Source organism: Ovis canadensis, chromosome 16, assembly GCF_042477335.2.
Source record: "Ovis canadensis isolate MfBH-ARS-UI-01 breed Bighorn chromosome 16, ARS-UI_OviCan_v2, whole genome shotgun sequence".
Taxonomy (NCBI): domain Eukaryota; kingdom Metazoa; phylum Chordata; class Mammalia; order Artiodactyla; family Bovidae; genus Ovis; species Ovis canadensis.
This window is the reverse complement of record NC_091260.1, coordinates 30,019,441-30,163,619: the sequence shown is the minus strand read 5'-3', so window position 1 is coordinate 30,163,619 and position 144,179 is coordinate 30,019,441. Positions and strand designations below refer to the sequence as shown.

General features: G+C 38.5%; 2 protein-coding genes and 1 long non-coding RNA gene across 12 annotated transcripts; 1 reads left to right on the top strand and 2 right to left on the bottom strand.

Moving 5' to 3' along the window:
• Positions 1 to 52,045: 52,045 nt before the first annotated feature.
• LOC138421747 (uncharacterized) lies at positions 52,046 to 63,342 on the bottom strand. 2 transcript variants are annotated; one of them, XR_011249614.1, is made up of 5 exons: positions 62,712 to 63,342; positions 61,687 to 61,791; positions 59,967 to 60,123; positions 57,775 to 58,026; positions 52,046 to 54,833 (listed from the first exon to the last, which is right to left on the bottom strand). It is a non-coding gene; the product is annotated as an uncharacterized lncRNA (long non-coding RNA). The 2 variants fall into 2 exon arrangements; XR_011249615.1 differs by lacking the exon at positions 62,712 to 63,342 and having other exon boundaries at positions 57,775 to 58,029.
• A 24-nt stretch (positions 63,343 to 63,366) lies between these two features.
• On the top strand, positions 63,367 to 135,219 carry KIF2A (kinesin family member 2A). 9 transcript variants are annotated; one of them, XR_011249613.1, is made up of 21 exons: positions 63,367 to 63,791; positions 102,227 to 102,321; positions 102,715 to 102,834; positions 104,562 to 104,616; positions 105,631 to 105,696; positions 106,316 to 106,416; positions 108,159 to 108,254; positions 110,029 to 110,083; positions 110,463 to 110,625; positions 112,754 to 112,844; positions 112,942 to 113,005; positions 113,560 to 113,651; positions 113,997 to 114,139; positions 114,448 to 114,652; positions 115,947 to 116,057; positions 117,098 to 117,165; positions 121,368 to 121,518; positions 124,769 to 124,870; positions 127,686 to 127,821; positions 129,937 to 130,087; positions 134,589 to 135,219. XR_011249613.1 is itself a non-coding variant. In XM_069556108.1 (21 exons), exons 1-21 carry the CDS (start codon positions 63,728 to 63,730, stop codon positions 130,020 to 130,022), a joined length of 2,235 nt encoding a protein of 744 aa, XP_069412209.1. In that variant the 5' UTR covers positions 63,372 to 63,727; the 3' UTR covers positions 130,023 to 131,654. The 9 variants fall into 9 exon arrangements, 5 of the variants coding, with proteins under 5 accessions (XP_069412208.1, XP_069412209.1, XP_069412207.1 ...); XR_011249612.1 differs by having other exon boundaries at positions 63,372 to 63,791; positions 106,298 to 106,416; XR_011249611.1 differs by having other exon boundaries at positions 63,372 to 63,791; positions 105,631 to 105,753.
• Positions 133,069 to 143,462, bottom strand: DIMT1 (DIM1 rRNA methyltransferase and ribosome maturation factor). Its single transcript, XM_069556109.1, has 12 exons — positions 143,109 to 143,462; positions 142,696 to 142,769; positions 141,370 to 141,456; positions 139,618 to 139,679; positions 139,440 to 139,533; positions 139,302 to 139,351; positions 138,423 to 138,546; positions 137,896 to 137,988; positions 137,003 to 137,067; positions 136,327 to 136,390; positions 135,066 to 135,172; positions 133,069 to 133,601 (listed from the first exon to the last, which is right to left on the bottom strand). Exons 1-12 carry the CDS (start codon positions 143,185 to 143,187, stop codon positions 133,559 to 133,561), a joined length of 942 nt encoding a protein of 313 aa, XP_069412210.1. The 5' UTR covers positions 143,188 to 143,462; the 3' UTR covers positions 133,069 to 133,558.
• Between the last annotated feature and the right edge of the window lie 717 nt (positions 143,463 to 144,179).

Here is a 144,179-nt window from a genome sequence, read left to right as displayed (position 1 = left end):
AGTTTGTTTCATTGTATTTTGTCATTTAAAAAGCACGTTTAAGCATCTTTTATTACACTCTGGGCTGTCTTATGATACCTACATGTTTATGATTTTCATTTACATTTGACCCAACAGTCCTGTGAAGCAAGGAAAGCAGATACTATTTTCACAGAAATTAGACATTTTTGTACAGCAGAAACCAACACAACATTGTAAAGCAATTATCCTCCAATTAAAAATTAAAAAAGAAATTAATTTAGAAACTTGTAATTTTGAAACTGTGGAGTATCTGGTGACCAGCTCTATTGTTTTCAGATGAGGGAATAGTCTCAGAGCATTGAAGGCTCTTGCCCTCTCTGCCAGCTAGTACATGACAGAACTGGAGTTAATACTCACATCTTCTGACTCCACGGCTGGTGTTCTTCCCATCATGCCCAAGTTGCCGTAATCTAACAGCTAATGCAGCCTAACAAGATGGGATTTAAGATATGCAGGTATAAACAACAAACCAGGGATGTAAGGTTGCATATAAAGAGGTCTAAAATGATAAAACCAATTGAAATATTAAAAAATAGAGACATCACTTTGCCGACAAAAGTCTGTATAGTGAAAGCTATGGTTTTCTCAGTCATGTATGTATGTGAGTCTTAGACAATAAAGAAGGCCGCGCACCAAAGAATTGATGCTTTCAAAGTGTGGCACTGGAGAAGACTCTTGAGAGTCCCTTGGACTACAAGAAGATCAAACCAGTCAGTCCTTAAGGAAATCAACTCTGAATATTCATTGGAAAGACTGATGCTGAAGCTGAAGTTCCATTACTTTGGCCAGCTGGTGCAAAAAGCCAACTCATTGGAAAAGACCTTGATGCTGGGAAAGATTGAGGGCAGGAGATAAAGGGGGTGAGAGAGAATGAGATGGTTGAATGGCATCATCAACTCAATGGACATGTGTTTGAGCAAACTCCAGGAGACAGTGAAGGACAGGGAAGCCTGGCATGCTGGGTCACAAAGAGTCAGACACAGCTTAGTGACCGAGCAACAACAAGGGAGAAGTGAATTTCCTAGGGTGGAGATTAATGAAGAATAATAGAGTTACTCAGCCTTAGACACAGCAGCAGAGCCCTGGAGACCACGGCCTGCGGGAGCGGGGGAGATGTGTTGTTGCCACAGAGTGGGGGTAGGAGTGTGGTCAGTGCAGGCAGAGGTCAACACACGGCCAACTTGACAAAAACCTGAGTCACAGATCTGGCCTAATCAGAACCAAGAAACAGACCAATGCCCAAGGTAGGCGCTATTAGGAAGACCTGAAAAAAAAAAAAAAAAAAACAAAGAAAGAAAACACTGCTAAGTCACTTCAGTCGTGTCCAACTCTGTGCGCCCCCACAGACGGCAGCCCACCAGGCTCCCCCGTCCCTGGGATTCTCCAGGCAAGAACACTGGAGTGGGTTGCCATTTCTTTCTCCAATGCATGAAAGTGAAAAGTGGAAGTGAAGTCGCTCAGTCGTGTCCGACCCTCAGCAACCCCATGGACTGCAGCCTACCAGGCTCCTCCGTCCATGGGATTTTCCAGGCAAGAGTACTGGAGTGGGGTGCCATTGCCTTCTCCGAAGAAAACGCTACATGATTCCTTTTAAAAAATCAGGAGGAAATGTGAAAAATTATAAAGATGGACACTGGTGATGGCTGTACAACAATGTAAATGTACTCGATATCACTTAACTGTACACTAAAAAGAGTTAAAATTGCGCATTGTATCATATGTATTTTTACCACAGGTTTTGAAAAATCATGACATAACTCAGGTTAACCTATTTCTCTCTACCTCATAGGGAAGTCCTTCTGGGTCAAAAAGAGAGAATCTGTTAAAGCAGTGGTTGGGACGAAATAGGGGAAATACAACTTCCTTGGAAGAAAGGTTATGAGCAACCTAGACAGCATATTAAAAAGCAGAGACATTACTTTGCCAACAAAGGTCCATCTAATCAAGGCTATGGTTTTTCCAGTGGTCATGTATGGATGTGAGAGTTGGACTGTGAAGAAAGCTGAGCACCAAAGAATTGATGCTTTTGAACTGTGGTGTTGGAGAAGACTCTTGAGAGTCCCTTGGACTGCAAGGAGATCCAACCAGTCCATTCTAAAGGAGATCAGTCTTGGGTGTTCTTTGGAAGGAATGATGCTAAAGCTGAAACTCCAATACTTTGGCCACCTCATGCGAAGAGTTGACTCATTGGAAAAAACTCTGATGCTGGGAGGGATTGGGGGCAGGAGGAGAAGGGGACGACAGAGGATGAGATGGATTGATAGCATCACGGACTCGATGGACGTGAGTTTGAGTGAACTCCGGGAGTTGGTGATGGACAGGGAGGCCTGGTGTGCTGTGATTCATGGGGTCACAAAGAGTCAGACACGACTGAGCAACTGAACTGAACTGAACTGAACTGAAGGAGACACTGTAATTTTGTGGGTGTTTCTGACTGACACAATAAAAAGGGTATAACTGGTCAGGGTTCTGGGATTAGGGAAATCCAACAATCTGTGTCAGTTATGCAGACAAAGAACTGTCCATGTCAGAGATAGCTTTGAATGTCATTCGTAGGTGAAAAAACTGTTTACAATGATCTGAGCCTAAAACTTAGCTTCATTTTACATGTAAAACAGAGTATTTTTTTATTGTTTTAAATGCACTGAATTTTCTAGGAATGCAGCTACCACATAAATGTAAGGAAGAGTGGATATTTTCTCTGTCGTGACTTCACTCAGAACTGTTTATTGTTTGGAAAATCACTTCCTCACTGACAATGCCACGTGTGTATCTGAGCCATTAATACATCATCTTAGTCTCAGTCTGCACTTGTAGCTGTCGCAGTCACAGTGATTCTGTGTCGCCATCTGACTACAGCACATATTTATTATAAATTGCTGTCTTTTAATTTCTCCTTTATGGTATACTTAGGGCTTCCCTCGTTCTTCAGACGGTAAAGAATTCGCCTGCAATGCAAGAGACCTGGGTTCAACCCATGGGTTGGGAAGATCCCCGGGAGGAGGGCATGGCTACCCACTCCAGTATTCTTGCCTGGAGAATCTCCATGAACAGAAGAGCTTGGTGGGCTACAGTCCCTGGGGTTACAAAGAGTCAGACATGACTGAGTGACTAAAGCTTTCACTTTTCTTTGTTATACTTAAAAGGTTATCTTGTAAAATTATGTATGGGACTAGGTTATATTATCTATTATTTCATTTTAGAATAAAAGATATTTGCAATGGAAAATGGGAGCTGAGACTGGTGAAACGTATCTACATCTGGCCCAGATGTCTTGGTGATCAGAGTTATGAGTAATTTTCTAAACACTTAGGAGGAATCTGCTGCCTGAACAAGACCACCCCTTTATCGTTGGCCTCCTACATTCCTTTTGTGCTGGATCGAGACTCTAGCCTTGTTCAGACAGACCAGAAATAGTTCTTTCAGTAGTCTGCGACATCTTCACTGGGGAAGAGGAATATCAAATACTTGCCCACGAGAGTCTGACAATGGCACCTAGCACAGAGTGTAGTTAGTAAGAATTCTGAGGAAAAGGGTAATGATTAGCCAGAAAAAGAGAGTCTACAATATGTTGCCTGGCTCCAAAGATTGCTTCTAAATTAAGCAAAAGCTTTAATAGATACATGTAAAAAATTTACACAATCAAAAGCAAGTTGAACTTAACTATGGTTGCAATTATTTACAAGATTGATCAACTCCTAGATCATTTTGAAGAGCTGATCACATTTTTATGTGCCTTGGGGAAAATATTGAAAAAGTTATTAAAGCAAAGGAATCTCACTGGGAAACATAGTCTCTGTCCTCACTAAAAACAGTTTCCACACTTTCTTTTTGATGGCCATACCAATTTCCTTTATAATTATTTTCCTCTGATACATATTTACATCAGTTTATTTTCCTTTGCTACATTTAATTCCCTTGAAAATTAAAAAGAACATTATATATTTCTTTCAGAGCACTTTAAAAACAACTCTTCTTTGTACAACTATTTTATAAAAGCAAAGCATGCCCAAACTTAATTTCATAATCTAAACTGTAATTTGAAAAAGCCAATGGTCAATTAGGAAATTTAAATTCTAATTACTTTGCAGCTGTTGTTTATAATAGCAAAAAGTTGGAAAAAACTTTAATGTCCACAACAGGAATCCAGCACATTCATAAATGGAATACCATGCAGCCTCTTAAATAATCTTATGGAATTATTAATGTTATTGAAAGATGTGCATGATATATTTAAATCATGAAAACACTACTCAAGTTTTTAGAAAAAAAATAGATATGTATTTATAAAAAACTGAAATTATATACATCAAAATGCTACAAGTCATTGTTAGATTGTATTTGGGTAACAGCAACAAGTTTTTGTGTGTCTGCCTGTACTTTCTACATTTTCTGCATATATATCACTTCTGCAATAAAAAAAGCCTTTTCAAAATAAATAAATACATTTAACTTTTACTATATATTATATATAACACATATAGATTATATATATTATATCTAGGAGATAGTGAAGGACAGAGAAACCTGGCATGCTGCAGTCCATAGGGTCACAAAGATTCAGACATGACTAAGCAACTGAATAACAACAACTTTTATTGACTACCAATATTTTTTCTGGGGGTCTCACATTTTTTATAAGGCAACAGGAAACTAAGCAATTTGACGGAATAGGAAGGTAAAAAAGTTAAGCTCATTTTCTTTAACAGTTACTCTTGGCCATCATTATCCAACTTCATCACCCCGAAATTCCAAACTCTTCCGTAGGATCCCTTTCTCATAAATGGTATCATCCAACTAGCTGATCAATGAGACTTTGTTTCCTTTACCCCCAAATCCAGGTGCCCACTTCTGTCTAGCAGTCTCTCCATATTAGTTCCCAATTTGAGTCCCCTCCTGCCCCTGACACCCTGCCCTATGACTGCAGCAAGCCTCCTAACTCCTTTCCCTTCACCAGTCCTGTCCTGACCCAGACTTGCCTACGTTGCTGTCCTAGTGAGGTAACATGACCTGGGCTGGTCATATTACTCCCTGCTTATACTCCTTCCGCAATTTCCACCACTTTCAGGTAAAGGGAAAACAAAACCCTTCAGATTTGGTGCTTACTTATCCCTCCAGCCCCATCTCTCACGGCTCTTCTATTAAGACTCTTCCTACCATCATGAGCTATTACTGTCCTTCCAACAAGTGATGCTCTCTCACACCTCTCTTCCTTCGAACACGTGAAATCCTCTGCTTGGGCCACCCTTCCCAGTCCCTTCTCTGGCTTACTCTTCACCCTTCAAAATGCACATCTATTCTTCACTGCCCTGTGAAGCGCCTTCCAGCCACAGGCTCCATGCAGGGGAGCTAAGCCACAAGTTCATCTCTTGTACTGGAAATCACAGACTCTAGGGTGAAACTAGCGTGGTTCTGTTCTGCCACTGTCTGTCAAGACTGTGCTTTGGGCAAGGTATTTTAAATATTAAGGCTTAAATTCCTCACCAATAAATAAGGATAAAATTATAAGCTTGTAAGGGCTTCCCTGGTGGCTCGGCAATAAAGAATCCACCTGTAATGCAGGAGCTTCAGGAGACATGAGTTCAATCCCTGAGTCAGGAAGATCCCCTGGAGGAAGGCATGGCAACCCACTCCAGTATTCTTGCCTGGAGAATTCCATGGACAGAGGAGCCTGGTGGGCTACAGTCCATAGGATCAGAAAGAGTCAGACAGGCCTGAAGTGACTCAGCAAGCAGGCACACAAGGCTGTTCTCAGATCAAATGTGACAGTGTATATAAAGGTGAAATTAACTCATCCTATGTCTTATCTAATTTTCTTTATATTCTGCTGTGTGTTTTTATTTTTGTTTGCCTGTTTTGCTGTGCTACTCGGCATGCAAGATCTTCCCAACCAGGAAGCTCAGAATCTTAACCACTGGATCACCAGTGAAGTCCCTGCTGTGTGCATTTCTTACTTATGAATCATCTTACTTCCTTTTATTAGAAAGTGGCAGGGTGGGTATAAACAAATGAATACGCAACTGGAAACTCCTGCTCACCTTTCAAAACTCAGAATTGTGTTACCTCCTTCAGGAAGTCTTCCTTAACCACCTCCACTCTCCATGCCTGAGTCTCATTTAGATGATCTCCCACTTGCTCACATATCATCTCTGCACAACTCTATAATTACAGGGCACATGACTTGCTCCCTTGGCTAACTTTTCCATCCTCTTTCCTTAAGGACAAAGACGTCTTACTTTACTTGGCACCAGAAGATCCAAAGCAGTGTCTGACACATTCCAAGCCCTCAACAACTGTTTGTTGAAGAAGTGAAGAAATGGCCATTCACAACTCCCACTTCTTACAACGCAATTAATTCCCTTTAGGCTCTTTCATAGGTAATTTCCTGGGATAGTTTTGAAACTTTTAAAAATCTCTGAAGGGTCTCCAGCTCTCCTAGCAGGAGAAGAGGTATTTCAAGTTGACACCTGTGCTGTTTTCATGCCATTTGCCCAAAGAAGGCCTGCCTCTCCTTCTTGCCAATGTCAGGGTGGCTTTGATTTCAGTACCACTGAAAATTTCCTCGTCCATAAACCCTTTTTTAAATTCTTCCAGTAGTAAACAATGAATTCATCCTTTGAATTCCCTTAACATATAGGGTCTATAATTATTAATCCAACAATCACCATGTACTGCTAAGCACCTCTTTTATATTGTTATACTCAACTGCTACTTTCCTTCAGGCTGTAGTTTAACTTTCTTAAGTTTATTTCTTTTTCTCCCAACACAGAGAGTGTATTCCTTGTAGTAGCCGCCAAGTCTCGCTCATCGTGGCCTTTCCTGCAGTGCTTTGCATGTGTGTGCCCACAGATGTTTTTTAATCGACTTGAAGACAAAGAGACTCTGTTTAAGGAGCTACAGTCTCTGTTTACCAGTTCTCACTGATCCCCAACCCCTTGACTCCCTCAATCCATCCTCTGCCTTTTTGCCTTTTTTGTCCTTTCTCTGAGGGCAGATAACAACACCTTCCATCTTTCTCACCAGGGCTCCTTTGCCTTTTGACTTCCATTTGGTTTCAGCCAATTCAATGTTGTAAAGAGCAATATTGCATAGGAACCTGGAATGTCAGGTCCACGAATCAAGGCAAATTGGAAGTGGTCAAACAGATGGCAAGAGTGAACACTGACATTCTAGGAATCAGCGAACTAAGATGGACTGAAATGGGTGAATTTAACTCAGATGACCATTATATCTACTACTGTGGGCAAGAATCCCTTAGAAGAAATGGAGTAGACATCACAGTCAACAAAAGAGTCCAAAATGCAGTACTTGGAAGCAATCTCAAAAACGACAGAATTATCTCTGTTCATTTCCAAGGCAAACCATTCAGTATCACAGTAATCCAAGTCTATGCCCCAACCAGTAACGCTGAAGAAGCTGAAGTTGAACAGTTCTATGAAGACCTACAAGACCTTTTAGAACTAACACCCAAAAAAGATGTCCTTTTCATTATAGGGGATTGGAATGCAAAAGTAGGAAGTCAAGAAACACCTAGTAACAGGCAAATTTGGCCTTGGAGTACAGAATGAAGCAGGGCAAAGGCTAATAGAGTTCTGCCAAGAGAACGCACTGGTCATAGCAAACACCCTCTTCCAACAACACAAGAGAAGACTACACATGGACATCACTAGATGGTCGACACCAAAATCAGACTGATTATATTCTTTGCACCCAAAGATGGAGAAGCTCTATACAATCAACAAAACAAAGAACAGCAGCTGACTGTGGCTCAGATCATGAACTCCTTATTGCCAAATTCAGACTGAAATTGAAGAAAGTGGAGAAAACCACTAGACCATTCAGATATGACCTAAATCAAATCCCTTATGATTATACAGTGGAAGTGAGAAATAGATTTAAGGGTCTAGATCTGATAGACAGAGTGCCTGATGAACTATGGATGGAGGTTCATGTCATTGTACAGGAGACAGGAATCAAGACCATCCTCAAGAAAAAGAAATGCAAAAAAGCAAAATGGCTGCCTGAGGAGGCCTTACAGATAGCTGTGGAAAGAAGGGAAGCGAAGAGCAAAGGAGAAAAGGAAAAATATTCCCATTTGAATGCAGAGTTCCAAAGACTAGCAAGGAGAGATAAGAAAGCCTTCCTCAGCAATCAATCCAAAGAAACAGAGGAAAACAATAGAATGGGAAAGACTAAAGATCTCGTCAAGAAAATTAGAGATACCAAGGGAACATTTCATGCAAAGATGGGCTCAATAAAGGACAGAAGTGGTATGGACCTAACAGAAGCAGAAGATATTAAGAAGAGGTGGCAAGAATACACAGAAGAACTGTACAAAAAAGATCTTCATGATCAAGATAATCACAGTGGTGTGATCACCCACCTAGAGCCAGACATCCTGGAATGTGAAGTCAAGTGGGCCTTAGGAAGCATCACTATGAACAAAGCTAGTGGAGGTGATGGAATCCCAGCTGAGCTATTTCAAAGCCTGAAAGATGATGCTGTGAAAGTGATACACTCAATATGCCAGCAAATTTGGAAAATTCAGCAGTAGCTACAGGACTGGAAAAGGTCTGTTTAAATTCCAGTCCCAAAGAAAGGCAATGCCAAAGAATGCTCAAACTACTGCACAATTGCACTCATCTCACACACTAGTAAAGTAATGCTCAAAATTCTCCAAGCCAGGCTTCAGCAATACGTGAACCATGAACTTCCAGGTGTTCAATCTGGTTTTAGAAAAGGCAGAGGAACCAGAGATCAAATTGCCAACATCCGCTGGATCATCGAGAAAGCAAGAGAGATCCAGAAAAACATCTATTTCTGCTTTATTGACTATGCCAAAGCCTTTGACTGTGTGGATCACAATAAACTGGGGAAATTTCTGAAAGACCTGACCTGCCTCTTGAGAATCCTGTATGTAGGCCAGGAAACAACGATTAGAACTGGACATGGAACAACAGACTGGTTCCAAATAGGAAAAGGAGTACGTCAAGGCTGCATATTGTCACCCTGCTTATTTAATTTATATGCAGAGGACATCATGAGAAATGCTGGGCTGGAAGAAGCACAAGCTGGAATCAAGATTGCCAGGAGAAATATTAATAACCTCAGATATACAGATGACACCACCCTTATGGCAGAAAGTGAAGAGGAACTAAAAAGCCTCTTGATGAAAGTGAAAGAGGAGAGTGAAAAAGTTGGCTTAAAATTCAACATTCAGAAAACTAAGATTATGGCATCTGGTCCCATCACTTCATGGCAGATAGGTGGGGAAACAGTAGTGGCTGACTTTATTTTTCTGGGCTTCAAAATCACTGCAGATGGTGACTGCAGCCATGAAATTAAAAGACGCTTACTCCTTGCAAGAAAAGTTATGAACAACCTAGACAGCGTATGAAAAAGCAGAGACATTACTTTGTCAGCAAAGGTCCATCTAGTCAAGGCTATGGTTTTTCCAGTGGTCATGTATGGATGTGAGAGTCGGACTGTGAAGAAAGCTGAGCACCAAAGAATTGATGCTTTTGAACTGTGGTGTTGGAGAAGACTCTTGCGAGTCCCTTGGACAGCAAGGAGATCCAACCAGTCCATTCTAAAGGAGACCAGTCCTGGGTGTTTTTTGGAAGGACTGATGTTGAAGCTGAAACTCCAATACTTTGGCCACCTGATGCGAAGAGCTGACTCATTTGAAAAGACCCTGATGCTGGGGAAGATTGAGGGCAGGAGGAGAAGAGGACGACAGAGGATGAGATGATCAGATGGCATCACCGACTCAATGGACACAAGTCTGAGTAAACTCCAGGAGTTGGTGATAGACAGGGAGGCCTGGCATGCTGAGGTTAATGGGGTCGCAAAGAGTCAGACACGACTGATTGACTGAATTGAATTGATTGAATAGAACACACAGTCAGGAGACCAATGACTGGAAGACAGAATGGTAGGGAATTGCTTTTCTTTCTTGACCAGTTCTGCAGCGTTTGAGTCCTTCCAAAACTTGAGCTTCTCTAGTGCCGCCCCTCTTCTAAGGCTCTACCTCTCACCTGGGCTCCCATAACATCATTTGCTCCCTTTGTTTTGGGTTAACATCCTTACTTGATTCCCTTAACCCTGACCACACTTCAGTGAATAATCTCTTCAGAATCCTAATAGAGTGTGCTATTTCCTGCACAGGAGACTCTGGTATAGGTAGGAAAAGACTACGGTAACTTCATAGGTTATCATCCAAACCAAGAATATTTTTGAGACTGAAAGGGGCACTATTAATAATTAATTACACCATGGCAACAGGTATAAATCAGAGCTGCCTCAGGCAACCTGGAATGAATGGAGATGTTCAGTAAATCAGCCATGTAAAAAGAGAACTGTCATAACGAAGAGCTAAAATTTTTCTAAAAGAGATAATATTACAGGAGAGCATAGGATAAGTGCCAAAGGGTGGAATAGACTCTCGGTGCTACAGACGTTCCAGGAAAAGAGAGATCATTTCTCCTAGGGGAAGACATCTGAGTTCAGCGTGATGCTTAGCACTCCTTCTCCAACTAAATGATATCATGCAATCCATGTGTGCTTGGCCCATTTTGTAGATTTTCTCCAAGAATCTTCATTCCCAGTTTAGGCCCCACCTCCACCCCCCACACATACCCAGCATAACTCTCACCATTTCTTTCTGTTGCATAGCTCTGGGTATTTAGAGAAAGGAGATAATTTAAATTTTAGTCAATTATTCCTTTCCAGAAAAAACATCAAACACATTCCTTATTCAGCTATAAATCACTGTAGAAATATGCTATTTCAATTCTTTAAAAATCATCTTTTAGCTTCATTTTGAAACCATATCTGAAGGGTGGCTTATAAGCTTTACTCTCAAAACCAAGCATTCTTTTTAAAAATAACATAAAGCCTAATAAGTAACCAAGGAATATTTTTAATGTATGTGTGTACATGTTGCCTCTATAAACAAAGGTTTGGACAATTAACAAATGCTTTAAAGCCTTGTCATCCTCAACAAAGGGCATCGTTCCCTACCTTCTAGCTGATTCAAAGCCACTTGGCAAGGAAGTGTTTCTAATCCTCGTGTTGCTAGTAGAAGCAAGTTGCTATGAGCCCCAGTGTGTGACTTCAGGCTTGCCAAATCACTGCTTTGTTAGGCATTTCATAATAATGAGAATATTTCATAAAAACACACCCCTACCCAGGCCATGTGGATTAGTAGCAAGACTTTCTTTTCTCCGACTTCTTAACCAGCACAGCCTGGTTGGAATTAGACCAGTGAATGCGGGGCTTGGAATGATCCCTCTTGGGAGATCCATTAAGGTTCTATCAGACCAAGACAAAGGGGAGAAGAAAGCAGAAACTGGAGAAAAGAGCAGGCACAGGAGCTGAAAGGAAATGGTATAGACGGATGCAGACAGGTGGGAGTAAAGAGAGAAAGTCAGTGAGAGCGATACAAGAGCGGGAACAGTCACACAGCAGCCTCTTATTCCACCCCGGCAAGCCATTAAGACCGGAAGGGAGCAGGGCACGTAGAGCGATTTCAGCAGGACGCAAGGCTCAGGCGGGAGACAAGAGGACGCTCCAGTGTGCCTGTGATAGCAGAAAAATTAGAACTGACCTAAGTGGCTTTACAGATTCGTTCCATTTCAGGCCCCATCAGATTCTTCTAAGGCACTTTCAGCCTCCCACTCCCCTTATCATCAGGGAAGATCTCCAGCTGCTGGGCTGATGGATGGAGCGCTTCTCTCTCCCCTGGTATCCAGTACATGTCATATTCTGTAGGAGGAAAGCGAGTGCTGGAAACTCCCTGATGAGAATATTCTGGGTCCATATGGGATGGAACATTCTATCAGCCTGTGAATTTTAAAAACCACCCTAAGGCCCCAAACTAATCCTTCGATTATGGGCCATTGCTTGCCATGCTTTGCATGCATTATGTGAAATGGATTATAACTAATTTTTCAAAGTCAGCAGATTGTTATTTACCCATATGTTGACAATCAGTTTGAAGAGGTGGAAACTCTGTCAGCTACTCCACAAAACACACCACACCTACTCAAAAGTCCTCATTAGCAACATGTAGATTAGTAGCCAATGTAGATCATTAGCCAGCAGAGATGCTAATGTAGATTCTTTTCAGAACTATACTAAAATAATTTTTATTACATATAAAATAATTACATATATAAATACTTTAAAAATTATCCATATAATTTTATAGCATATTATATACCTGTAGAAATTTATATTAAAATGTATAATAAATAAGGTATATAAGGTATACTGTATTATATATAGATATCATAATATTTAGAAATAATTTATATTATATAGTATATGCATCTAATAAGCATATGATAAAATTATATGAAAATAATTTTATATTATATATTATTTGTATATATCAATAATTTTGTTACAAATAATTTTTAAAGTGAAAACCAAAGTAAATGTTGCTAATCAGTGTGTGTGTGTGTGTGTATAATATATAATATTGATAAAAACTTTTTCTATAATATGCTATGGCAAAATGTCCAAATATGTGTGTGCATTTTACAAATTTTCCGTTTAAATGGTTCATTGAAAAGTAACTACATTTTTATACAATTCATTTCCATGCATCTCGCAAACACACTATGAAGCTCACTATGTGACAGGCGCTATGCTATATATCTTGATATAAAGACAGCTGGTAAAGAATCCACCTGCAATGAGGAAGACCTGGGTTCGATCCCTGGGTTGGGAAGATCCCCTGGAGAGGGGAATGGCTACCCACTCCAGTATTCTGACCTGGAGAATTCCCATGGACTGTGTAGTCCATGGGGTCACAAGGAATTGGACATGACTGAAAGCCTTTGGCTTTCACTAAACTCCAATAAGGTATAACCCGTGTTCTCGAAGAGTTTTGTGGACCAGTTTGAATGGACAAGTACCTTCACAGTATGATAAATGCCTTGATAGATATGTGCTCAGGTGTGAGGGGTGAAGGGTCTGGGAAGATGTTTCCAAAGGCGGTCTCAGCAGAAGCTGAGTTTTTAAGGGGAAAAGCTAGTTGAAGACAAGATGAGGGGGAACAGAAGGCAGGGGAAACCATATCTTGTTAAGGCACCAGAATGTGACACCATCTGATGCATTTATGCCCAGGTCTCAGGGTAGACCCAGAAGAATGATTGACAACTAGACTAGATAAATAAGGCCCTTTTCATTAAGAAGGGCTTCCCTGATAGCTCAGTTGGTAAAGAATCTGCCCGCAATGCAATAGACCCCAGTTCAATTCCTGGGTCGGGAAGATCTTCTGGAGAAGGGATAGGCTACTCCAGTATACTTGGGCTTCCCTGGTGGCTCAGCTGGTAAATAATCCATCTGCAGTGAGGGAGACCTGGGTTTGATCCCTGGTTGGGAAGAACCCCTGGAGAAGGGAAAGTCTACTCACTCCAGTATTCTGGCCTAGAGAATTCCATGGACTGTTTAGTCCATGGGGTCTCAAAGAGCTGGACATGACTGGACGACTTTCACTTTTGATTAAGAACCGTGTGTGTTAAGCTGGCCACCTGAGATTTTCAGCAGTGACATAGCTTGATCAGATGGTAGAGAAAGAAAGGATGAGTTTAAGGAAAAGTGATTATAGGACAGTCTTGGAGACTTTAAGCCACCCATGAAAGAGGGGATGAAAGACAGTGGAAAGAAGGAGGTGAAATGACTCAAGCCGATTAGAAAGGAGAATCCAACATCTCAGGACTGCTTGGATTGAGAGTTTGTGGGAGGAAGCCTAGGCTGTTTCCCATAATCAAGCTAACATCAAGGGTGAGTGAGTAGTGGTACTATTCCTGGATACTGGACTTTTGGAGGATGAATATGTAACCATTGTTGGTTATTTATGTTTTGGGGTGTTTGGGAAAGAAGGATGTGGAGACAAAACATTCCATTTGGGTGAATTTTTGTTTGGGGAAGCTATATGGCTCTGGAGCTCAGCAACAAGGCCTGAATCATAAACTTGAAAATGGATACAACCATTATCTTAAGCAGATGTTGAAGCCATGTGTTCTGGGAGAAGTGAGTGCAGGGAGAAGAGCAAAGGTCAAGAACAGAAACTTGGGGTACAGCATTGTAAGGCAGGCAGCAAGTACAGATTATAATGGAGCAGTCTGAAGCATATTTCTTCTTTTAAATGAAAGGGAAAAGGTTTAAGGAGAGAGAAGCTTAGAGTGTCAGATGCTCCATGGAAGTCAAGAAAGAGTTTTTAAAAAAGAAAAAGAAATACTGTTTTAGCAATGCATTTCAGTGTATTGAAAAAAATTAAATTCTGATGTATAACTGATTGATAAATTTTAATGTGGCAATTTAATAATGAAAGTCATCGATGGATGTCAACACAGCATGTAGTCTACTCTCTAACAGTGGCTGAAAGATCACCCCCTCCAGCCAAAAGAACTGTTTTAAAGTGATACACTTTACACCATGTCACAGGCTGGGTTATCAAAAAACAGATGCTGAGAAATGTGGAGATGGAATCTAGGATGAAGATGTTTATGAGAGAGCAATACTGAAATGAAAGGGAAGGAGGAAGGTTGAGAGACTTGCCCCTCTGAGTTCCCATCCCAGGCTGAGTGCCCAGCCTCTGTACTGCTGCTTCACTCAGTCCCTGAAACGGCACAGCATCAACCTGGAGGTCTCTACTGCTGAGATGGACCCTGAAGGAGCAAATGGCTCAAGGGCTCTCCCACAGCTGGCCTGCAAGCCCCTCCATGAAGGAAATCTGGGCACATTTGTTCCAGCCTCACACAGCTTGCAGCATCTTTGGCCAAACATATGAAGCACGTTTGTGAGCCTCTTACAGCTATGATTATGGGTATTTGTTAGCCAACTATTAGCTCTTTGTCCCTTATTGGTATTATAAAGCTGTTTCTCTGTCATTACAAAATATGAAAAAAAATTTTGATAGTAAAAGACATTAAATTATGGCCCTATTACTATTACATTGGTGACTTGGGTGTAAAAATCTGGGCTAGACAAGAATGTCATAATTACATTTGCTTTTGAAATTAAGTGCTGGATGTGTTTTATATTTGAAGAAAATAAATTGAAGTATAAGACAATAAGGCAGTTGAGCTGTTACGATAATATTTAACACAAAGTTGGGTTATGCAAGTTGAGAGGAACATCATTTAATAAACACTTTCCCAAAAAGTGCTCTGTAATTGGACAGCCCTGAGAAAATAGAATGAGGCAATCATATTTGGTTATATATTGCATTTATACCATTTGACATCTCCCGTTTGCAAAATAAATTTCCTCTGTGCCAGCTGTAATTAGGCGCTGAGATAAAGCTGCCTTAATATTCTACATATTTGATCAGAGCTGCCAGCAGCTGTCAGATCACTGGCTCTGTTCTCATGTACAATGAAAACATCAAAGACATCTGTGGTTTGCCCTAAAATTAGTGCCAGAACTGGCCTCTCTCCTTTATTGTGTAACCAGATTGACTGTTTGCATAACTAACAAGGGAACCTCCAGACATTGCTTCTGGGTCTGTGAAGGAAAACAGCCAAAGGAAGATTCTGGAAAGTGGCCAACATGTCCTTGTGCCCCATGTAAGACTTCAGTGTCTGGGGTTTGGAGTCAGAGAGACTCCAGGTTCAGACCTCAGTTTTTACTACTTAATTGTGAATTTAGGCAACCTATATAAGGTCTCTTAGCCGTAATGTCTTTCCTGGAAAAAATGAGAATGATAACAGAACCTACTTCATAGTTTTGTTTTGAAGAACAATGAAGGTAACTTACATAAAGTACTTAGCATATGCCCAGGGCTTAGTGAGCACTCACTGACATTAGCTATCTTCCTTCCTTCATCTAGCGCCCTTTCAAGAAATAATAACTTCAGCGGCTTTGAAATATTCACTTATACTGATAAAACAAAAGTAGGAAGAGAGCTCTCATTAGATTTAAAATCATGAATACATAACACGCACATACAGTTGTCTTCAGAATTCTAAAATTTATGGAAACGTCTTGAAGCTTTCCCTAGCAAATAATGGAAGTCCTTTTCACTCACGTTTGCAATTTTGTAGCAGGGCCCAAAGAAGACCTTTCATTTCCTTCATTTCACTTCCTGTCGAGACACTGCCATGAAGTGATTTGTAGGGACTCTTCAGGAAAGTATATCAGATCGTTGGCCTTTAACTGCAGGTAACAGAAAGCTTGACTGGACTGCCTTAAATGATGAACATTTATTATCTCACAGAATAAGAAATCAACAGACAGACAGCTCCAGGGCTACTCCATTCAGCTGCTCAGTGTCCCATCAGGGATGTAGCTATTTCCTAGCTCTGCACTCTGCTGTTCCCTCAGGTCAACTTTGTCTTCAGGTGGGCTGCCACATGGCTGCAAGATGGCTGCCATATGCAACAATACATCTGCTCTTCCTGTGTCTCTTTTTAAGAAGAAAGAAACCTGACTCAGAAATGTCCCAGCCAGTGTCTCCTCAGATCTCACAGCTCAGAACCGAATCACATAGATATTCCTAAACCAATCAGTAGCAACAGAAACAGAATTACGGTAGTCACCGTAATTCATGAAGCACAAGGTGGAGTGGGAAAAGATTAATTATCTACAGAAATTTGGGGTTTTATAATAAGAGAGGAAGGTGGTGGAATATGTGTTTATCTTCTACAGTATCTGTATGATGTATAACTGTGTATAGTTATTTCAAGGCTGAAAATCAAAATCTTGCTTTTCTCACAGTCTTCCAGAAAGTACTACACCGTAAAATAAAATAAGCCACTAAGTATATTCCAGCAGGGCTCTTATACCTGAAGTACTCCAACATTTAAAATTAGAGCTATTTAATGTCCTCCTCCCTCAACCTCTGGGTCCAATACTGTTATTAACCTGGGCAAAGTAAGGTACCCCAAATAGGTACATTAAAGTCAAATCAGCCTTTCCAATTATTTTTCAACTGTCTCAATGCCCTAGCATTTTCCTCTACACCATAGCCCTCTGGGCATCCCAGAACCCTCCCACTAACAAATTGATTTTATGTCTTTGAATTCTAGTCTGCCTATACTGGGAGTTAACACCACTACCAGGCCTTTTCAAAGCTGACAGCCTATGGAAAATGCCTGCCATTGACAGAAAGCAACATGTCTTATAAAGACACCACTTCCAAAGGCATGTGGTTGATCTAAAATGCCCAGACCTCCATTTGTCAGTTAGAATTGCTGGTGTTCCCACTCTCATAAGATTATCTATGAGAATTAACTTGGGATTATATTAAAGATAACTTATAGGATTAATTGAGAATCCAGAAAATAAGACCCATATACAATTTGCAATATAGTCAGTTTTAGGGGAAAAAATATATAAGTGTGTGTGTGTGTGTGTGTGTGTATTTAGGATTCAACTTTAACTTCCATTTTTTTCTCACTAGGATTTAGTAAATCCTTTCAGCAGATGTTGAGTGGGGAGTGGAATCTGCTCTGGTCTAGTTCTCTTTTTTTTCTGCATTAGATGAGTTTCTGCTGATTATTTCTTCTTTGAAATGATTACCTTCTTGAATTGTACTGGCCAACACCAGTGCAACTGTAGAAAATAATTAATCAATTCCTGCTTTGCTTTTTACCCAAAAGCAAAATTTGTTTTGCTACCCAAAATTTGTTCTAAATTTTGAACAAATTCAGACAAAGTCTTCTGCAACTGTAGAAAATAATTAATCAATTCCTGCTTTGCTTTTTACCCAAAAGCAAAATTTGTTTTGCTACCCAAAATTTGTTCTAAATTTTGAACAAATTCAGACAAAGTCTTCATCAATGGATTTCTAAAATAACTTTGCTTTTTACCAAGACATTTCCTCAAAATGTCTGCTACTAGTGAGCTGTGATGTTGGGATTGTTTCTCTATTTGCTCAGTCCTACAATTCTTAGTGCAGTGAGGGCTCTTTGCTCCTGATTTACTCTTGTGTCTGTACTGTGATGATAGAGGGGAACCTGTGAAGTGCAGGCTGGCTGTGTTCTCTAGAGAAAAAGATATAAGATGTGGTGAACACTGCCCCAGGGAATTAGAGGAAGATGTCCATCACACCATTGCTTATGAAAGCAAAAGGCTGGAGAAAACTGAGTGCTCATAAACAAAGGTGCAGTTGGGTGGATTATGGCGCATCAATATTATAAAATGTGAAGGCTGTGGTTAAAAAGAAGGTGGTAGTTCTGTGTGCCCCAATATAGGTGAATGCCCACAATATATTGGTGGGTGAACAAAAAACAGTTGTATAATAGTAAGCCTGATATGGTATAATTTTTATTGCACATAATGTTAACTGGAATGCAAATTGTCTAGCCTCAAGATAAAGTCTTGTTCAAAACAACTTAACCCTATTCACATAATGGAAACCTGCCTGCCTACTAAGTAGCTTCAGTCACGTTCAACCCTACGGACTGTAGCCTGCCAGACTCCTCTGTCCATGGGATTCTCCAGGCAGGAATACTGGGGTGGGTTGCTGTGCCCTTCTCCAGGGGATCTTCCTGAGTTAGGGATGGAATCCATGTCTCTCAGGCCTCCTGCATTGGCAAGTGGGTTCTTTACTCCTGGCGCCACCTGGGAAGCCCATGATGCTATCTATGTAGATATTAAAAAGAATGAACAGCTGTATCTATACTGGTAAAGAAATATCTCCAAGAGGGGTTGTTAAGAGAAAATGCAAGATGTTGAGCAGTGGATAAAAAATGCTAGCTATTATATAAAATGTTTAAATGTTTATTCACATATATTTGCATGCATAAAGAAGATGAAAACCTCAGACAATGTTTTAAGGGTGGAAAAACTGGATAGATAAGGAACAGAGAAAGAAAACCTGGGCCAAGACAGGCACATCTTTTTATAACAATTAACCTTTTGTACCTTTTACATTTTGTACCATGTGGATTGACTATGTGAAATATAATTTTTAAACCTCCAGGCCTGAGGAAGTAGAGGTCAGGCAATTAGAGGGAGAAGGGGTAAGTCAAGTCCTCTGTTGCAGACAGGTTGACTTTGAGATTGTCTATTAGACAACCCAGGGGTGATGTCAGGGAGCAGCTGGCATATAAGTCTCTCAGGAGAGAAGCCAGGGCTAGAAATTTAAATATGGGACTTTTCAGCATATAGATGATATTTAAGCCCATGAGAATGGATAAGATCACCTAGGGAGAGTACAGATAAAGAAAACGAAAAGGACCTAGATCCAAGTCTAAGCTACTGCAAAATAATGCATGTTCATGGCCAAAAGTTTGGAAAATGCTAAAATTCACAGAATTAGAAATAAAAATCAGCTATTAAATTAAATCAGTGAACATTTTTGTATAATGTCTCTTTCTAGTCTTTTCTGTCTGCACCTAAGAATATGCCATTATGAACCTCCTTGTATAAAAAAGTCTGTACATTTCTAAACAAGGAGAAAAGGAAAATGGAGGAAAATAAACTAGTATTCCAACAAATCCAAAAGATTTGAAAAAGAAACACTCTTTAGGGAAGTGTCGTGTAACCACATAAGAGCATTCAATTTATTATCTGCAGCAAGTTTCTTTAAATATCTCTTTTACCTCTCTTGGACTTCCCTGATGGCTCAGCTGGTAAAGAATCTGCTAGCATTGTGGAGATCTGGGTTCAATCCCTGGGTTGGGAAGATCCCCCAGAGAAGGTAAAGGCTACCCACTCCAGTGTTCTGGCCTGGAGAATTCCGTGGACTGTATAGTCCATGGGGTCGCAAAGAGTGACACGACTGAGTGATTCTCACTTTCTCTCTCTCTCTCTCTCTCTCTCACACACACACACACACACACCAGCAGCTGCAGCAGCAGCATAGTTAGTGATCTATCACTGAAGGATCTTCTGCTTTCTCTAAATACCCCAACCCCTCTTTTCCTTTGTCTTCAGGGCTCTGGCAGTGTTTCCCACTCCTCTTCCTGCGTGCTAAGATCTATATTTTCAGAAACATGTTGTGCTGGACATCCCCCAATCGCCTCTCCAGCCTCCTCCGCTATCCTGCTTTGTGGCCTGTTCTGAGTTTGACCTAAATGGATGATATCACCGGGCCCCTTTGTCTTCTGGCTTCCAACTGAGCGGGGCCAGTGGGGAGCCTTGGCAGGAAGCAGAAGGAAGAGAGGAGAGTGAGGTCAAGTTCTTTTCCCCCTGGGGTCCCTCCCTGCTGTGCTGTCAGCCTGGGTTCCAGGCAGCAGCAGCAGCGGCCGCCCCCACTCCTTGCCGCAGGAGGCTGGAGGAGGTAGCCGCTCACAGGTGTTAATAGCCCTGGGGTACTTCCGCACCTCTGGGTAGCTCCTTTAAACCCTGCCCACCCCTCTGTAAACAATCCTTCAATGAAGCTTTTTTCAATGCCCCAGCCTGAGTGTGCCATCTGTTTCCCACCAGGATTCTGACTGATACAATCATCTCAGGCTCCTTCCAGTTCTGTTTCTTTTAGCTCATTTTCTTCACTACCACAACCAAAAACCTGACTTCCAAGAAGGCAAAACTTCTTCTCTTCATGATGAGAGCAGTGGAAAATTCATAGAGAAACTTGATGAATGAGGGCTAAGTCATTTCAGTGTCCAACTCTGTGCGACCCTGTGGACTGCACCCTGCCAGGCTTCTCTGTCTGTGGGGATCCTGCCAACAAGAATACTGGAGTGGGTTGCCAGGCCTTCCTCCAACTCTGTGAATACTATTTCACAACTTTTTAAATCCCATATGAGACATTAACACAGATAACATGAATACATTTCTCTATGCACAAACCAAATCTATAAGGAGTGGCTAAGCCTAGGGAGTTGGGAGTGGGGTAGAAAGGGGAAGAAAGAAGGTAGGCTTCAGTTTTGTCTTCATGAATACTTTCATTTTGACTTCAATAGGCAGGTACTACTTTTGAACAAAAAAATACACTCTCTCTCTCTCTATATATATATATACACACACATATAATATATGTATATATTTATATATAATTATATACATAATTTATATATATATATACATATATAAAACTTTTTTACTGTAAGGAATAAAATACAGGTTCCAGGACCCTACCCCAGAAACTCTGAACCAGTGAGTCTGCAATAGGGGCCCAGAATGGAAACCAGTGTTGCAGTGGTACATTGATGTGACTGCTTTCAGACAGCCACTGTGCACATTTGTGTAGCAGATCCCACATGAGGGCCCTGGTAGTTGGGAGCTGACATCAGCCTACAATTCACTCGAACCAGCCCTTGAGACTTGATATTGAGCAACACCTCCTGGGAGAAGGAGTGACTTTCACTAATTTGCACCAAAGCACCTGAAGACCAGAGGAGCCTGGAGGCCCGCAGTCCATAGGGTCGCAAAGAGCTGGACACAACTGGAGTGTCTTGGCACTCATGCCCCGAGGTGGCTCTCTCCTGCTTGTCTGCTTCTGTGCTCATTCTCTGCCACTTGGAACTTTGGGCTGTTGTCCTCACTGCCTTTACTAAGACTGAAACCTGAACCTGGGGCTTGAATTGGAGCTATGCTTTTCATACGGCAAGCTTGCAGTGCTCAGTCATGTCCGACTCTGCAACCCCATGAAGTGTAGGCCTCCAGGCTTCTCTGTCCATGGAATTTTCTAGGCAAGAATACTGGAGTGGGTTGCCATTTCCTACTCCAGGAAATCTTCCCGACATGGGGATCGAACACGTGTCTCTTGTGTCTCCTGCGTTGGCAAGCAGATTCTTTACCACTGTGCCACCAGGAATATATATATAAACTACCATGTGTAAAACAGCTAATGGGAACCTGCTGTATAACAGAGGGAGCTCAGCTCAGTGTTCTGTGATGATCTAGAGGGATGGGTCACCCTGATTATTTAACTTATATACACAGTACAGCATGTGAACTGCTGGGCTGGAGGAAGCACAAGCTGCAATCAAGATTGCTAGGAGAAGTATCAGTAAACTTAGATACGCAGATAACAGCACTGCTATGGCAGAAAGCAAAGAAGAACTAAGAGCCTCGTGATGAAAGTGAAAGAGGAGAGTGGAAAAGTTGGCTTAAAGCTCAACATTCAGAAAACGAAGATCATGGCATCCAGTCCCATTACTGCATGGCAAATAGGTGGGGAAACAATGGAAACAGTGACAGACTTTATTTTCTTGGGCTCCAAAATCACTGCAGATGGTGACTACAGCCATGAAATTAAGAGACACTTGCTCCTTGGAAGAAAAGTGATGACCAATCTAGACTGCATATTAAAACGTAGAGACATTTCTTTGCCAACAATGGTCCATCTAGTTAAAGCTATGGTTTTTCCAGTAGTCATGTATGGATGTGAGAGTTGGGCTATAAAGAAAGCTGAGCACCAAAGAATTGATGCTTTTGAAAACTGTGGGGATGGAGAAGACTCTTGAGAGTCCTTTGGACTGCAAGGAGATCCAGCCCGTCAATCCTAAAGGAAATCAGTCCTGAATATTCACTGGGAGGACTGTTGCTAAAGCTGAAACTGCAATACTTTGACCACCTGATTCAAAGTACTGACTCATTGGAAAAGACCCTGATGCTGCAAAATTGAAAGCAGGAGGAAACAGGGACAACAGGGGATTAGATGGTTGGATGGCATCACTGACTCGATGGACTTGAGTTTGAGCAAGCTCTATGAGTTGGTGATGGACAGGAACGCTTGGTGTGCTGCAGTCCATGGGGTCACAAAGAATCAGACACAATTGAACAACTGAACTGAGAGGGATGGAATGGGGAAGTAGAAGGGAGACTCAAGAGAGAGTGATGTATGTATACTTATAGCTGATTCATGATGTACTGCAGAAACTAACACAACATTGTAAAGCAATTATAGTCCAATTAAAAAAATAATTTAAAAAAATAACTGTCTTTTTTTTTTTTTTTTGGCTGAACCAGGTCTTAGTTGCTGCACGCAGGATCCAGTTTCCTTCAGTTCAGTTCAGTCCAGTCGCTCAGTTGTGTCCTACTCTTTGCGACCCCATGAATCGCAGCACATCAGGCCTCCCTGTCCATCACCAACTCCTGGAGTTCACTCAAACTCACGTCCATTGAGTCGGTGATTCATCCAGCCATCTCATCCTCTGTCGACCCTTTTTCCTCCTGCCCCCAATCCCTCCCAGCATCAGAGTCTTTTCCAATGAGTCGACTCTTTGCATGAGGTGGCCAAAGTACTGGAGTTTCAACTTTAGCATCATTCCTTCCAGTTTCCTTACCAGGGATCAAACCTGGGTCCCTAGCTGCTGCTCCTGGGAACATGGAATCTTAACCACTAGACCACCAGGGAAGTCCCTGGAGCTAAGCTCTTGACACTTAGATCTTGCCTGTCTGTTTTTCTCACTCCACCCGAAACCCTGCTTGGATTAAGGCTGCTTAAATCCCCTGTCCCTTGGCCTTATTCTAGAGTTCTTTACTAGACTAAACTTCTGCCCTCTAATTTTTCTTGCCTAGCCCAATCCATTATTCCTTGAGCCCCAGGTTAGAAACTGCAATAATTCTCTTGGAAAATTTCTCAAGTGTTTAAATAGCTGTTTAACACTTCTCCACCACTAACTAAGTTACCGAGAGTCACATAATCTGAATTTGTGCTCAGTCACTCAGTCATGTCTGACTCTTTGCAGCCCCATGGACTGCAGGCTGCCAGGCTCCTTTGCCCATGGAATTTTCCAGGCAAGAAAATTGGAGTGATTTAGCTTGATTTTCAATCTCTATCCATATCTGATCTTTTTCTCCCCCGTGAGTAGCTTCCATTTGAAGATACATTGGAGTATTTCCTTATTTTCCTTATCTTAATGGCCATGACTTACAATGTCACCACCGCAGCCATTTCTAAAACAGTCCCATCTGCCCCAACCCTGACTCAACAACCTGACTTTTTAATAAGCCATTCTATTCTGAACTATATGTTATAATTTCAAAGTAGTCATTAAAATATACATTTGAAAATGAGGGAGTATTCCTTCAGATCTCTCTACAATGACATTTTTTAACGAGGAATACAATGTCCATGGCTGTCTCCAATTTTCTAAAGGGTTCCAGAGTGAGCTGAGGTTCTGTTTACATTAATACTCCCTGGCACAGTTCCATTTGACTCTCCCTGAAACAAAGGGGTGGTTCAGGGCCAACCACATCTCCTCCTAGTCTTTGATTCACCTACAGAAGTTGCTTCACTACTTCTGGAAGCTCAGACATCAAATAACAAACTGAGGCTCCATTCACTTTTGGTTCAGCAGACTCATATTCCATTGTCTTTCCCTCCCACTCAGGAGCAAGATTTAGTTACTCATTAATTTTCAGGGGATTTCCTAAGAGACACCAGGAAAGATTTACTGGTGATGTGGGCTGACAGCTATGAAAGCACTAACAAGGGAAGTCATAAAATCTCTTCCCTGGGAGTCTTATGAAAAGCAAAATCAAATGAGTCTTGTTGAGAAGCTGTATTAGAAGGATGTGGGTAACTTGAAACAGGTGAAATGTCAGCTGATTCTATGATTTGGTAGTAACAAATGGACTGCTAATTCAAGATAAGCAACCATCCAGTGACAGAGTTCATGATTCCCATATTCCATGAGTCTTTTAACCACAGATTTATGCTAACTACATTCTCTATCTTCTTCAGACTTAATAAAATGTCTACCTGAGTTACAGTGTAGTATTAACCATTACACAAATAGCAAGTTTAATTTGCTCTTTGATATCTGATAGCAACCTATCTCCCTCCTCCCATGTCGTTCTAATTTCTAGTAGAACAAAGATTTTCTGATGTGGGTAGAATGTAGGATGTGGCTCTTTATTATTCAAGTTCCCTGTTAACTCTCTCTACCCTTCTTCTATAGGAAAGGGTGAACCAAGAACACAGCTTGTCTGTTGTCGTTTAGTTGCTAAGTCATGTCTGACTCCTTGTGGCCCCATGGACTAGAGCCCACCAGGCTCCTCTGTCCATGAAATTATCCAAGCAAAAATACTGGGGTGAGTAGCCATTCCCTTCTCCAGGGATCTTGCCTATCCAGGGATTGAACCCGTGTGTCCTCCATTGCAGACTTCCCTAGAGGCTCAGACAGTAAAGAATCTGCCTCCAATGCAGGAGACCCAGGTTCAGTCACTGGGTCAGGAAGATTCCTTGGAGAAGGGAATTCTTGCCTGGAGAATTCCATGGACAGAGGAGCCTGGTGGGCTCCAGGTCTATAGGATAGCATAGAGTCCGACATGACTGAGTGACTAGCTGTTTCACCCCTCCATTGCAGGCAGATTCTTTACCACTGATCCACCAGGGAAGCCCTTACAGTAGCTTTAATCATTATCAAAACTGGAAGCAACCAAGCTTTCCTTCAGTTCAGTTTAGTCACTCAGTCGTGTCTGACTCTTTCCAACCCCATGAATAGCAGCACCCCAGGCCTCCCTGTCCATCACCAACTTCCAAAGTTCACCCAAACTCATGTGCATCAAGTTGGTGATGCCATCCAGCCATCTCATCCTCTGTTGTCCCCTTCTCCTCCTGCCCCCAATCCCTCCCAGCATCAAAGTCTTTTTCAATGAGTCAACTCTTCCCATGAGGTAGCCAAAGTATTGGAGTTTCAGCCTTATCGGTCCTTCCAATGAACACCCAGGACTGATCTTCTTTAGAATGGACTGGTTGGATCTCCTTGCAGTCTAAGGGACTCTCAAGAGTCTTCTCCAACACCACAGTTCAAAAGCATCAATTCTTCGGCTCTCAGCCTTCTTCACAGTCCAACTCTCACATCCATACATGACCACTGCAAAAACCATAGCCTTGACTAGATGGACCTTTGTTGGCAAAGTAATATCTCTGCTTTTGAATATGCTATCGAGGTTGGTCATAACTTTTCTTGCAAGGAGTAAGCGTCTTTTAATTTCATGGCTGCAATCACCAACTGCAGTGATTTTGGAGCCCAAGAAAATAAAGTCTGACACTGTTTCCCCATCTATTTCCCATGAAGTGATGGGACCAGATGCCATGATCTTAGTTTTCAGAATGTTGAGCCTTAGGTGAATGAATAAACTGCAGTACATTCACCAGGGGGGGGGGCGGCGGAATATTACTCAGCAATAAAAAGAAATGAGCTGTCATGCTATGAAAAAACATGGATGAATCTTAAAAGCTTACTGATAAACCAAGGAAGCCAGTCTGGAGAAAAGGCTACACACTACATGATTCTAAATATACGATATTCAGGAAAAGCAAAACTATAGGGGTGGTGCGATTGCCTCTTGCTAAATCAAAATGGAATTCAGCTTTGACATAAGTTCCCACACCTCAGTTCTCCATACAATTTACAATAGTAATCACATGCTTTAACCAAATTGTTGGCATCCAGTGAACATAGCAGCAATCCTTAACTTTACCTGTGAAATCAAATATTTATATCATTTGTACAGCAGAGGTCTCCAACTCCTGTTAGGAACTGGGCTGCACAGCAGGAGATGAGCCCTGGGTGCTTGAGCTAAGCTCCATCTGCCACTCCCCATTGCTTGCATTACTGCCTGAACAACTACCGCCATCCGTGGAGAAGTTGTCTTCCACTAAACTGGTCCCTGATGCCAAAATGTTAGGGACTGCTGTTTTACAAGTTTGCTATGGTGACCCTACCACCATCATGTACAAATGCCCCTACAGAGACATGTATCTGTGTTTTCCTTTTAAGGACTTTGTTGCTGCTACTGCTAAGTCGCTTCAGTCGTGTCTGACTCTGTGTGACCCCATAGACGGCAGCCCACCAAGCTCCTCTGTCCCTGGGATTCTCCAGGCAAAAACACTGAAGTGGGTTGCCATGTCCTTCTTCAATGCATGAAAGTGAAAAGTGAAAGTGAACTCGCTCATTCGTGCCCGACTCTTAGCAACCCCATGGACTTCAGCCTACCAGGCTCCTCCGTCCATGGGATTTTCCGGGCAAGAGTACTGGAGTGGGTTGCCATTGTTGTTACTACAATACAAATGATTTTAAACTATTCAAGTAAAAGAATGTTATAATAACTGAGTCTCAAAAGCCAAGCACCTGAGAAGAATCAGAGCAGAGATGTGGAGCTATATTTATTTATTATACACTGAGATTTTTTAATTCTAACATTCACAGTAATAGAATAATATTCAATTATTGAGCACCTAGTATATGCCAGGAGAAGGCAATGGCACCCCACTCCAGTATTCTTGCCTGGAGAATCCCATGGACAGAGGAGCCTGGTAGGCTGCAGTCCATGGGGTCACTAAGAGTCGGGCACGACTGAGCGACTTCACTTTCCCTTTTCACTTTCATGCATTGGAGAAGGAAATGGCAACCCACTCCAGTGTTCTTGCCTGGAGAATCCCAGGGATGGAGGAGCCTGGTGGGCTGCCATCTCTGGGGTCACACAGAGTTGGACACAACTGAAGCGACTTAGCAGCAGCAGCAGCAGTATATGCCAAACATTGTTCTAAGGGCTTTCTTATGTACCTCATTTGAGTCTCTTAACAACCCTGCGAAATACTCCTATTATTATCTCCGTATTAAAGACAGGAAAAAGAAACCTGCTCAAAGTCACAGGCAAGGGAGTAGTAGAGCCATGATGAGCCACTTGAGGTTCAAGTAAGCTTTTATTATCCAAAAGGGCTTTTGCATCCAGAAAAGCATGTTTGTAATTGCTTATATTTTGATTAATATTCAGCTTAATAAAATATACCTTTTAAAATCCATTTTTGTTATGAATTCTATACCAAAATAAGAACAATCATTTATACTTCTTCTTTGATTGACCCTCATTTATTGTTTATATTTGACAACTCATAAATATTCAGTAATTTACACATTTAATTAATCAGATTCTCTCAAACATTCTAAATTAGAATGACAAAAAACTCACCTGACAAGTTAGTATAAAAAACTAGAAAAATCTTTCTCATAGGCAATTTTATATATTTAATAAACACAGATCTTTACATTTAGGAGCTCAAATCCTCTTAAGCCTAAGACACAAACAGAATATATAGAAGTGGCTTGATTACAAACCTAGTTATTAAATATGTTCTTAGATTTAATATAAAAATATTAAACTATAAGCTTCTGATTTAGCAGTTCATTATTTCTTCCTGAAGTTACAAATTTATTTACCCAAACAAAGAGAACTGTTACCCCTCCAAAACTAGTTGTTTTAGGGGCACCGAGTATGAGCACCTCTTCCAAGACTAAGCCAGTAAATACTGGGGAGCGCCTCAGTTTGTGGTTGGATTTTATCTCCATATCTTCTGGGATTCCTAAACCTGTCCTTCCAGCTTGAATAGCTATATTTACAATCCCTCATCCCTTAAAATACTGGAGGCTTTCCAGGCCCTCGGTTTTTAATTTCCTCTTGATTAACTGTTTCAAGGCCTGGTTAATAATGCATATTTGAACCTGCTACTCAGACTTCAATTTCCCCCCTTTTGCTTTCATCTTTCTTATCAACCACTATTTTATGGCAATATTTCCCCTCTTCTAAATACCCTAAAAAACCTTCCTGTGCTTTCTGTAGCATCTCTATCTCTGGGAATGAGTTTCTAACCATTACTATCTTCAACAGCAAAGCACGCTGTTGGAACACTTCTTTTTCACTGTGGAAGTCTTACTGCAGTGTTGGGCTGTGCCTCCAGGAAGTACAGAACTGAATTGTCCTGTTCAGAGTTCCACATGAAACCAGCATAAAGTATTTTTCCCATCAGAGTATGGTCAGAACATAAGAATACCAAGAAACATTCAAGTGAGTGAAAGTCGCTCAGTCATGTCCATTTTTTTGACCATGGCATACAGCATGTGGGATTTTAGTTTCCCAACCAGGGATCAAACCCACAGCCCCCATACTGGAAGCATGGAGTCTTAACCAGTGGACCACTAGGGAATTCCCCACAGCGCTCCTTTAAGCTCTGTCCATATAGCCTCAGGCCTAAAAGCCTTCTCAAGAAGTCATATTCAGTAAAGAGGCCCAGGAAACAGGGTCAGGCATGTCTGAGCAGGAAATTAAGGGGTTCCTTGATACCCAGAATGTGGTCAAGACATAGGAGAACAGCTTCCAAGAGGGCGTGTCCCACCGGCCCTGTGGACTCCTCACCCTATGCAGAGTGATAGGCCCAAACGTGGTTAGAATGGAGGCCTACAGCCCATTTCTAGGGAAAATATCAGTGGTAGAGACATGAGTTTCCTGAAAAGTATACCCAGTGTATTTTACTAAACAAAGCTGCTCTGTTGGATGCATCTGTTCCCGAATAACTCCTTTGCATTACATTTTTTCCCCAAGAACAATGGGAAAGAACTTAATTTACTTTTCAGTATAGCTTTTCCCAAAATAAAGAAACTGTCTAAGTTTAAGTCTCAAGCTTAGAAAATAAAAAATGCTTACAACTATGAAATGGCAAGTTTTAAAAAAATGCTGCCACACCCATGAAGTTTTCCCCCAGAATTAATGTTTTGAGCACCCCAGCTACCACAGCACCCTATTACCTGAACTTCAAACTTTCTGGAGTCAATCTAGATTTAAGAGGGGACAATGTAGAATGGATATTATCTTATCTTTGATGATATACAGAGTTGATACATTTGATACCCAGGGAGAGATATTGGGCTCTGTACCAAATGATGTCTCTAAGACAGAAAGTCTTAAAACATAAAGCTATTTGCAGCTAACCATTAATGCAGATGTTTCACAATCCTTAGGATAAACGTTCCTGGAATGAAGACAACAGCTACTGCCTCCTTGCCACTGCCTAGGACCCTGGACATTCCTCTTCCTGAGTGCCACGGTGGTGGCCACACATGAAGTTGTCACCTAGACCTCTTCTCTGGGGACTGCTCCTAGCGCTGGCTTGTTTCCTAGAGGTCAAGCCTGTGTTATATAACTCTGCAGCCCTGGCAACAGTTTCTTGGTGTGGGGGCACCTGACTCCAACTGGGTCAGCTTGATTTCCTTTGAATTAGGAGAGAAAAAGAGAATGTTTCTCTATGTAGCTGAACCTGAAGCAGGCAAATTTGGGAGCTGAAGACCAGTGATGAATTGTCCCATGCAGGCTGGGCACCAAGGAAGCGTATCTGCATAGACATAAGTGAACCAGATGTTCAGAGAAGAGAAAGGAATACTCCCTGCATTCCTACAGCAGCTGCATTCCTGGCTTTGTGTCCTGTGGGTCATCACTGGAACTGGACAGTAAATTCTTTGGAGGAGCTTAAGTTAACTCGTAAGGGTTTTTGTTACTTGCAACTGTTCTACCCAGAAAGGCACCATGAGTGAGGCACTAATTTGACTCCACTCTCTCCTTTAGGCCACCATGCAAACACTCAGGAATTCCAATTCTTTTCAACTCTTAATACTCTATGTTCACTGCCATACCTTCATTTAGGCACACAACTTGAAGTCATAGAGACCTAAATTCAAGTCCCAGTCTTGCCACTTACTAATTGTGTGACCTTGAGCAAGTTACTGAACCTTCCCAAAATAGGGATAATAGTAGTATTTGCCTCACGAAATTGTTATAAAAATTGAACAGTACTTCATGTAGCAAAACACATGACCCATAATACCCAATAAATATCTATTATTATGGCTATACCTCTACTGGTTTTATTTCAGTTCAGTTCAGTTGCTCAGTTGTGTCTGACTCTTTGCGACCCCATGAATCGCAGCATGCCAGGCCTCCCTGTCCATCACCAACTCCCGGAGTTCACTCAGACTCGCTTCCATCAAGTCAGTGATGCCATCCAGTCATCTCATCCTCGGTCGTCCCCTTCTCCTCCTGCCCCCAATCCCTCCCAGCATCAGGGTCTTTTCCAATGAGTCAACTCTTTGCATGAGGTGGCCAAAGTATTAGAGTTTCAGCTTTAGCATCATTCCCTCCAAAGAAATCCCAGGGCTGATCTCCTTCAGAATGGACTGGTTGGATCTCCTTGCAGTCCAAGGGACTCTCAAGAGTCTTCTCCAACACCACAGTTCAAAAGTATCAACTCTTCGGAGCTCAGTCTTCTTCACAGTCCAGCTCTCACATCCATACATGACCACTGGAAAAACCATAGCCTCACTAGACAGGCCTTTATTAGGGCTTCCCTGGTGGCTCAGGCGGTAAAGAATCTGCCTGCAATGCAGGAGACCAGGGTTCGATCCCTGGGTCAGGAAGATCCTCTGGAAGAGGAAATGGGAAACCACTCTAGTATTCTTGCCTAGAGAATCCTTTGGACAGAGGAGCCTGGCAGGCTATGGTCCATAGGGTCACATAGGGTCGGTCACGACTTAGTGATTGAACACACATACTATTATTAAAGGAGAAAGTTCAAGTTACTTAGAGTTCCCAACTCAATTGCTAATAGACTCAATCATAATTTTTTTAGGAATCTATTTTAATGATTGTAATAATGTATATAAGGGACTTTGCTTTATTACAGTATACTAAACTTATTTCGGAGAAGGCGATGGCACCCCACTCCAGTACTCTTGCCTGGAAAATCCCATGGACAGAGGAGCCTGGTGGGCTGCGGTCCATGGGATCACAAAGAGTCGGACACGACTGAGTGACTTTCCTTTCACTTTTCACTTTCATGAATTGGAGAAGGAAATGGCAGCCCACTCCAGTGTTCTTGCCTAGAGAATCCCAGGGACAGGGGAGCCTGGTGGGCTGCCATCTATGGGGTTGCACAGAGTCAGACACGACTGAAGTGACTTAGCAGCAGCAGCAAACTTATTTTAATTTAATTCAGGTTTCTAAAAGGTAGGAAATATTAATATTTATAGCAGATTTGATCTACCAGATACTCTAATAAGCATTTTATATACATTTTCTAATTTAATTTATAAAGATGATATTATCTCTATTTTAAAGATGGCAGAACAGAGGCTCACAAACACTAACTTACCAGGGGACAGATCTGGGATCCAAATCCATGTCTGTCTGACTCCAAAGTCCATACTCTCTGCACAGTACTTACTATTTAATCTCCTGATTCCTGGGTATATTTTTTAAATATTCATTTCACTGTGTCAAGCCTTAACTGAGGCACGTGGGGTCTTTCTTGTATCACACTGGATCTTTCCGTTGCAGTACATGAACTCTAGCTGTGGTGCGTGGGCTCGGAAGTCGTTGCACGCAGGCTTCAGTAGCTGTGGCACCTGGGCTTAGCTGCCTAGCAGCATCTGGGATCGTAGTTCCCCAACCAGGGATCGAACCCAAGTCCACTGCACTGCAAGGTGGATTCTTAAACACTGGACCATCCTGGATATATTTTTATACTGGACAGAGATTTAGGAAGAATTCACAACAACAATTCTGGTATATGCTCTTGTAAACATATCATTTCAACCTCATGTGATAGCTACCAAGAATCTATTTTTAAGGAAATAATTATCTGAGCATGCTGGGTACCCTGAAACTCTGCTATCCCTAAGTCGAACCCCTTCACTCCACCTTGCACAGCAAACTGAAATGATAATACTAGCCATTTAGATGGTGCTCTGGGCAGCTTTAAAATAAGCAGAAATTTGAATTGCTGATGTAATAGATATAAAGAGTCTGTCAATATACCAAATGTTATAGAGGCATAGATATAGGTATAGATGGAAATACATACTGAATTCACAAGATATTTGGCATCTAAGGCTTTAATAATAGGTAATTAACATGAATTTGGAATACATAAAATTCTTCTTCTTGGTAAAAAAATTTAGAATACTGCAACTTTTCCAGAACTTTCTCTTTTTTGATGGGAACCATTAATGCAGACATGTTTATAACTCTTCCTGTCTGAGGGTACATATTACTTTTAGATAAATTTAAGAAAAAGGAAACAAATTCAAAGAACTTTTGATGCATCAGAAATTAAAAATAAAAACTAAAAAAGGTACTTGCTTTTATCATTTCAAAGACTTTTGATGTTCTGAAAGTTATAAAAACAAGTTACACTGTAAGAAAATATTCTTTCCTTAAATACAAATTCAGATGAAATAAAAAGAAAATATTTTTTAAATGTGTGCTCGATGTTTAAAAAAATCACTGTCCTGTTTAAGAACAAAGTTTAATTTGCTTCAATACAAAAAAGCAAAACATATAGTTCATCTCATTCTTTAAAAACCTGACTGGTAGGTAAGCCACTTGGCCTAATGTGAAAAGAATATAATTTCTCCTACACAGTGTTTTATGTTGAGTCCTGAGAATGTGAGAATGCCTTGCAACACAGACTACTGTTTGTATCTTCTCGAAACCAAAATATGTTTGAGAGTGCACTTTTATTGTGGTGTTTAAAAAAAAACAACATTCAGGGATATTTTAAAATAGGAAAATATCTTTAGTCGAGAGTGTTGATTATGTTGCTACTACCACTATGGTATTTCCCAATCCTATTTTCCCCTCCATAAGCTTCTTCAGTGTGCATTCTCTGCTAAAATTGAGGGTCAGAAGAGAATCACATTTCTGGTTCCTGCTGATAGTGTGAACCCAGAATAGCAGCCAATGAAAGCAATCATCTGTCAAAGCTTAGTCAGAGCAGTTACTCACTAGTAACATCTCTTGAAGTGCCCCTGCTTTTACCCTCAGAAAGAAAGTTTGACGTGCTTGTTCAGTGTTTAGACCACCACCCTCTGATCTCCAAAGCTATCGTCTAGGGAAAGGATGTGTACAGAAAAATAGCTTTCTCACCAAAATTGAAGTGGGAGATAATGCACACCACCAAAAGTATTGAGAACTCAGTAGTACAGGCATCAATCAACACAAATGGGATATAGTCATCAGATTTTCCAAATTCAAAATGTTTTATGGCAAAGCCATACCCTTCATTGAATAAAATCATACATATGGATACAATTGGTGCTTTTCAATAAGTAAATATCATTGGTTAAGAGTGACATGTTAGTATTCAAATTCATCAACAATACACTGAACAAAAAATTTATTTCTCAGTTTTAAGGATACTGATGGAAGGATTGGATGCAAAAAGAATGACACTGATTCTCCCTTGCAGATGAGCCATCCAGGGAAAAATACCTCAGAAAAGCAAAACTATCTACACATGGTGTACATATTTACAAATCTATGTAGATTTCCTAACATAGATTCCTAGAGGTATGGCAAAGTTCCTTCTTAAAACACTTTTGCTAACCAGCCTTGCTGCTGCTGCTGCTAAGTCGCTTCAGTCGTGTCCGACTCTGTGCGACCCTATAGACAGCAGCCCACCTGGCTCCCGCGTCCCTGGGATTCTCCAGGCAAGAACACTGGACTGGGTTGCCATTTCCTTCTCCAATGCATGAAAGTGAAAAGGGAAAGTGAAGTCACTCAGTCGTGTCTCACTCAGCGACACCATGGACTGCAGCCTTTCAGGCTCCTCCGTCCATGGGATTTTCCAGGCGAGAGTACTGGAGCGGAGTGCCATTGCCTTCTCCAGCTAACCATCCTTAACAGCAAGGAAAAGCACAGAATGCCACACCACAGACTCTAGCAACATCACAATGCCATGAAATCCATTCATTCATCTAGCAATTCTTCATTGAATGAATTATTGGGACTTCTCTGATGGTCCCATGGATAAGACTCCAAGCTATCATCGCAAGGGACACAGGTTTGATCCCTGGTCGGGGAACAGATCCTGCATGCCATATGGTGTGACCAAAAAAAGTATTAAAAAAAATCACTGATTATTAAGATATGATTAAGAAAAAATGTTATAGAAAGTCTCTTTACCAGTTATTCATACATCACAACTGGATCTGACTGATTTCTTGCACTTCTAGCCAATGTATTAATAGTGTTGAAGTGAAGTGAAGTGAAAGTCGCTCAGTTGTGCCCAACTCTTTGCGACACCATGGACTATACAGTGTCTGGAATTCTCCAAGCCAGAAAACTGGAGTGGGTAGCTTTTCTCTTCTGGGATCTTCCCAACCTAGGGATTGAACCCAGGTCTCCCACATTGCAGTGGATTCTTTACCAGCTGAGCCACAAACATCCATTTTACTAGAACAACTATCTTATCCTGAATCTGAAATTATACATTTGGGTTTCATTATTTTATGAGTAATTAGGGTCACCAGAATTCAAACAATGGACACTCTTTGCTCCTGGCCTTGTTTTGATGCATTTTGCATGGCCAGCCCTACCAAGGTCAATTTCTTAGACTGCCTCATATCATTGACTCTACAAAGAAATTTGCTAAAAATGTGGATATGACATTCTTGAAATGACCTCTCCCAACCCCATTCTGTAGACTGCAATTTGCACATTGCTGCTGTTGCTGCTGCTAAGTCGCTTAAGTCGTGTCCGACTCTGTACGACCCCATAGACGGCAGCCTACCAGGCTCCTCTGCCCATGGGATTTTCCAGGCAAGATTACTGGAGTGGGGTGCCATTGCCTTCTCCGAATTTGCACATTATGTTGACCCATTTCAAAGTGGCCCTAGTGGTAAAGAATCTGCCTGCCCGTGCAGGAGACAAAAGAGACCTGGGTTTGATCCCCGGGTCAGGAAGATCCCCTAGAGGAGGACATGTAAACCCACTCTAGTATTCATGCCTAGAGAATCCCACGAACAGAGGAGCCTGGTGGGCTGTGATCCATAGGGTCACAAAGAGTCAGACACAACGGAGCAACTAACACTTTCACATGCACGCTTGAAATTAAGAGAAGTCAAAGAGGGATCTGGCTGTTGCAAAAGGATACTGTGGTGGGTTAAAAAAAAAAGGCTCCCTTAAGATCTTCCCATATCCTAATTTCCAGAACCTGTGAATGTCATCTTTAGGTGAGATTGCCCTGGATTCTCTGGGTGGCCTTAACGCCAACATAAGTTTCTTTATAAGAAAAAAACAGAGGGAAGTTTAACACAGATACATAGAGGAGAAGATGATATAAAGATGGAGGCAAAGACTGGAGTGATGCGACCACAGGCCAAGGAAACTGAGGAATGCTGAGAGTCACAAGAACCGGGAAGAAGCAAAGAAGAAATTGTCCTTAAAGCCTCTAGAGAAAAGTCCTCGAGTTTTGAGCTTCTGGCCTCTAAAACTGGAGGAGAATAAGCCACAAAATCTGAGGCAATTTGTTACAGAAAACCTAGGAAGCTAACACAAGTACCTTTACTCAATTCATCAACTTGACTTGGCTGGTCCTGAAAATTCAGTTTCCTTAGTCCAGTCATACATGCACTGATTCTAGATGACTACATCACACTAATCAAATTCACAAGAAATGAAATAAAAACCAGATTATGAATCTCTTCATTTACTAAGGAAAACATCCACGCTTTCATAACTGGAGCTAATGATATACTTAGAACATGTTCTATGCTTAGAAAGAACAAGATTCCTCAGACTCGAGCACTACATTTCTGGGACCTCACTAGCTTAGTCTGGGGAGAAGACAGACAAGACCTAGGGACAAAGGGAGAGGTTCGGAGAAAACTGATCCTGCTGTAGAAATGGTGTTGGCAAAAGTGAAAGTGTTGGTTGCTCAGTCGTGTCTGACTCTTGGCAACCCCATGGACTGTAGCCTGCCAGGCTCCTCTGTCCATAGAATTCTCCAGGCAAGAATCCTGGAGTGGGTAGCCATTCCCTTCTCCAGGGGATCTTCCCAACCCAGGGATCAAACCTGGTTCTCCCACATTGCAGGCAGACTCTTTACCATCTGAGCCAGCAGGGAAGCCCGCTAAAGGCCACTGGAAAATAAAATATCCAGTACTCTAAGAAATGGAAAAAATCATGTTTGGGACAGGCAGGTAATAGCATTGGTGAGAACAGATACAAATAACAAGACAGTGGGAGAAGAACCAACAGAGAACAAATCTCACCGTCAAGGGGTAAAGTCATCAAGGTTCAGAACAATGAATCATTATTAGTAGTAGGCTCTCCAGAGAAATAGAACCATCAGGATGGAAAAAGAGAGAGATTTTAAGGAAGATACTCACTTACCTGAGGAGGCTGGCAAGTATGGAATGGGCAGGAGGGCAGCAGCCTAGGGACCCAAAGGCAGACTAGAGCCAGAGCTCCTTCTTCCTCAGTCTTTTCTTTTCTCTTAAGGACTTCAATCAGTTGGATGAGGCCCACCCACACGTAATTTAAGGTAATCTACTCAAAGTATGTAAGACATTACTTTGCCAACAAAGGTCCATCTAATCAAGGCTATGGTTTTTCCTGTGGTCATGTATGGATGTGAGAGTTGGACTGTGAAGAAAGCTGAGAGCCGAAGAATTGATGCTTTTGAACTGTGGTGTTGGAGAAGACTCTTGAGAGTCCCTTGGACTGCAAGGAGATCCAACCAGTCCGTCCTAAAGGAGATCAGCCCTGGGTGTTCTTTGGAAGGAATGATGCTAAAGCTGAAACTCCAGTACTTTGGCCACCTCATGCGAAGAGTTGACTCATTGGAAAAGAGTCTGATGCTGGGAGGGATTGGGGGCAGGAGAGGGGGACGACAGAGGATGAGATGGCTGGATGGCATCACCGACTCTATGGACAAGAGTTTGGGTGAACTCCGGGAGTTGGTGATGGACAGGGAGGCCTGGTGTGCTGTGATTCATGGGGTCGCAAAGAGTCAGACATGACTGAGCTACTGAACTGAACTGAATTCAAAGTGTGCTGATGTAAATGTTAATCACACCTTAAAAATACCTTCACAACAACACCTGGCCTGATATTTGACCGAACAACTGGGTGACATAGCCTAGCCAAGTTAACACGTAAAGTTAACCATCACTCTGCCTGTTCATGGCAGGACTACAACCAAGAGACAGAGAGCACAAAATGCAGGCTCCAGCTCTCCAGAGAAGAAGGTCAGGGAGTGGAGTGAAGGGCCCAGAGAAGCCAAGCCTGGGAATTGTTGCAGATTATGAAGAAGAGTAAAGAGTGCTAAGGACTGAACCCTTATCTATGGCAACCTTAGTACAAGACACTGTCACCAATAGAAAGAGAATATCTATCATATTTAAAGTGGGGTCAGGTCTTAGATAAAAGGGTTTGCTTAGAGTTTTACCTTAAAATATAGTTGCAATCCACTGACCTCTCTACCTTTCGCATTAAGATGTAGGTGGCTGCCCAGTAAGTCTAGAAGCAGCTGGAATCATCATTCTAGCCAGCTGGGTGTCAGCACAACTTCTGGGCTATGATGTCAGCAGGCACAGGGAGACACAGTCAATATCAGTTCCAAAATTCTGCAACCAGAATGACTGGAAACAGACCCAAAATAAACAAGGTGATGCTGCCACCCAAAGAATTAAAGCCACGCAGGGTGAAAAACAAAATCAGAACTATGTCTTTAAGATTTTGTTGATTGGAGGGCAGGGAGGGCGTGGTAAATAAATGTTCCTTCACCTATCTGCAATATCATTTATTCCTCTGGAGGGAGTGGGAATCGGGGAACTTCTGAGGGTTGCCTGCAGGGGATGAGAGGGAAAGAGCAAAAGTCTGAAGGGTCAGCTTTCAAGAGAGACTTTCAGAAACTCTGGGCACAAGTAAGGTTACTTTGGATCCCGAGATGAAAAGAACTCCATGACCAAGAGTCATGAAGCAGACGCCAACAACATCAGGAGACGGCAGCCTTAGTACAAGACACTGTCACCAATAGACATTTCAGATATTTTTATACCTCATTACAGTTGTTGCAGATATCTCAAAAAATCATTATAATCAGGACTGTAGCCTGTTAGGCTCCTCTGTCCATGGAATTCTCCAGGCAAGAAAACTGGAGCTGGTAGCCATTCCCTTCTCCAAGGGATCTTCCCAACCCAGGGATCAGATCCAAGTCTCCTGCTTTGCTGGCAGATTCTTCACCATTTCAGCCACCAGAGAAGCCTGTATTCATCACTATGTACTTCAGAATTATTGTAGTTATTGGACACAATCACTTGATTTAATGGATTGATAAAGAAATCCATATATTATTTTATATCAATTTTCAGAAATACTTTATTTCTTCAATATATTTGACTTCCTTTGTAATCTTGCATGTTTTATTTTATGTATTAAAAGCATTATTCTGAAATGGGTCCATAGGCTTCATTAGACAGCCAAAGAAATCCAGATACAGAAAGTTAAGAAGCCAGACTAAAATAATCTATTATTCTGTCCCTATTTATATTTATTCATTTAACAAATATTTATTGGAACTTACTTTGTTTCATGCATGAATTCCTAAGTCAAAAGTGTTTGGGAGGAATTTGGGAGAAGGAGTTTAAAAAGAAAACATAGAAGATAGTAAAGTATTAATTTAAACCACAACATAAATGCTACAAAATTAATGACACAATGAAAGCCATGAATTTAGAGACAAATCCATTTGAAGGATTTCTTAGCACTGTGTAATTTGTTACTGCTAAGCTTCTGATTACTATATAATCAGGCTGACAGATGACTAATACTGGGCAGGTCCAAACAAGTGAATTCTGGCTTTGTTTGGGACTCTGTCTCCCCATCTCTGTGCAGAGCCTTACAGAATGTAATGGCCCTACCCCTCTTTGAGTTGTCTGTCTCTGTAGGGCTGACAAAAGTTTTATAATTTTTCTTATCTAGACCACAGACACAGGATGGATTAATTACCCAGAAGCTTAGAACACATTTACTTTATTATTCATTTAAAAAAATTATATTCAGAAGTGGAGAGAATATACAGATTTTCCAAAATGTGAAACATTTTGATAATAAAATACTTGAAAATAAATGGAAGACAGAAAAAAGTGTAAATCTGCCAAAATTCATAGAATTCACTTTAAGGAGTTGACCATTGATTATTTAAAGGAAACAGAATTATAATAATAATGAGCAGTACATGTTGGCCTTGATGAGCCTGAGAAGAACATTACATCAAAATTTGGACCTCAAAGTAGATTTTTAAAAAGTCAGTGAATGAAAAGACTCTAGATGAAGGCTAGATCTTAATGGAAAAGCTAGTGGCATTAAACATAGTCCCAGAAATGTGAAAAAGCCTAAAGTCAGAAACATGGAAGGCCAGGGAAAAATGAGCACAGTAACTTAACAGGCAGTGGAGGAGGCCGGTATATGCTTCCTCCTCTTTCAGCCCACACAAAGGCGGAAATGAGCAGAGAACACTGGTGGTGTGGCAATCGTTTCCCTGGTTCTAATGCTGACTTCAGTGGTACTACTAAAAGCATGGGGAGTGTAGTCTATGATAAACAATGGGGGGCATTGAAGAAAGGATCTAATAGGCTTCATTCTTCCTAGTTCCTCCCCTCAAAAGACACACACACACACACACATATACTATGTTATCCTTGCTGATTTGAAGCCATTTACTTGATAGTAAACTACTGGGGCTTAAATACTTTTGTTCCCCAAAATTTGTAGGTTGAAATCCTAACCTCCAAGGTATTCCGAGGCAGAGTCTTCAGGAAGTAATTATGTCATGAAAGCAAAGCCCATGGAATTCCACCCACGGAATTAATGCCTTTTTAAAAGAGACCCTGGGACTTGCCTGATGCTTCAGTGATAAAGAATCTCCTGCCAATGCAGGGGATGAGGTTCGATACTTGATCCTGGAAGCTTCCACATGCCGCAGAGCAACTAAGCCTGTGTGTCCCAGCTACTGAGCCTGTGCTCGAGAGCCCGGGAACCACAGCTACTAAGTCCACGTGCCTCAGCTGCTGAAGCTTGTGCGCCCTGGAGCCTGCGCGCCGCAAGAAGAGAAGCCACAGCAGCGCCTGTACGCCGCAGCTAGAGAGGAGCCCCCACTCACCTCAACTAGAGAAAAGCCAGGGAAGCAATGGAGATCCAGCACAGATAAAAGAAATTAATTAATAAAATTATTTTAAAAGAGACTCCGAAAGTTTCCTTGCCTGTTCTGCCATGCAAAGTTATGACAAAAAGAGAGCCGTCAAAGACGCCAGCTCCCACCAGATGCTGAATCTGCTAGTGCCTTGACCTTGGACTTCCCAGCCTTCAGAACTGTGAGAAATAAATATCTGTTGTTTATAAGCTACCAGTATTTTGTTATAGCAGTCCAAAACAGACTAAGAAAGGAATGTTGTAGGGAAGTAACTTTAACATGATCATAATTTCTCTTCCTTTAAAAACTAGATCAAGAACATATTCTTCTATACTTTCACATTCAATAATCTTACATTTTCTATTTTTACTGTAATAACATTCGTAATGGAGGTCTTAAGACCTTTTAGAGACACTTTCTTTTTTGCCAAAGTACATGAAACAAAAAAGAGTAGGTAGCATCAAAAAACATTTGAGTTTAAACATAGGCATTAAACTCCCAGATGCTGAAGTCAGTTATTAGCAAATCTACCACAGTTGTCACCAAAATTTTAGAAGGAGGTAGGTGTTATAAAAGTCATCTGGATCCTCCTTTACAGCTAAATGATGTAGTTAATGCTGTAATCTATAGTTAATCTCTTCTGACAACTTCCTCAACACATCAGCAAAGGAAATTAAAATCTTAATTAAACACTTTTCATTACATGGAGCAATACAGACAGTGCTTTCAACCCAGCCAGGGTGATGTTGTAATTATGACAAGAACATGACAAATGTTACCCTGCCTCAGACCAAGATTCCAACCAATCATTTCTTACAGTGACATGGAGACTATCTTGGGACTTCACATCAAGCTCCAGAGACTGTGTTGGACCTTGAACAAACTTTGTGTTTTATAATGAATATGTCATCCTTTAACTTATCTAAATCTTCATGGAAGAGATGCCTATTATTTTGTCTACCCAGCAGCTATTTTTCAGGAGTTGCCTCCCCGCCATGGTCCAATCTCTAGGGTTGCAGCAGCTTTTGCAATATTTTTACAATGTGACACTGCCCCCCAAGTATGATCAGTTTGTTTTGAGAAGGGAGACTTGACCTTAAAGGAGTCTATCGGTCATTTCCCAAGAATTTTACAACTGGAACTGAGAGGAACAGATCATCTCTCCTAATCTAGTCTCCTATAAATACTAACTTGAGAACCATTACTCCTGATATGTGGTTTGAAAACAAGAAAGTTGGTCAACACTAAGAAAGTGAAGCAGATGTGGGAAGAGACCAGAGATAAGGGTCATGAGGAAAAGAATTTCTAGGTTTCCTTTTGTGCTACACTTAGTGGTTCTAGTCTTGAGGACCTGGAGCCTCTTGGATTCCATTAATTACTCCAGTTTACTCTCTTTTTATTGTTAAGCTTAGTTTGAGCTGGGCTTCTGTTCCTGACACCAACAAATAAAAGTCTTATCAAATTTTCATTTATTCAATAAATATTATTTATTTAGTGTTGAATGTAAATTATTCATAATCTAGCCTATTCTAACTTTTGAAGATACACATTTCATAAACTTCTAACTTATTTCATCTAAAGAACATGTCTTTCAAGTGTCAAGAAATGCCTTCTAATCTGAGATTGGATGTTGATTCTATATACTAACCATACCTTGTATTATTTAAGAACTCTGCTCATGTCCTCGTCTGTTTAGTTCCATTCAGTTCATGTATATTTGGTTGTCTGCTTTGTGCCAGATAACGTACTTGGTGATGTAGATTCAAAGATGAAAAAAGGGGTCTCATAATCTAGCAGAAGAGAGACATTTGTAAATTGATGACTGGGATATAGACTGCCAAAAGGTACCACAGAGATTCATTCAAGGCATGAATATGAGTGTTTATAACAATGTGACTAGTAATCGACATTTATCTTTTCCCCAGCATCCTTCCCCCAATTTGTCCAGATATTTCTTCTTTATCTACTCTGTCCATATAGTGTCTCTTCTCTTCACTTAAGGGAGTTGAATGTTCTCCTGTGATATCATATTTTATCCTCAGTCTTTCCACATAGACTAAGAACCTAATGCAAGCTGTGCAAATTACAAACACCTTGTGATCCATCCCCTCAAATTACCCCCAGTGAATCTCACCTCTTGGCATTCACACACGCATGTAGTCTCCTCCCACACTGAATGAGCCTGACCTATATAACTATTAGGATATTAAGGAATAACAGAGTATGACTTCTATGTCTTCATAATATATTATTATATGTGTTATATCTCAATAAAAAATAAAAGTAAATTTTAATAAAAAACAAATTAAAAAAGAAAATATCACAGCATCTTTCTTGCTCCTTTAGATCACTTACTCTGGGGGGGAGCCAGATGTCATGTCATAAGAACGTTCAAGCCATTCAAGCAGCTATGAAGATTTCTACATGGCATGGAACTGAGCCTCTAGCATTAATTTAGCAGGTGTGTAAATGGGTCCCCTTGGAAGTGAATCCTTCAGCCTAGTCAAGCCTTCACATCATTGCAACTCCAACTGACATCTTGACTGCAATTTCATCAGAGATGACTTTACTTCTGCCCAAGACATAAACCTAACGAAGCTGCTCCTAAATTCCTGTTGAACAGAAACTGTGAGATAGCCAGAACAGATAGCCATTGCTTTCTAAAGCTTCTAAATTTTGAAGTAGTTTATTATACAAGAACAGATAATTAATATCATACTCCATCCTTTGATACTACATAATTTATCCAAGGATGGACAACTAACCCAAGTAAAAACAATAAGTAATTTCCCCCAGATTTTTTTTGATGGACTATCACAGAAAGTACAAAGACAATTTAATAATTTAAGTGACCACATTTCTACCAGGTGAAGGAAAGCAGTTTTAAGTGGAAAAGGATGAAGTTGACACAGATAAACAGAATAGCAGGAAGAAAGTCATGGTGGTTTAAGATGTTAGTTCCAAACTATTCCTGACACTCAGCTGAAACTTGCCTTTCCTTTGGCTTAGCTATTTGCTATTATTGCTTTAAGACCTTTGCATATCTTGGCCATTTTATTCCGTTGGCCCAATCTCTCACTTTAGTAGCTGTGAAAATGTCATCTCACCAATGAGACTACCCTGCCCAAACTAGATTATCCAGTGTGTGCTGTATTTCTTAATTTATCAGCTTGGCTGAGTGCAACATTTCCTAGAATTCACTTTCTTTTATGCGTCCAGTTACAGTGGACCACAAGGACGATTCTTGAAAGATTTAGAGGATATTAGGGAAACAGCAACTGCTCTATCTTCCCCTGGATCATCCTTTAGTTCCTCCAGCTCCTGGTCCAAGTGTGTATTTTTTGTCTCAGTACTGAAGAGCCCTAGCTCCTGCAATATATGCTTATCATCATCAGGTATCATCATCAGAGGCAACAAGAATAAAAATATAGGTTACTGTTTGTCCTTGTGGGATTGCACCTCAGACTTATTGGATTCCTGCCTGCCCTTAGTCATCTTTCCCACTTCATATCCTTCTTCCTTCCCAGTATTAGCAGAGATAGAGACAGCAGTCCTACATGGAGAGTGCTCAACTAGCTCCAACAGTTGCATAAGGCCAAATAGAGATGATAGATAGGATTCGTGTGTGTGTGTGTGTGTGTGTGTATCTACATTAAAGAGAGAGAGTGAAAGTAATAAGATTTTGAAGGCTAAAATGGTTTTCATGAGCTTAAAGAGAGTTGAAGGAGAAAAATGTTCCAAACCAAGGAACTAGCATATTCAAAGACAAAGAAATATGAGACGGCTTATTAGGAAACATGTTTCCCAAAACAAAGATGGTAGTGGTAGCACAAAAAATTAAAAAGGTGATAGAAGTCAAATGCTAAAGAGCTTTATACACTCTGAAAAGGAGTTTAGATTTATTTTACAGATTAGCATTCACACCAAAATTTGGGTATAAAAACCACTTTCTAAATATACAAGTCAAAAATGCAAACTTCAGGATTATGTCCCCAGAGATTCTAAGTGTTCCATCGGGCCTAGGAATTTGTATTTGTAATATCCCATCCAAGTGATTCTAGCCAAAGGTGTTCTAAGGACCACATTTTGATAAACAACATAGTACAGGCTTCCCTGGTGGCTCAGACTGTAAAGAGCCTGCCTGCAATGCAGGAGACCGGGGTTTGATCCTTGGATAGGGAAGATGCCCTGGAGAAGGAAAGGGCTAGCCGCTCCAGTATTCTTGCCTGAGAAATCACATGGACGGAGGAGTGTGGCAGGCTACAGTCCGTGGGGACACAACTGAGCAACTAACAAACAAACGTAGTACAGTAGTGACCTGCTGGAGGGTTTCAGACAGGAGCATCACTTCATGAGATCTGAATTTTAGAAGGACTGCACTAGATGCAGTCTGGGAAAATTTTAGGTAAATCTGGATGTAAAGAAATTGATTAGAAGGTTGTTGCAATAATTCAAATTGGAAGTAGTCATAGCCTCAACTAAAGCAAGAGAAATAGGGACGAGATTCTAGAGAGATATAAAATATAAAGTCTGTTGATTGACTGGGATGATGGGGAAGCTAAGGAGAATCCTAGATGATTTTCTAGATTTTTTTCCATGAATAAGTATGTGGGCAATTAGATAAAAATACAGTTGAAAATACAGATTACAAGATTGGAATGTATCTGAAAATAATGAGCTCAGTATGATAGACTTTAAGTTCAATATACCTATGTGACATATCTTAATGTAGTTGTATACTAGACAGTTACACGTAAACTATTAGTCAGGAACATTTCTCCCCCCACCTGATGTTACCATGTCATGGTACTTCCGGTAGAGTAACACTTCAGTCCTCCTTTTTCCTCATCACTCACTGACCTCCACAGAGCAGAGAGGTATCTGATTGATGAATTTGGAGGCAGAAATTAGGGCATGTTTAATTCAACCCATTCTTTCCTCTTCCTCTGAGATTTGCCCACCTGTAGAATGCAAATATTTTATGTATGTGCAATTACATATAGAAAATGTATTAATGAAGGGGACTTGAGGACAGACGTTGTAAGGCTGTCCAGGCAACCACCAGCTGAGAGAGGTGATGTTCTTTCAGAGAAAGTCTTTGGAGTCATTCTAGTCTACTCAGAGTGCTGCAACAGAATACTATGGACTGGCTGGCTTATTTGTTAAACTTTATTTCCCACAGTTCTGGAGGCTGGGAGATCTTAGGAAGTCCAAGATCAAGGCACTGGCAAATTCATTGTCTGGTGAAGACTTGCCTCCTGGTCCATAGCTAGCCACCTTCACATTACATCCTCACATGGTGGAAGGGGTGAGGGAGCTCTCTGGATTGTGCTTTATAAGGGCATCAAGTCCACTCATGAGGGCCCCTTCAGGAGCTAATCACTTTTCAAAACCCCAAGCTCCTAAAGCCACCACGCTGGAGGTTAGGATTTCAACATATAAATTGGGGGGGAGGGGTACATAAACTTATTAACCCATAATGGGAGTAAAGGATGAAAGAGATTCTTAGCATCAGAGACAGCCAAGATGACTCTGAGAAGTACCCAGAGAAAGTCTCACTCACCATCTACAAGGTAGAAGCCATCACCTGGCAGAGTCCAGCTACTGAGAACAGGTCTGGACAGAGTCAGAGGAAGATCAGTTACACAAGGCAATCCTACATCTCCTCCTAGAGAATTCTTACCCAGTGAATGAGAAGAGAGGGGTGGGGGAAGAGCCAAAGAGCTGACTTTGAAGGTCCTTAGACCACCGATCAAGTCTCAGTCAGTGGAAAAGTGGAAATGTGGTTAAAGTTTAAAGTGGAGTCCACTGCTGTTTTTAGTCTAGAAAGCTATGGGCTGTTCCTGACACGTCATGAAGGACCTATTTTAAGGAAGAGTTGATATGACATTGTTAAAGACAAAGATGGGAGAAAAGTAAAATCTTTAATGTTGGTATTCTATTAAGTTATTCTACTCAATAAATTGGTGATGTTTATATGGACAGTTTTCTGGGGTTGAAGGTCATCATATTCTCAAAGAGTTATATGAACCAATAAAGGAAAGGAATGCACAATGATTCATTGTGAGAAGAGAAGAGGACTAAGGGCAGAACCTAGGAAGTATCCCAACCTTAAAGAGTCAAGGATGGGAAGAAGAGCCAGTAAAGAAGACTGGAAAGTCAGAAGAAGCCAGCCAAGTACAGGGGTCAGGAAGGAAGTTGTTCTGTGGTCATTTATGTTGCATTAATGCCACCTGACTGGCCCCAAGTCCCACCAGTCTATGGATGCAAATCTCCTTGCGTTCATTCCTGGACTTCACAGGCCTGACCGCTTATCTATATAAGTGGTAACAGCCTTCCCCCATAAAATCTTCTCTTCTGTGAGCTCTTCAAGGTAATATTGTCTCTTTGCTGCCTGTCAATTCTGCAGTATCCAAAATCATGAAATCCTGAATAAGCTAAAAGGACTGCACTTCGTTTATTCTTCTGTGCTGTGAAACCACATTCTCTTCCCTACAAAAATGGGGAGCATGATAGTAACAGAGATGGCTGATTGTATTTGATGTCCTTTCTGTTTGTTTGCTGTCCTAGGCCACCAAAAATAAAGGCTACATAATCCAGATTTCCTTGAAGCTAGATGTGGCAATGTGATTAGATTCTACTAATAAATTGAGCAGAAGTAGCACATGCAACTTCTGGGATATTTCCTTTTCATTCTCTCCGTTCTTCCAGCTGGTTGAATACTGGAGTTACAGCAGCCATCATGAACCACAGGTGACTTTGGGAATGAAGAGGCCAGAGGAACTGATACTGAGATGTACCTCCCAGCATTTCTTCAATGAACGCTGCTAGGAGTGATGGCAGTAGATAGCCTAGAGCTCTTAGTCCCCTCAGCTGCAGAGAGCCATCTTGCTCAAGGTTACAGCCATTCCACGGTGGCCCACATCCAATGACAGATCACTGTGGGAGTATAAAGACCTGACCATTTGGACCTAACTCAAGACGACTCTGAGGGATTGGCCATGGCTGCATCACAGCTTGCATCATCACCTCTGTTCACTCCTGCTCTTTCTCAAACCAACCAGACAGGGCTTTGTGTGACTGCTTCCTCAGACTGTGGTGCTCTTTGCCCATGTAGTCATGTAGTCACAGAGTTAAATTCCTTCAGATCCCTCTGGTCTGTGTTCACAACCCACTATTTCAATAAGTCTTGCCCAGATTCTCCTCCTTAATCCTGCAGACTATCTGCCCCACCAACACTTCTCATCCTTTTTATCTACTTTATCTACTTTTTTTTCCTGTATACCTATCACCCTCTAATATACTATATCACTTAGTCACTTATTTATTACATTTTTACTTACTTTCTTTACAATAGAATGTCCAATAACTTGCAGACAAGGATCTTGGTTTTGTACACTGATGTGTCCCATGCACCTACAATAATGCCTGGCACATAGCAGGTATTCAGTAGATATTTGCTGAATGAGTGAACAAGTGAATAATTTTCAAGGAGAATTTGGCAAAATTCACTTTTCAGGATCCCCATCTCAGAAACAGTTTAGGAAGGATTCCTTGGCAGCAGATTCACAAATATAATATATTCTACACTATCTAATAAGACAAAATTGGTCATGTATTTTTATGGAGTACCCTAAATCATTCCTTTTATAGTTTACATTTATTAGCATTTCATACACTGACTCACACATACACACACATACACGTAAGTATTATGAGGCTTTATTTCATAGGTAAGGCCTATGACTTCTGTTCCAATGAGATAACCATCAAAAAGATTGATTCTCCCTAGAACAGGAAACTTAGAAAAAACAAACCTGAATTTCTCAAGTGTGGTAATCCAGGACAGTTTGCTGGACTACATGATAGGGTACAGTTACTTCTAACAGGAACTGTCTGTTTCCAAGTACAATTCATTGCAAATGAGTTTGGAAACTTTGTTTTGCTTCATATTACCAGCTTCTGAAAGAGGTCAGTATTTGTGAGGTTTCAGGAAGTTTCCTTTGAAGTCAGCACTCCAGTAGAAACATGAACTAGATCAACTGAGCACCCTTGGAGTCAGCCTGAGGATTTATTTCTGTAACTCTGAACTCTTAGGGGGATTTCCTCTCCTGGGCAAGTTCCCACTTTTTCCATTTGTCTTAAGAGTTAGTAAAGGTTATCCAAATGTCATTGGGTGAAGTAGAAAGTCATAGAGTTATGAAAGAATATAATTCAAACCAGTCATTTTTATAAAAAAATAAATAATTTTAAAATATTTACAAGTATAAAAGATCTTTATGAATAAAATAATTATTATTTAGTAACAAATTATTAGCTATTAAAAGTACTGGTGCCAAGATATGGAATCAACCCAAGAGTCTATCAAAAGATTAATGGATTAAAAAATGTTGTATACATATATGCAAACTTATAGAAGCAATGGAAATAGTACTCAGTTACAAAAAAGATGAACCTTGCCATTCACAACAACATGAATGGACCTAGAGGGTATTACACTAAGTGAAATATCATAGGAAGACAAATACTATATAATTTCACTTATTTGTGAAATCTAGAAAAAAACAAATAAATAAACATAAGAAAACAGAAATAGACTCATAGGTACAGAGAACAAGTTGGTGGTTGCCAGAGGAGGGGGATGAACGCAATAGATGAGAGAGATTAAAAAATATAAATTTCCAGTTATAAAATAATAAGTCTTGATATGTAATGTACAGCATAAGAATGTAGGCATTAACATTGTTATAATTTTGTATGGTGACAGTTGATGACTAGATTTATAGTGGTGATCATTTTGCAATATGTAACCATATCAAATTATTATGCTGTACATTTGAAATTAACATAATATTAAAAATCAATTATACATCAATAAAAAAGAAAGAGAAAGATTATATAACAATAAAAAAGTACTGGTGAGTATACAAATGTTAATTATATTCTTTTTTGGGGGGAGGGGAATGTTAATATCTTTGAAGAAGGAAGGTAGATACTCCATCACTGCCGTTCTTTTGTTACCCCTGGAATATTATTGCCCTCAATTTACCACCTCAGTCATTCAGACTCTATGAAGCAATCAGAGTTTGGGATGTAATTTTAAAACATTAGGCTATGCTCCAAATGTAGTTTATCTTTGGGCAACTTTTCTACCCTTTCAAGACATTGTTCTGCAGCAAATACTAAAGATTCTTTAAGAGAAAGATTGCCTTCTTTAAAAATGTATTAAGAATCAAGTTTTAAAGCCCTCACTGAACCATTGTTTTGATCATTTTAATAGTCTCCAACTGGTTTTCAATGAAATATTATCATCAAATGGGTAATCAGAAAGTCAGTGGAGGGTAACAATTAGAAGCTGTGCTTTACTCCAAGCTGTTGCTGCTGCTGCTAAGTCACTTCAGTCATGTCCGACTCTGTGCGACCCATGGACGCCAGCACACTAGGCTCCCCGGTCCCTGGGATTCTCAAGGCAAGAACACTGGAGTGGGTTTATTTTAAGCAGTTATCTTTAACCAGGTCTTTTGGTTAAAACCTCCAGGAAGATTCCCCTACCTCCCCCATCTACCCGTCTTCTGCTGTCTTAATATTATTTTCTCAAACTCCTTGGCATTCAATACAGACTTTACTAATCCCTTGGCCTTAGTAGCCAGTCTCCTTAGTAAACAATACATAGCTCCTTGGCTTACTCATTAAAAGCATATTGTCACTCACAACCCAGCTTCTGGAATATTTTTGAAGTGGATATGTATTGCACTGCCCAGACCCATCTTTAAGGCATTAATTTCCCGTTACAGGAGTGTTGGCTACTGAGGACTCCCAGCTGAATTCCTCTTCAGGCGCTGCCCACTGCCAAAGGAAGCTGCCTCATCCAACATCGTCTCCCCTCCCCTCAGTTCAGTTCAGTTCAGTTCAGTCGCTCAGTCATGTCTGACTCTTTGCGACCCCATGAATCGCAGCACTCCCCTAGGAAAACTCAAATGCAAAAACTGGCCCACATACAGGGGTACAACTGCTCTCTCATTTCAACTTGAGAATCTTTGAAAGAATATCCTAGCTCTAAAGCTCTCCATGCAATTACAGCAGCCTTTGTTGCCAATGCATCGCAATACAACTTCTCCTTCTGTCCAGTTCCACTTCTTATGCTCTCCCGAAGGTGCTGATCCTTAAGCCACTTCCTAGTAAATGTCCTGCTGCTGCTGCTAAGCCGCTTCAGTCATGTCCGATTCTGTGCGACCCCATAGACAGCCCACCAGGCTCCCCCATCCCTGGGATTCTCCAGGCAAGAACACTGGAGTGGGTTGCCATTGCCTTCTCCAATGCATGAAAGTGAAAAGTAATCTCTATTTCAGGGTTGGTTTCCTAGGAAACCTGTGTCCGGTGAATATTCTTTGGTCATAATCAAACCACCACTTTTAGTTATCATTTAATAGTCTAAAATGTTGACGGTGACTTGTGTATTAATCATAACAGACTAACTTCTCTAATAAACAATACCAAACTGTTAGGGATGTAATCCAATAAAAATTTGCTTCTTAACCAACACTGTATAGTGCACTGTAGTTCAGAGGGGAGAGGGACAGTCATTCAGGATCCAGACTCCTTCTGGTTTTGGGCCTCACTCATTTCTAGGATGGAGAAGGCAATGGCAACCCACTCCAGTACTCTTGCCTGGAAAATCCCATGGGCGGAGGAGCCTGGTAGGCTGCAGTCCCTGGGGTCTCTAAGAGTCGGATACGACTGAGCGACTTCACTTTCACTTTTCACTTTCATGCATTGGAGAAGGAAATGGCAACCCACTCCAGTGTTCTTGCCTGGAGAATCCCAGGGACGGAGGAGCCTGGTGGGCTGTTGTCTATGGGGTCGCACAGAGTCAGACACGACTGAAGCGACTTAGCAGCAGCAGCAGCATTTCTAGGAGTTCTGTCCTTCAACTGAAAGGTGAGAGAAAAAATGAGAACACCACAGGAAGGTTTGATGGCTTGAAAGAGTGCACATCAATTCTACTAACCTTCCATTGGCCAGAACTCTATCATATGGCTGCTCTAAGACAGGGAGGCTGAGGATCAGCAGTTTCTGCTACTCATTTATAGAATTCTTGTGATTTTCATATCTTCCATTTTCCATGACATGTGACATTCTTGTATCAATCTTCAACTTGTAAGGACTGAAAATGTCATCTTTATTAAAGAGTTTAAAAGATTCACGGTGTCTCCCCTTTGATAAAAGTCTCTGTATGGTGTGGATGTGCATGTGTGCAGACGCGCGTGTGTGTGTATCTTTAACAAATAAGGGATATTTTTAAATAGGAATATTTTTTAAAAAACAGAACAATGATATATATATCACTTTCACACCCAATAAAATTAAAGATGATTCTTTAATATATACAATATTCAGTATGTGTACACATTCTGACTGTTCCTCAAAAGTCTTTTTCTGAAGTTCTTTTAATTCCTGGACAGGTACTGATGGTTGTGTCAGAGTTCAGCAAAGTCTTCCCAGAACTTCCGCAGGATCCACTTATTCCTTCTTTTTGAACTGCTCTGAAGGCCTTTGTCAAAATCAGAGCCATGTCTATTTAAAGACTATAAACTAAACCTGCCTGGATTCTCTAACATCAACTGATATTTTACTTATATTTTCTTTTCCTTCTTCAGATAGTGTTCATCCATTTCCTTAGTTATCACTCTTTTAAACATGGCTCTGGCTAGCCCTTCAACAGCAACTCTTACAAATGCAAGTCTTGGGGCCACTCCTGCTACAGTCTTTCCAGGTCTAACATGATTTGTAGGAAACTGCTTCTACAGTCTGAGAAAAATCACTTTTTAAAAAAGGATTAAATCTTTAAGTTCAATAATAAGGGTATATGTTTACTCAATGACTTGTTTCAAATAGCATCTTATATCTTCAGATTGTATTTGGGGTCTTATGTAAAACCAAGTGAATTGATTTCAAAATAAAATCTTAAATTTCTAATTTTTTTTTTACAGCTTCTAATGTAGTACAAATACTTCTCACCAAGAGGTTAGAAAATAAACGAAAATGACTGACCCAAGTTACTTTACATCTTTAGCCCCATTTCTTCCAGTACTTGATTAAAGGTAAAATGAAGCTTGATAGGAGATTGCTAAAAATAATTTCTAGAAGCCAATTGATAATAAATCTACTAGTGAGACTATTTTAAATTCTATATCCCTGTGGGAATTTGAACCTTAGGGACTTTAGCTTCTGCTATAAACTCTGTCAAAGCACAAATTCAAACCCTAACGTTTGATCCATTTTCTGCACATGACAACGTCCTACAGAGTTCAAGACAGTACTAACATCCACAAGCGCTATGCCCCTTGGATTTATTGGGATTTTTGGCTGCAGAAAGGAGAAAATTCAGCTTCATCTAGCTGAAACATTGAAGTGAATTTATGGATTATGTTGCAGGAAAACTCAAAAATAGATATGACTTCAGGGACGCTTTCATTCAGCCCAGCAGGTCAAGAACCAGGACAAGCACCCAGTTTTTCTCCCTCAAAATTTTGGCTCTGCTTTGTCAAGGTTGAGTCCTTTTTTTTTCACCAGGCCCTCACTTTGTAGTCACAAAGATGGTTGCGAACAACTCTGAAGCTTCCTTCTTCAGGTTCATTTTCTAGCAGAAAAGTGGGAGTTTGTTTACCTAATTACTCAAGTCAGTTCTGAGAATGGAGACTCTTTGCACCTTACTGGAATATTTTCATCTATGAAACAATCATTGGGTCGGGGGATGAAATCTACTGGCTGGCTTATACTAATCAGGGTCTACCCTTGGAGCTGTTGGAGGAAGGGTCAGTCCCATTCAAACTGGATAATTGAGAAATTCAAGGTATTACTAGGAAGAAAGAAGAGATTATTGAGAAGGAAGCAACACATGTTCACTATAATACCAAATCTAAATTGACTGACTTGGGCATTCTATCAAAATAAAATACAAAGTAAATTATAGCTTTAAATAAATTGCATTTTTGCTTTATCATACCTGTCCTCAAAGGAATTCCCCACTGATGTCCATGCCAAGGGTGAACATCTCTGCACAATGTTCAAAGCCCATCACAATAATACCCACCTTCAAGGTGTACGTTTCTTATCAGCTATGTCTCTTCTATCTCCCTCTTGTAAGAACTGGTGATCCTATACTTTTGTGAAAAAAAGTCTGATTATAAAAACCATACATGCTAACTTAAAGTTCAAGCAATACAGAAGTGACTAAAGTAGAACACAGAAGTCCACCATATTTGGAGTGAGCATTCAGTTCAGTTCAGTTCAGTTCAGTCGCTCAGTCGTGTCCGACTCTTTGCGACCCCATGAATCACAGCACAGCAGGCCTCCCTGTCCATCACCAACTCCCAGAGTTCACTCAAACTCATGTCTGTCGAGTCGGTGATGCCATCCAGCCATCTCATCCTCTGTCATCCCCTTCTCCTCCTGCCCCTAATCCCTCCCAGCATCAGAGTCTTTTCCAATGAGTCAACTCTTCGCATGAGGTGGCCAAAGTATTGGAGTTTCAGTTTTAGCATCAGTCCCTCCAATGAACGCACAGGACTGATCTCCTTTAGAATGGACTGGTTGGATCTCCTTGCAGTCCAAGGGACTCGCAAGAGTCTTCTCCAACACCACAGTTCAAAAGCATCAATTCTTTGGCGCTCAGCCTTCTTCACAGTCCAACTCTCACATCCATACATGACCACTGGAAAAACCATAGCCTTGACTAGATGGACCTTTGTTGGCAAAGTAATATCTCTGCTTTTCGATATATTATCTAGATTGGTCATAACTTTCCTTCCAAGGAGTAAGTGTCTTTTAATTTCATGGCTGCAATCACCATCTGCAGTGATTTTGGAGCCCCCCAAAATAAAGTCTGACACTGTTTCCATTGCTTCCCCATCTATTTGTCATGAAGTGATGGGACCAGATGCCATGATCTTAGTTTTCTGAATCTTGAGTTTTAAGCCAACTTTTTCACTCTCCTCTTTCACTTTCATCAAGAGGCTCTTTAGTTTTTCTTCGCTTTCTGCCATAAGGGTGGTATCATCTGCATATCTGAGGTGATTGATATTTCTTCTGGCAATCTTGATTCCAGCTTGTGCTTCTTCCAGCCCAGCGTTTCTCATGATGTACTCTGCATAGAAGTTAAATAAGCAGGGTGACAATATATAGCCTTGATGTACTCCTTTTCCTATTTGGAACCATTAGAGACAGAATACAGATGTCTGGTTGTACACATCCACATTTTTTTAAGGCAGAAATCATGACTTTCACATTTTAATTGGGCTGTCCTACCTCTTGTCAAAACGGCTTCATCAAGTGGTTGTATCAGAAATATCTTACTTCTGTTTGTGGTGGTTGTTTTTTGTTGTTGTTTTTGCCTTGTTTGCTTTCTTCTCTGCGATTTAGATCTCTGTCTATATGGATCTCAGTCATCTTTCAGGGCCTAGCTGAAATCATACCTCTTGATCCCTACTCCCTTTTTAAAACTGAACTTCTTCAATGGTCATAAACAAAATATAAAACACAAAGAGTATTTTAAAATTTCTTTCCTGCCTTCTCTAGTTCAAATGGACTTTATTCTCTATTTAGAGCCTACACTACACAATCAGCATGTAACTATAAATTATTTATATAGTTTGTTATTGTTCCATATATGTAGGAGTAGGTGAGAAGGGTGTGGGTAGAACTGTTTTATGGAGTCCTGGGCTAGGGTGTGGACTTAAAGAATCATGACATAGCAATGAGTGCAAGGGAGGTGTGGAAACAGCTAGCCCTGAGAAATTACAGAAAATTGGGCCATAAATTTAGAGCAGGGGTCTGAATCAACTCCTGAAGCAGGCTTTGTACACAAGCTTGAAGTCAGAACAAGGCAGTATGTCAAGGCCAAGAATTTGGTTAGATATCTGGAAATCTACAGGAATGGGAGAAGGCATAGATTAACAATGAAAATGATGATATATTACGCTTAATTAAAATAATGTGTGAAACATAATTGATGTATAACATCAAAAATATCAAAACAACACAAAAATTGTCAATTTTACCCAAAATTGAAAATGTGACTATCTTTTTGGCTCAGCAATTCTAATTCTAGGATGTTATCCTATAGAATGATTCATACAACAGGACTAAATGAATGTATTCAACACTGTTGATAAGAGAAAGAGATAAAATGGAAACAACCCAAATAATTATCTACATGCTTATCTGCCTACACTCTACTATTCAAACATACAGTGGAATAATAACCAGCTATTAAAACAGAGATAGATCTGTGAACATTGTCATGGAAAGGGGTCCAAAATGTATTTTAAATGAAACTTTCAGAACAATATATAAAGCATGATTTCTTTAAAATATAAATTATAGGCATTACTCATATGTTAAATGAGTTTTTAAAGTTTTTGAAAGCATCATCATCTATTTGTATGAAAATCACCTAAAGTACCTAGAGTACATGTTAAAATACATATTCTTAGACTTCATATAAGATCTCCTGATCTATTAGACCATAGAAGATCTTCTACTGAACTACATACTAGACCTACTGAATCATAGTCTCTGGTGACTGAACCCTAGACTCTGCATAACAATGAACCCACATGAATCTTGTGCCCAGTACCGTTTAAGGATTACTGGATTGATACAGTATTAACAGGGGTTCCACCCAAGCCAAGGAACTTGGAGGGCAAGCAAGGGTGAGCGAGGATGTGAGAGGTCGAGGGGGGTGGGGTGGAGGGCTGAAAGCTTTTCCTTTCATTTTACTTTATATTCTTTCGCACTTAAAAATTCTTTATGAGAATTCATTACTTAGTAATTATCTGTATCTACTAGAGATTTGTGAGGTTTAAAAGACAAAAACATTAAATATGGATTTTCTAGGTCTTGTAAATAAGAAAATACATTACCAGTTTAGCTCATTTAAGAGTCTATCCATTTAGCTATACATCAGCAAGTATAAATTTGGGTATTTTTTTACTCATATCTGAAAGATAACAGAAACAGTCATATGACAAGTTGAGCAAGAGCCACTATCTTGATCTAGGGAAGAGCTTGAAATATTTAAGGGAAAGTAAATAACTCCGTGAGGCTAGAGAAGAATGAGCAGGAGTATGTCGTACCAGACTGGGGTGGAGAGATCACAAAAGCTAGATCATGTGTTGTTTTGTAAAGAATTTAGATTTTATTCTAGGAAGCTGGTGATTGGTTCTAAGAAGGAAGTGATGTTATCTCCTTTGCAATTTAAGTGATAACTTTCATATCTTTTGATGTGATATTTTCATTTACAGGAATTTTCCCACAAAAATTTTTTCAAAGATGTTCCTAATTAGAATTTTACATTGAAGATAACCCAACAATACAGTGAATGTGTAAGCAAAAAAATGACTTAGAAATACATGGAATAGCAAGGGAATTCCCTGGCAGTCCAGTGGTTAAAGTGAAAGTGAAGTCGCTCAGTCGTGTACGACTCTTTGCGACCCGTGGACTGTGGCCCACCAAGCTTCTCTGTCCATGGGATTCTCTAGGCAAGAATACTGGAGTGGGTTGCCATTTCGTTCTCCAGGGGATCTTGCCGACCCAGGGATCGCACCCAGGGATCCGACCCAGGTCTTCCACATTGCAGGCAGACGCTTTAACCTCTGCACTACCAGGGAAGCCCTTAAATACAAGAATCTAAGTACTAACATAAAAGATTTCAAGGGAGGAAAGGAAGCCAGGTTGAAAGAAGAAGGGGGAGGAGGCGGGAGAGGGGGGGCGAAAGGAGTGGCCTTACAGACGTCTCCTGCCACCTACAGATGCCCAGGCGTTATGGGACTTTTCCCTGGGCCTCCAGAGAAGGAAGGACTGGAATTCGGCCCTACCAGAAATCAGACCAGACCAGAACCAGAATTCGAGTTCTCTGCCAAGAGGAGGTGATCAGTCTCCAATCCTCAGCTCAGGCTGAGGGCCCTTCAACCAGATTCCTGCGTCCAGGACAGGGGGACTAGAAAAACAGGGAAGGATAGCAAGGGTTAAGGAGAGGAAAGAGAGAGGGAAGGGGAGAGAGGTCAATAAAGTCTCTTGTTCCTTACCAGTTCAGGCACTTTGGCCAGTTGTCCGCGTCAGGAGGAGACCAGAGACAAAAGGGTCCCAGCTGCGGCCGCTGGGTCTGGTCCATTGGCAGGCAAGCTGGCCCCTGAGTACCCCCAGTGGTCAGGATGTCAGTCTCAGCGAAGAAGAGTCCCTGCCAGAGTCGCCATTTGTTGCAGGAAGGCGGCCTCTTCCAGGGCCCGAAACTGGGCTCTTGTCTAACACTTGGAAATGAATTGTCCGAGGAGATACATCTGCTGACAAAGCAAGAGATTTTATTGGAAAAGGGCACCTGGGTGGAGAGCAGTAGGGTAAGGGAACCCAGGAGAACTGGACTCTGCTTTTCTGCAGTAGGGGTCATGGGTTGGATCCCTGATCGAGAACTAAGATCCCATAAGCCCCAGGGTGTGCCCCCCCCCTAAAAAAGAAGAAGAAATATATGGAATAGATATGGCTATTAAAAATTATAAATATATGGGACTTCCCTGATGGCACAGTAGATAAGAATCCACCTGCCAATGCAGAGGACAGGAGTTCAATCCCTAGTCCAGAAGATTCCACACACCACAGAGCAAGTAAGCCCGTGCACAACTACTGAGACCACGCTTAAAGCCTGCATGCCTCAATAAGAGAAGTCATCACAATAAGTCCATGCAACTAGCCCTACTCTCCACAACTAGAGGAAGCCTGTGCGTAGCAACGAAGACCCAGGGCAGTAAAACAAAAACCAAAAATCAAAATTATAAGTATAGGGACTATAAAAACACACTGAAATAGTCATACGAAATGAAGTCAAGCAAAACAAATATTTTAAGAGATTAAATCTACAATGAAAAGAATGTCTTTGTTTCCACTGTTATGTGTTTACTTTGTCCTAGCGAGGTTCTGATCATGGTACATAACATGTATGTTTGATTTAAAGAAGGAATTCAAACAGTCGTAAAAGTAAGTATGTATATTAACAAAGATTAGGGAAATAAGGTATGTTTGGGGTCTTAATATTTATTGGAAAATTGGCTTTCTGTAAAGTTTTTTATGATTATATCATAACAGCAACCAAAAAATCAGATGCTATCCTTTAACAACAAGAAATATTTCAGGGAACCCTATTCTCTCTAGTTAAACTTGATTTAGACTGAATATATTATTGTCAGTTCAGTTCAGTCGCTCAGTCATGTCTGACTCTTTGTGACCCCATGGACTGCAGCACACCAGGCCTCCCTGTCCATCACCAACTCCTGGAGTTCACTCAAACTCATGTCCATTGAGTCGATGATGCCATCCAGCCATCTCATCCTCTGTTGTCCCCTTCTTTTCCCGCCTTCAATCTTTCCCATCATCAGGGTCTTTTCAAATGAGTCAGTTATTTGCATCAGGTGGCCAAAGTATTGGAATTTCAGCTTCAATAACTATTGTAATAATATACAAAATAACTCTTTTAAGGATATAGAAATGATTTTCACTTTGGATATATTACTCCAAATGGTGAAAAGACCACTTCTTGTTATTTATGAGTTATATTCATCAAATTACTGAAAATCTGGTATAATCTATACTTCCTATTTTTGAGAGGAATCAGTCGTGTAAATGAAAAGGCAAACACTTCATGAACCAGTATAAGGATTAGGCATACTTCAGTGCAGACAATAATTGAATATGATACCACATTATTGATATTTCTGTACAGATCTAAGTCCAATATGGACCTTAAAAGGCCTTAAAATTAGCTTTCTACCAAAAGTTAATATAATCCAAGACACTATCAAAAGGTATAGATGAAAGTATACTATCAAAATATGTTTGATAATTAGGTTATTGAAAAGTATACATGAAAGAATTATAACAAAGAAGATGGACTAGATAAATAACCAATCAATGTTTATTCAGTACCTAGTTCCTAAGTGGCCAGTGTTTAGAAAAAACCATATGGAAATTCAGGCATAATCAATAGTTTTCAACCAGTTATACATATATTTTAGAATCTTCCTGATGAGTTTTTGAAAAACAGACCACGTAAAGCTCCCCACTAGAAATTTTAAACTGTTAGGCCTGGAGTAAAATTTGTGCTTATGCATTTTTATTAAAATATTTCTTAAGTGTGTCTGATGTCATGGCTGGGGGAGAATCACTCAGACAGAGCAGTCATTATAGATTAGATTGAGCGGACAAAATACCATAAAGAAAGCCCGCATACCTACAGCTGTGCTTTGCCACATGGAAAAGTTTTAAGCAGAGAAGAATATGGGACTTCCCTGGCGGTCCAGTGGTTAGGACTCTGTGCTTCCACTCCGGGGGTCATAGGTTCAATCCATGGTTGGGGAAATAAGATCCCACAAGCCATGCAGCACAGACTGAAAAAGAGGAGAGTAAATTATTTACTCTATGAGCATAAACTGAGGTGGGAATGGGCACGGTATTGTTTGGGAGACAGCAGGTGGGCCATTTTCCAGTGAATTCAAGGTAAATAAAGATGGTAGTGTATACTGAATGAGGTAATTACAAGGTAATTGTTGACTTTAAAAAATATAATACAGTAGAGGACTGAATCCAGGTCTAGGGGTTAGGAAATGAATGGGTGATGTGGAATCAAGGTAGTGAGTATTTAAAGCAGTCATTTGAGAATTTTGCAGGGGAGGGAAAGAAAAAAATAGAATGGAATTTGAATAGGAAGAGAAGGATCAAGAAAATATTTTTCCAAGACAAAGGAGTCTGAAAATGTTTGCAGGCAGAAAGAGAAATCCAAAAGAGAAGAAAAAAGCAGATATTATAGAGTGGGTACAACTGAGATTCATATCTCCCAAGTGTTTTTAATGTATTCCTTTAAGGACTAAAATATATTACAGTAAAATTACACGTTTGATTAGAATTAAAATTTGAGTAAATTAAGGGGAATGGGAATCACTGACAACCAGAGTTTCCCAAACAGCTGAGGACAGAAAGTAGACCATAGAGTCAAAGAAAGTTTCTATCAAGTCTATTATCCTTCCATTCAATCCTAAATTCACAAACTTTGTGGAAGTAACTTAGATGCAAACATTGAATGGAAAATTTCAAATAAGATGTAGACAAGTACATATGATTTGAGCTAGAACTGAAGCTCTTCCTCTGCTCTTTGCCAGAGGAGCAGGTAACTGGTTCTGGCGAGTGCTGCCCTCTGCTTCAAATCTTGCTCACTGACTTAACAGCCTCTTTCTTGGAATAATCTCTTAAAGTTTATGTACTAATGACTCCAAAGCAGACAAAAAAAAAATTTAATCTAGGCTTTATAATGAGATTGGCTTGGCTTTATTACAGAAACTATGATTTTTTTTTGAAATGGTTTATCAATTCAGGATAGGGTAGGACAACAGCAGCTACTATGAATAGGATATGACTTGATGGAAATTATCCTTGAGCAAAATTATTCTGTAAAGTAAGGTAGGAAGGACTCAAGTGGGTAAAAGAATATAGACAGGTCTGTTAAACTCTTGCTATCCTCTCAGATATGAGGTGTTGAGGGTCAGAGCCAAATTGCAAAGTGTCTTTAATTTTATATCATTGGATATAAAATTTCACGTAATGATTTGAAGATTACAGTAAGGTATTAGGCTATGTTTTATAGGGTGGTTTACTGTCTTTTTTTAACTTGACTATACTTATAAATACAAAATACTGTCACATTTTATTATTTCATTTGATCCTCATGAAAATTTTCTGCAATTGAGAAAATAGAAGTTATTTTTCCAGGCTGTTTAAGAAAGTAACCAAGATTTGGAGCAGCTTAACAAGTTAATTCCTTGAACAAATGTCTGAGTGCCTACTATACGCCAGTCACTGTTCTAGTCAGGGTTATATAGTTTGCTAACGCTGGAGCCAGAGTCAGAATTCTTGATATAGGATGTTGATGGAAACGTAGCCGCACTGCATTTATTTACCGGTGCTCTTCAGAAGGCCACTGGCACAAAGCCCAAGATGAAAGTCTTGGGAAATATAAATGCTGGGTGGGGCATACAGAAAAACATACGCCTTTTGGGTATGACCTATAAAAGAAAGGTTTTTATGTTTGACAAGTAGCACATCTCATACATTTTTTTTTATAGAGCAGGATAATGTATATATATTTTAAATACTTTTAACTATGGATTAAAGGTTTAGGCTTCTTAATTATATAGCCCACGGAGGGCAAGGTATGTGTCAGCAACCATGATAAAACACATTTTATGAAGCAATTTTAAATTTCATAAGTGTATAGCTTGATTTCTTTGTATTCTTAAAAGAATTTGCAAGCAAATACATAGATACTTTATATCTCAGTCATAGAGACATCGGAGGTGTTCTACTAGACAGAAGCTCAAAGAGTTCAGACAAAGCACTCAAGATAATAATAAAAAAAAACCCCACTAAAACCACCAAATCTTATTTTGAAACAGAGATCCTAAATTGAGGTTTACAGTAGTCATTTCTGACATGTAAAAGCTGGTTTTCAAAGTTGTCTGCCTAGTGTTTTTCTCACAGACATTATTTTTACTTTAGACTGGATCTAAGAAACTTTGTTCTTTGATAAGTATGCCTTCAATACATTTAAGTTACAGAGTCCAAATCTTTCTCAACAAAATGTTTAGGGTCTACTTGACTTGATTATATTAGCATAAAAACACTAGCTATTTGCATATGCTCCTACACACACTTAACACACACATATCCAGTTTCCAATTTTTTAATTTTAAAACTGTATATTTTAAATTATCATTACAGGGAGATTAACACTGACTAGAGAAAGCAGGGCACGATAAGTGTGTTTCCTCCATATCAAGTCCTAAAACTAGAAGCAAATGTCACACGTTTGGAGGTTTGTACACAGTGCTGTAAATATAGTTTCCAAGGTCCCTGTCCACAGGGTTTTCCTGTTTTGCCAGGACGAAGAACCCTGCTCTCCACACGCTGGTGTGGTCAGACTCACCAACTGACTACAGAAAAGGCACATTTCTTCGTCAAATTTATTTGGCCCTCTGTCCTTGAATCATAGTTACTGGTTTTATGGTCCAGGGCAAATAGTCTTGAACTATTTGCAGAGCCAAGACATCTGCATCGGATGCATCATAAATCCAGCAATCTAATCCCCCACTCCCCGACCACGCCGTTTCTTTTTGAATGGCGATGAGCTGTAAGTCAAGGCCATGAAAAGCGGATCTTCATTCCGACTAAGTGTGGGTGACACCTCAAAGGTGTTTCTTCTTCTACCACTGGATGGGAAACCTTGGGACGTCTCCTCGCACAGGCCACCTCTAAGAAGCAATGGCGGTGACACTGTCAGATGAGACACTGAACCCATGCTGTCAATGGCCGACCCCTAAATGCACATCCCCCAGCCTCGCGCTCCAGCCGGAAAGCCCAGAAACCGCAAGGAGCTTAATCCATTCCAGCAACAGTGCAAGTTCTTGGAAGCGCAGATTCCCGCCTCTTCCAGGCCGCGCGCAGAAATCAAACTAGACGCAGGCTCCCTGGGGGCCTTGCCGCGCGCGCTCCGCTCCCTCCGCCGGCCTAGCCTCGGCCGCCGCCCGCCCAGCCGTGGAGCTGGGCGGGGCCGCCTCGAGGCAGCGGGGCAAGGCGGGCCGACCAGGAAAAGACGCGGGAGGCACGCTCTGCGCAGGCGCGCGGCGCCCCGCCTCCTCAGCGTCGGCTCTTGGGCGGGCGGCGCGGGCCCTCCCACTCTCCCCCGCGCCGCCGCACCGCCCCGGCCCTCGCTTCACCCCGACGCCCGGGCGTGCGCGTCCTCCCGCCGGCCTGCAGGCCCGGGGCCTCTGCCTGCCAGTCCGCCGCTGCTCCTCGCGGCCCCGGCTCGCGTTCACGCTGTCGCCCGGGCCGGCGCGGCCGCGGGCAACCGCTCCCCCTCACACACCTACCCCGCCCCCTCCCCGCCTTTTCCGCCCTCTGGTCCCCCTCCCTCGGCCCGCCGCCGCTGCTCCAGATGAGGTGATGGCAACGGCCAACTTCGGCAAGATCCAGATCGGGATTTACGTGGAGATCAAGCGGAGCGATGGTGAGCCTCGCCGCCGCCCCTGCCGTCCGGCCCCGCTGTCGGCTGTGCGCGGCGGAGACGCGGGCGCCGGCCGCCTCATTGATTGCTCCGCCGGGCTGTGGGGGCGGGAAGGCGGCGGCCGCGGCGCTTTTGTGTGTGGCGTGTGTGCGAGTGAGGCCAGCTTGGGGTCCGCCCCGGGTGCCGCTGCAGTGCCGGACCGGGGAGGGGCCCTGCGGGAGGCTGGGCCGGGGGGAGGCCTACGGGGAAGGGCCCGGGGGTCTTCGGGGGTGTGCGTCGGAGGGTCCCCTGTCGGGGGGCCCCCCGCTCCTCCCCCGCGATCTCCATCCTCCCCGGGGACCGCCGCCCCGGGGACCGCAGGCTCCGATAGGATTGACCCAGCCTCGCGGCTCACCCCGGCCTTTTCATTTTCCGGCCTCATCTGAGGGGATGGGGGGTGGGGAGAGCGTGAAGACCAGAGATTTCAGCATTTAGGGAACCGACTACTGGTCCGAGGCCAAGGTGGGAGAGAAAGGCCAACCCCATTGGTTTAAACTGTTTGGTTGTCAGGTTTCTTCGTCTTTCATTTCTCGAGCATGCCTCTTTCTTTTTTGCCAGTCCCTTGGAAGAAGGATGGGGAGCCTGTGGTGCTCAGCCATGAATAAGGGTGGGGGAGCGAAGGGAAGAAGTATTCGATAAGCTTCTCAAAGGTGATGAGACTAAAAGGGAGGATGATCCTTGTCTGTGCGAGGCACTCCTGAGAGGGTGGGGGTGGACGACCGGATGTTGATAGTCTCACACCCTCCTGAGAGGTAACCGAGAGAAAAGTGTCAGACGCGGTGGAGGCACATGCCTAATTAAAATTATAAAGAGAGAAAAAGCCCTAGGCTTGTGTCTCTTTCTATAGGTTTCTCTTGGGGTAAATGTTTTACGCCCCTAACCAGCCAGGTTTGGAAATAATTTATATTGTAAAGGAGAAAACGCATGGAGGCGGGTAAAATTATGTTTCAGTCCAAACATTGAGCGAAGTAGAGGTGTGTAATACCGAGAGGCGTGCGGTGTATCTTATCCTGTGCCTTTAGGTTATGGCTTATTATCGTTTAGCCTAGTCAATGGTAACTATCGCTGTCTCATCTACAGCCTCTACCGAGAGGCTTCTACCAGGTTTGACTAAGTTGTGTGAAGCTTAGATTGACTGTCTTGTTTATCTGTGATAACATATATTAGAAGACCCTGTCCAGCTAATGATTTTTTTCCCTTTCCTTATATCTGACATAATTTGTGTCAACATTATTACGCAGTATGTGAAAAGATAAATTATAACACATAGACCTTTAGAAGTTACCCATAACACTGACGGGAAAGAGATGTCTCTCTCACTTTGGTTGGGGTTTCTTCGTGTTTTCTCTTCAAATTGCTTTCCTTAAGCTGTGCTGTTACGGTAATTTCATTTTTAGGTAAATGCAGGTTCACTGTATACTAGTAAAAGTAGGATTTATATATATTGTTTAAAATTTGGGGGAGAAGCAATAAAATGTGTGAGTTCTTTACATTCTAAGACTTTTAACTGTGATTGTAGGTTTAACTGTAGAAGTTATCAGAAAAAGTATCATGATACTTGAAAGGTTTGGTTAATTTTATGTTTTCTGGGCTAACATCTTTTTAAATGTGTCAGACTGGAAACAGTTTTGGTTTGGGGGGGATTCTAGGATATTCTTTACTTAGTACTATAATTAGTACTCTTTCTGCCTTCATCTTCTGCCTATACCAGAAACCCAGACATCTAAGAGCTTTGTGTTCTTACATAAGTGCTAGTAACCTAAAATCACATTTCAAAGCAGTTTGCCCTTGAGAAATAATTGAAATCATTACGGTGTATCTCATCTTAACTTACAGTCATGTATGTATTTATGTTCCTCAGGTGCATAGTAGAGTTGAAGGTAACAGATAAGCAGAGAACTTAAGGGAATGATCATTTGCATTGGGTAGTGCTGTTTCACAGTAGAAATTGATGTCTGGGAGACTCACCTAAAGCCTTCCCTTTTTCACTTTAAAGAAGCTGTTTTGTTTCCTCCCATTTCTATGGTGTATCTGTTTGGATAAGACATTAGTGATCATTGTAACAGAAATAAACTTTGCAGTTGAATGAGCACTAATGTAATGCCTGAGACAGTGGAAACCACATGAGTGAAGAAGGGCTGTTCTAGACTGCTGTTCACTGGTGATTTGATGTTTCTCTGCATGCTTGCTAAGTGGTGATCCTTGTCCTTGTTTCTGAGCATGCTTCTCCCATCTGTGATGCTTATATATTAAAAAAAAAATTTCCAGGTAATTAATGTGGACTTGTTAGTATCTTTCAACATCCTGCTCAAAACTAACTCCCAGTATGTTTTCATTGATTACTAAAACTGGATGGCCAGTCAGTCACTGAATTCCTAAGTCATTAGGAGACTCATGAGACAGCATATTTCCTCAAGTATTAATGTTTGGGTACATTTTTCTTAATATTATGTTTTCAGACTGCACCAGAGAAGGGGTGGTTTGGAGAATGCTATTGATGGATGGCAGACTACCCACTCCCACTTCAGCCACAGCCTGGGCATTACAGGATTTTAAATTCCCAGAATTCATTTGCTCCTTGATGAGTTCCTTGCATATAGGTTTTGAGTGAATTACTCATTATTGGACTTAGTTTTCTAACATTGTTTTGATTAATCATTACGACAGAATCTTACCTGGAAGGAAAACAGTTCCATCTATGCTCATCCTGTGCTGCCACTTCCTTATTCTGCTCCCCTACCCCTACCCCAATGCCTCATACAGGCCTCTTAGTTCAAGATTCCCAGTGTTGATTGAAATTGAGTGATTTAGCAAGGCTTACTGACTGTTTTGGTATTCTCAGATGAGAAGTGACAGGTTAGGCGTGGACTCCTAAGATAAGTCCTACCCACAGGAAATAACCTGGTATGAGATTGGACTTTCTGGAAATGAACACTCAATGTTTGTTTTCTTGTATGTGTCTTTCTATTATCTTTCTGATTCAGTTTCTTTTTGAAATCTAATGACTCTAAAAATTGCAATGTTAACTGTTGTGTAGCTAGGTAGTCTTCATTAGGAGACCACACACACGCACACAACTGCACTGTTAAATTATTTCTTGTTTGTTCTACAGTATCTTTGACTATCCTTTGGAGGCTGGGGGAGTGATGAGAAATGTTTTGCATATTTGGAAGCTGCAGGCACGATGGAATTATTCTTCGAGGTATCTTAGTCACATAATTGATAAATGTGATCTGAAGAGAATCATACACTATTTCAACCAGACAGATCCTTGGAGATAATCAAGTTCTCATTTTTAAAGATGTGGAAACTGAGTCCCAAGTTACTGTAAGTGACTTGTCTAGATTCATACAGTGGAAGCCAAGAACCTGGCTTAATGTAGCATAGAAACCAGAGTATCAACAACTGTGACAGGAAAGGAAGAATTCTGTATTATTTGGGAACCATATACAGCTTTCTCTAGCCCAGTTAAGAAGTAGGAAATTGCCTCTCACTCATGGGAAAACCACTGGAGAGCGTTATAGAGCCCAGTTGGAATGATCCGGTAAAAAGTGTTGTGGTATGTTTACTAGGTCACAAAACTCAAAAATTGTGAGAGGAAAAATACATCTGTTTCTTAATTAAACAGTGAAAAGAGTGCTTTAATTAAGCATCTGAAATCCAGAGGAAAGAAGATTTCAAAGGACCCGTCAGGAATCTTGAAGTTTAGGGCAGGCCATCTTAGAAAAGATTTTAGTGACCTAATTCGCTACCTGTTTTGCCACATTTATTCTTCTGCTTGTTTATTTTTCCATGTCATTAGACAGGCTTTTAGAGAATGGACTGTGATTTAGTTAATTAAAATGAACCTAGCTCCTTTTGGTACAATTATGTGATTTTGATTATGGAGTGAGTGGAATGGAGGGAATTGTGGATTCAGTTCAGGTCAGTTCAGTCGCTCAGTCATGTCCGACTCTTTGCGACCCCGTGGGCTCTAGTACTCCATGCTTCCCTGTCTATCACCAACTCCTGAAGCTTACTCTAACTCATGTCCATCGAGTCGGTGATGCCATCCAACTATCTCATCCTCTGTCATCCCCTTCTCCCGCCTTCAATCTTTCCCAGCATCAGGGTCTTTTAGTGAGTCAGTTCTTCACATCAGGTGGCCAAAGTAATGGAGTTTCAGCTTCAGCACCAGTCCTTCCAGTGAATATTCAGGACTGATTTCCTTTAGGATGGACAGGTTGGATCTCCTTGTAGTCCAGGGGGCTCTCAAGAGTTTTCAACATCACAGTTCAAAAGCATCAGTTCTTTGGTGTTCAGCTTTCCTTATAGTCCAACTCTCATATCCACACATGACTACTGAAAAAACCATAGCTTTGACTAGACAGATCTTTGTTGGCAAAGTAATGTCTCTGCTTTTTAATATGCTGTCTAGATTGATCATAGCTTTCCTTCCAAGGAGCAAGCGTCTTTTAATTTCATGTCTGCAGTCACCATGTGCAATGATTTTGGAGCCCCCCAAAATAAAGTCTCTCACTGTTTCCATTGTTTCCCCATCTATTTGCCATGAAGTAATGGGACCAGATGCCATGATCTTGGTTTTCTGAATGTTGAGTTTTAAGCCAACTTTCTCATTCTCCTCTTTCACTTTTATCACAAGGCTCTTTAGTTCTTCGCTTTTTGCCATAAAGGTGGTGTTATCTGCATATGTGAGGTGATTGTTATTTTTCCCGGCAGTCTTGATTCCAGCTTCTGCTTCATCCAGCCTGGCATTTCACATGATGTACTCTGCATATAAGTTAAATAAGCAGTGTGACAGTATACAGGCTTGGTGTACTCCTTTCCCTATTTGGGACCAGTCTGTTGTTCCATGTCCAGTTCTAACTGTTGCTTCTTGACCTGCATACAGATTTCTCAGGAGGCAGGTCAAGTGGTCTGGTGTTCCCATCTCTTTAAGAATTTTTCACAGTTTGTTGTGATCCACACAGTCAAAGGCATTGGCATAGTCAATAAAGAAGAATTGTGGATTAATGATTTCTTTTTACATGGTGATTAGCATGATGTTGGTTATATATTTTAGGTCTTCATAATTTTTCAAATAGGTTATCTACCTGAATCCTCCTAGAAACCCTGTGAGGTAAGTAGGGTAATGGGCTGGCAGATTCATTGCTTTATAGGTGAAGAATCTGAGGTTGGAGAACTTGCCAAGATCATGTGGTTAATAAAAAGACTTGACTTGGACCAAAACCTGAGTCCTTTTGCTCCCAGCTCTCTTTAGATGCTGGCAAATGTTTGCTGATGATAATATGAAGTTTATCACTTTGTGTACTTTGATTTTTTTTTTCTTTTTTGAGATATAAAAGCCTCTTTAGCTTTAGATAACCTACAGTTAGTAATGTTGCTTAGATTTGCTCAACAGGTGAGATCAAATTGATTTGTCATATTATATTAACTATAAGTGTTAAGATTCTTGAATCTAAGGCTTTAAAGCCCCTTTTCAATAGTCTGTCACTTGTTGCTTCCAGAACTACCACAGAAAGAAATCTATATTCTTTGCCTAGTCACTTGAATTTTGTGACAGAAATTTTTGAACTGTGGGGAAAGGCTATTTGTTGTTTTGTGTGTGATAATTTTTTAAATATCTAGAGAAATTAGCAAAGAGCCAGTTAAGCTCATTTCCATACTTGTAGGAAGAAGGCACAAGTATGGAAAATCCAGACCAAGATTTCTTGAGAGATCATCCAGACCCATTCTTTCTAGTCACACGTATACTTGTCATTAATATTACACTTGTCTTTTGCAAAGCTTAATTCTTAGAATTAAACACCTACTTTGCTTCTAACACCTGTATCCTGTAACTTGAAGTAATCTTTTAAGCTGTTTGCTTGTTTTGAGATTGTAGTTTTGAGCTTGAGAATAGATAGTTTTTAAATCCTGGGTAAAACTAGTTTTTCACTCTTGTGGTCCAGAGCAAATATAGGAGGGTAGCCCTTCTGTCACACACTAACTCTTATAATTAAAATAGTACTAATATTATTATAGTGTCTAAGTGAAAATAGATGTTAGAACCTCACCATGTTAAGCATTTAAGTGCTTAATTACACATAGTGGATGCTGTGCCATATACTGTATGTATGAGAACTAAATACAAATTACTGATCATGGGATATGTCTAGTGAAAGCTTACACAAACTGAAATGGAGTATCGTTTCATTGTTGGTTATCCTTTCATTTAACTTTTTGCTACTATCTCCCAAGGGTAAAGGCTTCCCAAGTGGCACTAGTGGTAAAGAATCCGCCTGCTAATGCAGGAGATGCAAGAGACACGAGTTTGATCCCTGTGTTGGGAAGATCCTGTGGAGGAGGAAATGGCAACCCACTCCAGTATTCTTGTCTGGAAAATTCCGTGGACAGAGGAGCCTGGCTGGCTACAGTCCATGGGGCACTCAGACACGACTGAGCAACTGAGCACACACACACTCAAGAGTAAAATGAGGAGAGGAGTGTCCCTTCTAACAGTTGAGCTTCTAAATCTAGTCCGGGCCTTTCCCATTTGGGGTATTGCGTATTTTTCTCTGTACCTACTGCAATCAGCTTGCTGTTCAAATGGGCATTTACTAGAGTGTGGGAGTATTTTTGTGTATAGACCTTAAGTGATTATGCCATATCACAAAATAATGTGATCTCATAATTCTTTGTTCCCTTATTACAGAATTAATTAAATATGCCTTAAAAATACTTAGTTTATTTATTTTTGGCTGTGCCGGGTCTTCGCTGCTGCTCGGGCTTTTCTCTGGTTGTGGCCATTGGGAGCGACTCTAGTTGTGGTGACTTCTCTTGTTGGGAGCATGGCTCTAGGGACACAGACTTCAGTAGTTGCAGCAGGTGGGCTCAGTAGTTGCAACTCACGGGCTCTAGAGCGCAGGCTCAACAAGCGTGGCACGCTAGCTTCGTTGTTCTGTGGCTTGTGGGATCTTCCAGAATCAGGGATCAAACCTGTGTTTCCTGCATTGGCAGGCAGTTTCTTTACCACTGACCCATCAGGGAAGCCCGAAATATGCCTTTGTTCGTAGTTGCATATAAGGCATTCTGACAGGTGTTGAAGTTCCTGCCCTCAGAAAGAAATGAATGATTTTTACATAGTATGATTAATACTGATAGAACTATGCTATTCTGTGTGTACATCATTACCACTTTTTTGATATGGATTCTTAGATTACACTGTCTAACTTATGAGTCTTCAGGATGGAAAATATATGTCATACATGCTGCCCCTTTCATGTCCTCTGCCCTTGATAGTATCCATTATCTCTCATGGCATGCTTCCCTGATGAACCAATATATTCACTCTCAGAATTCTTCTTAAAATATAGCACCACCAGTCCTGGTAGCCCTTGTCAGTCAGTTTAAATTGGCATTATTTGTCATTCCTAGCCTATTTTCTATTCTCTAATATTCATTTGAAATTTTTACTTTATGCCTTTTAATCTTTGTTTCGATATCTAAAGGAGTAAAGTTTTTTCCATTTGAAATTTCTGGCAGGCCAGTCCCTGGCAGCAGGTTCCTCGCTGGATGTCCTATGTTGGGATGCTTGTAAACATAGGGACCGAGGAAGCAGATAGAGCCAGCTGCCTGCGCTTCTGTGTAATTTGAAAACAGCCTCCTCACACGGTGTGACCAAGGGACTGTAAGAATCAGGCATGTCCGTGGGCTGTGTTTTACTTACTTTCGAAGACTTTGTCTCCAGGTTTTTTTTAAATTGGTTTTTGGCATTAATTTTAACCAGATTTCACCTAAATAGGATTTTTTAAAGGAAAGTTTGCATCAGGATGGGACATTCTTGAGGTAAAAATGTGTCCACTGTGTATTCTATGAATGAACCCTTTGATTAGAGCTCTTGGCCAGGAGCTACCTACTCAGCCTCATCCAGATAGCTATGTCTTCCATACTGCCACTTAAGTTTTGTTTCTTAAAAAGTACATCCGCATGTTATTCTTGATACCTGAAGGGGTTTAACTTTTATGCCTTTTATAATTCAGTTGTTTTGCTAAGTGTATAATATCCAGTATCTTATTTGACTTTTGTGACATCCCTATAATGTACACAGTATCTTCCCCATTTTACAAAAGCGAAACCCTACACTTGAGTGTATAAACTACTGTAAAGTGTTTAAGCCTAATGACGGATTATTTTAGATATTCACGTTATATGTGTTGGTCAAGGCTATGTAGTAAGTGTATTTTAGGGATGTAGAATATGTTTAGGGAACATAAATGTTACGGGATAACATAAATGTTATTAATATAGTGGTTCATGGCCCTGATAGCTTATTAAAATCACATGTAGGGCTTTGGAAAAAACAACCAAATATAAACAACTCCCCACCTGTCACCACCAGTATCTGGGTACTTTGCCCAGAGATTCTGTTTTAATTGGTCTGATGTGAAGCCAGGCCTCAGTATTTAAGACAACTCCACTGGTGAAATAGCTTCATACACATTGATGATTCTAGTATACACCCAGAGTTATGATCCATTATGTTAGAAAAAGTAGCATTTTCTAACAGTGATCTGACGAGACCTCATGGCAAGTGAAGTTAAAATGACGGAAGATGAACAGTAGATTGTTTTGGGGGGAATGAGGGATTCCAGGCATATGTCACCACATGTGAGCTGGAAAGGAGGACTGTCAGGAAAGGGGCATTTAAACCTGGCATAGTAGGGGTTCCCTGGTGGCTCAGTGGTAAAGAATCTGCCTGCCAATGCAGGAGACATGGGTTTGATCCCTGGTCCGGGAAGATCCCCTGGAGAAGGAAATGGCAGCCCACTCCAGTGTACTTGCCTGGGAATCACAATGGACAGAGGAGCCTGGCAAGCTACAGTCCATTGGGGTCACAAAGAGTTGGGCATGACTTAGCAACTGAACTGCTGAACAACGAGGAGATAGATGAGGAAAGGAAGAAAGGACGAGTAATCTGGGGCACCTTATTAAAGACTTGGCAACAAAGGTAAGGTAATGCATCTCGGAATTAACTTCTAGGACACTTGGGAACTACTGTAGGACTTAATCTCCTAAGAGCAGTAATAGGAGTTAGCTAGTGATTAGTGATAGATTAGAGGGGGAGAAGTACTGAAAATGAGAACTAGCAAGGCTAAGATTGCATCAGTCGAGGAGGGTAAGCAATGATTAAGAAACAGATGAGATACAGAATACTGTAAAAAGAATTGATGCTGTATGCATATATCACTTGTGCCGAATAAAGGGCAGATGTGTTGAAAAGAATGGACTTAGCATTTGAAAAGTCTGAGTGTGGGTTATAAAATCTCTTCAGTCTGTTTAATCAAGCTAATCCTATTCATGAATACAGCATAGAGAACTGTAGAGCCGGTGTCCAGTGTGCTGTCAAAGAGCATCCAGCTCAAGAGTGTTCATAGTTTTGCCACTAGTATCTTGAAAGTGAGTGAGTCTAAGGTATGAGTCACTTCCAGTAAATGTTTATATGGAGATTAGGAATTTACTTAAACTATAACTGCTTTGCCTGCTTAAGAAGACTCAGTTATAGTGTATTAGCCAAGACCCTCTTAGAACTCCTAGAAGGGAATGGAAAGGAAAAACCGTACTTAAAGGATCTGGCTTTGGCTCTTTAAGGGGTGGAGTATTTTGATGCTTAAAATGCAGCTGCTCTCCTTTACTTTTCCTTTGCTCTTATTTTTGGCCTATTTTTTCTGCCCTGACTTTTTTTACCTTCCCTTTTCATCCTCAAGATTCTGAATGTCATTTCAGCATTTAGAATCTCTTAGCTACTATTTGCAGTTTAGGAGTTAAAAATTGGTTTTTCCAGTAGTCATGTACGGATGTCAAAGTTGGACCGTAAAGAAGGATGAGTGCCAAAGAATTGATGCTTTCGAATTGTGATACTGGAGAAGACTCTTGAGAGTTCCTTGGACAGCAAAATCAAACCAGTCAATCCTAAAGGAAACCAGCCCTGAATATTCATTGGAAGGACTGATGCTGAAGCTGAAGCTCTGATACTTTGGCCACCTGATGCAAAGAGCTGACTCATTGGAAAAGACCCTGATGCTGGGAAAGATTGAGGGCATAAGGAGAAAGGGACGACAGAGGATGAGATGGTTGGATGGTATCACTGACTTAATGGAGACAGTGATGGACAGGGAATCCTGGTGTGCTGCAGTACATGGGGTGGCAGAGAGTTGGACACAACTCAGCAACTGAACAACAACAAAGCAAAGGATGAGTAGACAGAACCCAGTGGATTTTTGGGGCAGTGAAATTATTCCTTATGATTCTGAAATGGTGGTTATATATTGTAAATTTGTCAAAACTCAAAAGAAGATACAATACGAAGAGTGAACTGTAATGTAAAATATGTACTTTGAATAGTAATGATGTGCCAGTATACGTTCATTGATTGTAGCAGGTGTTCCCAGTGTGGGATGTTGACATTATGGGAGGCTGTGCATATGTGGGGACAGGGGATATATGGAAGATTTCTGTACCCTCTGCACAGTTCCGAAAACTACGGCTCTTAAAACTACTTTTAAAGGAGGGAGGTGGGTGCAAGCTTCAGGGGTTAAGTCAGAGCTACTCTTGAAATAATTGACCCATTAATGACAAGGATTTATACATTTTAAGAAAAAGAACCCAATAGGGTTGCAGTTGGGTTAATTTTTGCTCTTCACTTTTGTTAGGTTTAGTCTGTTGGCCAATATGAGAGACTTGGGGTTTGCTGACCGAATTTTTAAGTGAGCTGTAGTGCAGTGAGAGGATTCAGATAATGCTTACCAGCTTTAGCTCCATCTCTTTACTTTGGCCTACAGACATTTCAAGTTGTAATTCAAATACTATAACAAATGTCCAAGTAGTGTACTAGAAGCTTCTTCCTTGAAATTAGCCAAGGTTTAATTTAAATAAGAGTTTACCTGTTCTAGTTAAACTTTAGGTAATTCGTGCTCTTAAGATATGCATATGAAATCTAACTGTGTGTCATGCTATGAAAACTTAGTTGGGCGTGTAAATAGCATTACATTTTGGAAGGTGAGGAACATGATATTTTTAAGCCTGAAGTTTACTATGGACAGCCTAAAGAGAAATGGATATAGTTATTTAGCTAAGTGGTTCTTAGGAAATTGGAACAAATTTGGAACCCTGATTAATGAGGTAAGTCTTAAAATTTAAGCACAGACAGCTCTCTAATGAAATACTCCTGTTGGTCAAAACTTGCTTATTTTTCTATAGTGAGGAAATTGACTTGTCCAAGGTCGTACCTAAAGTAGCAGAAATGGCAACCCACTCCAGTATTCTTGCCTGGAAAATCATATGGACGGAGCCTTGCGGGCAACACCCCATGGGGTTGCAAAGAGTCGGATACGACTGAGCGACTAACACACATGAGATTGGAACATAGATGATCTGCCTGTAATTCCTCTACTCTCTTAATTCCTTCAGAGTTCTTTGTGTACTATGAATGTTGCAGGCATTGGAAGTCAGATCATTAATTGAATAATGCTTTTACTTTTCTTTCTATAGCAGAGATTGCCTTCAGGTGTTTTTATTAATCCAGCTAGCATTTGCAACATGACTTATGAGTCCCTTCATCTGATCCCTTTGAGGAAATAAAGGATTTCCCCCTAGAAAAGACTGCTTTGTTAGTTATAACAGAATATTAAATAGCTATTGTACCCAGTGAAAGTACTCTGGCTATAAATTCTTCTGAAAAAGAAGTTCTAGGGGTTTCCCCGGTGGTCCAGTGGTTAGGATGCTGTCCTTTCAATGCAGAAGATGTAGGTTCTGTCCCTGGTCAAGGAGCCAAGATCCCACATTCCATGGCAAAAAAAAAAAAAAAAAGACTGTCTGTATTGCCTCAGTTTAGGCTCTCACTCACAGACTTCCACAAGTTGGACAAGTACACAGGCTGGCATGTGGAAGAATGCTTCTTATTGAGCAACTACATTGTCAGGGAGATATAACATACCTACTTGCTAGGAGTCCACTGGTATACTTGGTTAATTTGGGGGCCTATCTAAGATTCGGTCATCTTTATTCTTATGAAACTGTTGTTTGAAATTATTTGGGGATAATATGTGTTGCATTTTTACACATTGCTTACCATCAGTTATAACCAGTGTTGAGAGCTGACTAAACATGGCCCTAGAAGTTGGGATGTAGTTTTGTTAAGAGTGATGCTCATCAGAAAGTCTACAAATAGTAAATACTGGAGAGAGTGTGGAGAAAAGGGAACCCTCCGACACTACTGGTAGGAATGTACATTGGTGCAGCCACTATGGAAAACTGTATGGAAGTTCCTTAAAAAGTGGAAATTAACAACATTATGGACGTCCCTCGTGGCTCAGATGGTAAAGTGTCTGCCTACAACGCGGGAGACCCAGGTTCAAACCCTGGGTCGGGAAGATCTCCTGGAGAAGGAAATGGCAACCCACTCCAGCATTCTTGCCTGGAAAATCCCATGGAGGGACTGAGCAACTTCACTTTCACTTTATGGCTTCCCAGGTGGTGCTAATATTAAGGAATCTGCCTGCCACTGCAGGAGACATAAGAGACGCAGGTTTGATCCCTGGGTTGTGAAGATCCCGTGGAGCAGGGTATGATAACACAGTCCAGTATTCTTGCCTGGAAGATTCCATGGACAGAGGAACCTGATGGGCTACAGTCCATGGGGTTTCGAAGAGTCAGACACAACTGAAGCAACTTAGCACATACTTCATTAAAAACAAACAAACTAAAAATCTCATTCCTGTGCATATGTCCAGAAAAGATGAAAACTAATTCAAAAAGATAGATGCACCCCAATGTTCATAGCAACAGTGTTTATAATAGCCAGGATGTGGATAAGTGTCCATCAACAGGTGAATGGTTAAAGATGTGTGTGTGCGTGCACCTGTACACACAAAAAGAATATTACTCAGCCATAAAAAAAAAGAATGAAATATTGCCACTTGCAGCAACTTGGATGAACCTGGAAACTACCATACTGGGGAATTCCTGGCAATCCAGTGGTTAGGACTTGGCATTTCCAGTACGATGGTCCAGGTTCAATTCCCTGGTCAGGGAACTAAGGTCACACAAGCCATGAGGTGTGGCCAAAAAGAAAGAAGGAAATTATCACACTAAGCGAGGTAAGTCAGAGAATGACATGTTATATCATTATATGTGGACTTAAAAAAAAATACAAATGAACTTATTTACAGGACAGAAACAGACTCACAGACATATAGAAAAAACTTGTTACCAAAGAGGAAGTTAGGGGAGAGATAAATTAGGAGTATGGGATTAACAGATACACGCCAGTGTATATAAAATAGATAAACAACAAGGATTTGCTGTATAGCACAGGAAACTATATTCAGTGTCTTGTAATAACCTAAAAATGGGAAAGAATCTGGAAAAGAATATGTATGTTCTATAACTGAATCACTTTGCTGTACACCTCAAACTAACACAGTATTGTAAATCAACTATAGTGCAGTTGAAAAATTCTTGGTGTAAAACTAAAAACCTTCCCTGCTCTTTTGGGTTTAATTAAGAGCCATTTCTTAACTAAATTAAAAGTAAATAAAACTTATTTTCTTCCTACCCCTCATACCTTTCCTTGTTTATCTACGAAGATGCATCTTTCACTCTCCAGTTTCTAAATGTTGGTGTCCTTCAGGGCTTGGTCCTAACCCTGTAGTACTTGCACGGTATTTTCTCCAGGTGAACTTAACGCTCCTCTTCACCTCAGACCAGCTGAAGACCTGTACTATTTGTATGTCTAAGGCGTTACTGATTCAGAGAAGGCAATGGCACCCCACTCCAGTACTCTTGCCTGGAAAATCCCATGGATGGAGGAGCCTGATGGGCTGCAGTCCATGGGGTCGCTAAGAGTCAGACATGACTGGGTGACTTCACTTTCACTTTTCACTTTCATGCATTGGAGAAGGAAATGCAACCCACTCTTGTTCTTGCCTGGAGAATCCCAGGGACTGGGGATCCTGGTGGGCTGCCATCTATGGGGTCGCTAGGAGTCGGACACGACTGAAGTGACTTAGCAAGCAAGCAATGTGTTACTGATTATTTCCATTTGGATAGCTCATAAATAGCACAAATTCAGCATGTCCAAAACTGAACCTATTACCCATTCCTCAGATCTATTTCTTCAGTATCTCTAGTCACTTTCATTCACCCTGTTGCCCCAGTCAGAAACCTAGATATTTTTCTTGACTCCTTGTTCTCTCTTAACCTCCTATCCTATCATCAGGTTCTCTTAATTTAACTGCTTAAGTACTTCTTCAGTCCATACACTTTTTTCCCCAACCCTCTACTATACTTTGGTCAGGCTAGCATTATGTCTCATCTGCCACAAATTCATAACCCTAAGGTCTCTCTACCTATGGTTTGGTTACTCTTTCAGGATGACCTTTCAAACATAATCACCTGCTTAAAACTTCTTAATAACTTCCTCTATCTCGATTACACTTTGGATGAAGCCCAGGTTGTCTGCCTTCCTCTCCACTGTCATTCCTTGCCACTGACCTGAGGCCCTCCAGACACACTGAACTCTTAGAATTTGTACCTAACGTATCGACCTACTGTTGTCTCTGTTACACATTTCACCCTTCTTTGACTCCTAGACCAGGATGGGGCCCCCTGCTCTGTGCTCTCTGAGTCCACCTGCTCGCTCTGTCGGAAGAGTCAGGGCGGTCTCCTGGGTTCTCTTGTCTCATCATACTCCGGTTCTGTCATCTCCTCAGTGCCTAGCACAGGACCTCTGTATACTTCATAAACGATCTACTTGCTAATTAAAAGAGTAAATATCTAGCTGTGCTATTCTCTCACTATGTCTATTCAGATTTTGACATTCTGGTAAAAGTCGATTTGTGTTCATCCTCCAGATATTAAGAATATGACTTAACTCAGTACATGTCATTGCTTTTCTTTTCTTATCTATTTATTTGGCTGCTCTAGGGCTTCATTGCAGCACACAGCCTCTTTGTTGCTCAGAAGGCTTCTCTAGGTGGGGTGAGAGGGCTTATCTAGACACAGTACAGAGACTCAACAGCACACAGGCTTAGTTGTGATATGTGGGATCTTAGTTCCCCGAGCAGGGATCAAACCTCGGTCCCCTGCATTGGGAGTTTGGAGTCTTATCCATTGGACCGCTAGTGAAGCCCCAGATGTCATTACTTTTTTAAAAATTTATTTACTTAATTTTGGTTGTGCTGGGCCTTCACTGCTGCACGGGCCTTCCTCTAGTTGGGGCAAGTTGCAGTGCTTAGGCTTCTCATTGCAGTGGCTTCTCTTGCAGAGCACAGGCTCTAGGGAAAGTGGGCTTAAGTAGTTGCAGCCAGTGGATTTGATGGTTGTGGCTCTTGGGCTCCAGAGCGCTGGTTCAGTAATTATGGCACATGGGCTTAGTTGCCTCGCAGCATGTGGGATCTTCCTGGAGCAGGAATTGGACCTTTGTCCCCTGCATTGGTGAGTGGATCTTTACCCATTGGACCACCAGGGAATCCTTGCTTCGTGATTTTATTTTCATTTAATAACCTTTGAGTATGTAAATAACAATTATTTTTCTTTTTTAATTTTTATTTTATATTGGAGTATAGTTGTGTTAGTTTCAAGTGTATTATTCTTTTTCAAATTCTTTCTCCATTTAGATTATTCAGTTCAGTTCAGTCACTCAGTCGTGTCCGACTCTTTGCGACCCCATGAATTACAGCACGCCAGGCCTCCTTGTCCATCACCAACTCCAGGAGTTCACTCAGACTCACATCCATCAAGTCGGTGATGCCATCCAGCCATCTCATCCTCTGTTGTCCCCTTCTCTTCCTGCTTCCAGTCCCTCCCAGCATCAGAGTCTTTTCCAATGAGTCAACTCTTCGCATGAGGTGGCCAAAGTACTGGAGTTTCAGCTTTAGCATCCTTCCTTCCAAAGAAATCCCAGGGCTGATCTCCTTCAGAATTAGATTATTACAGAATATTAAATAAGCAGAGTTCCCTGTGCTATCCAGTAGGTCATTGTTGGTTATCTATTTTAAATATAGCAGTGTGTACATGTCAATCCCAGACTCCCATTCTGCACTGTCCCCCCTTTCCTCCATGGTAACCATAAGTTCCTTGTCTGAGTCTGTTTCTTTTTTGTAAATAAGTTCATTTGTATCAGTTTTTTTTAGATTCCTATAAGCAATAGCATATGATATTTGTCTTCCTCTGACTTACCTAACACTTATTCTTTTCCATAGCTGTATTTTATTAGTGATTTAATATGCCACTAAAGGCTATGCCCATTCTGTAGCTATTGTACAGCTAGGACTATACTGAATAACCTTGAACTTAAACATCATTTTTTACATGCATGATTATATCTGTAAGATAAAGTCCTAAAAGATGGATGATCTCTGGGTCAGAAAATTGGACATTTTAAAAGTTGATAGATCTTGCCAGTTTGCTTTCATAAAGAGTTTGTGAATTTACCTTCTTCTCTGCAAGAGTGCCTGAAGTTTCCTCATACCCCTGTCCATACAGAATACAAAAATACATTTTTGAGCTTTGCTAGCTTGGATCATGGAATTCATACTGGGCCTAGAGAATTTTTTTTCTGAAGTTAAATGGCCCATAGAAGGTAACAGGTAGTGTTTATGAGATCTGGACATATAATGAAAAACACTCAAGTTCTTGTGTTGTGAAAGCCAGTATAAAAAAACAAGATTTCGTGTATTGTGTCTGATTATGAGCAGAAAGTGATTTTTTAATAAAAAATTTTGAAAAATGGACATTATTGTTTTTAACCTAATAAACTTGAACAGCCTTACTAAATAATTGATTGGGATGTTTCAAACTCTGAGCACAGTTAAGTAGATTATACTAATGAATTATTTGCCTATATTTCTATCAGTTTGTACTTGATTAACTCACTTAAGTAAATTATCTGATTATTTTAGACCAGAATCAATTAACTTAATCTCTGTAGAGACAAAAAGACTAGTGATTGCTTATGATTATTAGTGATTATTGGAGGAATGCATAAAAGGGTACTGTTTTGAGGTATCCTTTTGAGGTAATTAAAATGTTATAAAATTGACTCTGGGAATTGTGTTTAAAGTCAAATCTCAGACCCACCAGAGACGCTTGGAGGGTGCAAACAAAACCTTGTGCTCATCAGGACCCAGGGAAAGGAGCAGTGACCTCCACAGGATACTGAACCAGACCTGCCTTTGAGTGTCTGAGTGTCTCCTGCGGAGGCACCAGTCAGCAGGGACCTGCTGCGGGGACAGGGGCTCTGGCTGCAACAGACCTGGGTGGCATGGCCTGTGGCGTGAAGTCCTCTTGGAGGAGGTCGCCATTAGTTCCACTATAAAGGCGTCGAGCAGACGACCCACAAACTGGATGATAATTATACCAAAGAAGTTCTCACATTATTGCAAAAGTTCTAGGGCCCACAACAGATTTCCCAACCTGGGGATCCTGCAAAGGGACCAAGAACCCACAGGGAATTTGACTTTGAAGGCCAGTGGGATCTGATTACAGAACTTCCATAGGCCTGGGGAAATAGACTCTTGAAGGGCACAGCAAAACCTTGTGCGCACCATGACCCAGGAGAGAGGAGCAGTGACTCCACAAGAGACTGGCCCAGACTTGCTATTTCAAATCCTTAAAAATGATGCTGTTAAAGTGCTGCATTCAGTATGCCTGCAAATTTGGAAAACTCAGCAGTGGGCACAGGACTGGAAAAAGGTCTGTTTTCATTCCGATCCCAAAGAAGGGCAGTGCCAAAGAGTGTTCAAAGTATCGCACAGTTGCACTCATTTTGCATGCTAGCGCAAAGTAAGGCTCAGAATTCTCTAAGCTAGTCTTCAACAGTACGTGAACCAAGAACTCCCAGAAGTTCAAGCTGGATTTAGAAAAGGCAGAGGAACCAGAGATCAAATTGCCAACATCTGTTGTATCATAGAAAAAGCAAGAGAATTCCAGTAAAACATCTCCTTCATTGACTATACTACAGCCTTTAACTGTGTGGATCACAACAAACTGGAAGATTCTTATAGAGATGGGTATACTAGACCACCTTACCTGCCTCCTGAGAATCCTGTATGCAGGTCCAGAAGCAGCAGTTAGAATAGGACATGGAACAACGGACTGGTTAGTACATCATAGCTGTATAGTGTCACCCTTCTTATTTAACGTATATGCAGAGTACATCATGCAAAATGCTGAGCTGGATGAAACGAGCTAGAATCAAGATTGCCAGGAGAAATATCAATAACCTCAGATATGCAGATAATACTACTCTTATGGCAGAAAGCAAAGAGGAACTAAAGAGCCTCTTAATGATGGTGAAAGAGGAGAGTGAAAAGGCTGGCTTAAAACTCAACATTCAAAAAACTTGATCATGGCATCTGGTCCCATCACTTCTTGGCAAATAGATGAGGAAACAATGGAAACAGTGAGAGACGTTATTTTCTTGGGCTTCAGAATCACTGCAGGTGGTGACTGCTGCTGTGAAATTAAGAGATGCTTGCTCCTTGGAAAAAAAGCTATGACAGATCTATAGACAGCATCTTGAAAAGCAGAAACATTACTTTGCAGACAAAGGTCCATCTAGTCCAAGCTATGGTTTTTCCATGCTCATGTATAGATGTGAGAGTTGAACCACAAAGAAGGCTGAATGCCGAAGAATTGTTGCTTTTGATCTGTGGTGTTGGAGAAGACTCTTGAGAGTCCCCTGGACTGCAGGGAGAGCAAACCAGTCCTACAGGAAATCAGTCCTGAATATTCATTGGAAGGATGGATGCTGAAACTGAAGCTCCAATGCTTTGGCCACCTGACGCGAAGAGCCGACTCATTGGAAAAGACCCTGATGCTGGGAAAGATTAAAGGCAGGAGAAGGGGCTGACAGAGGACAAGAGGTTGGATGGCATCACTGACATGATCGACATGAGTTTCAGCAATCTCCAGGAGTTGGTAAAGGACAGGGAAGTCTGACGTGCCGCAATCCATGGTATCACAAGGAGTCAGACACAACTGAGCAACTGAACAACAACAAAATCGGTGTGGCCACTATGAAAAACATCACGGAGGTCCCTCAAAAAATTAAAAGTAAAACTACCATATAATCCAGCAATTCTATTTCTGGGTGTTTAGTGGAAACAAAGTTCTGTCTTGGAAAAATATCTTCATTTTCCATGTTCATTGCAACATTATTTATTATAGCTAATGCATGAATTTGACTTGATGGGTGGATAAAGAAGATACAAGGGGGGGCGGTGTGTGTGTCTTCATATATGCAATGGAATATTCAGTTGTAAAAAGAAGTGAAATCTTAACTTTTGCAACAGCTTGGATAGTCTTTGAGGGCGTTGTGAAGTGAAGTAAGAAAGAGAAAGACAAATACCATATGATCTCACCTATATGTGAAATCTCAAAACAAAAATTTAACTCATGTGCCTGAAATAGATGGATAGTTGTTTAAAGTGGGAGGTGGAGGGGTTTGAGGGTTAGAAAAATGGGAGAAGGGGATCAAAAGGTACAAACTTCCAATTAGTAAATAAGTAAATTATAGGATATAATATGCAATATGGTGACTAGTTAAAATTTTATTATGTATTTGAAAATTGCTAAGACTATTCTCATCACCAGAAAAAAAATTGTAGCTGTGTGTGGTGATGGATGTCAACTTATTGTGGTGATCATATCACAGTAGATACAGATCATTATGTTGTATACCTGAAACTAATACAATGGTATATGTCAATTGTATCTCTGTAAATAAAAGGAAAAAAAGTAAAATTCCAGGTGAAGGAGGAAAATTTGCCATTTAAAAGTGTACAGTTCAGTGATTTTAAGTATATTCCAAAGTTGTGTGACTGTTAACCACTGTCTGATTTCAGAACATTTGCATCACTCCAGAAACGAAACCTATACCCTTTTGTAGTCCATTAGTTGTCACTGCATTCTCCTTCACTTCAGCCCCCAACATCTGTTAATCAGCTTTCTGTCTTCATGGATTTGCCTGTTCTGGACATTACATATAGGTGTGTTAGTGTTAGTCGCTTAGTTGTGTCCAACTCTTTGCAACCCCATGGACTGTAGCCCACCAGTATTCTCTGTCCCTGGAATTCTCCAGGCAAGAATACTGGATTAGGGAACCACTTTCCAGGGGATTGAACCTGGGTCTCTCCCAGGGTAGCCCCCAAAAGTAAAACTGTTAGTCATGTCTGCCTCTGTGACCCTATGGACCATAGCCTGCCAGGCTCCTCTTGTTCATGGAATTCTCCAGGCAATAATATTGGAGTGGGTAGCCATTGCTTTCTCCAGTGTATCTTCCTGACCCACGGATCGAACCTGGGTCTCCTGCATTGCAGGGAGATTATTTACCATCTGAGCCACCAGGGAAGCGCCTACATAAAGGTGGAATCGTTCAGTATGTAACCTTTAATGTCTGACGTCTTTCACTTAGCATAATCCATGCTCAGAGTTTATCCATGTTATAGCATGTTTTGTCACTTTATTCTTATCTGTGTCTGAATAATAATTCATTTTATTTATTCAATCATCAATTGATATTTGAAATGCTTACTTACTGTGTGGACATAATATTTTTAGCTTTTTGGGGTATATATATTTATACCCATGAGTGGAATTGCTGAATCATGGGGTAACTAATGTTTAACTTTTAGAGGAACTGCCATGCTATTTTCCATATTTTCCATTTTACACTCAAACCAATATTTGAGGGTTCCAGTTTCTCCACACCCTTGCCAAAACTTGTGTATCTTCTTTGGAGAAATCTCTTCAAATTCTTTGCCCACCTAAAAAATTAGGTTTTTTATCTTTTTATTGTTGAGTTGTAAAAGTTGTGTAAATATTCTAGATAGTGTTTTCTTCCCACATATGTGCTTCGCAGATATTTTCACCCATTGCATGTCTTTTCTCTTTCTTGATTAGTATCCTTTGAAGCACAACAGTTTTGAATTTTGGTGAAGTCCAGTCTGTCTGTCTTTTGTTGCTCTGCTTTTGGTATATCTAAGAAGCCATTGCCTAATTCAAAATGTGATCCACTTATAGGTACTTTTACTTCTGCAGTCCTTTTCTTGCCCTGTATCGCCTAGAATATTTACATATGTTCTTCTTTGATCCTAACATTCATTCTTGATCTTTTAACAGAGAGCAGATTAATTTAGCATTATCAGCAAATACACTGCAGTTTTTTTGATATGGGATGGTTTTGTGATATATTGGAATCCTAATTGTGAAGTCAGCTGTCCTTGTTACCAGAGTTGAAAGATTCCTGTAATATGTGTAGATATGCATATGTGATATAATATATCTAGGGTTTAGAGGAACCTTAGTAAGCACAAACCCACTCCAGTACTCTTGCCTGGCAAATCCCATGGACGGAGGAGCCTGGTAGGCTGCAGTCCATGGGGTTGCTAGGAGTCAGACACAACTGAGCAACTTCACTTTGACTTCACTTTCATGCACTGGAGAACGCAATGGCAGCCCATGCCAGCGTTCTTGCCTGGAGAATCCCAGGGACGGGGGAGCCTGATGGGCTGCCGTCTCTGGGGTCGCACAGAGTCGGACACGACTGAAGCGACTTAGCAGCAGCAGCAGTAGTAAGCACAAAATCAAGCATAGAGAGATGTGGGAAGTCGAGTTTAAACTTGAACTGTGGTAAAGGTGATTTATTTTGGTTTGGTTTCTTTCATGGTCATATCCTTAATATTGTTTTTAAACAGATCAATGGCATGTAGTTCGAATTATTTAAAACCCTTCTAGTTGTACTAAATCATCTAGGAAGAGAGAAAAATAAATTCATAAGAAGGAATTTCCTTTTAAAAAGAGAATGTGAAAACTCCATAAATTATATCTCCATACATACTGAAGTAAATACAGATAAATTGGTATGATATCTGGGATTTGCTTCAAAATTGGTGGTGGGAGGAATGACAATAGAATTGGCTATTTGGTAGAATTAATGGAACTGAATGAATGGTGTCCGTATGTAATTTTCATAATGGCTTCCCTGGTGACTCAGTGGTAAAGAATCCACCTGCCAGTGCAGGAGAGATGGCTTCCTGATCTGCCATGATCCACTGGATAAGGAAATGGCTACCCACTCCAGTATTCTTGTCTGGAAAATTCCATGGACAGAAGAGCCTGGCATGCTACGGTCCATGGAGTCACAAAGAGTTGGACATGATTTAGCAACTGAACAATAACATTTTCATAATATATTTAAATTCTTTAAATAAAAACATAAAAAGATGCCCCCACAAACCTAATCTTTAGTTTCAGATCCAACTTCCAAATATTACCATATGGATTTTCTCTGATATTTCTAATTAAATTGGTCAGAAATGGAATCCATTGCCTTTATCTCCAGATTCCTGGTAGCTTCCTTGGTGGTTCAGACGGTAAAGACTCTGTCTGCAATGAGGGAGGCCCAGGTTCAATGCCTGGGTCAGGAAGATTCCCCTGGAGAAGGCAATGGTAACCCACTCCAGTATTCTTGCCTGAAGAATTCCATGGACAAGAGGAGCCTGGTGGGCTACAGTCTGGGGTCACAAAGAGTTGGACATGACTGAGTGACTAATACTTCACTAAATTGGTTGATGGAAGCACCATATACCTGGTTTTCTGAGATAGAAACTTCAGACATTGCCAACTTCCCTAATTCCTTGAAGATTTTTGCTCCTGTCACTCTCTCCTGTGCTCTTCCTATCATAGTATTTGGTAATTGCATCATTCATATATAGATGATCTTTCTAGTACCCTCTCCTCTTGGTTCTTTGAGCTTGTTTCCCCATTCCCTCCCATCTCTTCGGTTCCCCTCTCTTCCTTCTAGTGATCTTGCCCTTTGCCTTAGCTCATCACATTCCTGCCATCTCCATAATCTCAGTTTCAAGCATCCCAGTTTTCAGTCACCTTTCTGTCTTTCCAGCATATTCCCTCTTGTATCCTGACTCAACTAATCTTTTGACCCTGCCAACATGTATAATCCTACTACTTTTTTTATTGTTCCTATCTTTCCTTCATGTCCTCACTTAACTTTCTTACGAACACTCCCTTATATGTGTAACTTAAACCCCCTTGTCCTCTCTTTTGATTAGCAGAACCTCAAATCATTCCCTTATTTATGCTTGAAACCTCCTTCCCTTTCTAGATTGTTTGAAAATGACTGGAGGGGAAAAAAAATCATAATTATGCTAACTGGTCACAATTTAAATTCATGATTCCCTTTGAATAAGCAATCATATCTCTAGTCCATTCATTCTTTCCTAGCTGATTTGTCATAAAACCGTTAGTGTTTATTTATTTACCCACACTCTGAACAGATGACCTCGCTTGCTATTTCAGCACTGAGAAATTCAAGCAATCAGGAAAGAACTTTTACAAACCTACCATCTGTCCAAGTACCGGGACTTGCACCTGTAAATCTTCCTTCCTTCCTTTGCCATGGATAAACTCTTTCCTACGCTTGTGCGCTAGATCCTATCTCCATTTACTTGCCCAAAATTACTACTTCATCAGTTCTTTGTGCTATATCATCATTATTTTCTTTTGCACTGAGTTATTTCCATCAACATATTGGACTATTTTTCTCATCTGAAAAAATGGTGACTCTTAATCCCACTTTCACATTCAGGCATTGCTTTTATTTTACTTGATCTGTTAACAGCATTTGACACAGTTGACTCAGTCTCTCATCATTGAAATACCTTCTTAACTTGACTTTTAGGACTTTATTCTTTGGATTTTTATTTCTCAAACTCCCTGAAGCTGGAAAATCCAGCCAAGATTAAGGTGCTGGCCGATTGGATTCCTGGTAAGCGTCTTCTTTCTGTCTTGCCGGTGGCCGTCTTTTCACTGTGTCCTCATATGGTGGCGAGGGAACATCTCCCTTTAACCCTTTGCAAAACCACACGTCCTCCTAATATGAGGACCCTGCCCTCGGACCTCATCTAACCTTAATTACCTTCCAAAGACACCATCTCCAAATACCATCTCACTGGGATTTAGAACTTCAGCATGTGAATTTGAAGGTGGGGCATGAGGACCACAATTCAGTCCATAGCAGAGGATCTATGGGCGACATTCTGAGTCTGGACCACTGTTTAAAACCACAGCAAGACAGGGTTGCACCAAGGAACACTTTTTTGTATAGTGGTCAAGAATGTGACTTTTAAAATTAAACTGGTTCATTTTCAGTGATGAGTAATTTAATAAAGGCTTGGCATTTTCAATTAAGCTTTCTATTATATCTGTAGCAGTTTTTAATGTTTAAGTTAGATACCGTTATTTGTCGTGGATAGGTATTTCCCACGTTCTCTTCTAGGGTTAGCGTGTATTGCTGTTTCTAGAGCCAGTAGCGAGTTTCTCTTCTAAGTGTTATAAGAATCATGTAAGATTTGCCTCCTAGTGGAATATTCAGATTGTTTAGCCTCTTTTTATCTGTGAGAGGTTTGGTGGTATTTTTGCTTTGGGGTTTTTGGCAGGGTGACAGGTGTTTTTTTGTTTTGTTTTTTTAAAGATTGTAAAGTTACCAGTCTGCTTGAGTCCGGTTGGTGTTCACGTTAGCACATCTGCAAAGCACTTATTGCACTCCATCACCTGAATTCAGACCTTAAATTCCCTAATGAAAGCTAGGAGTGTAGGTGAAAACTATAGGGATGGTCAAACATTTTGTAATGTTTTCAGCAGCTTTCTTAGTTATGTTTAAATCTGTTAATAAATACATGTAGAAATCTACATTGCCTGGGTTACTGCTGTTGAAAACTGTTGAAAAACATCCCAGAAATCCCTAGCTCTTGTTAGAATGTAGTTAAGCATGAGAGAAGATGATGTGTATATGTAGATACAAAAAGTTCACAGACTGATGTAGCTATATTGGCACGGAATTCCCTTTTGAGTAAATTGGAATTTAAGCCAGGGAGCAATTAGGTAGCACTGCTCAATATATGCAGCAGAAATCTGTGAAAGTAGTTCTTCACAGCTTTGGATTAGTGCTTGCTTCGGGAGCACATATCCTAAAAAATTTTGAACTATGCAACATGTTATTTTAACACTGCCACTTTTAAAACTTCACAAATCTTTTATTGTTATAAACAAATGAAGAATGATGTATTTTGGATATTCTGTCACCCATGCGAATGACCTTTAATTAAAATGTATTGAGATTTATTTAGTTATTCAACATTAGTTAATATACTCTATGCCTTTATTTAATGCAGTTTTCCAAGTTCAGTTTTTATGTTTTCTTTATTAATGGTTTTGGACACTTTTTTTAACCCTCTCTTCCCCCCAACCCCAAATATGCAGCATAATGTTAGAAAACAGCAGTGATTTAATACTATTTAATGGGATCATGGACCCTTTGTGACATTTTTATTATTATCCTTATGGATAAAAATGGATGGAAATTCCCTAAACATCTGCACAGTGGGCTCTTCTAAATGATAATTTTACCCAAATTGTTAGTGTGCAGTGTGTTTCAAGCATTTCCGTAAAAACCCAACAAGATTTGAAGTTACCCATCAGCCCAGAGAAACTGAGCAGTGTTGAATTTTCACATGCTTTTTCAAAAACAATGGACAGATGAGGTAAGATGTGCAAGTTTTGTAGTTTGTTTACAATATAAATGAGGTTTGTCCCATTTTTAAGTTGTATTTTCTTTATGAAAATTTTTAGCTGTACCATTCCCACTTTTCAAAGTGGCTTTGAAACACAAATTTCAAAATGTGGCTTTCAAAAAGTGGCTTTGGGTAACACAAATTTTGTTGGGTAAACACAATTTTGTGTTTAAAATTGTGTCAGAATTCCAGCTTTGTGTTTAAAGCCTAAAAAAGGAAATAAATGCTAGAACTTTTGAATTTAGTTATAAACAGTAACATCTTAAATGTGATAAACCACAACAGAAAGGTCTCTCTGTTTGGCAAAGTCACATTCCCCAGGGACTCACTAAACAGCAACAGCACTGTTAGCAGCGTCAGCTGAGGCTTTGTTTGTGCCCTTCTCTAATGGCTCCTTGTTCCCCCAAAGCTGTTGAAGAAGGTGTGATGCTTACATAGTCCTCATTAAGGATTCTTTTCATCACTGCTTAGATTAGCTTACGAAACCTACATATCAGAGTTTGGGAGTTTGACTTCTACTGGATCTGCTATAATGATCCCTGAAAAATCACCAGGTTTTTTTTTTTCTGTCCTCATTTATTGGCTGGTGGCATCTAGGAATAGATTGACATGTACTGTTGGAGAGAATATAAATAATTTATCAATAGCTTTGCAGTAGCTGGCAAGATAAAACATAATGTATGGATATTTGCATTTAACATTTTTCTAAATAGTGCTCATAGTAACATCCTTTGATTGTCAAATCTAGTCTTTCTGTTTTAAAGCAGCACTTTGGAAATCTCCATTTTTCCCAGTTTTTTCCCACTGAAATATCATCATGTTCCTGAAGGAGCATCCTTTTAATAAGTTGAAGAAAGGAATTGTATGTTTTAAAAGACAGCTTTAAAACAAACCTCCTTAGATAACAAAAGTTAATTAACATAATATGTTTTGCTATGATTCTACTTGAAAAGATGCACTCAGATTTGCATTCTACACTGGCACTGATTCTTTTAGCTAAGCATACAGGTGATTTCTTTTACTGGAATCAATATTTTGTACAAAATTTAGAAATAATAAGAAACCTATTTAAGACATATTTTAATCACATGATATGAGGCTTCAAATGTTTTGAATTTAATGTGTTTTAAGAAAATTTATCAGGAGTCTCTTCTGGTAGGAACTGACTTGGAAGAAAGTGCTTCTTTCAAATACTTATTTACCAGCTACTTTGAATTGAGTAAGCATATGCATTTTACTCATCATTTGGAAACAATATTATGCCCAGCACTTGTTATGAATGTGTGATTTTATGATTCAGAGCAATATTTAATTTTTTGTTTTTCCTGGTATGGATATTTATACTGTAGTCCCTGCTTGCAGAGAGTAGAAATAGTTTCTATTACCATTTTTTGAAAAGTCAGTGTAAAAAAAAGAGCCTTTCAAATTATGCAATGGTGTTCTATTGAAAACTGAGGAGGTTACTAGATGTTTTACCAAGAATAGATATACTGGAGAACTATTTATTTAAAATTATTAGCATATAAGCTAGATTTGTTTTCCTTTCATTTTCACACGAATGATCAGTGACTACTAGTTTATCCAAAATTTGTGTAAAATGTTTTAAAAATATTTTTAACTGATGATATTTATAAAGCATTGATTTTTGTCATGTTTTTAAATTTATCAAACTTTAAACAAAAATAGATATTAACTTTTAAGGGTTTGTCAGTTGCCATTGTAAACCATCACCGTGCAAGTTTTATTTTTACTAATCATTTAGTTGTGTTATTCTTTCATGTTTCAGTTTTGAAATGTTTATTTGCATCTTACTACTTTAGAAATATGAAAAGGAAATTTCCCATAAACAGCTCAAAATGGACTGATAAAAGTGATGTTTACTTGAAAGACTTGTTGCATGTATACTCATGTAATTAAACTCTGTAATTAGAAATAGAAAAAAAAGCATGGAGTTTTTAATCCTAGGTATGTCAAAAACAGCTGCAACTTTTTATTTTTAAAGCATGGGCTTGAATTATTGCTTTTTCATAATTTTCCTTACGTTCTACCACTGTATTATTTAATATATATGTATTTGTTAGCATTTTAAATATTCAGACATTTACATGCTTGTAATGATTTTTTATTAGTATTCTTGGATGTTTTATTTTAGCTCTTGCCTTCTGCATTTGCAACTAAATTATACTTTATATGCTAGACAAGGTTTATGCCAGCCTAATTGGTTGCTGGCATTTCTTAGCCTCACAGCTGCTGTGAATTCAGCTGTGAACTACATATAATAGGATCCTGTTTTCAAAGACCAAAAGGCAATTGTCAACATGTAAAACTTGTTTTTGACAAATATATGAGGTTTTATGGCAAATTAAATAACACTAATAGCAACCTTAAGTAACCATCTTAATTTTAAAGATTAGAAAATCCTGAAATGTAGAATTCATATGTTATTTTTTCATCACTGGGTCAAAGGTGGCTTGAATTCAGGTGTTCTTCTGTTCATTTGCAGATTTTTTTCTTTTTTAAAAAATTATTTGTCTTCATATTTACTAACAGATTTTTGAAAATTGAGAGCTGAAAGTTGAGGCTTAAAATGATGTAAAGATATTTCTTAAAAGGAGCTAAACATAAAACTTTGAAATAAAAATTGCTAATTCAAAATATTTTCTATATTTACATTACTTGACTTAGTAAATATTATTTTTATAAATTATTCTGACATCTATATTTGGGGTGAAATTTATATTTCTCTTAGGTTTAACCATATGAAATTGTCATTTTTTGGGTTAAAAATATGGACTGTTTTTTCCTTCTTATAGTTATGATAGTTCTTATGTGGTTTAATTATATTTAAAAATCTGTTAGTTCTCAATAGTAGAAACCAAGAAGATCTGTTTTTAAACAATACATTTATCTCCTGAGGTCAGTAATCTGTTTCTGAAAGTCAGATGTTTTGTATAGAAAATGCTGCTTGGGAATCTATTTGCCTTTATTATAAATAGGAAAAAAGTGTAGTGTTAATCATCAACTCAAACTAGGACTTCCTCGTGGCCCAGTGGTTAAGTCTCTGCACTTCAATGCAGGGGACGTGGGTTCTGTCCCTGATTGCAGAAACTAAGATTCCATTTGCCACACAGTGCCATTTAAAAAAAAAAGTAACTGACATTATAAATCCACCTGCATATAAACATTTAACAAACAATAAATAAGGGTACCAAATCCATTCAGTTCAGTTCAGTTGCTCAGTCGTGTCCGACTCTTTGCGACCCAAATCCATTACATACACAATAAAATCTTTTCTTCCATTATAATTGCTGTTTCCCTGTCCTTACTATTTCCTTTCAATATTTTCTTAAATGTTTGGGACCTCATTCAGCACTGGGCCAAACAAGGACTAAATAAATATAAAAGGCTATGGAAATACATTTAGGACAAGCACACTGTGTCAGAAAGTAGCTGACACCGAGTATCATGCTTGTGTTTTGTATCACTTTGATACTTGGTGTGCTTTTTTATTGTGATTGTGACCATCTATCAGTTATATTTGGAATGTAACTCAGAACATTTCTTTGCACATTCTTGTTTAAAATGCAAATTGAGTTTTGGCATGTACAGATATAATTCTTTTCCTGTTTAAACACTGGCCAAAATATCTTAGATTGAGAAATAATTTTTTGAAGTTTGGGTATTAAAAACCAAGAGGTGCTTTCATGGGAAAATGATTAGAAAGACATTTGCAGGATTTCCTTGTTTTTGTCAGAACTTTGCAACTATTTTTTTACTTCTCTGTCAACATGACATTTTCTAACTGTAATTTATCTTTATAGGTAGGTTGAAGTAATGCTGAAAACTTTAAAATCTGTCTCTAGATTATCAAGTTTTAAAAGTAGTGTTTTGAAACTGTAAGAGTTATTTATGTAATAGTATTGATTTTAATATTATAGTGTGAACTTAATAGGTTTCAAATCTAACTTTCATTTTCTGTGAATATGAAATACGACTTAAAGATGGATTGACACTTCTGGTCAAAATAGTAGAATAAAATTCATGTACTTGCATCCATATACCGCAGATATGAGAAAACCTTTAAAAAGACATAGCTGAGCTCAAGAACAAGTTATCACCATGGCAGAAATACTAAGGGATGAGTAAGGCTGAGCAGGTGGTGCTGGTGGTGGTGGTTTAGTCGCTAAGTTGTATCCAGCTCTTGTGACCCCATGGACTACATAAAGCCTGTCTGTGGGATTTCAGGCAAGGGTAGGTAGCTAAAGTTTGATTCTGAAGGATGGTGGGGGACCAAAAAAAAAGAATCAGAGTCAGGTTCACTGTTTGAAGACAAAGATTTGTGACTCCTCTTTAAAGATGCTGATTAAAAAAAAAAAAAAATTCCTGGTGATTTGCTCCCCAGAGCTAGATTTAAAGGAAATTTTCCTCCAAGGGAGGCAGTCCAGTCTAATTAAGGTAGAAATACAAGGGTACTACTCAGCCACTGTGCACTGGCTAAATCAGACCAATTATTTGTGGCTTTATCTGTTCTGATTGGTGATGTATCTCACAGTAGGATTACTGAGAGTCAAAGGATCATAAAGAAAACTAGAAAATAGTTTGAACAATAACAAAAATACTACCTATGAAAATTTTTAAGATGTTGCTAAAGCTGCTCTTGGAGAGAAATGTGTAGCTTTATTTGCCTATAAAGAAAAAAAATGATAAAGATGAATGAACTAAACATCCACCTTAAGAATTTAAGAAAAAATACCTAAAATAAGTTGAAAGTAATAAATAAGGACTGAAAACAATAATTAAGTATTTAATAACATATAATAAAGGGGCTCAGCAAACAGAAGTGTTGTTCTTGGGAAAGATAAAATTGACAAATCTCAGATGATTTATCAAGGAAAAAAGTTGAGAAAAGTAGGAATAAAAAGTGATTATCATTACTGTATGCCCCAAATGTGGAACCATAAAAATATAATTATCAAAACAATCAAGAATAGAAAACTACAGCAATCTTATATTAAGGAAATTGAGTCTTCTCACAAATAAAACCCTAAACCAAAGTGACTTTAACCAGTATCCACCAAACACTCAAGTTTCAAATAATTCTTGTTTTATACAAAGTATTCCAGAATAAGGTTGGGATGAGAAGGCAAAACTTCTGGCCAGTATTAAGCTTGATAAATGATGTAAAACAAAATATTCAGTGCAATTCTAATCAGAATCTTAACAGGTGGGGTTTTTATTGCTAATTTATTTATCTTTGGAACTTGACAAACTGATTCTAAAATTTATACAGATCTGCAAAAGTCTTAAGAAGACCCAAAGAAACTTGAAGAACAATAAGAATATCTGGTAAAATAAGCTCTTACTTTACCAGATAGCAAGATTTATTGCAAAGCTATAAGACAATGTAGTTTTGATCCAGGAGTAAAGAAATAGACTTGTGTGGATGCTTGGAATTTGATGGGTAGTTTTGCAGATAAGTAGAAGGAAGGGCTTTTCAGGAACCAGCACTGGAGAAATTTGTTTTTCATGGGGGAAAAATGAAAATTGTGTTACTGTACCCAAAAATCAAAATAACAGTGGATTACAGCCTTGAATGTAAAAGGCTTTGTAAAACTTCATTAAAAAAAAAAAAATTTTATTAGGGTGTAGTTGATTTACAATGTTGCATTTGTTTCTGCTCTATTGCAAAGTGTATCTGTTTTATATATATACATATTCTCTTTAGATTCTTTTCCCGTATTGATCATTACAGAGTATTGAAAAGAATTCCATGTGAGTCCTATAAAACATTAGAAGAAAATATAAGAAACTTTCTTAATGACCTGAGTCTCAGGAAGAATTTTTTGACATAAAAAGCCATAATTGAGTAATATATATATATATATTTTTTGACTACATTGAAATTAAAACTCATCTAGTTCATCAAAAGACACATTAAAAAAGTGAAAAGATAAGCCACAGCATTGGAGGAAGTGTTTGTTACCCATGTAACAGAAGATTATCACCCAGGAAATATATAGCGAATTTCTGTAGAGAAGTAGTTTAAAAAAAATTTTTTTAAACACATGAATGGCCTGAATGCCAATGAACTCGAAATAGGCATAAGCTCATTAAGTTAGAGAAATTAGAACCACAGTGTGATATATTAAATCTGACAAATATTTTAAGTATTATTTTGAATATGAAGTAATTGGTAGTGGGATTACAAATCTTTACAGGTACAGCCACTATAAGAAACATAACACTAACTGGAAAAGCTGTAAATGTTTCTACTCTGTATTTCTTCTCATTGTATGTTCAGAATACTTGTATATTTTTCTCAGTACACCTATGTAGGAATGCCTGCAGCACCAGTCCTAACAGTAGAACCATAAAAACAGACGTCCATCAACAGAATAAATTTTGGCATATTCATATATAGTGAAAATGAGTGGACATAAAGGGAGGCCTGGTGTGCTGTGGTTCATGGGGTCACAGAGAGTCAGACACAACTGAGCAACTGAACTGAGTGAACAGTGACATAAGTGAATCTTGGGGAAAAGTGTTATGCAAAAGAAAGCCTTAAAAGTCGTGTCCATTTATGTACAGTTTAAAAATAGGCCAACTTTAGGTTGTGTGTGTTACGTTTGTAAGTGAAAAAACTATAAAGAAAAGCCACAGTATGATTATCTCAGATATCAGAGTTTTGGTTTCTTGAGTTGGAGGGGAAAAGGGGAGAAAGAAGGAGTTTCACTGGGGTGGGGGGTGGGGTGGGGATGTGAGGTTTCAAAGGTATTGATTCTTAACCTGGCTCATGCACAGGTGTTGCTCTATTATGTGTTAAAGTGTAGGTGTGAGTGTGAGCTTAAAAGTTACAAGTTGATGGGGAATTAGAGTCAAATGACAATTTAGGATAGAGTATAGGAATATTTTCAAACCAGAGAAATGGGATGATCACATGGAGGGCCACATGGGAAGATTGTCACAGGTTCTAGAAAAGGTCTTTCTAATCTTGATTTGTCTGTGAGCTTGTGATTCTGTATCTGTAGTTGTCTTATTATTAACAGCAGTGCATGAGTGTTAAGAACATAGACTTAGGATAAATTACATCATTGTTCCACCACTTCGTAGCATCATTTTCCCAGTCATCCAGACTCAAATTTTCCTATAATACTTACACATTATTTATCACTAAATCGTGATTTTTTCCTTTTGAAAAATCTCATATATCTGTCCCTCTTTTTATTATGTAACACTTTTGTTTACAGGTGATTACCATTTAACTTTGGAAGAAATCGTAAATTTTTACTACAATAAAGTAAAATATTTGAGTATCTCAGCTGAGCCTTATATCAAAGAGACAAAAATATCTTCAAAGGCATTTTGGGAATTCAGTCTTAGAAATTTTTTTTTCAAAGATATTATTTGGTAATAGTAATAAAGCCCCCCCATGCTGCATAGATGCTTCAGATATATCTAGTTATCTAATCCACTGACAAAAAGCAAACATTCAAGACTTCATTGGTTCATTCAGATCCAGTCTTTTTATTCATTTCTTATTGCTTCTTGTTGGATGAGTAAACGGAACTGTGGTAGAGATAAACCAACATTTTCTTAATTCTACCCTACTAAAAATCTAAAGTTTAGTCTTAACTGGTGGATCAGCTGCTTTTGACTCGAGAATTTCTATACAGTCAGCAAAAACAAGACCAGGAACTGACTGTGGCTCAGATCATGAACTTCATTGCAAAATTCAGACTTAAATTGAAGAAAGTAGAGAAGACCGCTAGACCATTTGGTTATTACCTAAATCAAATCCCTTACGATTATACAGTGGAAGTAACAAATAGATTCAAGGATTAGATCTGATAGATAGATAGAGTGCCTGAAGAACTGTGGATGGAGGTTCGTAACATTGTGAGGCCATGATCAAAACCATCCGCCCAAAAAAGAAATGCAAAAAGGCAAAATGGTTGTCTAAGGAGGCCTTACAAATAGCTGAGAAAAGAAGAGAAGCTAAAGGCAAAGGAGAAAAGGAAAGATAGACCCATTTGAATACAGAGTTCCAAAGAATAGCAAAAGTGATAAGAAAGCCTTCCTAAGTGATCAATGCAAAGAAATAGAGGAAAACAATAGAATGGGAGAGACTAGAGATCTCTTCAAGAAAATTAGAAATACCAAGGAACATTTCATGCAGATGAGTACAATAAAAGACAGAAACAGCATGGACCTAAACAGAAGTAGAAGATATTAAGAAGAGGTGGCAAGAATATACAGAAGAACTGTACAAAAAAACTCCAGAGCCAGATAATCACAATGGAGTGATCACTCACCTAGAGCCAGACATCCTGGAATGTGAAGTCAAGTGGGCCTTAGAAAGTATCACTACAAGCAAAGCTAGTGGAGATGATGGAATTCCAGCTGAGCTTTTTCAAATCTTAAAAGATAATGCTGTTAAAGTGCTGCACTCAACATGCCAGCAAATTTTGAAAACTCAGCAGTTGGTGGCAGGACTGTTTTCAGGTCAGTTTTCATTCCAATCCCAAAGAAAGACAATGCCAAAGAATGTTCAAGCTACCACCCAGTTGCAGTCATCTCACACACTAGTAAAATAATGCTCAAAATTCTCCAAGCCAGGCTTCAGCAGTACAGGAACTGAGAACTTCCATATTTTCAAGCTGGATTTAGAAAAGGCAGGGGAACCAGAGATCAAATTGCCAATATCTGTTGGATCATCGAAAAAGCAAGAGAGTTCCAGAAAAATATCTGCTTTATTGACTATGTGAAAGCCTTTGACTGTGTGGATCACAAGAAACTGTGGGAAAGAGATGGGAATATCAGACCATCTGACCTTCCTCCTGAGAAATCTGTATGCAGGTCAAGAAGCAACAGTGAGAAGTGGACATGGAACAACAGACTGGTTCCAAATAGGGAAAGGAGTACGTCAAGGCTGTATATTGTCACCCTGCTTATTTAACTTAAATGCAGAGTGCATCATATGAAATGCTGGACTGGATGAAGCACAAGCTGGAATCAAGATTGCCAGGAGAAATATCAGTTACCTCAAATATGCAGATAACACCACCCTTATGGCAGAAAGCGAAGAAGAACTTAAAGAGCCTCTTGATGAAAATGAAAAGGGGAGTGAAAAAGTTGGCTTAAAGCTCAACATTCAGAAAACTAAAATCGTGGCATCTGGTCCCATCACTTCATGGCAGATAGATGGGGAAACAGTGAAAACAGTGAGAGATTTTTTTTCTTGGGCTCCAAAATCACTGCAGATGGTGAGTGGCACCATGAAATTAAAAGACACTTGCTACTTGGAAGAAAAGTTATTAAAAAGCAGAGACATTACTTTGCTAACAAGTGTCTGTCTAGTCAGAGCTCTAGTTTTTCCAGTAGTCATGTATGGATGTGAGAACTGGACTAAAAGAAGCTGAGTGCTGAAGAATTGATGCTTTTGAACTGTGGTGTTGGAGAAGACTCTTGAGAGTCCCTTGGACTGCAAGGAGATCCAACCAGTCCACTCTAAAGGAAATGTCCTGAATATTCATTGGAAGGACTGATGCTGAAGCTGAAACTCCAATACTTTGGCCACCTGATGCGAAGAACTGACTCACTAGAAATGACCCTGATGCTGGGAAAGATTGAAGGTGGGAGAAGGGGATGACAGAGGATGAGATGGTAGGATGGCATCACCGACTCAATGGACATGAATGAGTTTGAGTAAACTCCAGGAGTTGGTGATGGTCAGGGAAGCCTGGCATGCTGCAGTCCATTTGGTTGCAAAGAGACGCAACTGAGCTGAGCTGAACTGAACAGGAAGATTCCACATGCCAAGGGGCTGCTAAGCCCAGGAGCTGCAGCTATTGAGCCTGCATGCCTAGAGCCCATGCTCTTCAACAAGAGAAGCCACCTCAACAAGAAGCGACCACAACTAGAGAGTAGCTTCCTCTTACCACAGCTAGAGAAAAGCCCATGTAGCAGCCAAGACCCAGCGCCGCACCCCTCAAAAAAGAATGATGCCTTTTGAAGCATTCACATGCTCTCCCCTATTCTCATTAGTGTGATAATTCTGTTGGGAATTACTTGGAGATCCCAATCTGTACTGCTCTTCAACAACCTCAAGCATAGCCTCTCCGTTTCCTGCTGGATGTTTTTCTTATGGTAGTTCAGTGCTCAGATACATCTTCTTTGGGGTCCTTTCCTATTGAAGAAATTGTTATCCATGTGTTATGATGACCTTTATAGCAATAGTCTTCTTGGCCCTACTAGTGGATATTATGGTTGGAGGCTGCTAAAGGTGATGGGTGGGGGAAGAGTGGCTGCTGGGTCTCAGCCTCCTGCTCATGTTAGAGAGATGGTGATAAATTCGGGGCTTGATGGAAGCCGTGGTAGCTCCTCTTAGGGGAACTTCTTCTGGTTCAGGGAGTACATTTAGCTGATAGCCTCAACTATTAATATCTTTAAGGCTCCTTAGCTTTTGAGCTGAGGCCTTCATGTTTGGAGGCCTTTACGTCCTGGGAAACCTCCGTCTAGTGACTGGGTATGGCGTGAGTACTAGAGCATTTCCATTTTGGCCCTCTGTGGGACTCCTTTAATGGTCAGTCTTTGCTCTGGAGCTCCCTGAAGGGCTGGCCAAGACTGTCAGATCTGCCTCATGATCTGAGACTTTCTTTGCTCAATCCTGCTTTATGTCCCCTTTCTTTTATAGGTTGCAGATAATGCATCACAGTCTGAAAGTTTTCCATGACCAGTCCTGTTTCCTTCTCCTTTTGTCTTTTACAGTAAACCTTTTGTTCTCATAACTATCTCAACATCTGCTTCCCAGAGGACCCAACTGACATATACTATTAGTACTGGTTATTTACCTAATTTCTGTCCAAATCAAATTTCAGTGAGTGTTATCTAATTTCCCTAAAAAGCTTCTCCCTTGAATCCTCTCAGTATTTTCCAGTTCATCATTTCCCTCCACTCCCAATACTTGCTTTCCTAATGTCCACTTAATCTGAATAAATGACACCACTATTTATTCAGTTGCTTTTACTTTTGTCTTCACATTTTAGTTCTTGACCCATTTAGAACTTTTTGAGGGGAGGGAAAATAACTGTGAGACAGAGATCAGTCAGCAAAACTGGAGAATTACGGTAGTCAGGGATGAATGAGGTCACAGAGGTGGGGAGGGGTCAGATCCTATAGGGCTTTGTTTCAGGACATTTAAGGCCATTGGAAGTACTTTGGCTCTTACTCTGTGTGAGATGGGAGCCACTGGAAGGTCTTGAGCAAAGGAATAGTCTGACTTGGTTTTTACTAGGAATGTTTAGAAAGAATAGGCAGTAGAAGAGAGAGAGTAGTTGGGAGAGAATTGCCGTAATCCAAGATTAAGGCCTTGGTGACTTATACCAAGGTGATTGCAGTGGAATTGGTGAGAAATGATACTATCTGGGTAAAACTCAGGCCAACATCGTTTTATTTAAAAAGAAAAAAAAAACTCTAGGAGTTTCTGGGTACACAGTGAGCGTTGAGGATCTGTGCTACAGTTTATAAATGTTTCCAGGGGTATTTGGAATTTAAGCCACACAGTCATCTTCCTTGTCAGCTTAGTTTTAGGAGAGTAGAGAAACATAGTGATAATAGCAAGTGCTTTTGCATGTTACTGAGGTTCAAATATGTGCCAACTAATAGCTGTGTGACTGTGAGCCTCAGTATCTTCATTTTAAAGAAAGAAATCTCTACTTCAAAGATATGTTTGTAATGTTAAATGAACCAGTGTAGATTTTAAATGAGCCAATCTTTGATGTATGTGTGCTCACAAAGTAGTAGGTTAAAGGTCTAACCTATCATATTGGTAAAAATATTTTAAATTGATAATGCTCAGTGTTGATGAGGATATAGAATAGGCCCCATTGTTGGTGGGAATATAGAGACCAATTTTCAAATAACTATCAAAATTTCAGTTTCCTTAACCCAGTCTGCTTCTAGAAATTTAGAAATCTAGGATGAAAACATTCATACTATCTACTTATACTCAGTGCAACATGTTTTAATGGCAAACAATTGGAAACAGTTTAAATTCTTCTTAGTAAAAGAATAAATTATGATGTTTTCTTTTATAGAATGCTTATGAAGTTGTTAAAATTAATATTGATCCATAATGCTGTTGTGGAAAGATTCCAGTATATATTTTAGTTTTTTAAAAAGCACCAATATATTGCTCACAGTATATACTTAAATTTTCAATATTTGAAATTTTAACAAGATTATATGTATTCACTTAATTTTTATATGTGCCCACATATAAAATAACTAGACTTTTTTGACTCAGAATCCTTTTCCTAATAATTTCTAAACAATTTGATCAATTGTACAGGGAATGATAGTGAAATTTAAGTTAAAAGTATTTTGTATCTATATAGAATTAAAAATTGCTTCATGAATTTTTGTTATGTGTTCTTCAGGATCATTGTTGGCTCACAGTAAGGACACTTTAATGATTCAAACTGTTGTAACAGTATAAAATTTCAGGCATTCCATGCCACGTGTAACCATTTATCACATATGCTGAAAATAAAACTTTCAGTCTAATCTAATTTCTTGAGTTCTTGGTCTTGACAAGTGGCAAATTCATTTATGGTTCCATAGACAAAGTTCATTCCCCAGTCCCAAGAATCTTGCAAATCCCTCGTATCATAGTCTTTTAAACTTGTAAATTATAAAATTATTTTTGACAGTGTTTAGGGATACCATAATTTGTAGCATTTTAAAAGTGTATATTTTATTCCCACTTAGGCCGAATACATCAAGCAATGGTAACATCTTTAAATGAAGATAACGAAAGTGTAACTGTTGAGTGGATAGAAAATGGAGATACAAAAGGCAAAGAGGTATGTTCATTAGGTTAAATTTTATTTCTAGTCTTAAAATCAAGATTCCAAATATGAAACAAAACAGAAAACTGTATAGTTTAATATAGTGCATGTATCTGCTATCATTCTTTGAAAAACTTTCAAAGTGATTAAAAAGTTGCACTCAAAGAAAGGTAGATACCTCCTGCATATCTCATGTAATTAGACATATAATCAGACCACAAAGTACTACTTTAAGAGAGATTCTTTTAAATAAATATATGTTGGTTGTAATTCTAGGTAATTTAATTTTTAAGGTAATATTATTAATTAGACTGAAATTATTTAACATTTATCCTTTATGTATAAATTTATTTGAAAATGAAAGATTGTCTAAATTCACTCTGAAAATATCTGCATTTTTAAAAACAGATTGACCTGGAGAGCATTTTTTCACTTAACCCTGACCTTGTACCAGATGAAGAAATTGAGCCCAGTCCAGAGACACCCCCACCTCCAACATCTTCAGCCAAAGTAAACAAAATTGTAAAGGTTAGTGGTACAATTTCAGAGCAGGGTGTGTGTGTGTGTATTCTTGTTTGAAATTCGACTGTGAAGAGTATGTATTTGTTTGCTTTTAGAAAAACCTTAATTCTTTCTGCCATCTACATGTATATATACACACATATACTTTAAAGTATTGAAAAATTATCTAATTCACAATTCTAGATCCTAGAAATTTCATGACTGGTTAGGATTTTTCCTAAGACTAGTAGTTTATTAGAAGACATTGGTCAAAATCTTTGCTTGTTAGTGTTTGTTGAGTGAATACATATGATTTTGATAAAAAAAAGATTAGTTTCTTTTTCATAATAAATTCCCATTTTAGTAGTCTTTTCAGATAGTAATTCTGCTGTTTAGATTTATTTTTTTTAATGAGATGACAGTTTAACTATTTCTGTATTATCTGTGAAGATAAATTTTAAAGCCATGCTATGCCCCTCCTAACAGTTAAAAATGTATGTGATTTTTAAATTATTTTAAAGTAATTCCTCTTCTCTATTGAAATGTCTCAATGCTAAAACTTTGTATCAAAATACAACTTTTAAAAAATCAGATAGTCCCTGATAGTTGTTAAATCTGCAATTCTTTGTGTTCAAAAATTTTCACTACATTGTTGATTTTATCTTATACAAAGATTAATAAGATTTTAGCCCTGTAGGAGTTCACTGTCTTACATGGAAGACATTCATAGGCACCCACGTATAATATGATAGAAACTCAACAATATCAGCAAAATTCTGATATCAACAATACTCTGCTTTTATGAACATAAGACATTTTCAATTCATATAATTTCAGCATATTGAGAATCACTGCTTAGAGATCCCCCTTAGAATTACTCCCTTGTAAATGGACTGTTTTTCATATTTGGCTTCACAGCCTTGAAGGGTCTTCATAGTTCATCTTTCTTGATATGTCCTTAGCAACCTTTGCTGTATATTAGAATCACCTGGAAATTTTTCAGAATACACTGATTCCTAACCCCACTCCTAGAGATTCAGTTTTATTTTATCTAAAGAATAGCCCTAGCATCAATATTCTTTTAATAGTAGCCATCTGATTTGATGTGCAGTTAGCATTGAAACTCACGGCATTATTTGGTATCTTTATTTTAGATGAAAAAAGTAAAGTCTTGGTAAATAAATAATAGGACCAAAAACTTGCAAGTCTAATGAAACCTTTTCATGAAAACCAACAGTGTATTTCATAGTATTTTGATGGTTCAGTTTAACAATGAGCTGTACATTGCCTAAAAATTGTTTTGTTACTTACCCCTGACATCCAAAGGTGAAATTTTGGCAGGATAGCATGATGATTAAAAAACACACACTTTAATGAAATTATTTAATCTATTTTTGCTTCAGTTTCCTCATCTATGAATCCAGAATAGCAATAATAGTGACCTCATAGGGTTGTTGTGAAGATTAAATGAATTAATACATAGGAAGCCCTTAGAACAGTACCTGGCTCATTTTAATTCCTGCCTGTTTTGGGACAGTGGCAGGATATTTAAATAAACTTGAATATTGATGGCATTACTGCTAATTTATTATAAGATAATTTTAGTTTTTCTCCATTTATTTTTTCCCTTTTTTCCATTTAGTTTTGTATTATTGTATGTCTATATTTTTGTTTAATTAAAGGAAGCTGATTATGATAGATGTATATATGAGGAATAAAGAGAGAAAGTAAAATGAATGTTTTCTCTATTATAGAATCGACGGACTGTGGCTTCTATTAAGAATGAGCCTCCTCCAAGAGATAATAGAGGTAAAATTTTATGTACTAATTTTGCCTATGGCCCTACCAAGGTAAATCAGAAGTAAGTATTACCCCTGGTGGTGTTATTTATTTAAACTTTACATGGCTAATTTTTAAGATTGGTATCTTCTTGATTTCCCAAGACAATAATGTCAGTGATATCTAAAAAATGATTTGTAAAGGTATATGATAATTGTGAAACTCCATGTTATGTGCACTTTTGATTCATCTTATTTACTCAGTCATTTTTCAGATTTGAAGAGAGTATTATGAGAAAGAAAGGAATGGGGAAGTAGTCAGTTGATTTAACAAGGGTAAATTTATCATTGACATTTTTACATAATTTTCTGGCTAACAGACTTTTTAAAAGTATCATGGGTAACTAAAGACAAGTTGAATAGGGACTCTCATATGTTTTCAGCTGAGTGATGTAAAGCACAGTTAATTCTTTTCTGCTCTTCAGAATGGTCCTTTCTAATAGTGATGTTTCCTTGTATGTACAGATGATGAGACAGGACAGCCATAGGTATTAGGGGAGATGTTCAAGATAGAGGGAAAGCCCCACACTCTCAGCATTATTCTTTGAGTCTTGTGAAAATATACATTTCTTTGTAAAATGTGATGTTTATATTTAACTCAATATTGTTTTTTCCACTTTTGTAACATCCACAGTGGGAAATTCTCTGTTGAAGATTTGTGTGTTTGAGGAGCAGAGTGGGATTTAAAATACAAAGAGGGTTGAAATACTTTTACATTGTTACTTTCTATATGTCTGAATTGTTTGAGTTTTTCGAAATGAGAGTGCATATAAAATCTATATTTTGCCCACTTTTTTAAAAAATGATTATTTAAAATCAAGCTTGGCTTTGGTTTTTATATAAATTATTCAGATTGAGTTTTATGGCTACAATTACATTGGTAACACCTAAGTCTGTACATGTTATTTTGAATACCTTTCAGCTTGTCAGTGTATTGAACAGAATTGATTATTACATATATTTAAAAATTGTGTTTCCCTTTCAGTGGTTGGTTCTGCACGTGCACGGCCTAGTCAGCTTCCTGAACAGTCTTCCTCTGCACAACAGAATGGTAGTGTTTCAGATATATCTCCAGTTCAAGCTGCAAAAAAGGAATTTGGACCCCCTTGTATGTAAATCATGTATCAAGGATTCAGTCATTTAAGTCATACATGTAACTTCTCTTGGTCAACTTTTTAAGTCCCCAGATTGCAAGCTTAATCACGGGTTTTATTTTCACCATTGTGGAAAATTTTTGCTGTTGTTAGTCTGTTAATGGGGTTTTTTAATGTATATTTCAGAAGAAAAAAATTTATAAATATAAAACTGTAACAATGTTTCAGTTGCTTTAAAACTTAAAATTCTGGCCAGATGATATTGACAGATGTTACAGAAGAAATATGCTCCTTTATCCTTATCAGTTCAAAGATCTTTAATTCTAAACCAAGAGATGACATGTGGCAGTATGTTAGAGTCACTTTTCATGACTCTTACTCGTATTTTGTCCTGTTCCTAGTTGTGTTAAAGCAGCTCATAAGTAAGTTCACATATTCGTCCTGGGCATGTTTTGTCACTGTGTACCTTTTTTGGGGTGTATGTGGTAAAATTACATTGATACATAAATTTTTTCTTTATAAGTACAGTACTCTAAAAAGAAAACTATGCTTCTACAGCTCATCTCTTTCTTCTAGCACGTAGAAAATCTAATTGTGTGAAAGAGGTAGAGAAATTGCAAGAAAAACGAGAAAAAAGGAGACTGCAACAGCAAGAACTTAGAGAAAAAAGAGCCCAGGTTTGTAACGAAAACATATTTTGTTTATGCACCAACCAGATTTTACTGTGTCAGTGAAGGTGATTGGCTTATGAAAAAATAACTCTTTCAAAGATTTCAATATAGTTCCTTAGATTGGCATTGAGGAATAATATAAACTCTTGAGAAAATAAGTTATTAACAGATTTTTTTTTTTACTACATAAATTTCTCGTTTAGTTGGTAGGTCTTAGTCCTGAGGCTTTTTCATTTTGAATAGTAAGCCATTGTGCTGCATAATTCTAATAGATTTATAACATCAAGAATAATAGGATTTTAGGTTTTTTAAAAGGACTAAAAATGCATTCTGAAAGTACCAGTTAAAGTGTATGGTTATACTATAAACGTTACTATTGTTTTTCCATGGTTAATAAATTGAACATATCATAATGAGAGAGTGGAAATTTGTTGTATGTTGATTTATGCTAGATCTTGAGAGTGTAGCTCTGTCATGCCCCTCTTCTCATGTTTCCTTTAGATGGTTAGCAAAATTTTACCAACAATGAAAACTGCGTGGAGGACTGGTCTTTTATCTCTCTACAAGTCTTCACATTTTTTACTGTTGTACAAATAATTCCTCCATTGTGCTTATATTGTAACTATTATAATTCTCAGAACTCGTTTCCTGTAATGAAATATCAGGATTGTTTCCTTATTTAGGAGTATGTTCAAGTGCCCTTAATCATAAAGATGTTGTGTTGTGGAGTCAATATAATATTCAACCTGAATAAATCAGCTTATATCTGAAAGTGACCTGAGAATGACCAGTTGGGTTTTGAAATAAATGATGCTGATATCTACTGATACTTAGCACAGATGCCACCTGGTGTCTCCTGTGGGTACTTCATAATATTTTTATCTGTGAGCTCTTTATAAAATTGTACTTCTCAATTGATATAGTTGGTGTTATTTCCCAAAACGTTAATTGAAAGTATGTTACATTAACAGTTTTGAAATTGAGTTGTACTCAAAGCAAATCTGCAATGAAATACATGGGGGAAAAAAACTGACTTAAAATATTTAATAATTTATACTCATGGCCTGGCTAGGAAAGGCTGTTAGCTATTGCTATTTGTATCTTAATCTGAATTTTCTCAGTTTTGAAGCAAAAAAGTAAATTGCTGTTAGCATTCATAATTTGAATTTTAAAGATTTTAAAAATTGTCTTGGCTTCCAGTTCCTTTAAATCCTATATCCTGTTGATTTGGAACTGTTTTATACCATGCCTTAGTTTTTTTTCAAGAGACTCAGTAAAAATAGGAAATGAATATAAGTGAATCCAGAGTTCTATTTTCCTGAAACATTGAATTAGGAATTGGAAATAAGAATCTGATTAAATGCATTTTTCTAAGAATTTCAGCTTTTCTAGAGTTCTTTTTTGATGTTTAGGATGAGTAGTGTTTCTCTTGCTCAGTTTTCTAGGACAATTAAGGTATGTGTATAACATTTGAAATAAGACAAGGGTGGGTTTAATAAGCAATATTTGGCTTGGAGTTAACAGATTGCACGTAGATTAACAGAATTGTGTTTTTAAAATAAAAGTAATTTCTGGGCAGTTACTGATCTTGAACTCTGAAACTATATCACATCTCTGGTTTGGGTTTGGGCTTGGCTATTACTAGTGACACAATTTATTATGTTAATTTTAATTTTCAAACCATGTATAAATGCAACAAATGCTACTTTATTGTAATTATAATAAATGATGAATTCTCTGTCTTACAGGATGTTGATGCTACAAACCCAAATTATGAAATTATGTGTATGATCAGAGACTTTAGAGGCAGTTTGGATTATAGACCATTAACAACAGCAGATCCTGTAAGATTCTTTGTAAATGATTGCTCTGAAACTTTTTATGCTGTGAATAAAAATATGTTTGAAACCCCTAAATTAATATTGTACTTAGATTTAGCTGTGTAACTTTTTCCTTTTTTTATGGGTGTTCCTTCTCCATATTTTAAGAAGAAAATCAAGAAACCATTGAGAATTCCCTGCTGATGCAATGGTTAGGACTCCAAGCTGAAGGCCTGGGTTCAGTCCCTGGTCAGGAAGCTAAGATCCCACAAGCAACTCAGTGCAGCCAAAAAAAGAGGAAGAAACTTTGTACATTTACCCGTAATTCCCATAATTGCTATATTAGACATGCTTCTCACAGAGATACCCAGTTCACAGCAAAGCCTTCAAGTCCTTGGTGGTTGTTCGGTCACTAAATTGTGTCTGACTCTTTGCGACCCCATGGACTGCAGCACACCTGGCTTCCCTGTCCTCCACTATATCCCGAAGTTTGCTCAAGTTTAAATAAAAAGTTAATTAGTAGTAAGTGGGAATGATGGTGGGATCAACAGCCTAAGCCAAGAGGAAATAACTTGGAATTGTGATAAATGATGGTCAGAAAGCACATGGGTCTTCTGACATCCTTGACTGTAGCTCTTCCCTAAGAAGGGCTTTGCTAAGCAACCATCACTTACACTTTCATCTCAGTTCCAAGTTTATTTCCTCTTGGCTTGGGCTGTAGATCCCACCATCATTTCAACTTACTGCTAATTAATTTTTTATTCTTAAATAAATGTCATTTTGACTTTTACAGTAAGTAATAATTATTGAGGAATGCTGTAAACCAAAACTCTAGTGCTTAAAAAATGTCTTATTATGCATTCCTTTCCTATTAAAGAATGAGAATTTACTAGACAGGGAATACTTTTGTAATTTGTATTTGTGAAAAATAATACATCTGACCTAGCATACATGGAATGTATTGGGTACACAAAATACATTTATGTTAGGCAGATGTATTATATATGATTTAATAGTAGTTCATAACATCTGAGCTCGTGTATTTTAGTTCTTGTTGCCCCTCCATTGTTTAAGTGACATCTGAGCTCAGACTTTACGGTAGTGTTTGCAGAACTTTTTCTGAAAAGGGCCTGATATTTTTGGCTTTGTGAACCATATTTTCTGTGTTACAACTTCTCAATTCTGACTTTGTAGTATGAAAAGCAGCCATAGACAATACGTAAATGAATGGGTATGGCTGTTTCAGTAAAACTTCACTAGTGACTTGGGTTAGGCTTTTAGGCCATACTTTGCAAATTTCTACTTTATATCAAATATCATTACAAGACAGATATTGGGATCATAAGTTTTATGAAAAAATATTTATGTCTAATTAATTGGCACATTATGAAATTGTCCAAGTTATTTTGCCTAATAATCTTCTGATAATCCTGTTTCTTGTCTATAGCTAGTTATCTTTGCCAACAACTTTCCCTCCAGTTCAGTCTGATAGGGAATTTTACTTTTGTTGTATACAGCCCATCTTGACATGAATAAGGTGGCTTCTTAATGTGAACCTGTTGCAATCAAGAGTAGTAGTGATGTCTGCAAAGTTATTTTCTAGAGGTTTACCAAATGACAAAATCAGCAAGTTTCCATTATACTTTGAATTTTTTAAATAATTGTGTCTGATGACTCTTAAAATTAGTGTATTATATATCCTATTTTTGCTGTGTATAAATTTCTAAAACCTTAGAAATATTGCATAATTTTCAGTGTTTTATAATTCACCAATAATAACTAGAAAACTTATTTCTAGATTGATGAACACAGGATATGTGTTTGTGTAAGAAAACGACCACTCAATAAAAAAGGTATGTTTGTTGAGTTCTAATCAAAGGTCAGTTTTTTTTCTGTTTGCGGTTTATTTTGATAGTAGCAGAAATCAAATTGATTTGGAAGAGTTAAATGTAAATCATTTGTATATAAACGTTAGGCAGATTTCTGTGGTTAGGGCTCTTGATGTGTTATTGCTGTAAGACTCTTTGCCTTTCCTGGCTTTATGGAAATCTTAGTTTGTTTTTTTTTAAACTTTGTTGTTGAAATAGTCTATTTGAATGGCATATTTATGGGATATTTATATTTACAGGGTTATACTACTTTTATCTAAATTCTTACTAAAAATAATTTTTGTTCAGTAACTCAAATGATGTGAAAATTACTGGCCGTTGATTTTGTTATTTATTCTTTTAGAAACTCAAATGAAAGATCTTGATGTAATCACAATCCCTAGTAAAGATGTTGTGATGGTACATGAACCAAAACAAAAAGTAGATTTAACAAGGTACCTAGAAAACCAAACATTTCGTTTTGATTATGCCTTTGATGACTCAGCTCCTAATGAAATGGTTTACAGGTAGGTAAATTTGTTGTAAATCATAATTTGTTCTTGTTCTATGTTCAGGGTGTTTACCACCACCCTGAAACTTATATTGATCTTGGCATATCTCTCCAGAGGTGCAGTATCCTTTTACCCCCTGAATTTAAACAAATAAGAATATTTAATAAACACAATAATAAATACTAATACTTGTTTTCTTTAATGCTCCCCAAACCAGTTTTCATTACTGATTAACTTCTACCCTATGTAACACACCGTTTGTACGGATAAGGAATTTCTAGACAACATTTTCTGTACCTCTAGAGATGGGATGTGGTTATTTTTCCTTTTTAATATCTGCAATATTTAAAAGAAATTTAAAATAACTTATACATCAGACACTTATTTGTCTAAACATTTATTGACCACTTAAGGAAAAAAACTTCTGAAATCTACATGCATTTGCCTAGTTTATCATATTTAAACTTTGGAATAGTTTTAGTACATGAAATTCTTATGTGTTCGCATATTTAACCTACAAACAATTCAAACTTACGTGTATTATGCATTGATGTCCCACATTTTATCCAAATTTAGATTTTCATACATTGTAAACATTTACTTCTCATTATTTAATAGGTCAATTTTAGCAGCATTGTTATTTCAGTCTATATTAAATGCTCTTGGCAGTTACTTGAATGCTATGCTTCATTGCCCTTTTATTTTATAAATTTGACTGGAAAACAAAATTAATTCGTGAGAATGCTAACAAGTTATGATAAATGAGATCCTGTTAAGATCAACTCCTCTGGTCTTAAGCCAGTAAACTGGGAGTTCAGCTCTAAAGAAGAGGACAAAATTAAAGAGTACGTGAATGCTAGATAGAGGTATTGTGAAGAATTTGTTTAAAAAGGGAATTAAAATTATAAATTGTATATTTTTTACCTTTCTGAGAACTGAGTCCTCTCCTCCCTCACTCCCTGTCTCCTTCCACTACTGTCTCATAAATATATCTGTCTGAATTTTATAATCACTTTCAAGAAATCATTATAAAGGTATGTTTCTGTGTATGTGCTAGATTCAGTAAACATTTTATTTCACCCTGTATTTATGCTTCTTAATTTTACCAATATTAATTCTGTCCCCTTTCTCTTACTCTTAACTTCTGTGGATTGAGGAATTAGGCTTTTTTCCTGTCCTATCACCCTTCAGACTCATTTCTAATTCTGTTTGATTCGAACTTTTTTCTGCTTCTTTTGTTCTGTACTTTGTCCAGTTGTGCCTTTGAAAAATCAATAGAGCTGTATAAAGTGTTCACATATGTTCTTTTGAAGCCTGTGTAAAAAACCCATTTGTTTTGTATCATGCTTTTTAGAGCACTGCTCAATGAAGTATTTTTTTGTCCCTCCTTACCTTTTTAATCTTGACTCCAGCAGTGATTATACTAATACTGGGTATCCTTTTCCTGAATCAAGACTGTCAATTCAGAATTCATTGTCTTATCAGGATTGTTTATATTTGCTTATTTATAATATTTGGGCATCCTTTTCCTGAATCTAGACTATCAGTTCAGAATTCATTGTCTTAACAAGCATCGTTTATATTTGCTTATTCACATTCAGGAAAATTTTACCACTTTTATACTTGTTAAGATAATGTTTTTGTACTTTTTTTCCCCTCTAGCTTTTCTTTTCTGAGATTACCAGTCTTGATTCTGTTTTTGTTGAAACCTTTGATACATTTTTGAGTTTGGGTTGGGGTTTTTTGTTTTGGTTTTCATGTATGTCCTACTTGTCTGGCTGATATTACCATATTTAGTTGTTACTTTTTAAAACTTTCCTATTGTCTTCTATTAATATATATGTCTTTAGCTCAGCTACTATCAGGTTTTTTTTCCCCCTCTGGCAGTTAATAACTTTGTGGCCATTTTTTATTATGGAATTATTGCTTGAAGATACGGGTTAAAGAGCTTTAAGCAATTCTAGCACATGGACATTTAAAATTTTTAATCAGTGGACTCAATTGTGGTCTTAGAGTTGAGCCTACTGGTTTGTTAAAAATCTTGGTGTAAGATTTGTTTATTAATAACACTAGACACTAGTTTTATTACTTATTTAATTTAAATATTAACAGTACATTCTGATTGGTGCATTTTATTTTTAAGGTTTACAGCTCGACCACTAGTGGAAACTATATTTGAGAGGGGAATGGCTACATGCTTTGCTTATGGGCAGACCGGAAGTGGAAAGACTCATGTAAGTAATTCGTTAGTTACATCCTCGTAGGAAGCGGGTTTGTTTTTCTTATACTTTAATTGTAAGACCTAAATTCTTTTTTCTTTTTAACATATAGACAATGGGAGGTGACTTTTCAGGAAAGAACCAAGATTGTTCTAAAGGAATTTATGCATTAGCAGGTAACTCCCTTTTGGGTATCATTTATAACATTCTTCTTGAATATTATTCAGGTGGTTGGGGAAAAGATTTGGAAGTACAGTGCAGAATTTTAAGGGTAATTAATGCTGTCCTTCCTACGTATTTGGTCAGTTTTAGGTTATCAGACTGGTTTGGAAAGAGCTTTGCTTTGGGGGCAGAAATCTTGATTGTGTGTGTTGTAATCTGACACATTGTTGGAGCTTAGTATTGTTGAATAGCAGCTTTGTGAAAAGTTCCCATTTGGTAATTATGAAAGTACCCTTATTGTGACCATCTGTTCTTATGCTATTTATAAAGATAAGTAGTAGCATTCTTTCCTTGAATATGAAGGTGAGTGACTTCTAAACTGTCAGTGTAGACAAACTTACTATTTTTTTGAAAAGTTAGTATCCACTTTAGTCTTCATTTTTATTATTGATACTATCATTCTAGGTAAGCATAAACTGATTCCTCTGAAAATAGAAAATTTGAATTTCTTTTTAAAAACAATTTTTTTGCATCTTAACAAATTTTCTCCATATGAAATTATTGGCAGCTCGGGATGTATTTTTAATGCTGAAGAAGCCGAACTATAAGAAGTTGGAACTTCAAGTGTATGCAACCTTTTTTGAAATTTATAGTGGTAAGGTAAGTTGAAATTTTAAAATAATTTTGTGGTTTAAAAATACATAACATGAAATTTACCATTTTAATAACTATTTTTAGTGTAGAAGTTCACCAGAATTGAGTACATTCACATTGTTGGACAGTTGTTGCCACCACGTAATTGCTATATGTATTTAGAATATTACTTTAAAGTTTGTGTGTAAGATTTTTTTTTAATTCCCTTTGAAATTCTTTAACTTCAATATCAATCATTATTATTCTAATAACAATTAATACCAGGATTCTCTGAAATAATTTTTTAGACTCTGAATGACTCATTTTTATAGAACTGTTCTTATTTCCAAAAGCTTTTTTTTTTTTTTTTAGGTGTTTGACTTGCTAAATAGGAAAACAAAATTAAGAGTGCTTGAAGATGGAAAACAGCAGGTTCAAGTGGTGGGATTACAGGAACGGGAGGTCAAATGTGTTGAAGATGTACTAAAACTCATTGACATAGGCAACAGTTGCAGGTAACTCGTTTTAATAAAGAGGAACAATTTGATTATCAATTTTAGATACTTTGATTATAACTTGAGAGCAAAGCAAGATATTATTCAATGTATCTTAGAAGTAAGAATCATTGTTCATCCAGACTTTTTAAAGTGTGCCAGGTTAAATTGCATTAATCTCATTATATTTGTGTTGTTAATTCACAATAGCTCTTTCGTATTTAAATAGTAAAAATGGGATAGTTTTTTGTTTCTATTTTTAATGAAAATACTGTGGCTTGCACAAATTGAACTTTTTACATATCAAAATGTTCTTAATTACATTGTAGAACGTCCGGTCAGACATCTGCAAATGCACATTCATCTCGGAGCCATGCAGTGTTTCAGATTATCCTTAGAAGGAAAGGAAAACTACATGGCAAATTTTCTCTCATCGATTTGGCTGGAAATGAAAGAGGAGCTGATACTTCCAGTGCAGACAGGCAAACTAGGCTTGAAGGTGCTGAAATTAATAAAAGCCTTTTAGCACTCAAGGTAAATAAAGTCCTTTTAATTGTGAAAAGTCTCTTACTTTTGACTTTAATTTTGTTTACTCAGTTACAAAATGATATTGTTTGTTTTTTCTAATAAGAGAGATTATCAAAATTTAGTTGTTTATGTTTGCAGTTACAGATTTTTTTTTTATGTTTGCAGTTATAGATTTTTATTGCTCCCAGAAATTTTCTTTATACATATTATTTGTTCTTTTTAGGGTAGTTAAAAGATCTGTTAGTTGACAGGCTATTTAGGGAGATTCTAGGGAGCCGTAATCATTAATCAATTTTTTTTCTTGAAGGAGAGCAAGGAACCACAAAACTAAGCTAAGAAAGTTTCTCTGAAAAATGTGGAATGGGTTTCAGAAAGTTAGGCCAATATTATATATCTCCCTTGACTAACAAAGAAAAGAAAGCATTCTGTTTTTTATTTTATGGAAAAAGTTTAACAAAGCTATGACAAATCTAGATAGCATATAAAAAAGCAGAGACATCACTTTGCTGACAAAGCTCCATAAAGTCAAAGCTATGGTTTGACTATAGTCAAACCAGTAGTCATGTATGGATGTGAGAGTTGAACCATAAAGAAGGCTGAGCGCCGAAAAATTGATGCTTTTGAACTGTGGTGCTAGAGAAGACTCTTGAGAATCCCTTGGACAGCAAAGAGATCAAACCAGTCAATCCTAAATGAAATCAACCCCGAATATTCATTGGAAGGACTGATCCTGAAGCTGAAGCTCCAGTACTTTGGCTACCTGATGTGAAGAGCTGACTCATTGGAAAACACTCATGCTGGCTGGGAAAGATTGAAGGCAAATAGAGAATGTGGTGTGGCAGAGGATGAGATGGTTAGATAGCATCAGCGACTCACTGGACATGAAGCTGAGCAACCTCTGGGAGATAGTGAAGAACAGGGAAGTCTGGCGTGCTGCAGCCCATGGGATCACAAGAAGTCAGACATGACTTAGCAACTGAACAACAACAGTTATCTTACTGCCTGTCGCTTCTAAACACCAGTCATAGTCTCTGGCAGAATCTCTTGGAATTAACAAAGTAGTCTTTTGGTTAGATTGTTTTATGGGGTTTGTTTCTGGTGGTTTTATTTCCCAAATTTCTTTTTCTTGAATAAGGATTTATGAGAACATTTTTACTGTGCTGTAAACCTCTTGATAGAATTTTCAGAGCTGATCAGATCTTAAATGTTAGAGTTATTGTAAAAGATCTTTTAAATATGTTCGTTAAGATTACTCTTTATAAGAAGCATAATCCATGAAATTTGCTTTCTTAATTTTCAGGAGTGCATCAGAGCCTTAGGTAGAAATAAACCTCATACTCCTTTCCGAGCAAGTAAACTCACTCAGGTGTTAAGAGATTCATTCATAGGTGAAAACTCTCGTACCTGCATGGTAAGTTTGCTTGTTTTGTCTTAATCCTAAATGAATAATTATACAACATCTATGGGAAATTTATGAAATACATTAATGGCATTTAAAGTCTTCTACTGTGATACAGTGAAACTTAAAAATGTAGTCCCTGCTAGTCTGATAGGATTGTATTACATTTATAATACATTCATGCATTCTACTAATTACAACATCTGAGTCCTCTTGAGATTGGTTTCCATTGCTTTCTGTTTTCCTTACATATTGATCACACTTCTCTTTCTCCATATGTCTAGAATTTGGGATTATATAATTTTCATTATGAGTGAATATTTTACAGACATTCTGGATTCTCTTATGTTCTTCTGAAGATTATTAGTTTGTTGTTGTTACTGTTATTTTAGCAGAAAGTTAACTTAGCTAAACTCCAAACTTGTCTCCCCTGCTCTGGGCAGCAACTGACCTTGAAATCTCTGTTTAGCTCTTTTAGACTTAGCTATGTTTCTTATAGTTGGCCTTGTGTACTCCAGTTCAGGGGTCAGGCAGAGATTTGGATAATATGTGTATTTGGGTAGAGTACTCATGTGTATGTACACACACACACACACACACACACGAGTTTGTGGTTACTTCTCTTCTGGGACAGACTTTACTTCCCAGCTGCTATGGTGCCCACCTCCAAACTGTGCTTTATTTAGCTTCTTAACTAGTGAAACTCCAGGTTTTTATTGAAGTTTTAGTTGTCCAATGTGACAGCAGCACAATTTGCCCTTAGGCCCTCAAAAAAAAAATTTATCAAAAAGAGGGGCAGTCAGTACTCAGTGTTACTCCCTTCTTTGAGATGTTGACCTCCATTCTCTGCCTGATGTTTGATCGTTTTGTGGTGCTGTGAGAGCTGTTTAAATTTTAACTGGAGTTTATAATTACTATATGATTATGGGACTGAGTTATCTTGGAGTTTCTTTTCTTTGGATGACCGTATTAAGGTTAGACCTTAAAGAACCACATGTCAGTATTACTGTCATCCGTAACATTTTGTTTATCTTTGCATTTTTCCCCCATAGATTGCTACAATCTCTCCAGGAATGGCATCTTGTGAAAATACACTCAATACATTAAGATATGCAAATAGGTATGAGATATGGTTATTTTGAAATTCGAAAGGAGTAGAACAGTATATGATTTGATTTAATATCTTACAGGGTAAATCTTATTGTTCTTTCCATTTTCAAAAAAATTTTTGCATAATATTTGCTGAAATGATATTTAAAATCATTTTATCACATCCTAAAAATAAAAATAATTAGAAATGTGTTGAGTAACTTGAGATGACAGTTATATTTTTAGTAGAATTGGTCTTACTCAAGAACATGATACATTTTTCCATTTAACCAAGTTATATTTTGTAGTATTAGTTCTCATTATGTTAAGACTCAAAAGTAAGTGAGTGTCAGGCACAGTCTGTATTTCTTAAATTATTTTGCTATATGCTAAAAAATTATTTCTGATAATGTTAAATGTTATACATGGGGAATCTAGGGATTTAGTAGTGATAGCACTGTTCTTTGTGGTGTTCTATATGGGTTACATTTTATTATTTATGAAAATACTGTTACAAACTTTAATAGACAATTGGATTATTACAAATGAGAGAACAAAAAGCATTATACACGGTTAAAACAATTTGTTCCCATTGCTCTTGTTTTAAATGACTATTTATATAGCTTTAAATTTCTGTTATCACATACTGCATTTGTGATTTTAACCTAAAGATAAAATTCCTCTTTGTATTCCATTTCTAGTGTGGCGAGTCTTTTAATTTTGCTAAACATGAGTATTTGTACTGTTTTTTTTTTTGTTTTAGTCACTATTGAGATTTTATTATTAATCTTTCATTAAGATATTAAATATATATACATATAGGAAAGTACCCAAACATAATATAATGAATACTTCCTACTTTACATAATACAATATAATGAGTACTTACAAAGTATAAATTCTGGTCATCAGACCTGGAAATAGAACATTTCCAGACCCCTAGAAAATTCCCCATGTGTCCCTTTCTGATCACATATCCTGAATAACATGCCTAAATCCATAAATCTCAATCCATTAATCCATTATCCTGATTTTGGAATAAATGCTCAATTTTCTTTCTTTCTCTCTTTTTAAATAGTTTTACTACCTATGAGTGTATCTTTGAACAATATAGGTAGCTGTATTTGAACTTCACATAAATGAGAACATCCTTTGTTCTTTTGTATTTTGCTTTCGCTTCAAGAGATTTTAAAAAATCATCAGTAGAAACTGTTGGAAAGTATAAACTTACCTTTTGCCAAAAGATGAAAAATAATAATTTCTTTAAAAATATAATAGAATTTTATTTTTAAATTTAATCCCTTTTAAACTTTGAATTATAAAATCCTAGCTATGATCGTTTAATCATTCTTTGTAGTGAACATTTTTGGTATTGTAAGGTTTTTATCACTAATTTAAAATGCTTCTTATTTCAGAATTGTTCATGGGAGAGATGAGGAACAGCTTAGTGTTATAGTCCAGCTGTAGAATTAAAACCCTCATGTCTTCAGACTTCTGTATTTGTCTGTTCCTCTAGTTCATTTAGACCCAAGTAAAATATTTTAATTTATTATCATGTAATGTGATTCATTTGCAACATTACCAACCATCTGGGACAAACAGTTCTGTCTTTTATTTCCATATCTCTAGGAATAAAGATTTTCAACCTCCTTTGATAGCTCATTTGAGGAATATAATTCCTGCATATAGTATAGTTCAGCTTGGGCAAGAGAGCTTTGAATAGAGGGAAAATGTGTAGTTAGGGGCTAAAAGGGTACCTAAATGAGGATACTCTGAGAGAATAAGATAAGTAATGGGGTTGGGAGTAAAAAAGTGATTAAGTCAGTATTAGAAATTTAGGTTTGTCAGCATGTATGTAAATAAGCTTTCCAAAGTGACTATAAAGGATAAAGGGCAAATGAATGTGATACTGAACCTTTCAGAGTAGACATTACCAAAAGGTCAAAGAAAGATCTAAGTGTAAGATATTACTGGTTTTATCTATGTGACTATTTTGATGTGTATAAACAGTAATTTCATTTAGTTTAATTTGAGAAATAATGAGAAAAATAGAGAATATGGTTGGTATATATTGAAGTGTTTAAACATAAAATTTGTACTCAGCCAGGTTTGAACCTCAGTTATGCCACATTCTCACTGAATGAACTTGGGTAAGGTACTTTATTGCTGTGAACCAATTTCTTATCAGTAAAATGGTGGTAATATCACAACATTGTCGTAATGGTTAAATAATGTCTAAGAAATACTAATCATGCTATCTGCTGATAGAAAGTAATTAATAAATATTGCTTGCTATTATTAAGTGGGATTGGCCCAAAGAGGATATAGGAACTCAAAAAAGTTGGTGTAGAAAACCCATGATTTGGTTAATACACCTGTTAGAGATATTTTCCAAAACAATTAAAATTCCATTGCTAAAGGATTTTCTTTGCCATGATTCATCATCTGAATCACAAAACACAGAAAATTATTTGAGTGACTTTTTTCAGTTTGTTCCAAAGTTGCTTCATAACTAATACATTCTAGGTGCATAGGAAAGAAGTTAATTCATTATAAAGATTGTATGCCATTAGGACTTTAATTCTCTTCTGTCCTGTTTGAAGAGACTGCAAGACTGTTGTGGACTCATTAATGCTAATAAAATACTCATGGTTATTGACTACAGAAGGAAATTAGACACGAGTGGTCATGTAGCTTAATACAGGGCATTTCAAATTTAGTTGATGGTCTAGTTAAACTTCTAGAAAAGATCATTGGAAAAGGAAGAATTATGGAGTAGGGAATCAATAGAACAGAGGGGTTCAAAAACCTCTTAACTTTAATTATTTTTAAGATAGTGTAAATGTATTGTCACAACAAAGTTGATCCTTTTCTAATCAAATTAGTATTACATGAAAACTTGAAATGTGCATTCCTGTCTTTACAAGAGCATTTTCTTTTAATTTGTTGCTGTTTTGGTGCTGCAGAGTAAAGGAGTTTGGAATTAGTCCATCAGACATTCCCTTCTCACAGGGTAGTGGCAGTCGCCCTGATCTCTCTCCTTCTTATGAGTATGACGACTTTTCTCCTTCGATTACCAGGTCTACTTTATTCTATACATATGATGTTTATTTCCATAGTTTCTTTTGGATTGTGCTATATATAAATGTTTCATAGTATTTACTTTCATGGCATATACTTCTTTTGTCCTGAGCCATTTTATTTTTCATTTTGTTTGACAGGTGGTGGTTATACTGCATGATCTTAATTTTTACATACTTTATTCATTTATTTGCTTTAAATGTTGATTTAGAATTCAGGCTTCCTTTTCCCCCTCTCATATTTTTAAGGATGATGTCATCTTTCCATATTTATTATTGAAGGATAGACTGTCTTACTTAAAAGGAAAAGTTTACATTCTTTCTGCAAGGAAATAACAAGGATCCTCTTGACTTAAAAAATGGACACTCGGGGGCTTCCTTAATGGCCCAGAGGTTAAGAATCCATGCTTCCAGCGCAGGGGTGCAGATTCAATCCCTGATTGGAACTAAGATCCCATATGCCGCATGGTGTGACAAGTAAATAAAAATTAAATTAAAAAGTGTACCCTCTCCCAAATGTGTAAATTTGAGTATAACGGGGTAAACTTTTTTTAATGATAAAACTTTACAGCTTCTGATCTTTATGGATTAGAAATATTTCATGTGTAGGTATTTTAATTTTAATTGAGCCTTGTAACTACCAAAAATCTGCAACGTATATTAAATTCTTTGATTTTTGGAGGACTTCCCTGGTGGTCCAGTAGTTAAGACTGTGCTTCCACTCCAGAGTGGTTTCGATCCCTGGTCAGAGAGCTGAGACCCTACCTGCCACACAATGCAGCCAAATAAAAGAAAAAAACCTGATTTTTTACAATGATGCATTTATTAATCTAAGTACTGTTGTTAACATTTTTAACTGTAACAAATGTCTCTTATTTATTTTGAAGTTCTGAAAAGCATACTTTGATTCTCAATTTGTTATGCACAGTAATTATGTTTGAAGTAATTATATAAAGTTGTACCTAAGTAAATTCCTAAAGTTTAATATCTCAGCATACCTTTAATATTTCCACAGATTTCAGTTAGATTGATCTGGAAAGCTGACATCATCAATATTAATATGTTAATTGAATTGCTTTTATATTAAATAGGTTGATATTTCTTGTCCCTCACGAGTCTTTGTTAATTAAATATACCTCTTGTGTGTTTATAGGGTTAAAGAACTGACTGTGGATCCAACTGCTGCTGGTGACATCCGTCCAATAATGCACCACCCCCCAAATCAGATTGATGACTTAGAGGCACAGTGGGGTGTGGGCAGTTCCCCTCAGAGGGATGATCTAAAACTTCTTTGTGAACAGAATGTAAGTGACATAATATAATGGTAATTATCTTAGTTGTTTCATACATACCAGAATAAGTGAAAACTGTCCTCTAAATCAGGAATCAAAAAACTAAAGCTTGTGGGCCTGCCATCTGTTTTACAAATAAAGTTTGTTGAAGTATGGCCATGCTTATTAAGAACAGAGGCGACGTTGACCAGATAGCCCACAAGCCCAAAATATGTACTAAAGTTCGCTGACCCCTGATCTGACTATTCTTTTTTCCAGATTTTATACTGATTAAAATTGGGCGATTTATTTTTAGCTGTGCTGGGCCCTTCTTGCCGTACGGGCTTTACTTTAGTTTCAGTGAGCAGGAGCTACTCACTAGTTGAGTTGCACAGGCTTCTCACTGCAGTGTACAGGCTTTAGGGCACATGGGCTCAGAAGTTCTGGCTTCTGGGCTCTAGAGCACAGGCTTGATAGTTGTGGCTCACTGGCTTTGTTGCTCTGCGGGATGTGGAATCTTCTTGGGTCAGGGATTGAACCCGTGTCTCCTGCATTGGCAGGCAGATTCATTACCACTGAGCCACCAGGGAAGTGCCTAAAATCGGGGAATTTTTAAAGTAATACAGGAAACAGACAAGTTTGAGAATTGTACATGTAATATATCCTATACATAAAGCTTAGAAACAAGATTAACTTTAGACACATGGATATATACTAAAAGGACTCATGAACTATATCAAAAATGAAAAAAATCTGACATTTGTTACACCTAGCTGCTTTCTGTATTTTAGAATGTTTGGGGACATTTCATTATTTAAAATTTTTATTTCCCTGTTGCTCAAAAATAATAATGTATAAGGACAAAGATGTATTAAAAAAATAACCAAAAAGCACAGATATTTTCACATAGTTACTCAACTTATTTTTAAAATGTATAATCTGTATAGTTTTGTTTCACTTTTCCCACTGAGAATCCGATAGTGGCATTTTCTTATAAAAGATAGCATTTAGTTATTAGTTGCTTATTACCTCACGACACATATTTGCTAAGCATTTTATTAACTGACATAATCCTCACATTTTCTAAAAGATTAAGTAATAAGTGCTGAAGCCAGGCAGGATTGAAGAGTCTGGGTCTTTGTTATTCCTGAGTGAATCTTATGTCAGCTAAATTTATTGCTTGCTGCAATAAGATATTCTTTAAAAACAGTGTAAGTTTAATGTGTTAATACTTCCAGCAGGTATTTTAAAGTCCAAATATTCTAGAGTAACAAATGAACATACTAATTTTGTTATCATGTTCCAAAATACTTCCTGTTACTAAAGCTGGGCTTACTGCAGCAGTTCTCAACCAGGAATGACTTGGCTCCTCTCCAGGGAAAGAATGTATGGAGACATCTTTGGTCATCCCAAGTGGGATGGTGTTGCTAAGATCTAGTGGGTTGAGGGCGAGGGGTGATGCTCAATATCATACAATGCACAGGGACATTCTCCCTCCACAAACCCCCACAAAATGTCTGTGATGCTGAAGTTAAGAAACCTGGTTGAAATAAGAGTTCTCAACTTTGAACCATAGACGATAAATAACTAAAAATGAAATCCTGGTGTTAGTCTATCCTCTGTCCCCCAAAAGCTTTGAAAGAGACTGTAGTTGCTTTTGAAATCCTTAAAGCAAACCCTGCCTTGCTCCTACATATGGTGCCTTCAGAGATACAGAAAACCAGAATGAGATAGGTACTCCCTACAGCATATCTCTCCTGTTTTATTCTTGTATCTGTTGGGTCTCTGTGGGACCTTAATTGGGAGAACTTGGCTAGGTCACTGGAACTAATCTAGACAGTTTTTAAGCGTGACATTATGGGTTCTTGCAACCTTCTCCATGTATGAGAGAGGGTGAATTGCTTTCAACTTTGCCTTCCCCAAGGAACTATCTTGAGATAGTTCAAGTATTGATGCATGTGTTACATATTCTTACTGCTATATTAAATTTTAACAAGGTAGGTAAAATGGACTCGTGTCTAGGACATACTCTGGAGATAAAAGTAATACAGTAGTAGACAGAGTAAGAGGATAATCAAGTGCATTAGAATTCTGTAAGTAGTTGTATAGATAAAAAAATTTCTCTGCGTGGACTGCATGGAAGTGATAGGAATTTGCATAGTATCTTGACGCAAAGGAAAGACAAGACGTTCTGGGCTTGGCAGGGAGGTGGGTGGGCAGATAAAATAAGTAAAGGTTTTTGATTGTGGGTTTACCAGAAAGACATAATGTGAGAGAACCATGCCTGCGTGTCCTGATTAAAAACAGATAAGACGGCTCTTTTCGCAAAGAGAAAATTAAAAATTCTTTAGCTAATGTGATTATATAAACTTGTAGGGATGGTAGCATATTGATGAAAGAGTCAAAGGTCTACAATATTTAATTTAACCAAGATACACCCATATATTTAGAATTGTGTATTTTGTTCGAAAAATGTTGCTTTCGCACTGACATTTTATAAAACAATTTTAAGTGAACTTCTCTATCATTGTGGCTGCATTTTGAGGAAATAAATCATTAGATACTAGAGTTGGGAAGGAAGCTCAAAAAAGAAAACAAAGCTGGAGAAATTTGACTTGTTATAGGACCAAAATATATGATGTGTACATTTATAGGTTTTTGTGGATGAAGTAGAGTCATGAATTATCCATTAAAACTTCTGTAAAAAAACAATAAGTAAATTATGTAGTGTAATTCAGAGTTTAAATTTAGTAAGAGTTAAGACTTTCAGAATACGAGTTTGATAGTCACAGTCATGAAGGATGTAATATTTACATCTCTGTTGTACTGAAATGTTACTTTAAATGAACATTGAATGAACTTAAAACTCAACATTTTGCTTCTTATACTGAAAAGAAATTTAAGACATATATATGAATTGTTAGTGAAAGTAAACAATGCTGAGGAAATATTTCAGTATATTTATAGCCTGTGATAAATGTACTTTTGAAAAGTTGCACACCTGAAAGAGACTGCTTTTTTAGAGTAATTCTGTAGTAAAGCTTGGGCTAAGTGAAAACTATCTCTTACTGATACATTTGAGTTGTCTTATTGAATGTTAAATATTTTTGACCCATGAAAAGAAATTCTGGTTTTGCCTTTTGTTTTTTATTTTTAGTCTTTAACATTCAGACTTCCTCACTTTCTCAGTTGCATTTTCGTAAATGACATAGAAAAATCACTTTTTTATTATAACACTTAAAATATAAACTTATGTCATGGTTTTTAAACTTTTTATTTTAAGGAAGAAGAGGTTTCCCCACAGTTGTTTACTTTCCACGAAGCTGTCTCACAGATGGTAGAAATGGAAGAACAAGTTGTAGAAGATCACAGGGCAGTATTCCAGGTGAAGTATGGCAGAATCTTTAATCACATGTTTTTCTAGAAAAATTAACTACTAATGACTTTTGCATGTCACACTAATCTAAAAAAGCCCTTGTTTGTGTTTATGCATATGTCTATTTGTAGGGCATATGACAGTAAATTTTGAATAGAATGAATGATGACTACAAACAAACTTTCTTTGCAACTCTGGTAAAAAGATGTAGTTGATTTCTACTATTCTCCCACTTTCTTTGCTTTTGTTAGTTGTCTATTTTTAGAGGAGTTGATCTTCTGCCCTCCTTTACCTCTTTCTTCATGGTAGGCAGTTGGAAAACTCTTCTAAAGGGTATCAGAGCAGTTGAGGAAGATTTAGTCTTTGCAGAAAAGGAAGGTTATTTCAGGAGAGTTACTGCACTGACTGAGCTACCAGTTGCAGATGAATGAGGGGGAATATATCCCTTCATATAGCCATAACTCCTTAGGTATTTATCATATTGTGTGTCAGCCTATTTAAAAAACCTTTTACTGTATGATCCTCCCCTCTTTATTAAACAAGAAAATATTCTGGAGGATGATACCTATTTGAACATCTTTATGGAAACTGCATGGTCGGCTTGCTCCTGAACCCCACCCCCTTCCCACAGTACTATAAATCCTTTGTCCTATTAACCTGTATATCCTTCTCTGATATTGAAGAAATCTTTATCTGTAAACAAATATTAACATTCCTTAACTCTAGGCAATTCACGTACTTGGATGAAGGGCTCAAAAATATGAGAACTATTTATAATTGTAGAGTTGGATACACAATGATTAAAACTGTTAAAGTCAACCCCTTATTATGAGACTCTCCTAAGAGCCCTAGGTATTTAGATTAAATCAAAAAGGACACTTGTAATTTTGAGAAAATTGTTAGAATAATATGAACACCCATAAAACTCAAACAGGGTCCCCTGGTGGCTCAGTGGTAAAGAGCCTGCCTGCCAATGAGGAGATGCAGGTTCGATCCCTGGGTTGGGAAGATACCTGCAAGGAAATGGTAATATGCTACAGTATTCTTGCCTGAGAAATTCCATAGACAGAGGAGGCTGGCAGGCTACAGTTCATGGGGTTGCAGAAGAGTCAGACATGACTTAGTGATTAAACAACAAAACTCAGTTAAGTGAGGCTTTCAAATTCAAATTTATGCTTGATGTGTCAGAATTAAATTGGTACATTTATAGACTAGTTGTGTGTGCAGCATAGTTAAATTGGTTTGGAATTCAGCAGTAGACTTGTGAATGCTTTATTAAAGTGAAGTATACTTACCTTACTCAAAACAGATTTCTTAAGAAGTGTGCCTGTCTTCTTACCTGATTTGTTTCAAGTAATTTAATAAATTCAGCAACTAAAACTACATTTATATATAGTTGTCTATGCTCTTCTTATTATATATTCATATATAATGGACATATATATATAGGGGATATATATGTATATGCCCTTAATATATATTATATATTCAAGTGATTTAATAAATTCAGCAACTAAAACTACATTATATGTAGTTGTCTCTGCCCTTCTTGAATGAAGTGTCATGTGAAGCCCATCATTTCTCACTTTTCCATTTTATAATGAAGTCTAAAATTTGTTTATTGGAAGAACTGAGTATTCTGACTTTCAATCTGATAGTCTTACAATTCTATTCACTGTTCCTCCCTTCTGTGATGTGCCATTTTTCACACTGGGGTTTTGTTTCTGAAAATTAAATGTATAGCTGAAGGAAAAGAAAAATAACTGGGAGGTTGTGTGCGTGTGTTTTAATCAATGGATATTTAGTCTTCTAATAGATGGTGATACATAGTCTAGTTGTAATTAGTAATTAAATTACATTGGTGTTTGGAAAAGTGAAATTGTGTGTACCATAAAAAGTTAGAAAGTGTCCATATTTATATCCCCTAACTCTTTAATTTAAAATGATCTGACCTTGTTAATAATCTATGGTTCATGGCATTGTGAAAAAATGAAATTCATGAATTCCACATATCTAAACTGAGTTAACAGTGGTTTCGTTAAAGCGCTTATGAATAGTAGTAATTAGTTACTGTTTAGTGGTTCACTTGACTCTTCTAAAATGGGCTTTCTTGGGAATTTGTTGGTGGTCCAGTGGTTAGGCTCCGCACTTTCACTGCTGAGAGCCCAGGTTCAGTCCCCAGTCAGGGAACTCTTAAGATTGTACAAGCCACAGAGTGCAGCCAAAAAAATGGGAGCTATCCACTGTTTCCTTACAGTGAATAGTTTTGAAGAGCTGCTGTGTCGAATTTATGATTACCTCTTTGTGCAACCTCTGTGAGGCCCAAATGGATGTTAATTTCAAATAATTTACAAGTTATAGTCTCCCATAGGCCTCATGAGATTGCTCAGAAGTTTTATTACACCTGTTTTAGGGATAGCTGAGGTTTTGAGATTTACTCTGCCCGTTGATGGGTGTGCATGCGTGTGTGTGTCATTGGTGGGTGTGTATGTGTGATTCATTCCCACTCGTTTGTGTGTTTGCTTCATTTCCTTTCCCAAACCCCACTTATTGGGATATGGGTGTGTGTATGTCTGTGTTTGATTCATTCCCTTCCCCAAACCCCGCTCAAAGTAAAAATAGGACATTTTTTTTTCTTTCTATCATGTTTGTATTTGAATGTAAAGAAATATTTCTTGATTTTATTCTGTAAATAAAGATGTTTTATGGTTATATTTCAGAGAATACTGTTCTGAGTATGTTTGATTATATTTAAGATAAATCTATAAATTGGTTTCTGTCTTATAAAGAGGCTTACTGGATTTTTTTGGGGGGGTCATTTTAGGAATCTATCAGATGGTTAGAAGATGAAAAGGCTCTCCTAGAGATGACTGAAGAAGTAGACTATGATGTGGATTCATACGCCACGCAACTTGAAGCTATTCTTGAGCAAAAAATAGACATTTTAACTGAACTGCGGGGTAATTCTGTTTTCATTTTATCATTTGAAATCTGCCTAATATTTGTATGTAATTAGTGGGAGGATTTCATATTGTAAAAAGACATCTGAAGTGAAAATTATGGGCACGTTTAGCATCTTTCTAGAGTTATAAAGACCAACCCACCGTTCCGTTTGTTTTTTTTTCCTGAAAATGAAACATGAAATATTTCAAGTGCTCTCTAGTCATCTTTTTTGTTTTTGTCTTTGGAGAAGATAAAGACATCTTATGATTAAAGAGGGAAAATATATTTTAACAAGTTTTTAAGTTTTATATACCCATGCAGAGCTTTGGTAGGCCAATTCTTTTCAGTATTATTTTCCTTGGTTTAGATCTATTCCAGGTCATCTTTCTGTCACCTCCTACCTGCATCTCCTTTCTGTGCGTATTTTTGTCATGATTTTCCTTTGAACTCTCATTTTAAAAAATTAAGGGGAAGGTTCCAACAGCTACTCTTTCTGCTTTGCTTATGAAGGGAAGCATGTGGCTTACTCACATGCCATGTCTCCTTTCTGGGCTTTTTAGTTAGCTTATCTGTGCGACTTCAGATAAGCACGCATTATGTGTGCTGATTTCTCAGGCTTTGGCAAATCAGCTGTCTTCATTTATATGCAAGTAGGCTTCTTTGGGTGTACATGCAGTGCAACATGAAACTTGACTGAAGTTGCTAGATTTTTTAGCACCAAGCAAGCTGCGTAAGTTTTTAAACTAGGTTCTTTGTATAGTTAGTTATTTGCAATTATATCCTATAGAGTCAGCAGTGATCATTTTGCCAATTTAGAATTGTTTGTGCAGATGTAGGGTTTCTAAAATTTGCTGTTTTTCATGTTCTTCATACTCAAGCCTTGATTTAACGTGTTTTGATCATTTTTCTAATCTGCCATAATGCATAAGCAGCTTTCTGTGTGCATTTTATTCAGGAGACAGATGACAATGTATCCTAATTTTTTTTTTCACTGCAAGATGTAGATTTCAACTTAGTGCCCTTCCTTTTCTCAGGATTCATGTAAATATTAAGTATATCCAAACTTTGAAGAAATTACTACCTAAATATTGTATAATTCAGTCCTTAGAAAAAAAAATTTACCAAATATAATTTTGATGTTAATATAAATTTGAGAGCTATTATGTTAGCAGGCATCAGAGCCAGAAGTCCTTATATTCCTTTCTAAATTTCAGAAAAAATCAACTTTTTCAGCATCATTGTACTTAGGAAGAAGGGAGAGAAATCGAGATTCCAACACTGTGTCTTTCTCTTTTTTTGAAAGCCATAATCTGCACTATTAACACATTTTCAGTTGGGACACTGTTGGAAGGCGCCATCTCCTGTGCACTGTGCAGGGCTCACAGCCATCCCTGGTCTCCACTGACGAGGTGACAGTAGCGCCACCCCAGGATGACAGTCAAAACTGTCTGTAGACGTTGCCAGTGCCCCTGGGAGGGGAGCAGAATTCACCCCTAATCAAGAACCACTGTTGTAGAAAGATGTCTCATCTTCACACAGCTGACAGTTACTTGCCTCTTCTGATTTTTACTTACCTATTTCTTGCTCTTACGTGACTCTTAATCAGTACATGATAGAACAGACAGTAAGACAGAACTGTAAGACCAAGAAATGTATAGTCTGTAATCTCCCTTCATCGTACCTTTTGTAATCCCCGATAAGAAAAAGTAACATGTCTTAAAAATTCAAGTGAGCTTAAAATTTCATAGCTTAAAAAGGTAAAACAGGAATTGAAAGTAGACATTTTCTAATATTCTGAGAAGAAATAACTATTTTACATACATATATAGCCTCTTTATACTGTAAAAAGGAACAAAGAAATTAAAATTGAACACTGTAAAATATGGCAAATAGAACAGAAATCTGTTGTGAAGGTAACAACAACAAAAAAAGACCCCCACAAGCATTTCTCAGAATCTATGAATCTGTTGCTATACCTGAGCACGATGTTTACTTCTGAGTTTCTGGACCACAAAGAACAAAAGGAAAAAACCCTGAGTTGATATTGTAAGAGGTGACTTGATAGGATGCATAAAATTGTATACTGCGTTGCATATAATGCAAAACTTACTTTCTTCTTTTCTTTTTCCAAGATAAAGTGAAATCTTTTCGTGCAGCTCTGCAAGAAGAAGAACAGGCCAGCAAGCAAATCAACCCGAAGAGACCCCGTGCCCTTTAAACAGCATTTGCTGCTGAAGGATCCCCAGAACCCTCGCTACTGTAACATAACAATGGTTCTCAGCTGTAAGGGCCGTTTGAAAGTTTGAAATCTTAAGTGTCTGTGGAAAATGTCTTGTCCCTTCACCTGAATGACATTTCAGTTTTGTGAAACACTCTTTTGTCTACAAGATGCTTCTAGTCAGGAGGCACAACCAAGATTTGGGAAAAGTGAAGCATTTTGTTTCATTTACCCAGATAGTGAGTTACTTTTGGAGATCCTTGCCAATTTTATTTTCTATATGATGAAGTAAGATTGTGGACTTGATCCAGAGGTGAATAGTAAGGGGAAGCCACAGCATTTCCTTTTAATTCAGTTCAGTTTTCTTAGCAAGACTGAGCAGTTTTAAATCCTTTGCGTGCATGCATACCTCATCAGTGATTGTACATACCTTGCCCACTCCTAGAAACAGCTGTGCTCACCTCTTCCTGCTTTGTGCCTTGACTAAGGCTATTACCCTAAATTTCTGAAGCACAGCCAAGAGAATTACATTCCTTATTTGTCATTGTAAATTACCTTTATTGTGTGTACATTTTTACTGTAATTGAGACATTTTTTTGTGTGTGACTAGTTAATTTTGCAGGATGTGCCATATCATTGAATGGAACTAAAGTCTGTGACAGTGGACATAGCTGCTGGACCATTCCATCTTATATGTAAAAAAGTCTGGAATTATGATTTTAAAACCATATAACATGTGGTTATAATTTTCTTAGCATTTTCTTTGTAAAGAACTAAAATATAAACTAGTTGGTGTATAATAAAAAGTAATGAAATTCTGGAAAGAGTTTTATCTTAGGATAATACATATATACTCAGTGTGTGTTCCAGTGTGGTATTAACAAGACTAATAGTGCAATTTGATCTTTACCAATACCATTACTGAAGTTGAAGTGTCCATTAGCACCCCAAAATGTACCTTTTAAATGGTACAGTTAAAGGAAATTGGCTTCTGATGCATGAATATGTACATGTACATTGAAAGTAGTCCATAATAGAACTGTTAGGTTTAAGTCAAGTGTAGACAGTACATAACTTATGTTGAAAAAGAATTTAAGCTAAAAAAGAGTTGACTTCGCCGTAAAAGGGCAGATCTAACGCAAGCTCCACCCATTACCTAATGTTTGATGTTTCACCACTATTTGGCGAGAACGACCAAATTCTCACCAATCAGTTCATCTAGGGCATGCTACTTTTTAAATGGTGGCACTTATTTTTACAGATTGCTATTCCAAGGAAGAAAACTGGCCACTTTTCATGTAAATATTTTGTTAGAAGATTTATCTGTCTCTCTAGGAGTTTTCCCTCAGTTCCCAGGATAGTGTCTAGGAGTACATTAACAAAAAGTCTCCCAGGGATATCTTGTTTTGATTTACTCTAGGGAACTACCAGCTCATTCCTGTGGGCTAAAGGGAAGCTATGAATAGAGAGTCATATGAGCCAGACTCCCTACTTCACTGTCCATAGAATTCAAAGGGTAGTTATGGAAAATCCTAACACCATGGTGAAAAGCTCCTCTGTAAACTTGAAATCTAGTACAAATGTAGATTTTCACAGTGTGCTTATTATTAATAAATTAAATCTGTGTAATGAGTTTTAGAGACAATTTACTTCAATACAATCACCTTTGTTTTGGAAGGAACTCAGGTTTTCTTGCAGCTGTGAGATATGTTCTACTTGTGTTTATTTCAAGGAGAAGAGGAAGAATGGAGAACTGTTAGTACTGACCTTACAGAGAATGTTTAAAAAGGTAGTTTCTGAGCCTAATCAACCTTCAAAGGGCATAGAGAGATACGTGAATTTACTCATTTTAAGCACAACAGACTAGTCTTAATTTATTATTTAAATTAAAAGGGTACTGTATCTGTGGAAGGTCTCCTGAAATTGAAATACACTGCCTTATACTATAAAGGCTTCATTCTGAATAGCATTCAAGGTATATTAAACATTAGTACCAGAAAGGATCTTGGTAGTATAACCCATTCTTTCCGTTTTACAGATAGGGAAATCTGAAGGTTATAAAAGGGACTAAAACTCGGCAGGCAATTCATAGGAGGACAGGGAAATAAGAGGGAAAGCTGAATTAAATCTTTAAAGATAGAGATGGTACAAGTAAGCTAAGTAGTTTTGTGCGATTTAAAAAAACCTACTCTTAAGCTTATGTAGTATTTATGTACAAAAGTGGCTTTATGCAGTTGTTATTTAAAGGCTAACTTACATTTTTTGGATCTGGATTAAACGTTCTTTACTTTCTCAGACTTGAAAACTGATATTCCTATTAATAATTAAAATTAACTAAAAATATACATTATTTTAGTTATATAGGAATGTTTTAATATATAACTTTGAGGCCAGATTTCTAAAAAATCTGTTTAGGCAAATGACCTAGCTTTCCTTCTAGGTTCACTCGCCGTATGGACCCCTGTTAAAGTAATTTGGAGATTCCTTCTATTAGGTATAAAGAAAACCAAATGTCACTGAAAATATTTTTATTAATTAATTTCCTTATATAAATAAAATAGTCAACTACTATAATTCTTTGTTAAAGGGCATTTACGATATTGAGTATAATATTGATAATGATTTAAACATTGTAGCTAATTAAGACTTATTTATGGCATCTATTGAAATTTTTAATTACCCAGAAATTATGAATCCTGGGAACCTGTGGTTGTGGCAGAATGGCTGGTTGGGTTGGTTTGTTTTGAAATTGAAGAGCAGAGATTTTAACTTTAAAGTCAGTTTTGATTTGTAAAACTCTGAAATTTTAAGTCTATGACTTTTTTGTATGAAAAAAATCATACAGTCTTATAGTTCATTTTATTCTAGTTGAGATGCTTATTTACAAGGAATGCCTAGAAGTAATATATGCTTGCCACCGTGCGGTGGCAGTAGCAGATTCAGGCTTACCTAAAACCCTGATGCAGCCTGTTAACACTACAGGATTGCTAGAGGGATAGGCAGTGAAAGAAACTGTACGGGAAAACAAAGAATTCGAGAAGCAAAATAACATTTTAAGACAACTGCTTTACTGTACACATGAGTAACAAAAAGAAATGGTATGGGGAATATGTGACTAAATTAAACATTTCAACTTTTTTATGATTTCAAGGACAAAGGCCTAAAGAGCTGAAAGCCTAAAAAAGGTTCTCACAATAATATATAACACAGAAAATAAAAGGGTACCATCTTTATACACTGTTAGAAATAACTTGAAGTGTAAAGTTGTGCGTATCTGCGGCTCTTGAAGATTATTATCACCCTGCCTTGTATTATATATTAAACCAAAACAAACAAAAAACAGCAAAAAACAAAGAAACCTTGGACACTTAGAATTGACTTACTTTCTTAAAAATTCAGAGAACTAAATGGTGACAGTAGCAGTACATCAAAAGCAGTCATGCACATAGTGTCCAAGCATAGTTCATTTTCTCAAACTATTAATATATAATTCCACTTTTTCTCCTTGAGCTTGAAAAACTTCTCTTCCAGATAACCTAAGAAAAATGGATACCTTCTGCATTGAATCCATGTAGCAATCTGAAAAAAAGAAACCAAGTGGGATGGTATTGAAATGCTAGTTTGTAGTAAGTAACAACACATACATAGTCCCTGTACCATGAGTTCTAAAACAGAAATACTCCTAAGATGTCAGTAAAGAAACTTTATTCAATTAAGTTTATGAGATGTATATTGGTTAAAGCCACCTCATTTTGGTGTCTCTCCTGTCGTAGCCTATATGTCTTAAAGCATGATGAATTTAACTAAAATAATCTTAGACCTACACTGACCCTGGCCTAAGAGCACATTGGTACTTGTTCCATTTCAACCTGGTAATGAATGCAAAGCTGTTTGGAATTAGAGACAGGAGAGAGATGAATGGCTAATCTCATGTGTCCTTTCTTCCTCTCAGAGCTCAGTTATTCAGACTCAAAATGCTTCTCTCTGGATACCTATGTACTTATCAGATCACTGTTTTAGTAAGCTGCATGTTTAGTAACCTTGCAGAAAATTAATAAGAATGAAGGAAAATAAGATGAAATATTTCTATTTAGACCTGCCTGAGATTATTTTCAGAATGGCCCGTAAGAACCAACAAGATGGGTTAAGATATCTAAAGATGGGTACTTAGGGATAATGTTCAACTCCTGGCATTAACATCTCATGAAGACAGTAGTACTGCTAGCCTGCCAGTAAAATATAAGTGTCATTTGTCTCAGTTACATACAACTGTGTTTCTAGCATAAAAAGTAAACCAGTGACTTTATCAATCTACCCTCTTTTTTTCAGCCTCTAGATCTTGGAAGCTTTAAAAATGAATTGGTTAAAGAGACAAAAATTTATGGTTTTTTAGTTAGGAAATCAAAGTGTTAGTGATTAAAAACCAATGAATGCAGGTCAATTATTACCTGAGTATTTGACACCTTACTCTGCTTTCGTAAGATTTACTTGCTTAATCGAAGGAAAACAAATTTTGCTCTATATTGCCCAGTTAATTATGACACCATTCTTTCTTTCTTTCTTCAGGTGTATAGAACTTGCCTCAGTCCATGAAATAAGTTACCGAACCAGTTAGAAATGATAACCAGATATGATTGTAACTAATATTATTTCATACTTAAAAGCTATTCTCAGTAAAGAAGATGCAACTATATGTATTGTGATTCTTCTACCTGAAAGGCTACTTTGAAGACTATTAAGACTATGAATGGGAGTTGGGGGAGGGGGCTGGAAGGGAGAAGCACACACACCATAACTCACACTGTCACAGAGGTTATCTCCAGGCTTGGACTGTTTTCACTTACTGTTCTTACAGAAAATGTTCATTCTGCTGCAGCTAACTAGCCTCCATCTTCTACACCAAATACTATTCCATGCCATGGAAGTGCTATGCAATAACTCCCAGGTAGCACCTTATAACCGCTTAAAAGCCTTTAAATCTCTAAATAGGAAGGTGTCACAGTAAAGAAATGTAAACATGTAGTAAAAGGAAAATGTAGTTACCTGATGAAATCATCTATGTCCATGGAACGGGCCCGCTTGTCACTAAAACCTGTGCTGGTTAGGATTTGCTGTATTTTATCTGCTATGCTGAAATCTTCTGGTATTATCTATCAATACAAGATTCAGAATAAATGAACAACATATCTTTAATGAAGTCACCTTGACTCTTTTTTTTTTTTCAGTTCAGTAAGTCATAAACAGTCACCTTATCTCTTCATGATAGTTTTGGAAAGCCTATCTGTCGATAAGACTTGCATCTCTTAATTCATTAAGTGGTTGATGTTCAGCACATACCAAATATTCATGTATACTGCCCTTTTTCTTCTTAGAAATTCTGAAATAGTTGTTTCAGGATTTGCAGAGTACTTCATAACATAATTAAAGCTGTAAACTAAGTTTTACAGCAGTTGTTAATATCTTTTAAAAATAACATTTTCTTGGCACAAATTTCATTAAATGAGCTAGCTAGTTTTTCTCAAAGATAGCCTCTCTAACCCTTGAGAATGCTTCACACTTCACATCTTCCATCCAAAAACTTCTTAATCCAATTTAGTATTTCCTGTGTAGGTAGTTGTTCAGAGATTGTATTCATAAAATGGAGGTAGCTACGCTACTGGTACATTAAACCACGTAAGAACTGAGTGAAAAAAAGGAAATTTGCTTTTATCTGCCACTCTGTTTAGATTGGAAAACTAAAAAATTATCAAACATCACAGTCATATATAGATGTCTCTGTGTTTACACAACTAAAGAAAATGTTGCACAGATAATGGTAGGAGACATGAGGTTTACAACCAGAACTTGCCATTTATCCCTTACTTTATTCTAATTATTTCAATTTCTGGGTATGAAAAAAAAGTCACTGAGAAAAAGGTAACTTTAAATTTTTAATTTCTATGTGAGCAACAAGCAAGAAGGGATGGCCCCAATTCAAAAGCTAGCAAATACGTTTAAGCTGAGTAAGTTATACATGGTTAAAATTTGGGAGAAAATTATGACTCAACTGAATCTTTATAGCCAAAAGAAAAAAAACTGTCAGTAAAAAAGGACAGGGTATTCAAGGCTGCTCAGATACATTCTACAAAGTATACAGCAGCACTGACCTATTAAAGAGTTGACGTTCTCCTGTTAGATACTATCTTTTAAGGGTCCTGTGAAATATTCAGAATTAAAGAGTTTTGTAATGATATATGAAACAGTAGGAAATGGACATTTTAAAACACAACAATTTATTGAAACAGCAAAAACATTTTGTGCTTACCATATTATGGATCGAACAGTGAATTCTGTAGTTTTTTTCCAATAGCTGTTGCACTGCACTTGACCTATAAAATGGGTCATAAAGAAATTATGCCACTATTATTCCAAACAGATTATAAATTTCTTTTACTATAAGATTAAGCCTGTGTTCCACATGGTAAAATTAAAGAACTAAAAAAGGCTGAATATTTAAACTTCTGAAATAATCACAACTACTACTATTTAAACCTAATACATATCTTAAGGAAGTTTTAGATTACAAAAAACATAATCTCAAAAATTAGTTTTTTCATTGTGGCTTTCACCATTTTTTTTTTACCTTGGGCCCCAAATTGCTATTATATTTTTCCAAGTTAAAATGCCATGAATCTTTCAAAAGTGTGGAAGGGGTCCATCTGTCACCTCATTTTTTCCAAAGAAAAGCAGATGTGTGGTATAGTTTTTGGGTTTTTCCCATTTTTCAAAAAAAAAAAACCTGATCTAATTCCCAAGTCCAGGAACTTTTCTTCATTAAATTCTCCTGCCTCCCAAAGTACAAAATTTAAAAGTGTGTCTGGACATGGATAATGTGTATGCTTTAGGGTAATACTGTTCAGGAAAATGACCAAATTTTAGCGCTCAGCACAGTATCTGAAGCACTGATCCCTCATATATCATAAATTAGTAAAAATACTTACTTAAATGCAGCAGACAATGTCTTGTTTTTCCTAACAAAGGTGATCCTTACTAGGCCATCCCATTCCTGAAACAGTAGATGGTATTTTCTTAGAAAATATTAAGCCCCACTGATACCTAGTAGGTACAATTTTGTCTTACTATATAAAACTAAAAGCCTTCTGAGGTGATAAAAATGTTCTATATCTTGATGTGTCTGGTTCATATATACAAAAGTAAGATCTATACTTGATTTTCACACTTTTGTGCACCTCATTGATTATTTTACCCTCAATTTTAAAAATAGAAAACATTTGTGCCACATCGGAACAAAGAACATTGCATTTATTTAAATCTAAGTATCGTTTTCAAAAGAACATGACTTAAAACAGATGTGATTTAGAATACAGCCTGTGTAATACACCTAGCTAAACCTCGCAGGAATAGCTGACAGCCACACCACCGCCACCAGCTACTGACCACATAAGCATCTTTTTATCCAATGTGATTGCAGTGAGATTTTACATCAAGTCATATGGCTTTCTTCTCTTTTTAAATGGCAAAAATTAGAATTCTGATTAAACAGTGTTACCCATACTATTACTTTAACACAACTATTTTCATTTTATCTTGTTTCCCATGTCTTATTCAAATAGATACATGTTTTCTGTAGATGTAAATCTTCAGCAAACTGCAATGGTATTCTAATCTATCTTTGCAAACATTTTCCATGCTGTTTTGAGTCTTCAACAACTATGTTGTGTCAAATATTCCATCTACTCCATCACAGGATGTACTATAATTAATATTCTCCTATTTAGACATTTAGGTTGACTCATTTTTCTGCTGCTACAGACACACATCTTCCACCTTGGACTTTTTTTCCTTTTACTGAATGACCCTATTTTAACCTCACCTGAAAATTGATAGGTGGTGGTGGATTCTTAGGTTCTATCCTTACGACACTGGATTCCACCTTGGGTGGTGGTCTGAAGTTATTCTTTCCAACCTGTTAATCAGAAAATGTTTAAAGTAGTCCTCTCAAAAACAACTTTAAATAATAATCAGGACTTCCCTGGTGGCGCAGTGGATAAGTGCCAGTGCAGGGGACACCGGTTCAATCCCTGGTCCGGAAAGAGTCCATGTGCCAAGGAGCAACTAAACCCGCAAGCCACAACTACTGAGCTGGCATGCTTCAACTACTGAAGCCCACATGCCTAGAGCTTACGGTCTGCAACAAGCCACTGCAATGAGAAGCCTGTGCACCACAATAAAGAGCAGCCCCTGCTCGCCACAACTAGAGAAAGCCCACACAAAGCAACAACTGCAGCCAAAAATAAAATTTTTTTAAAAAAGAGTAATCATACATGCTCTCCTCACAGAAGGCACAGCTAGATGTTCAATGATGAGTTAAGCCCCATCATTTCAACAACAGTCACTTACTTTCATTAGATGGTCCACACGTGCCAACAGCTGTGTGTTAATTGACAGTCTGCAGTATAACTTATCTCCAGGTTTTGCAACCAGTCGGAGAGCAAATTCTCTTTGAAACATTAGCACAGCACATCTGAAAAGACAGCAGAAAGGAATAAACAGAGAAAGGTCATTTTCAACTATAAATGTATTTTAACTTCAATGACTTTTCTTAGGTGGGAAACTAAATCAATAGCTGTGGTTAATAATAGCTGGCCAGAAGGGACAACAGTTTCAGCCTGAGCCTTATTCCCATAGAATGACGGGCCACCTTTGTTTTTCACTGTATAATGGCTGTAGCTCTAACCCCTTGTGAATGTAAGCCCTCAATGATCAGATGAGAGAGTATTTCAGGTTAACAAAAGTTTCACGAAACTATAATCACCTGGTTGACATGAAATAAATGCCCTCTGATATATTCCATTCCATGTCATTTTTTAAAAAAGTGACAGTCATGGCTCATTAAATTTATTTTATACCTACTAAGGAGTTTTTGACCTGCAATTTGAAAATCGCTGCTACAGAGTGTACTAGAAACCAGTTAGCAAGGACACTTAAGAATCTAGACATAAGAAATTTGACCTGGGCTAACAACAAAAGCGTAAGAAAATATGGAAAGGCCATCTGGTCTCAGAAGCACGACTCAGACCACACCTCTCCCAAATAACTCTAGCAACTGCTAAAGAATGTGAGAGAGAGCGAGCAGCACACAAATTGATACTTTCTACAAAACAAACTCTCCAGTAGTTTTTCAACTGAATTAACCTTAATCTTTGGCTATCCGTGTTCATGGCCTAAACTGTAATTTTTCTAAGGCTTGGCAGTAACTTTAGTCTTCTTGTCACAAACCTGAAAAAAGGTCGGTGCAACAACAGCTTGAAGACAAAAGGAGATGAGATCTGGAAAAGAATTAACAGGTTATTTCTGGGAAAGACCCACCAGAGAACCATTTAGTAAATATAATGTTCCTACATTTTGAAAACATACCTGATAAGGCAAATTTGCCACACAAGCATCAAAGAATGGCAGATCTGTTTTTAACACATCACCCACCATTACTTGAAGTTTGCTGGCCAGAGGCCTGATAATTTAAAAAAAAAAGCAATTAAAAAGAACATTGTTTCATGAGATTGAAATGTACTTTAATTCTATTATGTATACTCACGTGCCCTGAACTCTTTTGTGAAGTTCAGCTACTAGCCTTGGGTCAAGTTCACAAGCAATTACCTAAATTAAAAAAAAAAAAATTTTTTTTTGTAGGTTAATTATGGAGAAATCTTTTTCTGTTAACTCAATAGGAACTTACATTATTTAAATGAATTAAAATTCTTTTCCCAATTCCACCATCATTATTCTTCAATTGTACTCTACCAGTGTATTTTAAAGAACTTACCTGAGGAGAATTTAATGAAGAGATGATTTTACAAAATGCAGCAAGGGGGTTAAAAGGAACAACAAAAATCACCAGAAAAGTAGGCAGCCAGACTACATGACTGTTCTACCCAAATACTTCACAGGATTACTGTGCTCATATGGCTCCACGCTTTGTAATTCAACTGATGATGAGAAAAAATACAAAATACGTCTTTGCAGTAAATGTTCTTTGGAAGCATACAAAGCAACTGCTCTGAAATGAGTAGGTCACTTCTCTCACCTACTAAGATCCAAAGCATATAGCAGAGATAATTTCTCAAGTAAATGAAACGGGATACCACATAGGCTGAAATTTTATTTCAGTATAAGCTGAGGTTTTGCGGACTTCCAGGAAGACCCTGTCTACAGAGCACATATATGTGAGGTTTAGGTCTGCTTAGCTCCCAGATCCATTCTCCAGCTTTGCTGTACCTGTAGGGTAATATAGTCCAGCTCCCTCGCCCTTTGACTTCTTGTTGGGCTAGGCTAATGGAAGGCATTACTGGTTCCAAGGGGTGGGGTTGAGTAGTTCCTAATGCCTGCGCCTGCCTTGCACAAGTTCTGGCAGTGGCCGTGTTTGGCTACGAGTGGTCCCTGTCCCTGCTCTTTCTGGGCTCCGGCAACACATTTCCCTCCTCTTGTCCCTTGAGGTTGCTCGATGGTAACTGTTTCCTGCTGTTGATAGTCCCTAGGTTTTTCACTAAATGTTTACTGGTTCCCTTAACATTCTCACATCTTGTCAATGGTCTCTTCACTGAACTCTCCTCAGATAAGTTCTCTGTTGCCTGCATCTACCAGAAGACACAGCAATGATCTGACTTAACTGGAACTGGATCCGCCAAGAGACAAAGAAGGTACCAGCAGCAGGCAGGTGACACTCCAGTCTCAGAGGCCTGTGCTGGATCTCCTCCAAAGTTCCAAGTCCAATAACTCCAATCCCCTTGCTTTGTTCCCCTGAGCCGAGAGGTGGTAGCTGCTTTTTGTAATTCTTGGGTTAACCTCAGTGTTTTATTCTCTTGGTCCTCTAACAACCATGTAACCAATTCCCTGTACTGAAGTATCCAATGTCATACGTTTTCCTGATTGATATACTTATGTTTTTTTCTTTTAATCCATTAAAAAAAATTGAGACATAATTGACATAAAACATTAGTTTCAGGTATACAACACAGTGATTTGATATATATATAACATTCATGACCACAATTACAATTTTTTTCTTGTGATGAGACTTTTTACTCTCTTTGCCAACCTTCAAATGTACTACAGTGTTGTTAACTACAGTCATGATGATGCCCATTACATCCCCAGGACATATTTATTTTATCCTGGAAATTGGTACCTTTTGACTCCCCCCAATTTGCTCATATTTTATAAAGTTTCTAGCAAAGGAGCAAGAGTTATTGTTAAAATAACAGCAATTCATTAAAACAGATTTATACTTGTAAACCACCTAAACTTACTCACATGATACCTGATACCAAACACTAAATCCTCTCTTTACCTTTTTTGCCTTTTCCAGCAACTTTACAGTCATATTGCCAGTTCCAGGTCCAACCTCCAGCACCACATCAGTTGGTCGTAAGGCAGCCTACAAGCAAGCACAACTACTTTAGCTTTACAGGCACGTCTGAACACATAATTTAATTTACAGCAAAATAGCTTTACTCAAAAGTGCACAGTTAGGAGATCTTACTCTGACTTCATTTTTAGGAGATGGCTTCATGATCTATGTTTAAAAAAATTATCTCATTAACATTAGGCACAAGTGGAAATTGAACAGTTCTCCTAACTTGGGGCAATAGTTAGGAGTCAGAGAAGTAGGAACAGCAGTTCTGAGTGGCATTCTCCTTCCTATCTTTGAAATGATTCCAACAGCACCTTGTTACCAACACTATTATCACTAGGTTCAAAAAGGAAGGACCAAAATGATGAACCATAGCATGTTGTACTGGTATTTCTCAATTCCACATCCATGTATGGTTTCAGGGGTGCAGAAGGATCCAGAAATTGTACACAAAAATTAATGTCAGTCCAGTGGTTAGGACTCCATGCTTCCTCTGCAGGGGGCCGGGGTTAGATACCTAGTGTGGGAACTAAGATCCCACAACCCTCAACATGTGGCAGAAAAAAAAAGTATACGTATGCACATAGCTGGAGTATTCTGAGTCCGTAACTTTCATCACATGCACAAAGGAATTCATGAGCCAAAAAGGTTAAAAAGCTAGGCCAACTCTCATTTTGCATACAACATTAAGTTGACATCTCTCACCCAGGTAATGTCCTTTCTACAGCGCCAGGATACTTCCTTTGCAACCATGAAAGTAATCTTCACCACCTATTGTTTCACATCCTAGCTCCCAATCATACAAAACAATAAGAAAACATCAATAACCCACGCAGGAAGAATACTCTGAAGAGTTTACATGTGGCATTGGCTTATAACATGCAGGTTTCTCTGGGGAACAAACTTCCAAAGGTGTCTGGATATAATTTTAGGGTTTGCAGTAAACAAAAACTAACAGTGATAGATGCTGCCTAGAAAAAGTGATTGGTAATAGAAGAAAAATCTGGAATTGAACAGGTAGAAGTGTCAAGCTAAAAAGTAAATAATCTACAGAAAGATAAAAGAATTTGGAGTCAGAACCCGAGACTCACAGAATAAAGCAAATCATATTGAGAACTTGCGAATCCTACACAATTCTTCAATTCATTCCACAAGTATTTATACAGCATCTATTTTCTGTCAGGAATCCTTTCTGTGCTTAGATATTCCTAAAATTAAAATCAATAACCCAGTAACTCTCTCCCTCTCCTCTTTCGCACCCACCTTATCGATAATGCTGTTAACAATGAGAGGATTTTTCAAAATATGCTGCCCAATCCCCGTGTTGAACATGAGTCCTGCAATAAAACATGAAATAGCCTTAATTTCCCAACTAAAAACATTAGACCGTCCCAGAGAAGAAAACAGGATAGCTAGGGGACGGTATCTGCTCCAGCTAGGGGTGCCAAACGTCACGCTAAGGAGCTGGATGACAGACTGTTTTAAGGCCACCCCTTCCGTGAAGGAAAGTCAGAGGCGGCGCGCGGGGCCTGCGCTCGTCGCTCGGGCAAACCCGGGACTCGCGCGCTCCCGGCGTCCGGTCTCACTGTCCCCGCCAGAACTCCGCCCGTGCCCCGGCTCGGTCCCACCGGAAGTCCCAACCCAAGGGACCCCAGCTCTCTCGCGGCTGTCCCCACCTCCGGCGCTCTTCAGCTGCCCGCGTTGTTGTTGCCGCTCGCGGCGGCGGCCGCTAGCCGCTGATTTGATCTTCGGCATCTCTGCAGGCAGAGAGCTCACAGGCCGAGGAAGTCAAGAAGGATCCGAACCCGCAACCTCTAGTCTCCGCACCACGTGGGAATCACCAGCCCGCACCACCAGCACCCTATCGGGCCACGCGGGGGTGGGGCGAAAACACGCCCCTCGGTTTGCTCCGGGGTCCGCCCCCAGAAAGAGGGCGGGCCTTTGGAGCCCGATGGCCGCCTGGAATAAGCTCGGCCTCCCGGGAAGCCTAACCTCGGAAGCCTACAGATCCCAGAAGACACCGCGCTGCCGATTCTGGCAGTTTGGATTGGCTACTTTAGAATCGGGGGCGGGGCCTTGCCCCAACACGCACCAAGCTAGTTAAATAGGTTTGGGTGTGGGACCTCAAGGAAGTGGAGGAAGCTTAGGTTACGTAATGCAGTTAGGCTTGTGGATGCTTTATCAGGCTAGGTTGTTGAATCGCTCAAATCCAAAGAAAATTTATGTCATGTATTTCTCTCGTGTATCCCAACCGATTGTGGGTGAGGATCCCAGGAGCTTGGGAAGAGGAGCTTGCTCCTTTAGCGGGAGTGAATTCTCCGCTGCTTGTATTACGGAAAGTAACTCTGAAAATGTAATTATGTGCTTAGTTTGACTGGACCTACTGGTCGTTTCGCTTCTTTCTGTGGCACGTCATTAATTTCCTAAACCTTTCCATATTGAGCTCTTGCTGTGTATTAAACACTGCTGGGTGACGGAGATTCGAAGGTAAATAGGAAACTGACCTCAAAGTTTATTCTATTGAGAGAGTTAGACAAAAAGTCTGAATCTGTAAATGTGGTCATTGTTATGTATTGGCTATTGTGATAGGACGCTGTATCTGACTGAAAGTTACATGAACACAATGTCCGTGTCTGTTTTAGCTGTCAGCAAAATGTTTCTGTGTGTACCTATTTACCTGAAGAAGCAATCTGTTTTTACCAAAGCTGACTTCTCTTCCCTGCAGAATTTATTGTGTGCATTCCCTA

What these genes read in the sequence shown, in the direction of transcription:
- DIMT1 (XM_069556109.1), bottom strand. Translation starts at nt 143,187, where the DNA reads ATGCCGAAGATCAAATCAGCGGCTAGCGGCCGCCGCCGCGAGCGGCAA. An exon ending in TGGCAAATTTGCCTTATCAG is followed by an intron (nt 139,352 to 139,439) that starts GTATGTTTTCAA and finishes ATTCTTTTCCAG; the next exon opens with ATCTCATCTCCTTTTGTCTT. An exon ending in TTGCACCGACCTTTTTTCAG is followed by an intron (nt 138,547 to 139,301) that starts GTTTGTGACAAG and finishes CTGTCTTTTCAG; the next exon opens with ATGTGCTGTGCTAATGTTTC.
- KIF2A (XM_069556108.1), top strand. Translation starts at nt 63,728, where the DNA reads ATGGCAACGGCCAACTTCGGCAAGATCCAGATCGGGATTTACGTGGAG. An exon ending in AAAGCCTTTTAGCACTCAAG is followed by an intron (nt 114,653 to 115,946) that starts GTAAATAAAGTC and finishes CTTAATTTTCAG; the next exon opens with GAGTGCATCAGAGCCTTAGG. An exon ending in TTTTCTCCTTCGATTACCAG is followed by an intron (nt 120,215 to 121,367) that starts GTCTACTTTATT and finishes GTGTGTTTATAG; the next exon opens with GGTTAAAGAACTGACTGTGG.